Consider the following 120,000-nt stretch of genomic DNA (forward strand, 5'->3'; position numbering starts at 1 on the left):
GCCTGAATTAAATATGTTCGCGAGCGCAAAACAAGCGCGTGTCCCAGTGTCCCTCGGAGGTGACAGCAAACGCTTCCAGGGCCACCTGGAGCCAGCCCCCGCCGCAGGGTGAGGGGTGAGCAGCGCATCCCCCGCACTCGCTACGGGGCGGCAGCCGCTGAGGCAGACCCAGAGGAGACGAACGCACGAGACACGCAACTAACTCCGAAATACTTAAGCAAATTGTGCACTGTGACATTTTAGTGATCCGTCCGCAGGAGTTTGGTACGAAGCCTGTTCCTTCACTCCGTTTTCCCTCGTCTGGGTCTGTGTAACATGGGATCGGGCTGTGGGATCTGGTTTGCGAGCGTTGGCAGGACAAGGATCCCGGCATCCGTTCCACACCCCGGCAGTGACCAGCGGTAAGGGAAAGCGGCTGGCTCTCTGCGGTGCCGGCAGCTCGTGGGGCGCGTGGAGGGGCTGCAGCAGCCTGTGCCGCTGGTGCTGTGCCCGGTGCTGGGCTGCCGGCTGCGTGCCGGCTTATTTTCCATTCGTGTTGGAATTACGGTTTACAAGCCAAATACCTCCACTGTGAAATCTGCCTCAGGGTGGAAAGATTCGGTTAGAAGTTGAGACCTTAGAGGACAAAAAAACCCAACAAACATAATGACTCTCCCTTCCACTGCGCCCATTGACATGCGAGTCCTCGCTGTAAGCCTGGCGCAGTCTTTCTTCCTACTAGTAATAAATCAGGTTGTCTCAGCATCATTTTTTTCTGGCCATGACCAGTGATTCATGTTAGAAAAGCAGTTCTGGTGTCAGTAGCGATGAGCGATGTCAATGTTTCCAAAGAGGAGAGAGTTGGTGGAGGCTGCCCCGGTGAGACCCCCACGCCCCCGCCGTGCTGTGTCCGGGCCCAGCCCCGCACGGCACCGCAGCTGGGGGGGCATATGGTGTGCCAGCCTTCGGCGGAGCGGCACACGGGGACGGTTATTAACCTGAGCCGCTGCTGGCACCCGCTCAGTGCAGACTCAGCCTTTGCAGGCCGGAGTTCCCTTGGTCACTGTTTGAAATTTAATTATCACTAATAATAATAATATTGCTGTGATGCGAACAGAGGAGAAATAGAGGAGCCGGTGTGGATGTGTCTCTGTGGCTTGCCAGGGGGCGGCCACTGCTTTGGGGTGCGGTGCTCCCGTGGTGGTGTGGCGTGCTGGGGACCGTCCCTGGTGCAGCGGGACCCCCGGCGAGACCCCTTTCCCGCCAGCTCCGGGCTCACCGCCTGGGCACCCGCACCGCGGCTCGGCAGGGACCCTGGGCAGGTTCTCCAGGTTCTTGGAGATTTCTGAGATTTATAGAACAAAAACTTACTGACAGCTGAAAGTATTTTTTTAAAATCACAAAGACTGAGAAATGAGGACCTTGGAACGTCATTCTCTGGCAGGTTCTTTCACAGCTCGCTCCATTACAGCCTGTGCGTGTCCAGAGCTGGCGCTGGGGAGGATGGAGCCCACCGTCAGGGTTCGCAGCAGCTTTCCAAGTGTCTCTGGAGAGCAGCTGCTCACGAGCATGAGGGCACCCGTGCACAGCAGGCACTCATGTCGTCGGAAGTGACGATTAAAGTCTCCCTCATGCCATGTTTAGAGCTATTTTGGGGAGCCCGGGGAAGTTCTGCGTCTCAGCGCGAGGTGCGTTCGTTAGAGGGGAGTGACTCAGCCCTGATTGCGGGCAGCTCCCGACCTGCGATTCAGAATGCGCGTGGCAGGGACTGCCGTGCGGCTGGGGAAAAGACGGACAGGTCAGATGCGAGGGGTAAGCTTATTTCTGAGAACGGTCCCTGGGGAGATGAAGCCCCGGGAGAGCTCAGTGGGGCCTTGCGGCCATTCCCCTCTCTGAGCTGCTGCCCGCAGCCGGGCCAGATGTTCCCCGTGAAGCCGTGCCTTCTCCCCTTCCAGCTGCGGGGTCGGGCGTTCCCACAGCTCGGTGACAGATTTTCTTTCACCCTGTCACTTCTCTCCGGAGAGCTCTGCACTAAGCTTTCCAGTTCCCCAGAGCCTCGTCGGCACAAGCTGAGCTTTCCCAAGTGGAAGCGAAGCACAGGTAACGTCACGGAGACGAGAAGGGAGATTACGCCAGACACACGTCCTCGTCCCCCCAGTGGCTGGCTGACGTTTTCCCAAAAAATGGAGCATCCTTCTCTTGCCCGGCCGCAGAAGGGGTTTGTGCCAGAAATGCCCAGTTCTCCCCGAGCGCGGCAAGGTGGTTGTGTTTGGGTGTTTTAATGGCAGCCGGCAGCTCGCCGATGAGCACAGGCCTTTCCAGTGCTCCCCCCTTGTCCGTCAGTGAGTGCAACAAACTCCAGTTTTCAAGTGAGAAGTGAGCAACGAGCCGTTGGTGCCGGAGGGGACGGCACGGGGATGCTCCCCCGGGGGGGCGGGAGGGGAGAGGCTGCTCTGTGCGGTGCACGGATGGCTCTCACCGAGTACCGCGGGACGTGCTGCTGCTGCTCCTCACTCACCCAGCACGGCATTTATCACGGTGATTATGGTATGCATTTCCGCACAAGCGCTTGTCCTTGATGGGGGCATTCTGGCTGCTGGTACTGGGTTTCTTTGCGCGGGCAGAGACATGACGGATGACTCTGGGAAGGCAAAAACGCTCCTTGAGACGCCCGGGAAGCCGAAGGCATGCGTTACCACCACGGCACTCTGCAGCGCCTTCTGTTTCGCGGTTATTTCTGTGCGTCTTCATTTGGCATCTAATTTTTGTCTGCGGGAGTGGTTTGTTCTCCCAGGTCACTAATGTCAGCAGCACAAATCTGATTTCTCAGGCTACGGACTTTGTTTAGATACCCCTTGAGTAAATGCTTCCCATCAGGAGGCAAATCCATCAATAAAAGATTTATTATTAGCAGCGGTTGTCTGGGCCACGGCAGCCTGTCAAGACCCCTGGCAGGCACCCGTCGCACCAGCCACCGTCGTCCCACGTACCAAAACCCACGGGCTCTGCCCCGGAGAGAGCGGAGCCGCAGCAGCCGGGAGAAGCAAACGGTGGGTACTGGGAGGGCCCTGGGATACAGGAGTGTCCATGCGGCAGCTGCGCTCTGCACGTCGCATCCTCTCGGGCTGTGTCCGCTTTTTTTTATTTTTTTTTTCTGTGAGAAAGAAAAAGCTGACAGAAGTCAGTGCGGCTCAGTTACGTACAAAGAAAGATCTTTGTGTCTATCAGGCATCTATCTATCACGGATCTGTCTGTGTTTAGAGCTATGGGGCATGTCGCTCGCAGGCAGGACATGGAAATAACGGTCTTATTTTGAGGGTGAAGGTGATTCTCTACTTGCTGGTACAAGAAACCCTTTGGAAATGAAGGAGAGGGAGCAACGCCATTCACGATATTGTTTTAGCAGAAGGTTTGCAGCGATGCAAATCTTGGGTTGATGGTTGGACCCAATGATGTGAAAGGCCCCTCCCAACCTAGGCAATTCTGCGACGCCTCGCCGGAGGTGAGGCATCCCATTTAAACGGCGCTTTCCTTGCCCTTAAGCGAGGTTGCTGGGGCTGCAGGAACACACTGTAGTGGTGACAAAAAGGGACCTGCGCCGGCTGCGCGACAGGCAGGGAGCAGAGGGTGATGCTGCGCTGTCGGCGGAGCTCAGGCTCGGAAAAGGAGGTAACGTGCAGCTTCTTCCTGGGCCGCCGCACCTCTTCCCTCTTCTCTTGCGCCAGCAGAAATGAATAGCAGTCACCCTCCAGAAAACAGTGACATCAGCGTAGGAAAATAAGCTCTGGCTGCTGCGGGCGGGTTTGCAGAGCTGGGGCTGAGCGCTGGAGGTGAGGTTTTACCAAGGGGTCAACTCGCAGCTAAGAAAGGATGGAGTTTTTAAACAAGCTGGGCATGCATCAGCGGCCTCCTTTGTGTGTGCAGCTGGATGCAAAACGGGGAAGCTGAACGTGCAGATGTGTAATTGGCCAGAGAAGAGAGTGTTTGCATATGCAAATTTGCTGGCTGAGTAACTATTCATTCTCTAAAACTGGGTTTTCATCGGGGCTTTAGGTCAAGATGTTTTGCAATGAGGCATTGATAACTGCTTCCTCTCAACTCTGCTCTGAAGCCTAACAATAGAAGTTATTGTGGACGACACACCACAGAACTGGTACAGCTTATGCAAATATCTAACGTTGCAAATGTACCCCCCATCACTGAATGCACAAATTAGACCTAAAATTAGCAAATTAGGCACTTAGTTTCTACTTATGTACATCCAAGCAAACCCTATAGTCGTTAATCCGGGAAAATCCTCGCTGAAGCTGCATCATTAGCCGTTCCCACCCAGCAACGCTCTCGCAAAAGAGCGAAATGGGGAGATTAATGCTCCCCCTCTGCTGTCCCCGAAACTTCTCCCAGCAGAAATGTCAACAGAACATGCAAAATTATTCAGCAAACGCTTGCTCCTACGGCAGCCGAACGTTCGGTTATTAATGCCACATCCCAGGCGCACACCTATGTATGACCAACAGACCGTTGTAGCTTGAAATCAAAATTAATTAAACCTTGTTTACCATTTGGAATTAGCAAGCTAATGAATATCATACCTCTGAGGCATCCATCTTGGTCAAACACATTGTGCCTCACAGCTGTTGTTTTTGTCTGGGTTAGGTTTGCTCCAGTTTGTATGAAGATGTCTACAAAGTAATAAGCCCTGCACTTATTCGACTCAAAAAAAAAAAATAAAATTTTTATTAGCTTCAGAGGAATTGGGTTTTCTACGTTTTGCCTGGCAATAAAAGCTGATTTGTTCTGTATCTGCCTGATCGAGTACTTGGGTGCTGGCTATTACTTAAATCTAATGACTCTTCTTAAAAGGCACTAAAGTTGTCTCCTGTGAGCAAACACACTGGGTTTGTGAGACGGCCTGCTGATTACTCCCTTATAGATGTGGTCACACCTCTGCTATTAAATTTTACCTGTATAAACAATTCCAACACGCGGACATACTGCTATACGGTTATTTATACCCACTTTATTAAGGTTATTTTTTTGGCAATCGCACTGCTTTTAAATCTGCCGTGGCTTATTTAGTACCAAGTGACAGAAAATTCATTATGTCACGCGGAAGCATCGCTTTTACCCCTCTATCTCTGGCCGCCTGCCTTTATTTAATGCTGCGGGTGATGACAGAGAGCAAGCCGACCGGAGATAGCAGTCTGTCTTCCCAGATATCTTTCAGGCTCTGCTTTTTTCCAGTGCCCGTTTTCCTGGCCAGGAGAGGAGGCAGCTGCCTTCCTGCCAGAGGGAAGCGTTTCTCCGTCCCTCTCTGCAGCGATGCCCCGGCGTTAGCCGGAGCCCAGGGCTCTGCGTGGGGAGCCAGGGCCCTGCATCCCGGGGGGGTACCCGGGAGCAGGAGGGATGGGGAGGGATGCCTTGGCACCGGCTGCGTGGGCAGCGGGGTGCAGGACCCTATCCCGTGGGAAGGGGCATCCGTCCTGCCTGGGCAGCCCCCAGCCCCCCCGGTGGGGAGAGAACCCCCCCCGCACGTCGAACCCCCCTTTGGCCAAAGCAGCCTCTTCCCTTGAGAAGCCGTTAGGTGAAAATCACAAGCTCTAATCCCGGCAAAGCACCCCGGGCAGAGTAATGTGGATTAAAGTGGGCTTCTTTTATTGACATATTGCCTGTCAGAGGGAGGATATATATATTTTTTAAACGAGCATCCACTTCAAGCAAGTTCAGATGAGTAATACCGCTGTCAGCCCCGCAGAGGGGCAGTGTCTTGTATAGAGATCAGCTCTTAAATAAGTGGTCCCTGACCAGATAAAATCCAGACCGAAGTCCTGATTGCAAACTCCGTGTTGCTTAGCACTTGTTGCCACGCTACGGGAGAGCCCGCCGTGCCGTGGTACGCTGGCGTTGCATTAAGAAAAACTGCCTGGATTTGGAGCAAATGGGCTGGTTGGAATATTGCGAAGGCAGCTGAAGCGAGACGTGCAGATAGAAATTCAGTTTCGGTGCTTCCCAGCCCTGGCGGGAGCAGAAGGGGAGGAGCAGAGCGCGCTGTGTCGGGGACGTGCTTAACCGGGGATGTGACCTTGCCTTTGCTTGTCTTTTCCTTCGAGCTCCCCAATAAATCAGACGCTTATCTCTGCTTATTGCTTATTTATGACTTCATTTCACCCGCAGTGCCAGCGAGGGGTGGGGCACGGGGGGCCACGGCCGCCCCTGGCAGTGGCGTGTCACCGGTGCCGCACACACACGCGTGTGCGCGTCTCTGCATCGCCGTGACAAACAGCAAGTGCTGTAAATGACAACAGAAAGGCCCTGCTGGGGACCTGCCGGCTCCGGCAGCAAATGTCACCCAGCCATCTGTTCAAACCGGCTGAACTCTCGGCCTTCTCTGCGTTTTGAGCAGACTTCACACCCTCGCCGGCGCGCGGAGCGCCTCCCCTGCGGAGTGGACACGGGTCTCGCTCCCAGGGGCACCGCGTCCCCTCTGCTCCCAGGCCCAGGCTGCGTCCCCGGCGTGGCTGGATCTGTGTCCTCCAGCCCTCAGGGCCGGCTGCCGCCTCCTGGGGGGTCGTGGGGAGCGAGGAGACGCTGCGGTTGCGTGAGGATGCTGACGGTGGGTGTTTCGGCAGCACGTAGCCCCACCTGCATCCCGCAGCAGAGCCACGTGCCACCACCCGGCGCGGCCCGTGGCACTCGGGGGTTTTAAGCACCGAGTTTTATATCACTCCAGTTCCTGGGATCAGGGAGCCTGGACCCTGGCGAGACGTACCCTTCCGAGGCAGCGGGCTAAATCGGAACACTACGTTCCAGGCAGTGCTCTGCCCGGCTCTCGCGGGAGACCAGGCTAGATGGCTGCAAGGACACTTTCTGGCTTTAAAATCTATGACTTTCTGAGTTCACTTTACGCTGGATGTAAACCTGACGAAGCACTGTGGGACGGAGGATGTGTGGATAAATGCAGGGTGGAAGCAGACGGAGGCACACTCGGTGCTGCTGTAGCTCAGGGTGGGAATACACATGTCCTTGCATCGATTTTTCTGTCCAAAATGTTTCATCTGGAGTTCACAGCACTGGCTAAAATGTATATATATCTATCTCTCTCTGGAGGAGTCTCGTCTGCTTGCTAAAGAGGAAGAAATACAAATCGCCTCTGTGCAGCACTCTGACTCACGGCCAGGGTAAGAACCAGTCCCCTGTCTCCAAGATGAAAGATTATTTGTAATCATATTAATAAGGAAACTGGAGACAAGCCTCTCCCAGCCTTAATGAAATGTCCATTGACTCCAGGTCTGACCCTGGATTCAGCATCCATGGGCCCGGCTCAGCCCTGCTCATCCCTGCACGCTGCCCGGCTGCCCGTCGCCTGCTTTCCCCAGCGACAGGACGAGGATGAACCAGGCCTGAAGCGTTACCGTGTATAAAACTAGTAACGAGCCATTTTCTTTCACAAAACCCCTGGAGGTCTCGTGTGAGCAGTGGTGCAGACCCGCTAAACGTGGCTGAGGAGCCAGACCTGCAAACCTTTCTGTACAGCGGGGGGACAGTGAAGGAGCAAGCGGGCGATGCTCAGCGCAGCGGGGACGCGGGTACCCCCCATGGGGCTGTGGGTGCCCCCCAAGGGGCTGCGGGTGCCCCCGGGGCTGTTGGGTGCCCCCCCAGGGCTGTGTGCTCGGGAGCCGGGCGACGCAGCGAGGCAGGTCCCTGCTCCTCCGCGGGGAGAGGCAGCTCTGTGGAGGTGTCGGAGTTTTCTGCGTGAGCCTCGTCCACTGGCCTCGGTCTTCCCAAGTGCTTGGGGAAAAGGCAGCAAAAGCGAACAGGGCAGTAAATAGGGCTGTGGCTGGAGGATGGATTTGGGTGACTGGTGTCTTGCTGGGGAAGGCACGGGGAGGTGCTGGGCGATCTCCTCCTGCAGCAAACACGGCTCAGGGACCGTCAGGGTCCGGCTCGGTGCCTCGGGCTGTCAGTGCCCATCCTGCCCTTTGCTCTGATGCTGATTTCTGATGGGGTCCCCCCGGTTCGGTTCCTTGGGAGCAGACCCGCGCTCGGCTGCCCTTTGCCGAGGGGCAACTCGCCGTTTGTTGGCCGCGCTGTGCTGCGCGATGCTCGCAAACCCACGCGCCCACCGTCCCTTCCTCCTCCGGCTGACCAGAAAAACTATTTTTAAACAAAGCGGCAAAGGGGACGTGCAGTGTCAGGAAATCGCGTGTCTGGGGGTGCTGCCCAGGGCGGCAGCGTGTGCCTGCACCCGAGGCGGTGGCAAAGCGGAGGGGGGGCAGAGGAGGGAGGGGAGGGCAAAGCTGCTCCCCCCGGCCCCGGCTCCGGGGCTGTTCGGGGTTTGAGCCTCCAGACGAGAGATTTACCCAAAGGCCTGCGGGAACCATCAGCGAAAGTGCAAGAAACCAAACTTTCATTTAAACCCTAAAGCTTCACTTTTACGATCGTTATTATTTTAAACCCCCTTAGCTTTTCCCCCATTCATTTCCATCCAGAATAATGAGGGACACATTAGCAGAAGGTGATTTAATTGCAGGAACTTTCGCAAAACAAGGAGTCTCGTTTTCTTTAATCCAGAGCGTTAGCAATTCCCCACATGCTTATGTTCATTTTAAGAATCAATAAAGCACAAACATGTCTAATTACCCTAAAATATTTCGCAAAATCAGAAGTCAGATTAGATTTTGCTTAAGCGTCAAATAGAAATTTTAATGTCCGCCAGAATCGATATGTTACCCACGGGTCCCAAGATTTTCACTTACATGCTTGATCATACATTATAATGAAGGTTTGTAATAACATTAAAATCTTCTTGAATGCATTTTCTGTATAATTTACTTTTTTTCCCACTCTCTGTACCACCGAGATTCAAATATAATTACTCAGAAAAATAATGCACAGCTGCTTTTCTTGTCCTGTATTCTGAATTTACTCGCTGATGAACATCAGCCTGAAATATTTTGACTATTTAATTAAGGTCTTACTAAAAATACTTCAGCTGCATTGTAATTCTTCCAAAATCGGGGGAGAGCTGCATGGCTGTCCTTACGGCCCTGCGCAGCGAGCGAAGCGGGGCAGGAATTATCTTCCTCTGCCCTTGAAAATAACCTCAGCTGGCACCAGTTTCCAGCCGCCCCCATGATCCCCGCAGACCCCCTCCCTCGGGCGGTGCTGCCCCTCGGCTGGTGTCGGGGGGGTGTCGGGCTCAGCCTGTGCCACGGCAGGCGGAGCGGGGCCGGGGGGGACGATGGGCGCGAGGGCGGCTGGTGCCCGGTGCTGGTGGTGCCCTGAGCGAGCGCAGAACTCTCTCTTTCCCTGCATTTTCCTGCAGTGTCCCGGCCCTCTCTGCCCCGGGACGCCCCGTGTCGCGGCGGGACGGAGGGGGGAGCCGGGGACGGACTCTGCTCGGCGCAAGCCTCCTGTTCTCAGTGTTCCGCCTTTCCCTGAGGAGGGTCTCCACGGCCCTTCTCCATCCCTTGCCCTGCACAGAAGGACACAGAGACTTTGGAGCAACACCGCGGTGCCAGGGGCATAGGCTGCAACCAGATTAACCGGAGTGTGCCAACACGCTCCACCGGCCTAATTGCCCCACGGGCCTTGGCGGCCGTGATGGGGCTTCTCCTGCTCCCTTCGCCTCTGTTTCCCCCACGCGAATGAAGAAAGCAATTAAATTCCTGAGTCGGGCTCCCGAAAGCCAGACACGCTCTCTCCCTCCGGCTCCCCGGGAAGCACCAGTCGCCGTCTGCCCTCCTGGCTCCAGCTGAAGCAGAGGCCGTGCCCCACGGATGTGCCAAAGGTGGAACGAGGAGGAAAAGCCCAGTGAAGACGTAGGCAGAGTGGCTGGAGTACAAAGATCCAAGCAGGACTGATTCACCAGGGTTGAATGTTTTTCTCCGGCAGAGGCTCTGCTGTGGCTCAAGGCAGTGATGCTCGGCAGGTCCCCGTCCCCGCGGCGTGGCAGAGGCTGGGCCGGCAGACGTGAGCACAGAGGCGAGTGGCAGCGGGCAGAGAGGCTCGGGAGAGCCGTGCCGGCAGCCGGAATCTCCTCCTCTGCCGCCAGAGATGTCTCCTCTCTGCACCAGGAGTTTCCAAACAAGGGGATTTTGGTCCATTTTCTTGAACCTCCCATCCCTGCTCTTCTCGCAGCTGCCCGGCTGGGATAGCGCGGGTGCAACCCATCCGAGGAGATCTGGGCAACGGGCGGCTCCGGGGCCGAGCCGAGAGCTGAGCAAGTGTCTGATCGCTGGGGGGCTCAGACCCCCACCCCGCGGCAGCCGTCCCTTCCCGGGAGGTTTCCCGGGATGAGACGGGGAGGACGCTGCTGAGTGCCCCGGCCCCGTGGCAGGGGGGAGCCCACCCCACCCGGGCGACTGAGGGCTCCCCCAGACTCTGCTCTGGGTGCTCAGCGAGGTTAACCTGACTAATTGAGGTGCAAGTTTCAAGCGGTTTGGTTAAATTGCATTAAGATTCCATTTAGATGGTGTTACTTGGAATTAAGGTGAAGTAAACTTGATCAAGTTAGTCCGCCTTAATTCTAAACAAAAGTGTCTGCAAAGGTATGTAATGCAATTTAACTAATCCATTTAAAAGTTAATTCAGGTTATTTTCTGGGTCTCCTGGTGCGCACAGGCCCTCATTACCTTCATCAGAACCTGGCGATGGACCGAGCCCCGCAGAGGCCGTGGGGACGACCCATGGGGCTGGCTCCAGCCGTGGAGCGGGAGGTGCTCTGCTGCCACCCGTATCCATCGTTCGTGTTTCTACCCGCTCGCGGGGCGCCCAGATTTGTTGCTTCACCCTCTGTGGGGCTGCAGCTGTGCCAGCTCCCGGGGCCGCCCCGACGCCTCCACGGGCAGCTCCGGCGGGTGGGATAAACCTCGTGGTGCCGAAGAGGCGGCTCTGCCTTTGCCATCCCCAGGATCAGCAGAGAGTGACCATCTCTGTCAGCTGGGCACCTCATTTACTTAAAATAAATCCCGACTGCAATGCAGAATTGCCATTTTTTCCCTTCTGTCTTGGAAATGGGCAGGCTCAAGTAGCTAGAGAGCGCGGTCTGCCAAGTGTGCAGCAGTAAGCTATTATTTCTGCCAATTAAAATCCATATTAACATTTGTAGAGTGCTGTTGTTGAGTCTGTAACGTTCTCTGCTAGATCTGCTTTATGTATGAATGAGAACATAACGGTCCTTTGCAGACAGATGGAAAATCACTTCTCTTTCTCAACTACCCTGTTCAGAGATGGGGGAGCGATAAAAGCTACGAGCCCCTTCTTAGAAACCCCCCCCTCTGTAAATCCCGTATGTGCCAGCAGTGGGGACGGCGGCGGGACCTGCAGTGGGGTCCAAGCCCGGCCACCAGTGCAGTGTCTGTGCCCCGAGGAGATGGAGGAAGAGGAGGAGAAGGAGGAAGAGGAGGAGGAGGAGGAGGAGGAGGAGGAGGAGGAGGGAAGGGGCCTTCTCCCTAACCAGAAAACCCCCTCGCAGAGGGTTGCAGGCTGTGATCACAAGTCACACATGTGTCTCTGTCCCGTAGCAGGGGAGGGACATTTGTGCTCTTCCACACATGCCTTTTGCCTCACCATCCTCTCTGAAGACAAACTGCTGATGACCTTCCTCAGAAACAGAGGAGACCGTGGCCCTGCCCGCGTGAATCCCCGTCCCGCCATGTGCTTCCAGGTCTGACCCGGCTTCAGGCGAGAGGCGGCTCCCGGCCATGGTGGGACGTCTGGCTGTCACCACGGGGTCCCTCCTGCCGGGAAGCACCCGGCGCTGCCCGACCCGTGCTGCTCCCACTGGCGTTTCCAGAGCTGGGCTGCGGACAAGTGATCCGGCGGTGACCTCCATTGCTGAAGTCCGGGGATGTGGGTCCGAGGGGGTTCACAGCAGCCTCCGCTTTTCTGAAGGCCCGGGCGAGGGCGCGGGCTGCTCCGAGGCCAGCAGCGCCCGAGCCCAGCCCTGGGCACTGCTTAGGGCACGTCAGAGCTCGCTGCCTCCGCGACCTGCATATTTTTCCCCTTGAATGCTCTGCCTGCCTCTGCTTGACATTATTAATCAGAGGACCATATGGCTCTGGCTGAGTGCCTGCGATCCCTTTGGTGTCCCTGTATACGGTATGTGACATAAAAATGCTAATTATTTAAATCTGATACACTTGTTAATAAAGGGCCAGTGAATTTAGTTGGGATTGATTTAACCCTTCCTTGGGGATCTTCTTTCCAGGAGGCTGAGCACGACCAAGAGGGAGAGGAGCCCCCCGCTCCACTGGCTGCTCTCAATGGCCGTAGGAGAAGCCAGGGCTGGGGAAGAGGTAGGAATTTCAAAATATTCCTGTGCTTTGGCTGAGTGGGAAGGTCTGTCCCAGGCTTGGCAGGAATCCCTCTTGGCCCGCTCTACTGTAGGCAGTGCAAGGTGTCTAAAGTGGCATGGGGCTGTCCTCCACCTGGAAAGACAACTGTCGCGTTGGCCGTGGAGGAGCGTCCTGGTGCTCCCCCCTGCCCGCTTCCATTTGCAGAACCCGGTGGGGAGGAGATGGAGGAGCAGAGCATCCTTCCCCGCCAGCAGCGCCCCGGGTAGGAGGGCTGCCGGTGGCCACCAGCAAAACCAGGGAGCAATGCCACCCCATCGCGGGGCTCTCATTGCTGCCGGTAACTCGCACAGGCGAGAAGGGGGGGACAGGCAGGTCCAGGCACTTCGTTACGGTGGAAGAACGGGAACTTCTGCCCTGCCAAGTGGCACCTTGGCCGCTGCAACGCCGTGGGTCTCAGTGCCCCGAGCTCTGTGACAGCTGAGCCTACCAACCCTGGTTAGCGGAGCCAGGGATCACTCCCCGCGTCTCCCCTCGCGGGTCTCCCTCTCCCCGGGACCCTGGTCACTCCAAGGTGGTGACAGGGCGGTGGGCAGCTGCCCACGAAGCCACCCCATGGTGCCACTGCACGGGGGACATCGCCGCAAATGCTGCGAACAGTTCACTGAAAACCAATGGGGGGAAAAAAACTGCCGATTGATTTCCTCCATCTCGGGCAGAAGGAGCTGCCGGCTCCGATCCTGCGAGCCCATCCATCACTGCCGCTCCCTCTGAAGTTCTCTGAGCATCACTGAGCGGGGACTCACAATGTGTTTTTTCCAAACACTGCAAATGAGCCTGACAAACAGGACTCATCGCAGAGCTTTGTTTCAGGATGCTTAATTAACATTATGGAGTCGATGGGCGTGAGTCAAATTTGTCCCGTCACTGCTGATGTTGGGGCGCGGGAAGGCTGTGACTCACGTTGCCTGAACTTTTGCTCTATATAAGTTTAGCGCGGCCCAATTATCAGCAAATGGGTTGTAACCGGCTATTCCAGCCTAGTGCACAAAACCATGGACTTCCAGGGATAAAGCTGTAGACACAAGTGTTTTCTGTCATCACCCTCAATATCGTTCCCAGAAAAAATGTAAGCAGTCACATCGAGAGCGCCTTGGTCTCGCTGTCCTCGCCAAGCCCACGCGGCTTAGGAGATAACTAAAAGTTGTGCTGGTTCTCTGCAAAGTGGAGTGACCCCCATTTCCACAGCCCTCCTCCCCCTTAATTGCTTCCTTCTCTCCCAGCCTCTCAGCTCCTTAAACCCAATGGTTTTGCTCTGTGCATCACGAGCTGCTCCTGTTCTTGAAAAGATTCAGTTAAATGCCTTTTGCTGCCTTTGTATTTCAAATTTATGCAAAATTTATAAACAAAAAGGTCCCGAGCAGAAATCTCACTTTTTTCTTCTAAAAATATTCAGAAGAGGACTTGTGGAACATCAGGAATAATGATTCCATCCAGCTAGATTTCAACAGTAAGGAGAAAAAAAGAACCTCTTGAGAACGGCACGTTGAGAAATGGCTACATTAAATATAAAAAAGAAAAAGAGTGTGTAAAACTTCCTAACTTATTAGATTTCCTGCCACAGATCCATTAGGTGGGATGTAAAGGAGCCGAGTCCTCGCGACTCCCTGAGCAAACGCCTCCTCTCCAACAAAGCCACCGGGAAGGCGCCTGTCCCCGTGTCCCCGGTGCAGGCGAGGGGGGCACAGTGCCCTCCCCCCGCGGCACTGCCAGCGCCGTAGTCATTCAGCTCCTCTGCAATTACTATTAATGTGTTAATTAAAATGCATTATTTACCTAAAATATGGCACTAATGGCTTATTAATTAAATATAAAGCCTCTCGATGGCTAATTATTTTTCACCCTGTCCAAAGTGGCGGAAGTGTTTTTCAAAGACTAAGAAGTCTGACTCCTGATTTTATCCCAGTGCCCATTTAGGTTTGAAAAGGCGGGTGCCAAAATAGGCAAAACGGGCAAAACTGGGAGTGGGGCTGCGGAAAAGCCAGTTAAATCCTCACGACTCAAAGACTCTGCAAAATCGAGCGCCAGCGCCCTGCGGTGCTTTGAGCCGCGGAGATTTTGCAGTGGCAGAGGGGGGTGAGCCCCAGCAGCCCCCGTCTGCCTTTCCCATCGCCTCCGCGGGATGTTGACCGAAGGAGCATGCCGTGGGCCCGATCCTGGAGGCTTCGTGTGGGAGACGCCGGGGCCCCGCAGGGCCGGCTGCGGGAGCCAGGGTGCAGGACAGGGGCTGCCTTTGATGCCGACGGGTGGCTGGGGACACGTGTCCTGCCGAAGGTGCCGCCTTCCCTCTGCCACACCAGGGGGGTCCCGAGCAGAGACTCTCCGGCCACAGAGACCTGGAGCCTGGGCAGTGCCATGGACGGATCCCGCCTGGAAAATACAAGAGGATTTGGGGTTGCATGGAGGTTTTTTTTCCTTTATGGCAAAGCATGACTCGGGAACAGTTTTTTAAATATCAGAAGGTGCAGACAGGCACCTAATGGAATTTTCGGAAGTGCCTGACTTGCATTGATTTCATGCCTTTCTGCACCTTTCAGGGCTTGAACACATTGAAGAATCTGGCCGGAGGATCTCTGTGGCAGCGTATTTTGGCAGGATTTGCACTGGAGGTGTCGGGCCAAATCCTCAGCTAACATAAATCACTGACACAAGTGGAACTATGCTGATTTGCACCAGTCACAGACTTTAAATTAAAATTTAATTGAAAACTTAAGCTGTCATTAATTTTCAATGAATGGCTTTTGCAAGAATGCAGCCAGATCTCCCCCCGTTCAGTCTCCTGCGTGGCTGTCTCTAACAAAGGAATAAAGAAATGCTTATTACGACAGCCATGTCTGATGTATTCTGATCCTCCGTCTTTACCTTTCCCTCCAGTGCTGTCTGCCGGCACAGGCTGTGTGATCCTTTCTATCAGCGGATCAGTCATTTCCATGCAAATCTCATTAGTTATCGTCACCCTCTCCTACAGCATAATTGACTTTCGGGGACCTTGGCTCTATCGTGGCTTCCCCAGCTGGGGCTTCTTTTATGTTGCATCTTCTATTAAGTGTTGCCCTGGAAGTGAAAGCAAAAAGCAAGAATTTACAAGGCCAGGGATGCGTGCGCGTGCCCACGCCTGTCTATGCAGGGACGTACACACAAACATACGTATATACCAGTATATTTGTTTTAACAGATTAATGCATTGATCATGACATTGGACAGGGGATTCCCACATACTGCTTATAGCGCGTAAATGTTTCACTTGGATTCCTTTTGGAAGTGGCTTGCACTTGCAGATTTCTTCCAGAAGAATTCCGGTCTGCAGGTAGGACGACGTCCCCACCTCGCCAGGCTGGCTGCCCGGATAAATCGGGTCTCGTCTCCGGGACTCGCAGAGTAAGCACAGCAGCCTTTTCTGCCACAGGTGCAGGATTTCCTGACTTCTAAACTAAGGAGTAGTCACACGGCACAGGACACCCCCACGCCAAACGGGGGCAGAATAGGGAGCATCATTATTAGTTGGCTTTGATTTAAACCAGCTGCCAAACTTGAAGGGGAGTCAATAAATCTACCGGCAACAGCAACACCTGGCTGTGCTGGGACGGTCGCTGGGAGGCTGTGGGAGCTCTGCTGGGCTCTAACCTGCTTTGGGCTGCAAAAAAGTAAGTTTTGGACTCAAACACTTTTAAAGAAAGACTTATGTTGAATCTTTATCTGTGCTGAAAGTATGAGAAAACTTTTCTGTGATTCTTAAGTCTACGCCTCTTTTGCGTTCCTGTGCCAAGAATACATGAGTGAGCCAGTTCGTGAGCAGGAGCTTCACGGAAACCGGGATTATTTCATGAGTGGGGATAATCTGCAAGCAGTTGCACCTGCAGGTGTCTTCACTGAGTCTCAAGGAATTACTCTTCTGAGTAAAACGTAGTCGCATAATTAAGAAAATACCATTCTAAGGGCTAGGCTCATCCCAAGGAGAAAAGGCATCTGCCATAAAATAGGAGTGGTTCCTATTTGAAGCATAAAGACTGAGCCGATGAATAATTGTATGCAAATGACAGAAAAGGCTCAGACACTAGAAATCAGGAAATAAAGAGAGCGCTGGGGGAAAGCACTGGCTGCCAGCAGGTGGTGCCTGAAGAGAAATCTCCAGGACGGAGGTTATTTGCTGCCGGCCGCCCCCCTCCGCACCCGCAGCAGCACGGCTTTCTGGAGCATGAAGTAACGCGGCCTGCAGGATGATTGATGTAACGAGTGATCTAATTTCCCAATCGGTTAATCCCAAATTAAAATCCATGTGGTAGGATTTAGGTCTTTGCGTAGCACAGAGCTGTGGTTTAAAGAAGAGCCTTTCTTCTAATGAAGTGGCTCCCATTAGCAGGGCCGGCGGTGCGCGGTGTCCCTCATTAAGCAGTACCACTGCTCCTGCAAATGAAGAAAAATGCTTTAGACAGTATGTAACCGGGCTCGGAGACAAGACGCGCAGCAAAGGCGCCAAAGTTAAGATGGCTTCAGAGAGATGCAGTTCCGTGCAGCAGCAGCGCACAGAAACTATGCTGACGGGGCTTTAAAATAACGTGGAGATAATTTTGTGCTGAAATTTTCATAGGTGGGAAGTATTTCCCACCCACGAAGTCTGCGCAGGACTAACTTCGTGTTAGCGTAAGCTTCAGAGAGAGATAGATGCTGGGAGGCAGAGGTCGCAGGGAAGTGCTGGGAGATACAACCTGTGAGGGTAACTGGAGGAGGAGGAGGGGAAGCTGCAGCGGCTCCAATGAGATGCTGCGGGCACTGGAGCTGCTGAGGGTTGAGGGGAAGGAAGCGGCCGGGGGGGCCCTGGTGTTTGGGGGACACGGGGAGATGAGGCTCCCCTATTTTATCAGCTTGTGAAGTGTGCTGAGTTATTTAATTATTAATAAAGCGTTGGTTTGCCTGGACTGGCTTTCAAGCGCTGCATTTGCAGGCAGCAGGCTTGGTCTCTGTTGGACGGGTCTGTCGGGCTCTTTTGGCCCAGGGAGCAGGGTTTAAAGGTGCTCTTGAAGTGATGGAGCGGTGGGGAGCCAGGGCGGAGGGGCTGCGCTTAGGAGGCGGCCAGCAACGCCCTGTTAGAGGCTCGGTGTCCTGAGAGCCCAGTCTAAACCCGTAGTGTCTGCTGAACGGTGGAGTTTTCCAGTGTGCGATGCGTGGAAACGGACCCTCTGTGTCAGCAGCCCCCGCGGGGTGGTCTGAGAGTGGGCAGACGGGGAGGCCGCCGGCTTTTCCAGCAGGTTTGTTTCTAATTCCATCCCCAGCCATTGAAGCTACCGAGCAAACAAACCCACCGCTGCAGCACGTATTAATTCTGCAGCTTGGCTGTGAACTTCGGGTACTTGTCTTGTGACTTCCACTCAGAAAATGCCAAAGCCAGGGTAACCTTTTGCAAGCGTCGGTTGTCCTAAAACATGACTCTGCTCCCCTTTCACGCGAACAAATGGCAGCACGATGCGGGCAGGTGGAAGAGCAAACCTTTCAAGGGCTTTCTGCAGCGCGGTGCCCCTCTGCCTGACTCTCCATCGCCCGGGGCTGGACCACTCCGGGTGCGGAGCTGCTCAGCACATCCTGGGAATGGGGTCCAAAGGTGGCCTCGGACGCAGCACCCGCTTGATCAAGAAAGGGGGTTTCTGTGAGGAACAGGAGCGGTGCGGTTTGTGCGCGGGGGTGCAGCCGCCAGCACTGGCTCTGCCCTGGGCTTCGCCGGGGGCCGCGGGGCGACCCGAGGGCTTGGGGAAGTAACACAGAAACTGGCTCCAGATAATGACAGAACGTGTGAGAATTGAAAAATATGGCAGGGCAGCTGCTCTTCTTGTTCTCTTCTTTAATACTGAAGCTGTTTGAAGAGAATATTTTATGGCGAGACTTCTCCTGTTGCCAAATTTAGGTATCTTTGGCCAAATTTGCTGTAGATTGTGCCTGAGTTGCTGTACTGGTGCCTTCATTTCCAGCAGGAATGGCTTGTCTAATTGTATTGTGATTTAAATCTCCCCCTTCCTTGCATAGACGTCTCTTTCCCTCTTTGTCTTCATTCCTTCGTTCCTGTTCCCGCTCTGCTTTGTCCTCGTTCACCCTGGGCTCTGCTTGCCCCCAGCCAAGTGCTTCTTCCTCCACTGTTCACCAGAAACCCCCGTTCGAGCTGTTCTGCTCTCCAGGGCACAGCAGTGGTTTTGTAAAGGCTTCTGCGGGTGGTGTTTACTCTTTCTAGCGCAGAGGAAGCATCACCCTGCGTCACCCCGTGAGACCTTCAGGGCAAGGACAGGCTCCGGGACACCACATCGCACTGGGGAAGGGGGGTCCTGGCTAACAGCCTCCCCAAAGCACAGAGGGAACGCGGGGCAGAGGCAGGAACAGATCGCAGCGTTTCGGAGTCTGCGGCTTCCCCGGACATCGCTGTCCTCCCTCCTCCCCCCGCAGAGCTGCTAAGCCCAGCCTCAGAGCCCAGAGACCCTCTGTGCCACGGCGTCGGGGCTTTCTCCTCCTCTCTTCAGTTCACGGAGGCATTCCAGCTGTATTTCTAGCGGTTTGACTGTCAGTTTTAATAAACAGATTAAACAAACAGGCACGTGCCAACCACCCTTAAAGCCTCTCGCGTGCTCAAACAGTTGGCAGGTTTGAGTGCTGGGCGATGAACTCAAGTGGAGCGTTTCTGCTGTGGGATGAAGTGCGGGGCTGGAGCAGCAGCAGCAGCGCGGAGGGATGCGGGGGCTCCGCAGCCGGGGCTGCTGCTCGCGATGCTTTGCCCTTTGCGGCCAGACCGTGCAGCTCGGTTCCCCAGCCTCCTCAGCCGCAATTAACAACCCCTGTGATGGATCCCCATCCTCTGCAGAGACTGGGACTGGTTTTACTGGTCTGTGGGGGTCAGTGTGGGAAGTGCCGTGCCCCATTCCAGCTCCATTTCACACCTCTCCAGGGTGAGCGTCGGTGTTTGGGAAGGGATTTGGGGTCACAGTTAAAGCCAGCGGGCAGCCGGCGTTTCAGGATTATGTATAAATAGCTCAGGACTTTCCCCCGAAGGGGGTGAAGCCCATCCAGCTCATCCCACATAACCTGAGGTATTTAAAAGGCAGCAAATGTGGGTCCTGTGAGATGGAGATGGATGGTCGGGAGTGAGGGGGGAGGTGACTGGGAGAAGCGGGTCAGGCTGGGGTAAGATCTCAGCTATACCAACGCAAAACTGAGCGTGCCGCCTCCTCCCCAGGCTTGCAGCTTGTTTACTTTTCAATCAAAACAGGCCTTAAATTTCTTGTTTGTCTTTTGCAGTACATTCATAAATTGTAATCTGAGATTTCTTTTGAATAATTTATAGAAAGCGCAAATTGCATTAAGCAGTAATCACCCGTGCGCTAGGAAATGGGGGATACCAAGTTTAAGCAAGAGCGGGGCTACAGACGCTCTTTCAGAGCCTGTGGGATCCTTCCTGGGCCCTGTAAATGCAGATTTTTGGCCAAAGGCGTGTTACTGCTCCTGACGCGGGAGTGGGAGGTGGCCAAAAGCTGCCGGAATTCCTTCAGTTGGCCTGGAGATCTCGTTCCGTAAAACAAGTGGCCAAGACTAGAAGTGCGGGCTCTCAAAGCGCCGTGTGCCCGGGAGTCTCTTCAGCGCAGCGAGGAGCAGACGGGGCTGCAAAAACCCACCCAGCGCCAGGAGCGGGAACGGCTCTGCTGGGAACGGCTCTTCCGGGGCTCCATCCCGCCCGGCCACACGCAGCAGGGACCCAGCAGAGCATCCCGGCTTCTGCCCATCGTCTCCACCGCTTCCCAGCCCCAGCCTGGGCAGTCGCTCCTCCCGTGCCAGCCCCTTCACAGGCAAAATCCCCCTGGCCCAGGGTGCAGCTGCAATAACACTTCCAGCGCTTCCTTGGGAGCCACGTTTACTTAGGAAGCTTAGGAAATACCCTGTCAGGCTGAGCTAGGAGCGCAGCTTTGCCTTCAGACTAGAGATTTCAGTCTTTCTCAGCACGAACGTGAAGAAACCCAGACCCACTGGCTTTGCGGGTGAGGTCTGTTCTGTGTCCCCTGTCCCCCCCGCCCAGCCTGGCTGTGCGCTGCCGCTTCGTGGGAGCAACAACGGTGTGGATGGAATGGACCGTGAAGTCAAGGGCACCAATTTCCAGCTCGAAAGCACTGTGAACTTTGAAAAGATTTTTTTTCTAATTCAGTAATTTCAGGAAAATATTGATTAGAGAGTCTGGAGAGACAAAGAAAAACAGCAAACAAAATAGGCAGGGATTCGAGTGGACCATTTATCCTGCCCAGGGCGTGTTCGGCTGTTCATAGAAGCCGTGTCCAGCTAATTTCCAACATCCCGATGGCAGGGACCCCACAGCTCCCTGCCTCCAGCTGATCCGGGCTCAGGGCCGGAGCTGGCCAGGAGAGCGGCAGGGCGAGCCCCGGGGCCGAGAGCATCCCTCGCCATACACGAGGATGCTGCCATCAATACTCATTAGCAGGGAGATTGTTATTGCCCCTCCTTAGACGCCACGTTCTTGCCCAAACAATCCGGTTATATTTAAATTGCTTTAAAACCATTAGAGGTAATCAATTCGCATTAAAGATCTGCAATTCTCTGCAATCAATTTACTTGTCTGTCTGCAAAGTTTTCCCAGTTTGAGGAAGTTCCCCTGAGCTGGCGGGTGGTTTATGGGGTGAAATAGGTTGGTGTCGTTGGCTCCAGTGCCCTGGTGAGGGGCTCCTCGCCCACTGGGTGAGCCCTGGGGACCTGCCAGGGGTGACGGCAGTGACCGGTGCTTGCCCAAAAGGGGAGGGGAAGAGGAAAAAACCAGGGGAGGATGGAAGTCGAAGGAGAAGCTGTTGGTCTCTGTGTGTTTGCAAGAGGAAAAGAGGGAAGAACTGATTTATCCATCCAGCAGGTAGGGATAAGAGGGGGAAAAAATTCAAATTGATCAAAAAATTAAATATTCATAGGACATTATTCATTAAGATTCATCTTGCCAAGTGGGTGAAATGAGGCAAGGGAAGAAATTAGCTTGCTTGAGAGTGTCAAAGTGATTATGTGATTAAATTGCAATTTATAATTTCTCCTTCAAAAATGTTACTCCTTGATTTGTGTTTCTGCCCCCTCTCTATTTTTCCTGAACTCTCCCGTTACGTGTGTTTGATCAATAAATGCACAGGGCTTGTCTCGAGGAGCGGCCTGCAGAACATCTTCCGCGTGTGCGGGGCCGCAGACCTGTGTCCCCAGCGCACATCCTCTGCCGGCTTTTCCATCATTTATTCTTCCCAGAGGCTGCTGGCGCCTCCCCGCAGCCCCACGCTTCGCTTACCCGTTCCACGTCTCCGCAGGCGTGGGAAGGAAGCGAGCCAGCCCTCGGCTTCTCAGGCTGTTGTGCAGCGTAATCCATCCTCCCGCTGGCTACGCCAGGAGATTTGGTGCAGAAAACCAGTGTTTTGGCTTCTCTACCCCCCGATGCCGGGGAGGCAGCAGCTCAGCCCCTTCCCCGCTCGCTCCCTCAGCACGGCCCAGACGTGCCCAGCGCAGGGGCAAGCGCAGAGAAAACTTGTTCTGATATTTCATTCTCATTTAAAGAACTCGGCCTCTCGTTGTTGTTACTGTGCCGAACCTAGGAAGGGGAGCTATTTCTTTTTTTGCTGCCCAATAAAGATTTAGTGGCGTATGTTGGCTGTTTGAAAAAATACGATATTAATTCCTGGCTTGTTTATGAAGAGTACAAGGCTGGCGCAGGTTAATTAGTTGAGGCAGGCTTTTCTTCAAGTGAATGAGCAGGCATGGGCTTTATAGCTCTGTCACCCAGTTTATTTGTTCGCTTTCTGTTTTATTTGGAAATACACTTATACAACAATAAATAAAATCAACCATGACAAGGCTTATGTCTGCAGCAAACATTTAAGCCCTGCCAAGGTGGTAATCCGCAGGATACTTGCAGTTACAGCCCCGCAGGAGCTGAGTATCTCTCCGAAGCGGCGGCGGAGGGGGATGATGGGGACCGGGGGGACGGATAGGGGCCGGGGGGATGGATGTGAGAAGGGAGTGGGCAGTGGGGGCTGCAGAGACAGGGGAGAGGGAACCTCTCAGCCCTGAGCGTCCCTGCGGGCTCTGCCCCGTCCCACTGAAGCCGGTTGATCCTTGCTAGCAGCCACCCTCCTCTGATCAAACATTGTTAGAGCACAGACGGGCCGCTCTGCTCCGAGGAGACGGAGAAGTTAACCTCCGCTATTAAGCCGAGCAGCTCGTGGTGAAATTAAACACTTCACCCACAGGCAAAAATCGGAGCAGAGCTGGAGCGCGAGGCAGAGGGAGCTGCAGGGAGGAGATGGTACGAGGGAGTTGGAGGGGCCTGGAGAGCTTGATCCCTGCAGACACTGCAGGGCCCGGAGTAGCTGCTTCCCTAAAAGAAATGGATAGAAAGGAGTACAGGAATATAACACATCAAATATTTCCAATGAGATGCAAGGCTTGTGAAAGTCTGCAGATCTCATGTACAAGGGCTGCTCCAGACGCAGCCGTCACGAGGGAACGCGCGCTGGTCGGACCCTGCCCACCCCCGCAGCAGCGGCTGGGCAACACGTGGGCGCTGCGGGCCACGGGCCAGATGGCAAAGCCCCGCTGTGGCCAGGCAGCGGGACCCCCACCCGCTGCAGGGCCCGGGGTACCTGCACAGTGCCGGGGGGGAATGGAGCGAGGAGCAGCTCTGGGGAGCAGCCTGCGGTCGCGGGGAGCATCGCTCGCTCACAGCCACATCTCCCTACTCCGGTTAATAGCGTTGTTCTTGTAATTGCTGTTACTTTAATCATTACACTGAGTCCCAAGAGCATCCCCCATTTATGGCCAAGCCATCGGACTGCCAAGCCCCTGGCAGAGGAATGGCTTTTTCTGAAGGAGTCTGAGTCCTAGTCCAAAAATGTGTGCCGCTGACCCTTTGTAGTCACCGTCGTAAGGGAGGAATTACATGCTAAGCTGAAAACTGATGTCTTGGGCTGGAAGAATGACAGGGCTTTGTCTGAACCAACACAGCGTGAAAAGGTACAGGCTGGTCTCCTGCCCCCCGCACACCGGTAACCAGGGAGCTGGAACGGGAGAGTAACTCCAGCAGTGCCGGGGGGCTGGCGCCGCAGGTAGAGGGGCATCTTCTTGGCAGTGACAGCGGTGTCGGGGTCTTCTGCTGCATTTCTCCTTCTCTCGCATGTCTCCTTCCCTTGCCTTTCCCCACGGAGAGCACAGTGACCTCTGGGGCGGGCAAGACGGTTGAGGAGCAGCCTGGGCTGGGGGTGTCTGGGGTCAACGCCCCGCGTCACTTCGGGGACAGCGTGTAACTCATTTACCGCTTGCTTCCCCTGCTCTTGTGCCTGAACAAAGGTGTAGCAGAAAGGGCAGGGAGCGGAGAGAGGAACAGCCTGACGTACCGCTGGCTGCAGAATGCTCCTCCAGTCCCCGGCATGGAAAGCCAACAGGAAAATCTAATAAAGCGCAGGTTCAGGCTGATAAAGTTAGAGGTAGAACATTGGAGAGACACTGAGCTCAAGGAAAACTCAGGCTGATTAAACTGCCTTAAATCAGTTTACTTGGTTGTTTCTGCTTCACTTGCAAGACATCGTTATAATTACTTGGCATTGGCAAGCCATTACTCAGAGGTTCTGGGCCAAGGTAGCAGAAGACATGATTGTCTCATAAACCTAATGAGCCATATTGATTACCGGAGGATAAGGACTGAGCTATAAACAGCCCATATTCTTTATTTGTCTAGTTGTTAGATCTGTATTTGCAGCCCGGATGTGGCAGTGAGTTACGCGGGGATGCTGCGTGCTGTTGCGCGACTTCTCACATAAAGCACAGTTCAGCATCTGCCTCCCCTCGCAACCGCTGTCGATGGCAGATGGGAAGTGAATTCGGACCCTGCTTTGAACTCTGACTCCACCTGAGCAGCTGGCGGTGGGAAGCCCAGCCTGGCGCATTCCTGAGCTCAGGAGAGCGGCAGGTCGGGAATCGTGACGCTTCCGGAGTCATCGGCAACAGGCCGGTCTGTCACCGGAGAAAGTGTTTGTGGTGGGAGTGAGCGCGTGTGCCTGCGTTGGAATTCAGTGTCTGCGTTGGGGATAGAAATAGATCAGTGGAGAATTGGAATTAGTTCAATTATTAAAATGATCCAGCTCAGCCTGTCTGAAGAACACATGGCCCAGTTACCAGCAGCGCATTGGCATGGAACCATTGCTCCATTCCCACCTTCCATAACCCTCCGCAGCTCCTCCATCGGCCAGACTTTGTCTTGTGTGGTCCAGGAGCGATGCTGGTGAACAGCGAAGGGCGCAGGATGCGGCTCAGCTCCCCCCTGCGCCACAGCGTTTCCCACCGGGAAATGGCTCTGCCGCTCCTGCTCTTACCGCAGCTCTTTTTTAATTGGGAATGGCTCTGAACTGCCTTACTCTGCACTTTATGCCGTCAAATGAGTGACCTTTGATGTCGTGCTGATTAATTATGTGGGTAGTGGGAGTGCTGTGCTGCCCCAGACGGTAACGGGGACACTCGGGGGCTGTGGGGGTCCTTGCCTGGGGGGACCCTGCGGTCCCCGATGGAGGTGGGAGCCTCAGGGTTACAGCTGGGGCAGCCCCAGCGCCTTGTTCTTTACTGAATCCCGGGGTTTGGTGGTGCCGAGAGGAACGGTGTGGGGTGGGATGCTCCAGGGACACAATCCAGCCGCAAAGCCCCCAGCTCAGCCCAGCCTGGCCAGTGGCATGGGGCTGGTCCTCGTCCGTCCCCGGGGACGCGCTGAGAAATGCTAGTTGCACAAAACAGTTGAAATGAGGCAGTAGGAAATTAAATATGCTTATTAGAGCTAAAAATAGCAGCTCTGTTCTTTGGAGATGCATGAAAAAAAGCCCCTTGTACCAGAAAAATACTTTGGGCCTTTGCCAGGCAACAGACGCAAGAAACCTCTTGCTGCCTGGCCGGGGGGGCTGGTGGCATCGCCGCGGGACCTCGGGGGGGCTATTTTTAGCAGCGGATCAATGTAGGCTTTTCTGCCCGTGAAGGGAAAGGCAGGCTGGCCAGCCAGCATGGCAGGTGTGAAGATGCCTGCCTTAAATATTAATCGGTGTTAGACAAAGAGCCGTTTGCCCTCCGTCACGCGGGCGGGAAGCGTGTGGGCTCGGTGCAGGGGCACGCTGGCACCGCGCTGGGCTGGCGGCAACGGGGCACTGCCGTCCTCGGGGAGTCCCCCGCCTCGAGGGGGCGACGAGCCTTGGGCTGAGTGTTTCAGTGGTCGCGGTGACCGGGGGTCCGTGGGTTAGGGGACGGGCGTGGGTGGAGGTGGCACGTTCCCGAGCAGGTCGTTGGGTACCGCTTTGAACCTGCTGGGTGAGGAGCTCAGGCCTCCGGATATTAATTAACCGTAGCAGCGCCCTTTCTCTTCCGCTGCCTCTACTGCCGACAAATACTACCGTCCTCACAGCTGGGGTGGAGAAACCAAGGCGGGGGGGACGGCACGTCTCTTCTGTGGCCTCCAAAGAGCAGCAGAGCCAGCGTTATCCTAGTCACCGACACAGCCATTCAGTGCGCGTTGCTCCTAAAGGCTTGTGTCGTTCAGACAGGCTACAAAGCTGCTCTTTTCCCAAGAGCTACTTTCCTTTGGATGCAGCTTTGAATCCCATTTCTGCCAGTGCCAGAGACAAAGCGGCTCCATCGCCCCGGGCGGAAGGTGCAATGCTGCACCCCTGTGGGAACCGGCAGCCTCGGACATCAGACCCGGGAGCTGTGGGTGGAGGTACCGGAGCTCTCTGTGACCTACAGCATCCCCATCTATGGCTGCGTGTGGCCCAGGCACCAAAAGAGAGGGGGGAAAGGGGGTCCTGGGCAGGGGTGGTGTGCGACTTCGTTCTCAACCCCCTGGGAGTGGCAGTGGTGCAATTCCCTGTGAGAAGGAATGGGGAGAGCTGAGATTTCTCCAGCTTGCAGGGATCCTGGAGTTGTATTTTGCAGATAACGAGCAGTCAGCATCATCGCTTCTCGCAGGCAGGTTAATCCTCTAGACTTGAAATGCGTTTCATCTGGAAGTAGGTATATTTGATCATACAAGGGGAAAAAAAAATTAAATAGGAGCCCCATGCAAATAGGAAATTATGCAAATCACCTTATATATTAGACTGATAAAGTTTGTGGTTGCTATTTCAACTCACGTTGCCTGAATGCAAATTCTAAAGTAATCTGCTAAATATGAGCGGGCCTGACGTGCATGATAATATCGGGCCAGTTCCCCCGGTCCCCTGCGCGGTGGGGCCCAAGCGTCGCTCCCCGCAGCAGCTCTGCCTGTCTGCAGCGGCTGCCGGGGTTTATCGAGCGGCCCCCGCACCCCCAACATCCTTTCTTCTTGCTGGGACAACAGTTGTCATTTCGGAGACCACAAAGCCAAGCCTGAAAAGTAATTTCCCTCATCCAACAGAACAGAAATGGTGAAGCCATCGATGACAGCAGCCTTCCATTCGGATTTCTTCCTTTTCCCATCCCACCCCCGGGCTGATGGGGGGCGCGAAGCACCCGCAGGCTCCGTCCGTGGGGGTGCCGGCTGCATGGTGAGACTCCCCCAGACCCTCCAGCCCCGCGGGTGGGACGCAGCGCTTGGAGCTCTCTGGTCACCTCAGGGCAGCGTGTGGCCCCTCGGCTCCACGGAAGGTGACGAAGGAGGAGCATCACTTCCAGAAATAATGGCCATTAGCAAGATGAAGGATCTCGACTGGAGAGCACCCTGTTTCCCTCTGTGCTGGGTGGAGCAAAAATCTCCATCAGCTGCTCTTAGTTCAGTTCCCTCCAATATTACACATATTATAACAACATTAAACATCTTTTTGGATGTTTGCTTAACTGCCCACCTGCTCCCTGCCGGGGAGGGGAGAGTGCTCAGCGCCGCTGGGGCAGTTCGCACACTGGTTGGCAGGGACCATCGCCTGCCCTTGGCTTTACTTGCGTCGGCTTTATGGAAATTTGTCCTCTGAGCTCCCTTTCGCACTGGTGGTTTTTCAGGAAGGTCTTTCACGTGGCTGCGGCAGAGCTGCCAGCATCGCTCGGCATGCACGCTCGCCAGCCCGGGGACTTCAGCCCCGCGTTAGCACAGACTGGGGCACGCGGGCAGGCTGGCCCGGGATTGATAGGGGTGGCCACACAAGCGTCCTCTCGTTATTAGACTGAATGAGTCATTTTTTCAATAAACTATAATATGTGCTAGAGAAAGGGTTTCCCGGGTAATAAAAACTCAGCTGTGTTTTTCTCCGCAGATGTAATAAAACGAGAACTTGACCAAGTTCTGGAGCCGCGTCCAAGACACGCTCCATCCCCGTGAAGAGGCTCCAGCTCCCGCTGCCGGGCAGCGTTTGGGGCTGCAGGTGCTGTAGGAATCCGGAGGTGCTTCCCCCATTCCCTGAGCCGCGGCAGAGGGCTCAGCGCGACTCCTCTCGCCCTGATTTAATGCTATTGTGACTTTGCTGAAGTGCAGGGTAATTTATGCTTTCCGGGAAAATAATATGCATTTAATGAGAGAGTTTTAAACCTTACAGCTACCAGATTGAACCAGTCACCCCGTGTCTCTCCCAGGTGTTTCTCACATGTACCCGTAACGCATCAGCCCGTTCCCTGCGGTGCTTGTATTTAACCAAGGACTTGCCCTTGTGTTCCATCTCCTGCGCTGACGTCTCGCTGGAGCCATCCTGCTGCACCTCTGCTCCTCCATCTGTAGAAAGTAATTTTCACCAGTCACCCCATTAATTTTTTAAGAGCTAAATCTGAAGAATAAGAAATATTCTTGAATGACTGGCCCTGCTCTTTCTCCTGCCTTTGTGTTATTAAATACGTTAGGGAGGAAATATCAGCCTTGGGTTTTCCTGCTGCCCAGTTCTTATTTGGGTTGGTTTGTTTTCATAAATACACTTTTTTTTTTTTTTTCTTCTCGTCACTGCCATGTGAAAATGGCAAGTGCCTGAGAGAGGAAAACTAAACACACTCCTGGTGTTTGACTCTAGTGTTTATCTTGCGTTTCCATCTCTTGGCGGAGTGCGCTCAGGGAAGGGCTCTTCATTTCCCTCCAGCTGACGCCTGGCAGCTCTTCGCAGGGGCTGCGCCTGCTGCCTTACGCTCGCAGGGTCTCGTTTCCCAACTGGAAACGGTCAAACGCGTCCGCCTGCGCTGCTGACGGGCGAGGAGCTGACAGAGTGCGGGGCTCGAGGAGCAGGGATGGGCTCGAGGAGCAGGGACGGGCACGCCACCAGCAGGTCCTTACCCACCGCCGCGCTCACCTGACTCCCAGCTGCAGAAGTGGGGGACGTTTCCCACCCCACGCAGCTCGCGCTCGCTGTTTTTGCCGTTATTTATTGGTAGTGTTTAGGTGTGAGGCCGGGACGGCGGTGGAACGGGCTCCTCGCTGCCGGGCACAGCTTGGTGATGTCCCCTGGGCAGAGGGGGGAGGCTGCAGGGGACAGAGCTGGCGGCTTGCGGGTCCTCAGCACGTCACTCCCAGCAGCGGGTGCCGGGGGTGTGGGGTTTCTGCCCGTAAAAATGTCTGTTGTCAAACACAAACTGCTGAGCCGCTGCACCGTGCTCTCTGGTAGGGTCCACTTGAGCTCATCTCCGGGGGAAGCAGCATCTCTGGTTAATGGATGAGAGGTTTGACAAGAGCACAACCAATTCGAGCAAGAGGCCGTGCCGTCAAAAAGCATCCATCCATTATTGCACATCCATCGTGCCGTGGCTTCCTTTCAGCAAAGATGCGTCCCACCCACAGCAGGGGGTGGCTGGGACATCTGGGTGACCTGGACACGGGGACCCTGGCCATGGGCAGCGGGGACACAGGGGCTGGGACAGCAGCGGCGTGCGATCGGGACACCAGCCCTGGATTGAGCTGGGGGCATCGCTCCAAGGTCAGATGGAGAGCGAGGGTTGCAGATTATCTATATTGGCAATTTTAGAATAAATTGCTGCTGGAATCCTTCCCTGCCAAAGCCAGAGCCTGTGAATGTCAGAGGCTTCTGAAAGTCAATAACCAGAGATGCGTCTGCTCTGGGCCTTCCCTGGGAACGGCGGGTGGAGGGGAGAAACGTCAGATGAACAGCTCAGGTCTCACTGCCCCACGCTCCTGTCGAGCTGACCCCCAGTTACCTCCCATCCGCGGGAGCCCATGACAGCAGCGCTGGGACGGCCGGCTGGGACAGCCGGAGCTGGCAGAGGGCTGGGTAAAAAAAGGGGAAAAAAACCCAAAACAAACCAAAACAAGAAAAAAACCCCAAACCCGCCTGTGAAAACCTGCTGCCCACCCATCGCACCGAGCCTGGTTACGCTGAGAAAGCGCTTGAGCAGAGTAAACGTATAATTAGTAAATGTTATCGGGGCGTTATGTCTGTGAGCGGCGCAGAGCAGAAATCGTGCTTATAAGCAGCCTCCGGGACCCTGCGCACGACGGTTTAATCGGGTATGAAATCACATTGATCTCACAGCCGCCTTCCATCAGTTATTTGTAAGTGCAGTCCTAATACAGACCGGGGCTCTTATTATTCCTCCTGACTTGCCTCATTGCCCGTGGCCTTTAAAATGTTCCTTTCGCATCTTCTGCCTTCTCTTCTTCCATTCCCCCTTCGCCAGCCCAGAACTAATCCCGGCAGGACCCGGGCCCTCCGTGACTCCTGCTCCTCTGTCAGAGCCACATTAGCGCAGGCTGACGTCTGTGTTCCCTGGGAAAACGGGAACCGAGGCTCTTGGGATAAGAGATTTGCCAGGGGCAAGGGAGGGCGGGGAGCCGGGCACGTTAAATGGCTCAGAAATGCCCCACGTTGGCTTTAAGCCCTCCAGCTGGTGGCTTGGGGAAACGTTTCCTCAGTCCCGCAGCTCTTCCCTGTAAGGATGCTGCTCAGAAACATTCAGAAAATCTTTCCAGGCAGAAGTAAAGTTTCTTTATATTCTTTCAGACTCTCCCTTTCGTAAGACTTTCGTTGCAGGATGCATTTGTTGTGTACGCATGTCAATGCTGCTCGTCAACCAGGGTATAAATTGAATCAGTAGCATCTGTCACTGTCTGGGGTTCTCCATCCCACCCCGGGCCGGGACTCGAGCGGTCTTTGAGCGGCCCCGAGGAGTTAGGCTGGCAGGCACGCTGAAAGTGTCGGGGGTTATTTATTCTCAGCGGTTTTGCAAGTCTGGGCTTCGAGAGGGGGCTGCAAAGTTTGAGGCCGTTCGCTGGCTCCCGGCCGTGGGTCGCATCCCCTCTGCCTCCTGTTCCCGACCCCAGTTGTGCACCCCAGCAGCGCTTCACAGACGGGAGGAAACCACCTTGCGACACGCTCCTCCTTGGTTTAAGCAGCCGCTGGTGAATTAACCCAGAATTTCTGGCCATAGTGTAATTTTCGCAGTTCAGGGCGGGAGGAGTCCGGCACGAGGGCTGCCGGGGGACGGATGCTGCCGAGCGCTGGCTCACTCTTTTCTTTCTGCCCCATTGATCCCCATTAGGAAAGCCCTCGGTGCGGCGCTGCCCGCTGAGAGAAACCCTTCTCAGCGCATTAACGTGAGAGCGGAGCTGGCACACAAACAACCGGCAAAAGCCAAGAAACGCAGAGTCAGGGGGAGCCGCCTGGGGGTTTTGCTGTCGCTGGCAGACTTAGTGTGGAGAGCTCAGAAAGTGGCTGGGGACGGGGCAGGGGCCCAGTTCCTGTGGGCAGAGGACACGCTGTGAACGTGCAAGTGGATGCTGTGGGTAATGCGGCGCTGGGATCCGGGAGTCGCTCACGGGAGCAGCCCTGGGTGGCCTGGGCTGTGCCAGGGATTCAGCGTGGGGCCGGATCCTGCCCTGCGTCTCGCAGGCGGCTGCGCGCAGCCCCGGCGCAGGAGAGGCAGCAGAGACCCCGGGCTCACGCGCTCTCGCAAAGCGGGACCCAGCCTCTTCCCAGCACCGTTCCCCCCCGGGACACCGCTCTCCCAAGGGCCCGCGTAGGGGACGCTCGGGAAGCTGATTTCTGGAAGGGGCTGGAGGAGAGTCTAGATCTTGTAGGCTCCAAATACGTACGCTCCATCTCTCGTAGCCCTAAATACGACATTTTCAGAAGAGAGATAAATATACGCCTCCAAGGGCAAGTCCGCGATTACAGCCCTTGCCGCCGGGAGGAAAGGTCTGAATCCTGAATTTATTTCTCGTGGAGACGCAGTGAGGTGTTTTTTTTAAAGACATATTTATAGTCAGGCCACATATATCATTAAGGATGTGGGATTTTAAGAGGCTTTATTATTAATTAACATTTATATTACAGTAATGCCTGGGGAGCCCTAAATGAAAGCAGGGTCCCATTACGGCAGGGCTGAACAAACGGCTGCGCGGTGCCGTCCCCGCTGCAGGGAGCACAGGCCCCGCCACGGGACGGGCGAAGGCGGCCAACGGGGACGAGCAACGCGGCCAGGGCTGGGGCAGGTCCTCGGTACCTGTCCCTAGTGAGATATTGCCATGCCCTTATTCTTTTCTCCGTCAATTCTTCTGTATTGATCACCCTCTGCATTTGAAAGCCTCAGCCCATCTGTAGAGCTCTCCTCCTCCTACTGACCTGCCCCGAGGAGGTGCAGGTGGCCATCGCTGCCCCGGGCTGTGGGACACAGGCGTGTGACCTTCCCAACCATCAGTGTGGCTGGGCCTGAGAGGGCAAGAGCCTGCTCTCCAGGGGAGTGAATGCCACTGAAACTTAAGGTTATTGCTGTTGGCACCAGCTGAAAAAAACAAAACAGTGAAGCACGGAAAGGACCGGCTGCTGTGTCCTGCGAAGAAAATATACCCCTGTATCTGCATCGCACCGGAGGCTGAAACGTGAGCAGCTCCTATCCCGGGTGTTACTTTATCTGGTTGTGCTTCTGTGTAAACCAAGACTTAGCATTAGCATATTGTTTTTCCTTCAGCGATAGATCCAACACATCTTGCGAGCTGTCTGCAGGAGCGTTTATTGTTTCTCAGATGAAGTAAGACGGAGCGTAGGGTCCTCCCCGCGCTCCCACAGCGCGTTGGGCACAGGGCGAGGAGCCCGCAGCCGCTGCTGCCCGCGTGCAAGGTCTGCTGCTCCTCTGGCGAGGCTCCCTGCGTTCCACGGGCGCGGATCTCCCTGGAGGTACTGGGTTCCTACGGCCGCCAGCGTTTCTTATTTCAGATAACACCCGTAGCAAATAAAGCTGTTTTCTACTGACTTCCCCATACCCTGTGACGCAGCATAACTTCTAATTTCTGCATCCTTGGTGACTGCCTGCTCTGGCTGCCGTTGCCAGAAGGCGTGCGGCAGGCGAAGCACTTCCCCCGCCTTCCCCAGGTTGGGCTCTTTGCGGTGCAGGTTCCGGGGCCGGCAGCATTGCAGTAGGTGAGCTGTGTGCTCCCACAGGGGCCTTTCCTAGAAACTCTTCAGCTCTGCGATCCCGCTCAGTGCTGGTGAAATCACCAGCGAAGCCCTTCACCCGCACCGGTGTTTGCCCCGGCGCCCGGATCCAGGGGGGATGCGGGAGGACGCTGTCGGGAGGACGCTGTCGGCCACGGCTCCAGCTGGGCTCCTCCGTCCCACCCTCCTCGGGGATCCGGGAGCTCCGCAGCACGGGCCCCAGGGACAAATCTCCATTCCTCCATGGCAGAGATTGTAGGTTGGTTGTTTGTGCTGTGTTGGGTTTTTTTCTTTTTTTTTTTGGTGTGTGTATGGTTGGACTCGATGATCCCAAAGGTCCTTTCCAACCATGAAGATTCTACGATTCCATGGATTTTGCTCCTCCATGGCGGGGCCTGAAGCAGGACAAAGCCAAACCCAAAGGGTGAAAGCTGTTTGCTCCCTGCAAGCGGGGCTGCGGTGCGCCCCATGGAGCAGGGGACCAGCTGGCTCAGGGTTTGAGTTAATTACTCCCTTTTGAATGTTTGTGTGTGTGTTTTAGTGCTGTCAGGTGTACTGTGCTGTGGTACCACTGTCAGGACGCTAACAGCCCTTGGATGGGCATCTTTTATTAACTGCTATTTAAATTGAGCTGGCTTTGCGCATCGCGATGGCTTCGGCCAACCCTCCCAGGCGGTCGGTGCCGGGGGAGCAAACCCTGCGTGCCAGCGCTGCGCGGGGAGGGGCTTTCTCCTATTTCAAACGCAGGAAGAGATGCTCCCAGGCTTCAGACAGTAATGTAAAATAACAAATGAGTTTCCGCGAGGGAGAAATGAAACAAAACCCAGCGGCTCGCAGCGCGGCTCAGCTCCCCCGGCAGCGGTGCAGGTCCCCCCGTCTGGGGGGGGATGTGGGGGTGCGACGTGCTCGGTGGGGCGAGTGCAGGGCCGTGCGCTGGGCCAGCGGGCTGCCCGACAGCCAGCCAACGCAGCCCAAACCAGGAGCGTTTCCAGGTGGGTCCCAGAGGAGAATCCAGGCTGGGTCCGTACCCAGGGAGCACCCGTCTGCAGAGGACGAGTGCTGCAAAGCCCTGAAAGGTTGCCTTGGCTGTTAATTGCTGAAAAACACCTTTGGATAGAATATTTATAAGGAAAAATGTTAATGAGCGCTCATCCCAGCCTGATGGTGTCCCACGCGGTGCTGCGTCAGCACCAGGGGGGTTTGCAGGGACCTTGTGTAAGGGCCGCGGGCCCCCAGCACATGCTGCAGGTTGTTTTCTCATCATAAGCCTCTCGATTCAAGAGGAGGAGAAATCGTTGTGATTGCAATGTCCAGTCGTCAAATATGGTCAGCCTGGAAATCAATCCAATAAAAATGGAAAGCAGGGTGCTGGGGGCAGGGAGGCTGGCAGAGGCAGGGAAAAGGTTTTGCTTGGAGACTTTAATTAAAATGCCACAAGAGGTTTTCAGGACATACAGCAGCTCTTCCTACTTTGGTGAAGAGATAAAAGCATCTCAGTAAATGCTGACACACTCTGGAAATGTTTTACTGCTCCCTGGGCAGTTGGGAGATGCTGTTTGCAGAGCCCTCCACGAAGCTGCAGCATCCCTGCGCCCCGCAGCATCCCTGCGCCCTGCAGCATCCCTGCACCCCGCAGCATCCCTGGACCCCGCAGCATCCCTGGACCCCGCAGCATCCCTGCGCCCCACAGCATCCCTGCGCCCCGCAGCATCCCTGGGCCCCGCAGCATCCCTGCGCCCTGCAGCATCCCTGCACCCCGCAGCATCCCTGGGCCCCGCGGCATGCCTGCGCCCCGCAGCATCCCTGCGCCCCATGGTATCCGCCTGGGAAGGAACAGTGGCAGTTGTGGGATGTGGAGCCTGGCAGGCTGGGGGCAGTTCAGAACTGGAGAAATAGGGGAAAAAAAGGCAGAGACCCTGGCAGGGTTTCCAGATCCTCCTGTCCGAAGCGCGCCGGAGCCTGGTGGGGATTGCCGTGTGCAGAAGCAGGCAGCACCCCGCTGGCGGGCAGAACCACAGTGATGCTTTAGTCCATCACTCAGAAGAAGCCAACCACGGTGTGCTCTGGAAAAAGCAACTGGTGAACACCAGAAACCTTAATGCGACTGTTTGCTCATTAAGCTCAGCTCTGTTCCTCACTAAGATTATACAGTCTGAGAGCCCTGGTGCTTAACTGGAGAAGCTGTTGATATATCAAATTACCTTTAGAAATATCACCAGAAAATACGAGCCTGTTTTCTCGGCAGTCCTTGAGTGAGTGTACTTGTCCACACTCGCACTGTCACTATCCAGCTACCAGAACCAGAAAAACGATGTTAAATAGATCCAAAACCTCCTCTACACAAAGGAGGTTTACAGTGATTTAAAAGTTATAATACTTATTTTTTTTATATGCCTGAGATGTTTCATCCCTGACACACGGTGAAGGGAGGCAGCTGGGACACAGGAGAAATACAGCCTGGGAGTAACGGCAAGAATAGGTGCCGGGCGGAAATATATTGCTGAAAAACTGACTAGGTTTAAATAGTCAAAAGTAAGCTGAAAAAGAGACTGTGTTCACTATGTGAAGTAACTAACATCTTTGCTGCCCTTGAGCACGTGCTTTGTGCCACTGGTCTGAAAAGTGTTATTTTTGGAGAAATGGCTTAGAAATTGCTATGTTGGACACAATTGCGCTGTTATCTTTCCAGAGAAAGAAGTTTCTCTTCTGCGAGCAAAACACATCTATTCAACAAACTGTGCAGAGTTTAGGCTGTAATAATAGACTGGTAGAAAAACATGTAATTTGCCTTCATCTAATCAAGAAACCAAGACAGAATTAAAGCAATATATATTTTTTTTTACCCAGGTTTCACCCCAGCTGGGTGCCAGTTGGAAAAAAATTGAGCTTATTCTGTATTTTTTGGGCCTGAAAATAGGACACAGAACCCTTCTGCAAATGCTTTACCATTAGCAATTAGCTTCTGCGTCTAACGGTACTCTGGATAAGCTGCGAGGGCTGCAGGTAAGCTGAAGGGCTGGCATCTCTCGCTGTGCGCAATATCAGTCACGCCTTCTCAGAGAAAAGCTCTGGATTGAATTAGAAAAGAGGCAGAGAAAGGCAAAAATAAGGTAAGATTTATGGCAAGGCTTCTGTATGAAGAGGCCCTGACTAGTTTGTGACTGCTCAGCTTGCAAAGGAGATGCTGGGCGAGGGAGTTATAACAGAAACGTGCGAGAAGCCTCAGTGCTCACACATTCTGATTCAGAAAACCTCTCCAGAAGATCACAATTTGGTACGCTCATCTCTAAGCCCAGCTAATCCCGATAGGAAGTATTCTAGTTACAACAGGAAGAAACTTTCTGGCAGTCTGGACTGGCCGAGGGGCTGATGTTCATGGACTTGTTTTGCCTTTTGGAATAATTTCATTTCACAAATGCCTTTCCCATCACATGGAAGTAAACTGGAGGACCGCTGAAGAGTTCCCTCTTCCCAGCTCCGTCACTGCACAGAGCAGCTGGATTCCTTCCCTTAGGACACCCTGCTTCCAGGCTGTAGCTCCTGTCCCCCTCGGTAAGCCTCTGTGCAAGTTTACTGTCGCTGCTGGCTAACGAGCCTGCTTGGGATATGATGGGAATTTCTTTTTTTTTTTCTTGTGTGGTCCCTTGGCAAAATGATCCATCCTCATCCCGGGATTCCTGTAAGGGCCAGCCCTGGTGGATGAGCTCCGAGGCTGCATTTCCCTAGCAGACCCTGTGGTTGCCAGGAGGGCTGCGGGAGGACCCCGAACCGCTGCGAGCTCTTGAGCAGGGGCCAATTCCCACTGCTGCTGCCCACGGAGCACCGCGCGGTTCCTGGGCTCCCGGCTCCTTTCCACTTAGAGGGACGATCAGAAAACGTGAGCCGGCCAGCCCGCTGCTCCGTCAGCTCAGGGACAGTTTGTCCTTCCCATCTCTCCTCCTGGATTTCATGCTTCTCTCCTCCCCGCTCTCCCCTCCCGACTGCAGAAATCAATCAGGGCCCAGGGCTTTGCCAAGCAATCGTCCCTCAGAGAAAGCAATTTCCCACCACGCGGAGCGTAGGGTAATTCAAAGAAAGCGAGACCGTGGGCTGTGTTGTTAGGTGAGGGTCATTTCCAAGTATATTTCTGTTTTTCCTACTTCTTTTACGCCCTGGTCTGGTAAGAACAGCATTATGTGCTTTGCAGAAAGAGCCCAGAGTGGTAAATGAGGTGGGAAACAAACTCCTGCTTCTTATCAAAGCATTCAATCACTGTCAGAAAGTCACCTGCTAAACCACAGCTCCCGGAGGGCTTTTTCCTGGTAAATTGCTAAAGAAGTTCAGGAGAGCAAAGTGACATTTCTTCTTGCTGTAATTAGGATTTCAGGCGCTCCCTGCTGGGGCCGGTCTGGTGTCCTCGTCCCGCAGGGCCGGCGGGCAGGAGCCGGCGCCGTGTGCGGGACACGAGGGCTGCGGGACACGAGGGTTGAGGGACACAGGGACAGCATATACGTACCTATAAAGAAGCGAATGTTATTTCCCTCCGGTAAAAAGTATGTATCTTCAGCAGTTACTTACATTTATCAGAAATATCAACAAAATTTCTTATAGTTCTTTTCCTAGAAAAAATTAGTTATTAGATCAAAGTTGCATGAAGGCTGCACCGAAAGCAGTCATTCGGTAACAACAAAGAATCAGCTTCCCAAATGAGAAATCTCCCTCTTGTGTCATAAAAGAGACATTTCTGTATTACCTTCGGAGAAGTGATGGCTGTTAAATCTCACACAATGTAACATAAGCCTTTCTGAAGTGCCGAGAAAGCCAATTCAGACGGAGCTAGAGTGCCAAGGAATGAAAGGGGAACACTTAGCAATTGAAACTGCAAATTGCCTGATTGGAAAAAGGCTTTTCCAAACATCCTTTGAACTGGAGCTGCAGCTTAGCTGCTCTCATACGCTCGCTCCAGCACTTCACAGCCTTCGTTGAAAGGCAGAACGCTCGGGAGGCGTGAGCAGCGACAGCCCGGCTCCGCAGGCAGGGACACCTTGGCTGGGGGTCTCTGTCCCGCTGAGCCGGGCGGCTTTTCCCACAGAGTCACACCGGAGGCTGGGAGCAGCAGCAGGATCTCCCGCATGGGTTTTATAATGACATTTTTACTAACGAGAGGTGGCTGCAGCCCCTGTGGCCCAGGCAAGGGCCAGGCATTGGCAGGGACTCCGGCGTGGAGCGGGCTCCCCGCGTCCCTGCAGTGCTGGCCGGTCCCCGTCGGGCAGCGCTGGGGCTGAGACCTCTGCTGTGACGAGCTGCTGAGCAGCCGCCAGACACGAGCGGGGACCCCGGGATGGATCCGGGGCTCCCGCGGCCCCTCGCTCCTCCCTGGTCAAAGGCCGTTCTGCTGCCGAGGATGGGCTCGTGCTGGCAACTCGGGTACCGCAGGGTTCCCAAGAGAGGGCATTTACTCAGGGATGCTGAAAGGATTTTCCCTTTTTTGCACACTTACTTTGGAAGATTAAGGCTTTGTTTGCTTATGTACCATATATTTTTATGAAATGCTTCATCCCTGTTTCCCTTAGGTATAATTGGATTTTTCTCAATAAGCAACAAAATAAAAAAGGAGTTTATAGCATCTCTTCAGCATTCGCTTGTATAAAAGCAAACAATGGCCCAACCCTTAAAATCAAGGGTGCATTTTTAAAAGCAAAGCAAGGCAGTAACTTCTACTTTAAAAAGCCCTACAAGTTTTATGAAGCTATTTTACACGGCTCCAGAGTTTCGGGAGAGAAGAAAAAACCACTCAGTCAAAACCAGAATATATTTTTATAGCGGCAAAATTTCTAGAATGAGTCTATAGATCTTCTGCTAATATGGGGAGCCTTCAGAAATACACACCCCCATGGCAGCAGAAACAACACACAGCCAGAGAGATGGATGTCATACAATATTTAAAAAGAAAAAATATATAACTCCCAGGGAGACAGGGCTGGCTCTTTTCCCACTTGTTCCGACAGCGTCACAAACGTGACAGATGTGCTTCTTTCTAATTGTTTGTATTTGTGGTTTATCTCTCTCGCCTGTGATGCTTCAGGAGAAATCTCCTCTTTCCTACACTGGGGCCCCTCCTCTTTGCATTTGAAGCTTTTTTGGCTGTTGATGTCCTCCGGTGTGGCCCGAGCCAGTCCCATGCTGGCCAGCCCTGTGCTGGCCTGTTCCCTCCTGCGGGCTCCCCGCAGAGCCGAGACCCCTCGGTCCTGCGGGACCCCCGCCCCAGCCAGCCCGCGGCCCCCCCAGCTCTTCAGAGCTGCTCGCTCTTACCTTGGACTGGTGTCCCACACTATAAACAGCCCCAGGCCAACCAGAGCCACCTGCACAGGCTTGTGCGCCCCCTGAGGTATGGGCAGTACCGTGTGATTGGTGTCTGCCCCCACCCTGGCACTGCTCTGCTGATTCCTTCCACCAGCAATCCCCGCCGCACGCTCTCACAGGCAGGTACCTCATTTTTCTGCCCATACCTGACACACCTGGCACTCAGCTGCCTGCTAAAAATAATAAACAAAAGGAAGGTAGCCAAACAGCCTGGAGAGAGATGTCTTCCAGAGCTGAAAAGCTGCCGCCTCCTCCTCCTCTGCAGCTGATTTATGTTCCCCCAAATGCAGACCAGCAGGCAACTGAATATATTTTTTCTGCAAGGGTGCATGGGCTCTGCTAAGAAATATTTTTCCTCTCATCTGTACCGATTTGCTGGGTTTTAAGGCTGCGGTTGTTCCGTTTGCCCTCCCTGAGACCACCAAGGACGTTTGGGACTCTCAGTTCTCCGTTCAGCTGCGCTGGGCTCATCAAATATCCTCACCCAGCCCCAGAACAGAGAAGCTTTTGGTGCCAGATGTTCCCTGATGTAACTCATGCATCTGTGACCTTTCCATGCTCGATTCATCACCAGTCAGTCATCAGCTTCATGCAAAGCTCTTTCCGCACAAAGGTCTCCTTTCTCGGGTGTTTCCAGGAGCGGGACTGGGCAGCGGCAGGAATGTTTGCAGCAGCAGCAGCTGCCGTGACCAGCCCGCAGAGGTGACCGCGCAGATCGGCAGTGCCAGCCTGGAAATGCAAACCCTTCCTGGCTCTTGTCTGGTGCAAACACAAATCACGTTTTAGTTATATCTTGTGGTATTTGGAAATACAGTTCCAGTGCGGCAGTTCTGGAAAAATCAGCGCTCCTGGGAGGCAGAGGCTGCTGCCGCCGTGCAACGAGCGCCGCGGACACGGGGGGGAGCTGCAGCCCCGCGGACGGGGGAGCGCTCCCCAGCCCACCCGTGATCCCGATGGGGCTCCCGGGATGCGCTCCCCAACCCACCCGTGATCCCGGTGCGGGGCTCCCCAACCCACCCATGATCCCGATGGGGCTGCTGGGGCGTGCTCCCCAATCCCCCTGTGATCCCAGGGCAGGACTCCCGGGGAGCGCTCCCCAACCCACCCGTGATTCCAGTGCGGGGCCAGTGCTCCCATACCCACCCATGATCTCGGTGCAGGGCTCCCGGCCAGCCTGCTACTGCCCCTTGGTCACACTGGCTGCTACCATGATTCATGCAGGCGATGAAAGTGCATCTGCCCTTAAAGTACGTTCCAAGGATAAAAGAAGACATAACAGGTGAAAAGCAGAGAGCCAGGGGAGCACAGTGTAGGAGAAAGGTAATCACAATTAGAGGTCTTAACCTACCAGCTGCTTGGCAGTGCCACAGGGGCACAGCTCAGGAGAGGTAACTCACATGCTTTTTTCCCCCCAGGGCTCTGAGACTGCTAGACCAGAGGCACTGCAAAGTTCCAGTATTTACCAAGGCTGGGAAATAATGCTCAGACAACCCTGTCTAGACAAAACCATCTTCTTCTGAACATACCAGACAGGAGACTGCAATGGTTAGAGGTGAGGTTTATTGCTGGCATTGTCACTGTGTGAAGTCCTGTCACTATGTGATGCTCCTTTTTGCTGCGGATTCAGAAATTTCTCCTTCAAAAGCTGCTGGTGTCATAGCACGTGTCACCACGCGGCAGTGCAGGCCCCATGCTGCAGCAGTGTGTGAACCCAGCGCTCCCCCGCAGTCACACTCCTAACAGTGGGAAAGGCCATGAAAAGTTTCCAGCTCTTCAGAACCGAGCGCATTAGTGATGCCGAGCACATTGCGCAGGAAGGTCAGAGACAAACTATTTGCCATGTTCTCCACAGAAAGGGTTAGTTCTTGTTTCAGCGGCCACACAGCTCAGCAGACTGCTGGGTAAGCAGCGCTGACAGCAAAAAAACCTGCTGCCCTCAACAGTGTTGGCAGCCCCGCTCCGCTGAGGCACCCACAGGCCACATTCCCTCCAGCAACAGTCTCCGACTGGGCTCTTTCCTCAGCTGACAGCAGGTAAATAAATCTAAACACACTGAGCTTCCCACGGCACCTCCGCGCAGGCCCTGCTTCTGCCGGCGCAGCGTTGCTCGGCGCTCACGGAAGTTGTGACAGACAGTAAGGTGCCCGCAGGACGGCCTGCCCAGGTGAGTCAGTGCGCGGAACAGTACGTGTGATAGCGCTCCTTCGCCAACACAACGCAAGGGTTACACAACGCCCTTAGGCAAAACATCGGCCTGGAGAGTGAGGCCAAGCTCTGGAGGGGGCGTCGTGAGTAGGGACCCGGGAGGTGCTGTGGGGGGCGAAGGCCTGACCGGGCCCAGGCCCTGTGAGGAGCGAAGGCCTGACCCGGGCCCTGTGAGGGGGAGCCAGGCCGGACCGGGCCCTGTGAGGAATAAAGGCTGGGCCCCCTCCCAGCGCCGGGCTCCGCGGTGCACCCCCTCGCTGCTGTCCCGATTAGAGGTGAGGGCCCCGGCCGAGGTGGTGGCACCGGGCCCCGCCCACAGTCGCGACGCCGTCGCGACGCCCCCGCCCCGCCCACCCGCGGAGGAAGTGACGCGCCAATCACGGCCGCTCGCTCGCTCTGCCGCCGCCGCCGCGAACAAAAGGGATTTTCAGCCCCCGCCCCGCCCTCCGCGGCCCGGTTCCGCCGCCTGATTGGCTGTCGCCACTGCCACCGCCCGGCCCACGCCCTCGCCCCGCCTCCCGCGCGGCGGATTGGTCCGCGGGCGCGCCAGGCGGCGGCTCTCATTGGTGGAAGCGCCGTCCCTCAGCGGGCGGGCGCGAAGGGGCGGGGCGGCTGGATGGGGAGCGGAGCGGCGCGGTAGTGGCGGCGGCGGCGGCGGCGCGGGCCAGGTTGGTGTTGGGGGGGCGCGGTGCCCGGTCCCCGGTCCGGAGGCTCGGTGGGGCCTCCCTGTGTGTGGCCGGGCCCGGTCCGTCCCGGCGCTGCCGCCGCGGGTGGGGCGCGGCAGGTGCGGGGCGGCGGGGGCTGAGAGGGGCGGTGGCGGGGCCGGCCCGGGCCCTGCTGCGGGCGGGGGCGGCCGCGGGCGGAGGCCTGGGGGGGCGTTACCGGGGGGCGCTGAGGCCGGGGGGAGCGCGGAGGCTGGGGGGGCGTTACCGGGAGCTCGGCGTCGCCGCGGCGTTGTGACCGATCGTGTGGCGGGAGGGGCCCCGCTCCGGGGCAGGTCGGTGGGTCGTTACCCCCCCCGCCCCTGTTGGGGCCCTGCCCGTCCTCCGCCGCATTCCCCGGGCACGGCGGGTCTGACGGGTCGGGGGATGCCGGGGTTGTTTCAGTTTTCCTTCAAGGAGCGACAGTTCCCGCTCAGTGGTTGTTGAAGGACTTGAGCGATGTTTTGAACGCGAATTTTGTGTATTTGCTGCGTCCAAATACTTCAAGAAATAACGGGGTGGGCAGGTTTGGGCAGGGGGTTTGTCCTCTCCCCTTTGAGCTCTGAGATACAGGGGTGGGGATTTAAACACTGCTCCTTTCAACCTAATTTCCTACAGTCCTGACGCAATGCCAGGCAGCGTTGTGGATGCACAATTATAAAGTGTGTGTTAGCTTTTTATTATATAAACAACTCATGTAATTATTTTAACAACTCGCACGTCACGCTACACATGCAGCAGCATTTTTAAAAACTTGTCTATCAGGAGTTTTCAAACTACTAGTTTAGGTTCTCATATGAATGCAATTACGCGACTGCCCGTGCAAGCTCCTGGAAAATATCAGTTCCTCTTCAGGGACAGGAAAGAAAAATGAAGCTGATTCAGGACTATAGACATAGAGGCATTGTTGAATAGGGGTAGCTGTAACCATGGCTTATGAGAGGAAAGGAAATACCCTCCTTCAGAGGGGAAAAAGGAATGACAAGCTATGTTCTTCATTTTTTTTTTTTTAAAGTAGAAGAGTTTAGAGCCAAGTGCTTGCAGAGGATCTTGACACTTCCAGTTGACAACCTCCCCGTCTGCGCCTCGGGCTGTGTGCTCTGGCTGCTCTTGGGTCCTGCCCGCTGCAGAGTGACTCAAACCTTCGCTGGAGTCAGCGGGTGAAGTTCTCTTGGGCTGGCAGCATTGGTTAACTCGGTTCGTGCTTACATGTATGTGAGCCCAAGCGAAATGTCACCTCTAATGGTTTCATAATCATCGTAGCATGATTCAGTGCGCGGAGGAGCTGCCACGCTCTAGAAGCTTATCTCTTTTTGTTCCTGAAGTGGCACATGCCGAAGATAACTTATCCGGATTTGTTAGCTTGCATGGGTGTAGATATGCTTAAACTGGTCTTGATATTTATGTTTAGTTAAGTACTGGGAAATAACTTTCAAAAGAAGAGTTTTGTCTCTTTCAAGGGTAGGTAGGTATGGGTCTGCTGAGGAGACTCTTTAGTGGTCCATAGTGTAGCTAAAAAGGAGTTTACCTTTAGGCAAGCAGTGCATAGTTATCTTTGTTTATGCTCTAAACTCTTGCTTATTGTCCAAAAATGGTGGTATATCTTAGACTCAGGGAAAATATTTATACCATCAGACTAAATAATGAGGTTCTTGCGGTTTGTGATCTGTGTGATTGGGCTGGTCAGCGAATTTCAGTGAGTATAGAGGGGTAATATATCCTGAGTATTTCTAGATCTTGTTTCTAATGCTGTGAAACTCTATCTCTTGGTTAAAGGTTTTGAAATAATAGGTCGGGTTGCCCAGCTGATGAGTACAGATCTGTTTGGCAGAATGGGACTGTTTGCAGGGGAAAGAAGTGGGTAATTGAATAGGGTTGGTGTGATCTTTTATTAAAAAGTGGAACAAGGGAAGAACAGGGACCTGTAACCAGAAAACAGCCTTGGAAAGGTCAGCTCGGGAGCCTGTGACGCTGGAGGGCCGGGCCGGGATTTGGATTTGGATAGGGGAGGAGGAGCTCAGATATATGCTTATTAGCTTTTTGATCAGAGATGCTTCTTGTTCCTGTAAAATAATAACGTAAAATTAATAGAGCTTTTTTTTTCCTTATTTTTTCAGCTCCCTTTTATTGAGTGACGCTAAAAGGGAGAGCTTGGGTTTGTTATAGATTCAGAGGTATCTGCCAGGTGTGCTCTGAGAGGCATTAAAAAGTTCCCTGTAAATCAGTGCAGAATACAAGTGTAATTTAGAGGGTTTTTTAGGGCAGTGACTTTATTTGTAGCATCTGGTCCCAGTCTGTCACCGCAGCAGCATGGGATAACTTGTGCAAACAGAGCAGTTAAAGGTCTTCTGTAGCAGCAGGTTGCACAGGAGGAAGCTGAGGCTGTGCCACTTATATATCTTTAATGCTACCTGTTGTTGTTGTATAAATGATTGCTGTGCAGACTGGCTCCTGCTCTTTATTTCTGTAAGTATTTTTACCCATATATTTTAAGACAGGGCTTGTTTATGTTATTAAGCTGATTAAAGACTATAGCCATAGAGGCGTGTTAAGAATAGCATGGCTTATTTCTATAACACTGTGAAGTACAAGTCACAATGGGAGTATTTAGAATATAGAATAGAAACGATTACTGCCCAGACTAACAGCATTAAAGTACCAAACTGCAGTCAGTAGCTGTCCTCGCTCTGAGTGTGCTGTTCAGTAGCTAATGGAGAGATGCAGCTGCACCCACGTCATCTCTTTTCCAGAGAAAAGCACAGACATGGTCACATTGAAGTCCACGTTCAAAATGTACTGTCCTGGGGTAACGGAGTTAGATGATACGCTTTGTTCTAAGATCTCAAAGAAAACTTCTCCTTTTTAGTTCTGGCTTAAAATGCCCCAAAACTAAAATAACTTGATGAGTATCCGGCAAAAAAAGTTGTTCCTATTTCCCATCAGTACTGATTCAGTCTCAGCACCCGTGAAAGTAGTCTGAGCAAGGACTGAGATGGTTTTGAAATTAAGCTATGCATCTCCTGAGCAGACGTTCGGGTGTTCCAGATCTAAATCCTTCCCAGGGAACTGATGCAGCTCAGACTTAGGTACCAGCATAAGAACATAAATGTTAAAGGCTAAAACCAGGCCCCCTCTTTTCTCATGATGTATGGCTACTTTTTTATGTTTTAGCATGAATTTGCTGCTTCTGTTGCACTCCCTCCCTTTTTGTATAACATGAACAAGTTGTAAATCACGCTCCTTCCATGCAGTCTCAGCTAGCCAGGCTGCCCATGGCGACAGGACCATCAGTGACGTACCCGAAGCCGCAGGAGATGCTCAGGTTCATGTCCTGGGCAACTCTGGGAAGTCTGTCGGCTGATCTGGCAATGTAGCTCTGGCCGATCAGTGACCAGCACTGCCCAGGCCGCTGAAATGTGATTTGAGTCTATATAGTGAGTTTCCTAAATTAGACTGTTGTGTCAAGTCTTGATCAGGCTTTTTTTGAAGTTATGACAGATAAGAACGGGTTTGCCAAACACTCCGCTCGTGTATTTTCCTCTTGAAAATGTGGATCTGCAGTAGGGAACACACAGGCAGTGCTGGCAGATCCATGGTGTCCAGCTAAATGGGTTTTGGAACGGCCGCAATACCCCGCACAGTCCTGTTCGCCTCCCCTGGAGTTTCTCTGAGCAGCCCATGCCAACGGTAGGGCTGGCCAGAAAAGTCTGTCAGAAACGTTGCTGCTTTATGGAGTTTGATGTAAAACGCTGCATGAAGTGAGAACGTGACTGCAGGATGAGAAACTCGCCTGCTAAGCAGAGGGGGCACGAAGCAGATTTCTGATTTCTCTTGCTGAGAGGCTACCTACTCCGCTCTGTAAGCAGAACTTTCTGTTCCCAGCAACTGGAAAACTACTTTGGCATAAACAAGACAGAACTTGCATTTGTGCATAATTCTCCAAGGCACAGTTATGCAAATCAGTTGTAAAGTAGCAGTGACTTCAGAAAAATTAGAGTTCAGTTGCATGTTTTAGCTGGATAGGCTTCTCTAGTAAAGGCTAAATTAACCCTTTATTACTTGCCGATGAAATGGGGTTTGATACTTCTCAGTAGCTTCTCCATGCTGTAGCGTTTTCCTCAGAAAAATATATTTGATTGTTGTGCAGAGCACAAGACTATATCATCAATGGGTATTTAGTTGACAAGGATTTAGTCTGTGAAATTATTTCCATTGTTAACAAAATAATGTAATAAAAAGGCTTATTACTGGGCAATGTTAAGTGTTATCAGCAAAGATGAAGGGGGAGAAAAAGCTTTTGTTATGCACAGTCCAGATGATGGATCTTGTTCTTATGTGGGCAGTAAAATTATATTTAATAAATGATGGTGATATTGAAACAGTTTGAAAGAATAGTAATTAAATGTGTGTTTTTTGTGGCATTGATTTTTGTAAAGTGGTTTGGGCCTGCTCCATTAGTAATGCAGAATGGCATTCCGAGGAAGCTATCACAGCACTGAAATGGTAACGTGCCCGTTAAGTTTCTGTAGGTGGCCCAGTTTGGGCCGCATTCATCACAGCTCGTCACTCTCGTTTCAGTGGTGTTTGCAGCTGTGTGATCCGGAGGTGTAATTTACAATAGTATGGTGCTTAAGTAGCCATTTTTTTCCCTCTCCTATTAATTTTGGCTACTTCATGGTGAATATGACACTGTCATGTTAGCCCGTACGTTCTGCCCACACCATCTGGGTGTGCATGTGTTCATGGCCCCTTGGGAAAAGGTGAAAAATGCATTTTCTACAACTGGTCTTGGAAGATGAAGAGAAAATGTTTGCCTTGTGTATTCTTCCCTTTCTCCCCAGGGCAATTTGCAGTCCAAAAACCTGGAAACTGAAGTTAAATGGGGATTATATATCGTAACTTTGAATACTGATTTTAACATACAAAGAAATACCTGGTAAACTATGTTCCATTTTTCAGGTTTTCAGGATGAATCTGGAAAAACTCAGCAAACCAGAACTACTGACGCTGTTTAGCATTCTTGAAGGAGAATTAGAAGCAAGAGATCTCGTCATAGAAGCCTTAAAGGTATGTTGTAAATACCACCATAAGAGACAGAAATGACAACAGTACTACTATAGGTTCTGCAAAGCACTTGCGTCCAAGGTGAAGTTCAGAGGCAAAGATTTATTACTGGTTCAGAATCCCATCTTAATTTCAGCTGTATTAGATAATAAATGCTGTATATCATTCTGTGTCTTGGAATTCATTATCAAAGCTGGCTACAAGAAGCATTTCAGTGTTAAGTACAGTGTTATGCATGTACTTTCATCCTTTCTGGTAAAGAACCGAGAGTTTCTGCTATCATGAGAAGTGTAAAAGGTCTGTCAGGCTGTTGGTTTTCTCCTTTAGCAAGGAGGGCTTCTTAAGGAAGAAATTCTCCTCGCCGGGAGGGACCACAGATTAGTCTTTTTGTCATAATAACGTCACGCTAAGGAAAAAGCACCCGTGGGTGCTGTGCTGAGGCGGTGTAAGCTGGCACTGCTGCAGAGAGCCACAGGCCTGGGCTCAACTGCTTATTCCTTCCCTTGGCTGGCACAAGCGTTAGTTTAACCCCCCATTCAGGCAGATTACAGCTAAATCTAACCCGTCAGAAAAGTGAGTTTTGACCCGTGTCAGTGCAGGTGATGTCGTGGCTGCGTGAGTGCTTGTGGTGGGACAGGCAGGGCTGGGGCAGTGGGACCTCTCTGTGCAGGGACAGCTCGTGCTGCGGGGAAGCCGTGACCAAGGTGGCATTAGCGTATGCGGTGTTCACTCTGCACTTCTGCTTCCCTTGGTAGTGTGGACTGTGGCCAGTTTGGTGTGTGCGTGTTGAGCCGAGACAGTATGTAATATGTAATACTGGTGCTTTTTGAAGGATGCGTAGTTGACGCTCAGCCTCAGTGGGAAAGGTGGGAAAAAAAATAGTGGTATAAGTGATGAAAGGGGTGGATTTTCGAAGAAATGAGTTGTGACAGGGTTGAATATTGAAGGCTTTTTCAAGCTGACCTGTCACTGCTCATAGTGTTTAAACTTTGAGCTGTTCCAGAAGAGGAGTGGCAGCTTGTGAATCTGAGCGCTGCGGGGACTTGGTTTTCCAGCAACGGCTTCTGGAACTTGGTTCCAAATACAAACACCTTTTGTGGGGGTGGAGGGAGATCCTCCTCCAAAACAGCTGGGACACTTACATGTTTATTGTTCATTGTTTTTTGCAGTTAGACAATCTTTTTATTTTGGAGTAGTACTGTTACCCTCTCCAAGCTATTGGTCAGGTACGAGGCTGGGCTCCTCTCTTGGAACAGACTTCAAATTTCTCCTCTGTCCTGGGATCAGTCTTCTAATTCGGTGTGGTCAGAATGTGTTACCAAAATAAGCATCAGTTTAATATTGCAGTGTGAAATGCATGAAATGGAGCAGGGAGAGACCGATGGGAAGGAAGCAGCAGCTCCGTTCCAAAGGCTTTTTAACGTGTGCCTTCTAATAACAGAAAGCAATTATCTCTTCTGTTGAAATTTCACCTGCAGTTCCCTCTTGCATGAGGATATTAATGTAGTTAGAATACCCTTTGACACAATTTGTCAAGTAGTCATGACTGAGAGGAAAGTAAATGAAATTCTAACCTATACTTGATAATTACATAGTATAAAATATGAAACTAATCAAAGGTTAGTGCTTTTCCCCCCCCTTCTGTAAGGGATACACTGTAATGGTTCATCTTGAGAACACCAGGAGAGCTGAAGGTAGCAGGAAAGGGCAGTAGAAGCTTGGAATCGGATCTGGCTCTGGTCGCCTGCAGCCTTGCTCCTGAGCCCCTGCCCCACAGGAAGATGGAACACCCCCAGAGCCAGCTGTGTCCCACAGCTGGAGTGATGCTGCGGTGCCCGGCTCTGTCACACCGCAGTGCCAGCCGCCGACCTGCTGGCAGAGGCTGCAATGCCCCTTCGAAATGCAAAGGGGAAAAAAGTCCTGTAACTGCTTCATCTGGTGGCTGGACAGAGTTTCAGAAGCAGAAAACTCCTAGCCTCGCTTTACCTGTTTATTGGGAATATACAGTTAGGGAAATTCTGGCCTTCCTGTGCTTTTCTTTTTGTTTACTGATAGTAACTGTGGTAACAGCTTTACAGTGCTTCGCCAGCTGAAATAGTTTTATTGTGTGTGACTGTAGTTAAAGGAAAACCCACCTTCCTAATGTGTTTACTCACGTTTGGATACATAGAAAAATGCTGCCTTTCTAAGTCTGAATGAAGGATGGAAACTCTGAGAGCGTTAGTTTGCCCTGCATGCATTGGGTACCCCGAGTGGTGGCGTGCACTGAGACGGGGTGAGACACCCTGGGCTGGGGAAGCGTTATGTTAGACACATAGATGTCAGTGGTTAAAAATCAGGGGTTTATCTGCCTTTTTTCTTCCCATTTAGTAAGAAAAATGCATTTCCCCTCATGGGCTAATTTGACTTCTAATCCAGATTTAAATGCTTCTGAGCTCTCTGGATGTTTGAGGCAGATCCTTTGGTACATTATAGGAAAGAATAAGCACTTGCAGAGAGAAAAAGTACCTTAATTTGTAAACTTGTAATTTGATCATAGTACAGTCTGCAATAATTGATCTTCCTGCGTGCTCAGAGAAAAGCATTTAGCATCTGGCATTTAGCAGAGAGAATCCCTGCGTGCAGATGACAAAGCCTAAAATAGTTTTCTTCTCTCTCATGATACCAGGCCGCTCGTTGGCTGGCACTGTCCCCATTTCTCACTGGGCCAAAATCGAGCTTCTGAGCCTGGCTTTCCAGAGACTGCTGGCTTGATTTGCTCCTTCCCTTTCCTCCCTTTGCTTCCCCTCCCCAGATCTTTCCCCTCTCTTCCGTGCCAGGGGATTCTGCTGGGGAGTCTCTGCCCTGCCCGGAGGGAGCATCTCCCCTCTGCAGCTGGGAGAGGGGCTCTCCCTCTCCGGCTTTATTTCTCTGGGGCTCACGTTCCTATTAGAAAGAGCAATTGTTAGGTCACCTCTAATCGACGCCTCTACCATATTACGACTTGCCCTTGCTGGCTTCTCTCCTTCGCTGTGTTTTTTCTGTGGTTTACTTTTTTCTTGTGTATTGCTCTTAATTGAGTAGTGGGTGTTTGTGACAGGGACTGTCATCTCTCCCTCTGCATTTGCAGGGAACCTGGACTTGACTTTTGACGTCCATTTCAAATTGCAATGTTACTTAGATTCAAACACAAGATAGTAGTATAAAGGATTAAGTGAACAAATTCACTGTATGTCAGATTCAGTTTGCTTCCTCTATTTTAAAGCCTCTTTGAAAAAAAGTTTTTTCTTTTTTTTTTTGGCCTAAAAGTAGCTTCCTGTCCACTACATAAATCTCAGTGTTCTCAGAACAGACCTTAAGTCTCACTTCTTATTGTGCTCCTTTTCCTGTAGTTACAATGATATTTAAATCATCCAAAAAACCAGATGCTGTCAGAGAGTTGCCTAATACTGAGGGCTGGATTCTCAGTCCTTATTGCCATGTAGGAGGATTGGATGTGTGATCCACAGGTTAGTCTTCTAAAATAGCACACCGTGACTGGAAACAATTCAATATTTAAATAGGTCTCTATCGCTATGTTAGAACACGCTGTTCCCTGCCCCCTGTTCTTCAAATGAGAATTTTCCATACATTAGAAATGAAATTCTGTTTACTTCTAGAAAACAGGAAGCAGCTTTCTGGCTCATTCTTTTATGTTAATAAGGCCTCAGGCAATTTACACTGGAATAGACACTATCTATTTTGTGTTAATGACTGGGAGCTGGTATTCATTGCTTTGCTTCTGAATTCGGTGATTCACTCTATAAAGCAGTATTAATGCATTGAAAAAGTAAGTGTTCATTTGTCAGTGGATTTAGAAATTAAGTTTGCAGTGCACTTTCAAAAACTAAGAGTCTACCTCTTGTTTAAATAAAAAAAGTTCAGTAATATAAAACCTTAGTGCAGATGCTAGTAAATCTTTCACAGATGGGGCAACACGGGTTTTTGCATCACTTGTAAAGCAGCTCCACTGTAGCATTGCTCCCACGGGCGCTGGCCTGCTGGAATGCAGGCTTTTCTTACAGCTTCTATGGCAAGTTTGGGGATTTTTTCTTTATTTCTTGCCTGAAGCAGCACTGTTTGCCAGGAACTTCAGAACGACTGGTTCTCTGCACCTTCCCCATACCCCGCTGGAGGCTGGGTGAGGAGCAGAGGTGTGGGCATGGCCGTTGCGTTGTCACCAGGTTCCCTGTTTTAAGGGTTTAAAGTGCAGTCCCTCATCAGGCGCCGTCCCATGGCCACGTGTGGGGCTGTGCGCGGCCAAGCCCATAAATCCTGGGGTTTGTGCTCTCCATGCTATGGACCAAAAATTCCCAGGGAAAGAAGTTGCAGTTTGGTGCTGCCTGATGTTTCCCCAAACAATTTCTTGTATTTTTCGGGGCGCTGATAGCAGGTCTTATGTGGGCAAATCTGGGTAGCTCCCGTTTATCTGGTTTGTTCACTTGATCTAATGATGCCAATTAGGACAGATACTGTATTTGAGCAATATAATTTCTGCTGTGTGGGTCTCTGCTAGGCGTTGCTTCGGAGCTGCGCTGAAGTCGGACTCGGAATCCCACCCCGGCATTTTGACCCTTATTTTCATGCAAAGCGAGTGGTCCCCACCTCCATTTCCCTTCTCGCTGTCAGCGATTGCTGTGACCTCAGCTTGTCTTTATTCCCAATAGCTGTGTCTGGGGAGAAAAGCTAATAAGGAAGTTCAAGGCAGTAAGAAGCTATTTAAAGATTATACCACTCTCTGCAACATAAAGGAGGAACTCCTGGGCAAATTATGACTGGCGAGCTGCATACGCAGTAGCTACAGTTAATTAACAGTGTGTTTGTGTTGTGCCGAGCGTTAAAACCTAAACTCTGAAATTACGGGCAAGAGTAATATTCTATTTTGTGTCCAAAAAAATACTTGAAACAAGTCTTGGAAATTCCCTGTTTGATGTTCCAGTAAAACAAGTTGTAAAGATTATTGAAGACAGAGAGAAAATGCTGTCTCATAAACAAGGTTTCAGTAAAAGGAAATATTTTATTAAAAAGAATTACACAAATAGATTATGGGAAACACTCGTCCCAAAACAGTCTGGAAATCCCAAGAGGAAACAGTAGCTTTTCCCTTACAAAGTGAAGCCTTTGCTTTGCCTGCCTGCACAGGAAACATCTCTTCAGTCATGTCAGATGCTGCTTCTGCTCCATAAAATCAGAATTATCTCTTTTCAAACAGCCTGGCAGTGGTCAATTGCCCTAACTTGAGCTAAGAGCCGGCCAGTATAAAGGGGTGCCCTCTGCCTGCGCCTTATTCTTCTGATGGCCAGGACTTTTATGTTTAAGAGTAGTTAACGTGCCTAGCTGCTTCCTTTTTTTAAGAGCAGCCCAGACTTAAATGTTATCTTTTTTCCTGTTGGGGGAGGGCAAATTAAGAGTCTTCAAAACCACCAAATAGTCCATTTAGTTGCTTTTGGAGTTTGAGCGTTTTGATAGGAAGTTCTTAATTCTGCATATTTGAAATGATACAGGCGGAGGTGCTAAATTAGAGGATGTTCTAATTGCAGAAGATTGCATCTTATTTCAAAGAGCAGTTGATGTTGTTGGAAGTATGTATGTCATCTCTGGTTTTACAGATTAAATTTTCCACTCCTAAGTTAACAATGCTTTTTTTGTAATCTTATTTCCTTATTATTGAAGCTTGATTTCCTGTGGATTTATGTGTTTGAATAGGTGCTGGAATGTGAGATCTGAGTTGATTTTTTTGGGCTCATTAATAGAATATTTCTCATCCGTCATCAACTTGCTTCTGTTTTGAAAGTTGAACACAACCTGTATTTAAGGCTGAGTTCCAGTTCAGACAGGACAAAATCAAAACTATTGGAGATGTTTATACATGACCTCCAGCGTTAGTGGAAGTTGTTGAGCTGAAGAGTTGAGGAGCACGAGCCGGGGGAGAGGCCGCTCGTGTATGTGACAGCTCCGTACCTGTATGAACTAACTGGCGTAGGTTATGGCACGGTGACTTAATTTTAGAAGAGCTGTCCCCATTATTTTGGTGACAGTGGCACCCATAGCACAAGAGGTGTCACGGGCAGCAGCCTGAAAACCCATATTTGTGTTTCCAAGTGGATGGTGGCCCAAATGCCAAAGCACCGGATTTGTTTTGGTAAAGGAGATGTGGTTGTTGTAGGATGACCTGTTTAAGGCTTTTCCTAGTCTAGACAACTTTAATTAAATGTTTGTGCTCTGCTGGCTATTAAAGAAGAATAGCTGGACTTCAGAAAGCTATTAATGTTATGATAGTCTCATCTGTTTGTCATGCTAGCTCAGGAAAATACTTAATTGCTCAAAGTAGCAAGGAAGAACTTCTTGTTCTTTCCCAGACAGGAAATAAACCACCCCACTGCATTCAGCAGGGTCCAGAGCCCGGCGCTGTGGGGAGCCGAGGAAAACCTGGCTTTTGGTACACCTTCACTGTTGCAAGAAATCACAGGTTAGAGGGAGTGGGTGCGACCTGAATCCTGGTGCTTTGAACTTTTATTGGAAAGGAGTTGCCCAGAAGTAAACTTGTCAAATGCCACCCTGTTTGCTTGCACTGTTAAAAGCGCTGGCAGCACCTTCCGAGGGGCTTCTCCCGCATCTCCGCGTGGCTGCAGCGTGAGCGGCACCAGGGTGGGTTGGTTCCAGGGAAGAGCAGCTCATCTGCCAAAGCTGTTAGGGCAGCTGGATGAATATCCCGAGTTGTATTTACTGACTTTTTAATGCTTGAGTCACTTAGAAATTCCCTACACACTTGTAGTGAGGTTTGGTTGAGTCATTTTTATAAATTCTTCAGGATTACTGAAGATTCACTGTTCCTCAAAAAAAAAAAAAAAAAAAAAAAAAAGAAAGAAAAGCCTGTAGTTTTTCCTGTGATTCATTAAACCAGGGGCAGGTCATTATCCAGGGCCGCCCTCCCATTTCCAGGGCTGATCTTTTCCTTCCTTTTTTTTTTTTTTTTTTTATGTAAAGTTAGAACAATATCTTAAGCTCTGATCAAAGGTATCCACTGTTCCTGATGGATGTTACTGATAAAGAGGGAGGGGTATTTGTGAGTGTGAGCTGTTCCTCTGTATTTGTTTACTGCAAGGGTTACAATACAACGCCAAACCAGTATCGTGGGACAAATGTCCCTAATTAGGTTCGGTCGTGGAGGAGATGGGGGGGGGAAAAATGTATTTTGTTTTGTTTTTTTTATGCCTCTTGTCAAGATAATGCATACACTTCTGCCTTTAAGAGCAGAGATTCACTTTTATTAATTTCTTTTTGTGCTAATCACATGGTTGCATCTTAGAATATAGGCAGGGCCAGCAAATCTCATCAGCTGTTTGAATAAAGCAAAGCTTTATTGTTTGTCTGTCGGTCCCCCGAGCTGTAAAGCGCAGTTACAGCAGTTTGCTTTCCTCTTTCGGTGTGTCTGTCCCAGCCGCGCATGGGGTGGTGGCCAGAGCAGCACTGCGGCTCTGCTGGGCTCGAGGGGAGGGTTCACAGTTTCCATACAGTTTACCGCCACATCAGGAAACAAGCGTGCCAATAAATACTGGCTTCCAAGTTGTCTTTTCATTATAGCCAGACTCAGTCTTTCCTATGTAAAAGATGTCCTCAAGCAGTCCCGTAAGGAATGGGTGACAGCCCGTGGTCGCTGGCTGGAATGGCTGAATCTAAACATTGTAAATACAAAGCCTTGTACGTGTGAGTTTCCTTAATTCTTTCATGTCACCAAAGGAAACCTAGTCATTCCTATCTTGCTGCTTGAGAAACTAAACTTTGTTTAGTCTGGATGAGAACATTAAGGATTTTATTAACAATTTACGGATTTATAGGCTATTGCAAGAATAAAACTGTAATTGCTCAACATGAAATTCTTTGATGGTGACATAGTTGAGAAAACCACACAACTACTCTTCCACCAGTAGGACAGTAAATGATTAAATCTTTAGTTGAGCAAGAATTGGTACTTACCTTCTCTCCTTTCGCACGGTTGTGGAATGTAAGTCACGGCTGTAGATAGCAGGTAGCTGGGGTATGCGGATGCCAGCAGGCTGGCGATTTTGGGGCGATGCTGTGTTTTTAAGTAAGACTTTCCTTTGTTTCTAGTTTGCTTTGTTAAAAGACACTGTTCAACTGGGGAGAGATCAGTGAGAAATTAATGGAGCACATGCTTCATATAACCCCCACACACACTTTTCAGAGTGCCTGTGAACAGTACGTATGCATTTTGTGTTCCAGCTGTGGAAATACAAGTGGTTTTTGCAAATCTTTTCAAGACTCAAGTTTATCTTAGCTGGGGAGCAGGTGGCTTCTAGGAGGGGCTGTGAAGCAGGGGGGACATCCAGCTGTGCGGCGCTAATTCAGCCTGCGAGACCTGGGTTCACTTGCATATATTTGATCCTTTTACATTTTATTGTCTTTATTAGAGGGGGACTATCGACTTTTGCCCATTTTAAATGTATTAATGAGCATTTTTATTAGCGTGGAGCCTAGCTGAAACTTTAAATGTTAACTGTTTAAAAATCCCTTCTGATGATCGAAGGATTATTGTCCTCACTGTACACTTAACTTTCCATAGTTTTAACTTGATGAGAGCCTGCCATTAGAGGAGCTGTATGTGCGCCTAGCATGTGAAAAACATGGTGTTTGTCCCCTTCTGGTCGGCTTGATCAGAAGTGCCAAGGTCCAGGTGGGCTTTGGAGGTCCCGGAGGTGCTGTTGAGCAGGTAGATCGCTTGACCCATTTGTCGTATGAAGTACTGTCTCTCTTTTCTGTTAACCAAGGACCTTTAACATGACGCGCTTGAGTGTTTTCCTGCCTGACTACTCTTATTCTTAGCAGATAACAGGATATGAATCAGACTGTGTTAAGATCTCTCTATCTCTAAGTGGAAAACTGGGGTAGAGGAATATTAACTACAAATTACTTTCTTCTTCAGCTAGTTTTCTATTTTAAGTATATTGAAATGCAAATTTGTTTTTGTGTTGCAGGCCCAGCATAGAGACACATTCATTGAGGAACGCTATGGGAAGTACAACATCAGTGATCCATTAATGGCATTGCAGAGAGATTTTGAGACCCTGAAAGAGGGAAATCACGGTGAAAAGCAACCAGTATGCTCCAATCCCTTATCTATTTTGAAAGTGGTGATGAAACATTGCAAGAATATGCAAGAAAGAATGTTATCCCAACTAGCTGCTGCGGAAAGCAGACACAGAAAGGTAGGTTTTGCTTCAAATAAGATGTGCAGAAGTTAACAGTTGCATTTTGATAATACTTTAACTTCAGCAAAAACACTTAAAAGCCTTGAGGTTTGGTAACTGAGAGGACTTTGCATCTTTGTTTAAACTTCTCACTCAATACGGTGCAGCTGGTAAGCTTATTAATTGTAATTCCAAAATTTGAATTATATGCAAGATGTTTTTGTTAGGACACACAAAAAAGGAACTAGCTTATTCACAGCTGGGAGGTATAGTGCTTGCCAAAATGTAAGAAAGGATTTCTGGCAGACTGAATTCTGAGCAGACGCGTCGCTGTTCTGCTCGTGACTCATCTCTCTATCGAAGAGCTGGTACCAGGTACTTGTGGGAGTGCACCTCCATGTGCTTTCCTAAGAAAGTATGGCATGACCAAAACTATTTTTCATGCTATTTGGCCTCTTTATTAAAGCACCTATTACTCTTCATGTGTAGCTTTAACTGATATTGACACCAATGAATTGCTTGGTCCACGTCTCAGACTGTCTTTCCGCAGAGGTTTGCTCCTCTGGCAAATCAGAAAGCTGCACGCGAGTCTGAAGGCAAGAGTCCGGTGAACTCTGCTTCCTGGAGCCTTGCTGCAACGTATTCTTTTTATAAATCTAGTTAGCTTTTTAAAAAAACATGTTTACATGTTTGTTTTCTCTTGCAGTAAATTTAAACAAGTCAAAATGATTATATTATTTGTCCCTGCTATGTAGTCAGGGCAGAGGATAATTGCCCAAGAGTACATCACTAGAATCTCTGGCTGGGGGGAGCTCTCTGGAGCATCCCTGCAGTCACTTGCATTGCAGCACTTTATCTTAACCTCTCCACATATTTCTTCTCCATCTTAAAAAATAGCTGGCATTTTTGCTTTTGCTTGCGTCAGTGGCAGACTGACGGTGATGCCGTGACACTGGTGTCGAAGAAGTATCTTTTACAATGTCAGATCTAGGTGTACTTTTGGCTAGTGCCTGTTGGGCATTGGGCCAGTACCATCCTGTATTTTTTTCAGGTATGTCGCTCTTGCTTTGATTAAACTTACTAAATCCTGTACAAAGATCTCAAGTACAAGTAGTTGCATTCTGTTCCTAATCAAAAGGTTCAAAGTTGAGCCCTCTGTTTCATTGCTCGTCAGCATGTGGGTTAAAGTTTATTTTCCCGTAATCTGTTTTGATGGGGATAAGGTAGAACAAGTTCTTTCCAGTCTGTAGACAATCCGAAGCATTTCCATCGCAGAAACCTTCATATGACATAAGCAACCAGCCAGCTTGACTCTTACATGACAGACACCGGGCTTAGGGTGGGCAGCCGGGGGTATCCCAGCTTTCGGTTTGCCCTTGAAGACACTGGAAGTAACAGCAAGGCTGTGTTTCACTGTTCGGCCAAGCATCAAGCTAAATCATGCTATTACAATCAGATATTTTTTCCCCTTCTTCTGTCCTTCCTGTGTCCTTCTGTAAAAAGGTTCCTTGTGTACTTAAAAATATTTAAGCATTGTTTGGAAGCTTAGATTTCAGGAAGACTAAGGAGCTGCTAAATTCATGGTGAGCACGTGCTGGGAAAGCCTGGAGCTTTGGTGGTGAGATACAGCAGAGTCCCTTGGGAAGTTTGTATTCTGGCTTTTTTGTTGAGTTAATAGAATTTCAATTATTCTTGTAATTCAGTGTTAAAGCTGAAGGAGCTCCTTAACTGGGTCCTTATGGCAAGCAGTTTCATTTCAAGAGCTCATCTTGTTCTTAAGTGGAAGAACAAATTCATGTTCTTGAAAATAAACTTTGCACTGCAGTCCTCAAATCTCCTGTAAGAAACTGGGGGAGAAGCCCGTATGTGAATTACCGCTGAAACTGTCGCGAGGATCCTCTTGTAATTGTTAGTGCCCCGTGTCCCCGGGATGCACGGTCTCTGGGGCAGTGCCGCTGCTCCCACTGGTGTTTATATTGATGGTCCTGCCAGGAAATTCTGGTGAGGGCACCATCCAACCAAGGATGGATAATGTGAAAGTCTCAAGGCTGTTCTGCGGTCTGGAGGAAAAGCGTGCAATTTAGATATTTAATAATAAAATGAAGATACATCCAGTGTGAGGTTTTCCTAACTTTTCGCAAACTGACTCAACTATACCATATGATAACATAGTATCATAACTTGTCCAAAAGCTGCTTTTACCTGATTTTTTGAGTTGAATTTGGATGTCTGAGGCTGCAGTCGTTGCTCTCCCATGTCATTAGGCGTTGGACCATGTGTGAAGGCACTGATCTCTCCCTGCTTGTAGGTGTGCCTGGGCATTGACGGGTGTTTGTTTGGCAGGTGATACTGGACCTGGAGGAGGAGCGGCAGCGGCACGCCCAGGACACGGCGGAGGGGGACGATGTTACCTACATGCTGGAGAAGGAGCGGGAGCGGCTCACTCAGCAGGTGCGCTTTGGTGGCTGGTAATTACCCAGCCCACGGAAACCCCGGGCTCCTGGGTGGTGAACTCGGTAGTGATGTCTAATTGCACCTTCGTGTTGAAAGAGCAGGAAGGGACCTCCCTCCTCTGTAAGGCGCTCCTAGCTTTTATCATTTCAATATGAAAAACAACCTTCATTTTTGGGGCTGTTTTGGTAGCTGAGCAGTGCAGAAAGCTATTAATAGGCAATACAGTGCATTGGAATCTTACTTCAGCCTGAAATCTGAGAAGTTCTTGAGAACTGGACTGCACTTACAAATGATAGGGCTCTCTAGTACTCAAAATTCAGGATAAGTCATGAAAGGTCTCCTGGGGGGGATATTCAGAGATGATAATAAATATTTAAGCTACTGTTTTCTGTTACTCAAGCGCTGTAGACTTTATTAAACATACATAACACATCAGCATTTTAAAGTCTAAATGCCTTTAAAAGGCAAAGCGACAAAGTAGTAAATGAGGTGGAAGGAAGCTTAGCTCCAGCTCGCCCGTTCAGTCAGCGCATGGCAGACTGGGTGTGTATCTCAGGAAAGGTTAATTGAATTTCGTATAACTACTAGTAAGTAATAATTCTTAATATGTGCAACCTGAGTCATACAAGGCTGTCTTGCAGATACGTGGAGCAAGAACCTCTTTCTTAGCCATTGCCATCTTTTACTGGGAAATTTCTCCAAGATACATAGCAACCCGGTTCCCTTTTGGGGCATTATGCTTAGTTACTTTCGGGGGGTTTTGTGGTTCCCTTACAGTCTTTTTGTTCTTACCTTCCAGCTGGAGTTTGAAAAATCCCAAGTGAAAAAGTTTGAAAAAGAACAGAAGAAGCTGTCAAGCCAGCTGGAGGAGGAAAGGGCACGCCACAAGCAACTGTCTTCCATGCTTGTAGTGGAGTGCAAGAAAGCCACTGCCAAAGCAGCTGAAGAGGGGCAGAAGACCGCAGAACTGAGCTTGAAACTGGAAAAAGAGAAGAGTAAGGTGAGTAAACTGGAAGAGGAGCTGGCATCCAAGAGGAAGCGGGGTTTACAGATGGAAGCACAAGTAGAAAAGCAGCTCTCAGAGTTTGACATTGAAAGAGAACAGCTGAAAGCCAAGCTGAACAGAGAAGAAAACCGTACAAAAGCACTCAAAGAAGAGGTGGAATGTCTGAAGAAAGCCCTGCAAGAGCTGGAGGCTTCTCGCCAGGAGCACTGTCCTACTGAGCCCTTGCAGCCGAGCCCCTCGGTGATGTCCAGAGGTGTTACAACTGACAGTCCCCCAGTGAAGTCTGTGTCTTGCCAGACAGAGTGTCTGCAGGCAGACCGAGCAAATCCTGCCAGCGCAAGCAAAGCTGTGCATACCGTGCATCCCAGCCCCACTACACCTACTCATTCCTATGCAAAATCCAATGGGCATTGTGATACAGACATGCAGACGGGCAGTGAGCTGCTGCAGTCAAATGCAGCAGAGAACCAAGTTCAAAAGGAGAAATCTGCTGGAGCTGCCCCAGAAAATGCAGTTGAGAATGGAAGTTCTCCTGTAAGAACGGAGTCACCGGTGCATCCGTTGTCTCAGGTCCCTTCTAGTGGGGTCTCCCTGTCTCCCAGTGGCACGGCTGCCTCCTCTCTAACACCTTCTCCCTGCTCCTCACCAGTTCTGACTAAACGCCTAGTGGGAGCTTCAGCAAGCAGCCCTGGTTACCAGTCATCCTACCAGGTGGGGATCAATCAACGTTTCCATGCAGCTCGGCACAAGTTTCAGTCTCAAGCTGAACAGGACCATCAGTCGAGTGGTCTGCAGAGCCCGCCATCACGGGATTTGTCCCCTACCCTAGCAGATAATTCTGCCGCCAAGCAGCTGGCCCGCAATACGGTCACTCAGGTCCTCTCCAGATTTACCAGCCAGCAGGGACCTATTAAACCTGTCTCCCCTAACAGCTCACCCTTTGGCACGGACTATCGAAATCTGGCAAATGCTGTGAGTCCCAAAAATGAATCTGGTCACTCTCCAAGCCCTGGCAAGGTTTCCAGTCCACTAAGCCCGCTGTCTCCTGGAATTAAGTCACCGACCATTCCTAGAGCAGAAAGAGGGAACCCTCCACCCATTCCTCCAAAGAAACCCGGCCTCGCTCAGTCACCTGCTGCTCCTGCTCCACTAACCAAAACCTCTTCCCAGGCCTCCTCGCTGGGGGCCCCCATGGACATGGCAAGTAGCTGCTCTACCACCACTGTAGTGTCCAACGGCAAAGACATTGAGATACTCCTGCCGACCAGCAGCTAGTCTCCAGAACATGGGAATGTGACATTCCATGGCTTAGCATCCTAGGGCTAAGACACTGTTTTTCCACTCCATGTTATTTATTTCCATAGTAGCAGATTCTGTCTGTATAAAGCATTTAGTATATTTTTTTCTTTTTTAATAGGTAGGAAAATATTTTTGTTTATGAAGAAACCTTAACTACAGCTATACAGTAGCCTCAAAATGTCTCGTGGCAACAGTCAAATCATTAGAGATAACAAGAACCATAATCACGTGGTGGGACCTAACTATCAGACTCTAATGGGACTGAAATGCTACTTTTAAATTATGCAGAAATAACTTTTGCAGACTTTTTACTCCAGATGAACATTTTATAAAAAGTGCCTGAACTAAGCCTGCAATATGAATGTGATTCTCTGAAAAAGGTGAGGAGGGGGACCAGCTAGCTGCAGAAACAAATTCTTCTGTGAGTCATGAATGTTGAAACCAACACTGGTTTTAATTCTTTCCATTTGCTAAAATAAGTTAGCAAATGTGCTATAAATTCTGTAAGGTGACCACCGGGCCGACGCAGCCAGCCACGCTTAGCACATAGCTCCTAGCTACCTGAGGAAGCGTACAGAAGTTCTTGGGGTAAAATGTAGCCAAAATACAATCCAGATTACTTCTCTCTCAGTGTTCATTGCCCGTGTAGTTCTTTTTGCTTTCCTGTAACACGTTCTGCAGAGATGCCCCTGTGCTTTAAGCGGCTAAACTCTGGTTGCTGGTGGGTCACCTTGAATTTTCAAGCTCTTCAAGCATTCTACTGTTGTGTGTAGAACTTCTGAGAAAAGGATCTTGCTATTACTTGACAAAGATCTCACTATTACTTGAAAAAAATCACTAGTCCGTATGATACACGTTTTTTGCAACAGTAACATGGGATCTTCTGCTATAAACAAGAGCAATAATTTTGTTCCTCATCTGTATCGGTTGTGTCCAGCTGACCTGGATTTTACTCCCTAGTTGGCTACGGGATCTTGCTGGCTTTCCTTGGCTGCAAACACGGAACCAAATCGTTACTGCTGTGTGTAACTGAGTGTATGTGTAAGTAGTTTCACACACATACATATTAAATACACAATGGATTAGGAAAATCTTTATCTATTCTTGATGTTCTGCCTAATATGAAGAAAATGTGGGAATTCATTGAGATTAAAAAAAGTCACTTAGAGCGAGGAATTGCCTAAGTTGGAGGCAAATTGGGCGTGTGAAAAATTATTGGGGCCCAGGAGGGGAGAAGCGACTGATTCCTGTGGGAAGCAGTGGCTGCGAGAAGCGCAGTCCTGGCTGCAGCCGTGCCGCGTGTGCTGCCGTGGGTCAGCGGCACCCCACGGCTGGGTTCTGAGTCACCGCCATGGGACATGCAAGACAGACCCACCGCAGACCAGCAGCAGAGGCTGAGCACACCCCGGAGTTCATTATCTCGGTGGTTGTAGGTGAACTGATCCTAAATTTAGACACCGGACTTGCTGCTGAGTGTCAGTCAGTGTTCCGCCTTTCCCTTGGCAGCAGTGTCGCGTTTACACAGAGCTTCCCACTGCCGGACGCCTTCTCCTGCGTCCTTTCTCAATATTTAATTAGACAAAATACATCCACCGTCGTTGTCGGAGAGCTCCCCGCGCAGCTGGGGGACGCGCTGCCGTACACGCCCCGATGGCTTCCCTCTGGCCTTGAGCCTCCTCCTGTGGGACACCAGAGCTCGTGTGCTGCTTCGCGGTGGCTGTCGGCGGCGGTGCCCTGCTCCCCGTCCCCCACCGCCCTGCCCGCTGCTCAGCCTGGCACCAGAGGCTTTCACAGGCCTTTTGGCAGCCTCTTAAACTGTGGGTTTGTGTGCTGCCGTTCCTAATGCGGTGGGACGGGCTGCGCACTGACAGCAGGGAGACAGGTAGCCTAGAGATAAATGGGCAGCGACTCTTTTGGAAGCACATTTATTACTTTTTTAAGTATCCACAGCAGATTTTTCCTCTTGATGAGAGTACTTGTGAAAACTGGTGGGCAGATGGATTTTGGCCCACGTATCGCTTCGGATTCAAAAGTGAGGCTTTTGTATACACTGCTTTAACGTGTTTCTTTGCTTTTACATTAATCTAAACGGTATTATCCCCTTTCTTTATCAATAGCTCTATAGAGAGAGAGATACTATGATGAAGTCTATTAGGAAATGCACTGAGTACTGTTTCTTCTAAAGTATAATATGGGAAGGGGTATGCAAAAGAATGTATTTTTGCTAGTAGCCTATCTTCTGAGAGAAACTAAGCACAAGATACTAAAATGGATCCAACTAATTCAGTAAGACATGTAGAGTTAGTATTTAACTGTTGATGTAGATTCTGTGTGGAAGCAACTAAATATTTCTTCTATAACTCACACTTGTTATAAGCAGACGTTGTTGCAGAGTTTGTCACTGGCTAATGGAGTATAATGAAGTGCAAAATGTATACACTAGTATTAATTCATTAACACTTGTAAATTTGTAAAGCCAAATGTACCAAGCTGAAGTCTTTAATCATTTTTATAGCTGATGGCATTAAACATGTTAAACATTCATATTATCAATAAAGGATTTTATTTTTAAGATGTGCAAATTGCTTAAGAAAATGCGTGGAGTTGGGCCGGTGCGTGTGGAGCCAGGACCCAAACAGCCCGGGTGGGGATGGCCGGCGTCTGTTCCAGTGGGAACCGAAGCTTTCGGTGTCAGAAGAAAGCAGATTTCTTCAGAGTCCAAGAGGTGGGGAGCAGCTGTGGGTGGCTGCCGTCGCTCGGCGTCTGCCCCCCGCAGTGCTGTCGCGTGGAGGTTCCCCGGGGCAGCAGTGCCATCAGGCCCCCTTTGCCTGGACCGCAGCGTGTCCACGCAAGCATCAATAGGTTTGCTCCCTGGAGAGCTGCAGGCTGCTCTGGGTGCCCCCTGGCCCAACCGCGGGGAAGAGCCCCCAGCTGTTTGTGTCCCTGCTGTACACCTCAACAGTGACCTGATTTTCTTATCTTTACATCAGTTCAGTTGAACAGGTTTTGCAACAACCTGTGAGGAAGCTCTTTGTTCGTCTCTTCAGGCTCAATGACATTTCGGAGGAGTGCCGCGAGAGTGCGGTACCTCCTCTGGTGCAGCCGAGAGCAGCAGCCACCAAAACAAGCACTGCTTAGAATCACAGTTTGGGTGGGAGGGGACCTTCAAAGGCCATGGAGTCCAACCCTCTGCCCTGGGCAGGGACATCTTCAGCTAGATCCGGTTGCTCAGAGCCCCGTCCAACCCGGCCTGGGATGTCTCCAGGGATGGGGCATCCACAACTAACGTGGGCAACCTTGATGTACTTTAGGATAACCTGGGCCAGGGGCTCACCCCCCTCACAGGGAAGAATTTATTCCTCAGATCTCATCTCAATCTCCCCTCTTTCAGTGTAAAACCCTTCCCCCTCGTCCCATGGCTCCCCTCCCTGATCCAGAGTCCCTCCCCAGCTTTCCTGGAGCCCCTTTAGGGACTGGAAGGGGCTGGAAGGTCTCCCCGGAGCCTTCTCTTCTCCAGGCTGAACCCCCCCAGCTCTCTCAGCCTGTCCCCACAGCAGAGGGGCTCCAGCCCTCCCAGCATCTCTGGGACCTCCTCTGGCCCCGCTCCAACAGCTCCGTGTGCTTCTCATATTGGGGGCTCCAGAGCTTCCTCCCTCCAACCATCGTCTCCGCTGCCACCGACGCTGCGGAGCCCTGCCCGGGCGGGAACTGGAGCGTGTCTCGGCCGCAGCCCTGCCTGCTTTTCACGGCGCGGAGGCGGCAGGTCCTTGCCCACGCCTGGAATGCCCACAGACCCTTCGGTGAACCCCGCGCTGCCGCCTGTCCCTCGCCCTGTGGCAGCCGAGCTGCGGACACGGGCCTTAACCCGGGCGCTGGGGGAGGCTGCGGCCCGCCGCCGGCTCTGTGCGCCGCACGCTCGGCACCCCTTCGCCCCCGGCGCTGCCCCGGGCCGGCTCTGCCCGGGCTGCGTGTGCCCGGACGGGGGCGGTTCCGCCGTCTCCCCCTGGGCCGGGCAGCGAGCACCGCCCGGGGGATCACTACAAGCGGGGAGCGACACAAAAGCACCCCCCCAGCAGCCCCGCACCCCGGCGGCCGCGTCGCCTGACCCCGGCCGCCCCCGCCGGCCCGTTCCCCGGTGCGGAGCCGAGCGGAGCCGGGCGCTGGGAGCGGCCGGGCCGCTGCTCCCCGTCCGCCGCCCTCCCGCGGAGCCCGGCGGCGGCGGCGGCGGCGGCGGCGGGCGGGGCGGCCCCGGGGCGGGCGGCGCCGCTAGAGGGAGCCCTGCGCCCGGGAACGGGCCGGGGGGCCGGGAGGGACCGGGGAAACACTGGGAGGGACCGAGGGGCACCGGGAGGCCGCGGGAAAGACCGGAGAGACACACCGGGAGGGACCAGGGAGATATCAGGAGGCACCGGGAAGACATCGGGGGCCACCGGGAGGGACCGGGGAAACACCGGGAGGGACCGAGGGGCACCGGGAGGCAGCGGGAAAGACCGGAGAGACACACCGGGAGGGACCAGGGTGATATCAGGAGGCACCGGGAAGACATCGGGGGGCGCCGGGAGGGACCGGGGAAACAGCGGGAGGGACTGAGGGGCACCGGGAGGCAGCGGGAAAGACCGGAGAGACACACCGGGAGGGACCAGGGAGATACCAGGAGGCACCGGGGGACACTGGGAGGAACCGGGAAAACACCGGGAGGGACCGAGGGGGACCGTGAGGCATTGGGAAGGACCAGGGAGATACCGGTGGGCACCGGGAGGGACCGGGGAAACACCAGGAGGGACCGAGGGGCACTGGGAGGCACTGGGAAGGACCGGAGAGACACCGGGAGGGACCAGGGAGATATCAGGAAGCACTGGGGGGTCACCAGGGGGCACTGGGAGGGACCGGGGGGCACCAGGAGGGACCTTGAGGCACCAGGGGGGCAGGATGGCTCTGGGCGGCTTGGCCAGGAGCTGCACCGGGAGCTGCACCGGGAGCTGTGCCGCCGGCGGGGCTGCCAGGGCAGCAGAGCTGCTGTGCGTTGCTACCGGGCTCACGCCTGGCAGCTTTCCTCCGAGGAAAACGGGTGATCGCTGACCAGCTGATCCCATCAGCACTACTGTTACCAGAATGGTCACACAAGTGCCAAGAGAAACTCTAAACAAATTGGCTCAGCAAAACCAACCCAGTCCTCCCATCAAGCGCCGGGAGCTTTGCGTGCTAAATTAATTGGCAAAGCAGGGGTGGATGTGTTTGGGCCCAGCTCAAACCCGCTGGGGGCAGCTGCGCACTCACACCTCTCCCCTGGGCCGGGGCTCACGCTGCAGGGTCGGGCGGCAGCCCCCGAGCACGGCGTGCGCGCTGCCCGGCCACGCTGCGCCAGAGCATCTCGCAGGGGAGAGGCGCCATGGGGCGAGCAAAACCCTGGCACAACAGCAGGGCAATGGCCCGCACGGGCTGGGGGGGCCTGCAGTGGGGTGTTGGGGGACGCAGGGTGCTGGCGAGGCTCTGTTGGGTGCAGGGGTGAGCACATCATGTATCCGCAGCTCCCAGGAGTGTCCCTGGGGAAGCGTGGCTGTCCCCCAGACACTGTAACCGCCAATTCCGCTGGGAGAAAGCGCTTTTGCTTCGGTGTGCAGTCACCCTGCAGCGTCGGCTTCAGGCTGTGCCGGCCGCGGTGCCTGCGGACACAGTTTGTTTGCACAATCCAGCCGCCAGCCAGACCTGGCTCTCGCCCTCCGCCGGGGCGCAGGCAGCCAAGGAAGGCTTCAAGCGCTGAGTGTTGTTGTGAAAAGTTTTCATGCTACAGGTTTAGCACAAGCAAACATGCCAAGAAGCTGAGGTCTGCTTACCCCACTTTCCTGCCCTGCTATTTCAGCCCAGGCCACCGCTGCTGATAACCCCTGGGCGCCGTCCAGGCGCCTCAGCCACCGCCATGGCCTCGTCCCCCGCCAGCCACGGGCAGCGACCCACCACAGCAGCCGCAGCAGCAGGTTAAAGGGTCCGGGGAAATCAGTTTGGGGGCAATCATCTCTTGGGACGAGGACAGAGAAAGTAGCAGATGCAGGGCTGGGCTAGAGTCGGGCGTGGAAATGCCGCCTTCCTGGGTTTCAGTTCTCCATCCTGCTGGTGTGCATTTCCCGGTGCTGCCCGGCTCCATGCGGCTGTACCTGCTCCATCGTCGGCTCCTGCCCTGCAGCCGTGGGGTCGCAAACTGCCTTTGTAAAATCAGCGTGCGTGGCTGCAGCGGTGTTTGCAGCGATGCAATTGCTACACAAACCAGTTTGGGTTCAGCTAAGTGGGAACCAGTGGGTGTCCAGCTGAAAACACACTCCCGCAGCGCTGCGTGGTTTCAGGTCCACGGGGGCCACTGTTCCCACGTACCCTCAATGCCTCGAGCTGCCCCTGGCTCGGGCCGAAGGGTGGCGAGGGGCGACGAGGGGCCAGCGCTGCTCCCAACGAGCTGGCGCCGTGGGTCAGCCTGGCTGCTGGGCCCCATGGGGACCCCCTGGGTGATGCTTTGGCAGCTGGAGCCGGTGCTGGAGCCGGGCTGGCTGCGTTGGTCCCAGCTCGCTCCCGGGCCAGGGGGGTCTCGGGCCGTGCAGGGCTCGCCCCGCCACGGGCTCCAGTCTCCCGCACCGCGCTCCCACGGGGTGAGCGGGTCCCATGTGCCGCGCAGAAGAGGGAATCCAGCTGAAGAGCTGCCTCTGATGGTTTTCATCCTGCTCTGAAAGCAAAGAGGGGAATTTGTTTCCTGGGAGTCCAAGAGCTGTTTACACGCTGATGAAGCAGCTCCATGTCCTGCTCCTGAAGAGCCCGAGGAGCAGCACGTTCGCGGGGCCTGGGCACGAGCTCGCTTTGCACCCACACGTCGCCGGCAGAGACACCCTCTGGAGCCCTCCGCGCTGCCCCCTGCTCCCCAGCTGCCCCCCAGCCCAGGGACGGGGCTGCGGCCGCCAGTGTCTGCAGCCAGAAATGGTGACAGGTTCTCCAGAGCGTGGGGCCGGCAGGGCCACAAGCCCCACATAAATGCTGGTGACGGGGTGGACGGAGAGTGGGGGTCCGCAGGGCGTCCTGCAGCCACAGCTGCCCACGGCCACGTCTGGGGCCAAGCAGGAGCGTGGGGCTGAGGGCGGTTCGTGCAGAGCAGCGTGGTGACAAAATGGATGGAGACGGGCACACGGCCTGGCCATGAGCAAGCGGGGGGCAGGACGGGCACCCCTCCGGTGCCCAGGCGGGTTTGTGGGAGCCCCCCAGTGTGTGGTTGCCCAGGCCCTGTGGGGTCCCGGCAGCACGTCCCGGGCAGCCCGTCCTCCCCGGGCGCAGGAGCCCGGCTCTGCCACAGCTGCCTCTCGTCTGCAGGAGCCTCCCGGGCAGCCCAGCCTGGGCCGCGTGATTAATCTCTTGTCACAGAAGAATAGGGAGAACCAGCAATTAATAAACCCCGTCTTAGGCAGTAACCCGGCTCTGCCGTCCCCCCGTAAACCTCGCCCTGTTCCTGCCCGTGACTCGGGATGCGCCGGGTGCCGGGCACGGGCGCAGCCCAGATGTTATTGTAGGGGCTGCCGCGGGGAGCGGGGTCAGAGCTGTTTGACGAGGAGGAATCGCCATCGGGAGGATGTTTGTTTTTGTAGCAGCTGGATGTGTCTCGGGGAGGGATGGGAACGTCTTCTGTCACTCGTGGGCCGGGAGGAGGCTGGCAGGGCAGGGATAAAGCTCCTGACAAGTTTGGACTAGCAGGCGAGTTGATTAGCTGAGAGATGAAAATTCACAGCTCCGCTCTCGCAGGGGCCGCGAGCTGCTGGAGATGTGTTTATGCGAGGGGAGAGCACCCCCGTGCACGCTGCCTGCAGGCCCGGGGAGCCACGGCAGCGCCGGCCGGGCAAAGCGCCTGGGCCAGCACGGCGTCCCCCCGGCGAGGACGCTGCAGGGCCGGGGCAGCGCGGGGGCAGCGGGGACGGGGGGATGCGAGGCAGCGTGTCGGGGGGGTTGGGCATCCCGAGTTCTCCACAGCCCCATTGCTGGCTGACGGAGCAGCACCGCGGCAGCCTGGACGTGCCCATGTCCCGCCGTGGCCATGGGGGTCTGGACACCCGGCGCTGCCTCGGGCGGTGCTGTGCAGCCGGGGGCAGAACAGAGACCCCGGGCGTGAGCAGGGACCCTCGTCAGCTGAGGCCGGGCTGGGTCTGATGGTGCAGATTACCCGGTGATAGACAGAGATAAATGCGTACAGCTGGAGGCGGAATAAATCGATGCTATATGTTGTATAATTGTCTTGAAAATAAGGTAATGACTGGCTCTTGGAATGCTTTGATCTTATCAGAAAGACAAGGAATACACTAATGGCTTTAATTAGACTTTCGGGGATGAAATGAATTCGGCCTCCTGGGTGAGCTGGTTTCTGGAATTGACCACTGGTGGGGATAGAAAGGCTTTAATCAGATTTAGGCTCTTTAATACCCACAATGGTGTGTGTCTGCATGTGTGATACAGACCTACTGTCATGCCTGGGTTGGGGGGCGGGGGGGTCTGGGCTGCTGTGCGTTTAGGAGCCTTTTCTCAATGTACTTTCCCATTCGTGTTTGAGCTCTGCAGAGTCTACTATTTTTATTTATTGACTTTTAAAGGAAAGTTGAAAACAACTTGTCAGAAAGCAGTGGAGAGCTGGTAATTGTTTAATTTCCCGACAGTGGGGTCATGGCAGCTGCTCTGGCAGCAGGGCAGCGTGCTGGCCACGCTCGAGCATCCAGAGCAAGCAATCGCCAATTACCGCAGCTTAATTATTGCAAGTAATGGCTACGGTCAAAGCAACAGAAAAGTTTCTTATCTCTCTAGGAACACATCGTCGTGTTGTCCCCCGGAACACGCAGAATACGCGGCATTCAGTGCGTGGGGGACGAGCGGGGTCTGACTCAGCGCCGTGACTCACCGGGTGAAGCCGTTGCTCATCAGCCGCCGGTCGTGGTCCAGGCGCTGGGCGGGGGCTGCTGCAGCCCCCCGGGGGTCCCGGCCATGCCGCGGGGATGCTGCGGCTCTTGGGGGGTCCTGCCTCTCCTCCCCCCGGGCCCGGGGTGGCCCCAGAGGGGCCCCGTCCCTGCGTCCCCAGCGCCCGCGGGTTTGGCGGTTTTCACAGGCTGCACCTGACCCTCCCCTAGCGATTGCCCAGCGAAACCGGGCTGTTTCTGAGCAGCAGCCGCCCAGACGCTGACGCTAAACACCCAGCAGTTACTCTCCCCAGGCCGTGTTTACGTCTTCCCTGTTGTAACTACAGATTTGGATCATTTTGGTAGGTTGACATTAGCTATCGTGTTTCCCTTATGTTAATTTGTTGGGCTTAGATGAGCTCCTGAAAAGGATTTAATAACAAGAGCCGTTGCCAATGAAAGCACAACCTTGTTCAGCAGTTACTGTACAGCCAAATATTTTTGAGGCCAAGCCTCCAGGCGTGGTATGAGCTCCTCGTAAGTGGCTGAGGGTTGGTGTCGGACCGGGCGGGAGCGCGGCGAGGTCAGCGCTCGCCCCGCAGGGGCAGGAGGTGGATGGGGACGGCTCCCAGCTCGGCCAGGGCACCAGCCCCCCGGGAGCACCGCAACGGAGCTGGGGATGGGGAAAGCCACGGAGCTCAAGGCAGAGAGCACCGATATTTGGAGATTCTGGCTCAAATGGCAGGGCCACAGCAGTGACCCCCAAAACTGTGAGCAAGGCTGCGCCTGCTCCTCTCCCACACCCGCCGCGATGCCCACGCTGTATCTCCCATCCCGGAGGGGTGACCCCACACCAGCACGGTGGTGGGAGCCCCCCAGTCCCCAGGGCTGCAGCCCAGACCCTCCCACCAGCGCGGGGCCGTGGGTGCCCTCGTGGATGTCCCGCCGCCAGCACCGCGCTGGGGACAGGCGGGTGCGGGGGTGCCAGGGGACCCCAAACCGCCCCACCACCAGTGCCGCCCCACTCTCTGTGCTGCCCCCGCTTGTGACGAATCGCCCGTGTGTGTGTGCGGAAAGCTCCTCGCCGCAGCACAAACACACACACATGCTTAGTAACATAATCTCTTAAAAGCAAAATCCCAGAAATTCCTTTTTCTTCGTGGAAAATGTTGCCTGGGGGCGAAGCTCATAATGAAGGATGAAAGCTTAATCCTTGAGGTAGAGCAGGACTTGGGGGGGGAAGAGTATAAACATGACAGTTGTTGCTCAGTGAGTCGGAAAAAAAAGGTGAAGGGATAAAAGTTGTGGGGGGGCAGGATGGCGCAGGCCTGGGGGGGCCCGGCAGAGCATCCCGCCCGGCCATACCGCGTTCGGCATCTCAGCGCTGGCCATGGCAAGTGCATGGGGTTATCCCAGAACTTCGGCCACTGAAAAATGCTATTGCACTTTGGTAGGTGGAGGTGTGGGGAGAGTAGATTGTGCTCCGTACCTGTGTGAGCCACCGGCGGGCACAGCCCTGGGTCACCGGTATCGGCACCAGCAAAGCTGGGAAGGGGCTTCAATCAAGATCAGGCCTTGACCATTATAAAAGAAAACACCCGTGTGTCTGCAGATTGATTTTTCATGTTTTCCAGGCTGTCAGTACTGATGCTGGCAGGCGATGTGACAAAGCGCGGTGGTGGGAGCAGCGTGTGCAGGCTTCCCAGGCCGGTGGGACAGAGCGGACGTCCCCGAGCGCTGGAGGAGCCCGTGGGGACGGTGTCCCGGGGCGGGCGCTGGCCCTGCGGCGCAGGAGCAGCCCCAGCATCCCTGACACACTGGGTGGGGGATGCAGGTGTTGTCCCCAGACCTGTCCTCAGAGTGATTTTTCTCCCTGGGGAGGGGATGCTGGGCGTGCTGGGCGTGCTGGGCGGTTGAGGGTGGGGGTCCCCATCTCCTGCCTGTGATTTGCTGTTCCCAGCTGCCTCTCCGTCGTGGAGCACTGTCCTGTGCCACCCATGGTGGCTTTTGGGAGCCGTGGGTGCCAGCTCCCTGACTGTTGGGGAGGCCACGGCAATCGGCACCCAGACGTACCGCTGGACTAATGGCTCCCCGGCGGGTCAGCCCAGGTCATGTCAGTCAGAGCCATCGTGCGTTCCCAGGGGAAGTCACAAGACAAAAGCTCCCAACTGTCTGGGAAAGGGGATTTTGCAGCCCAGCGGTTCCTCCCCACCTGTCAGGGTGCTGCGCTCGCTCCCCGCATGGCATCCCCAAGCCATCGGCATCCAGTCCGAGAGCGACCACCAGCCGGGCTCTGCTTCTCGCGTATATTTTTCAATCAGGGAGAGCAGTGGCGGAGGTGGGGTTACACTCTCCAGAGCTCAACCTGCTCTGCCTTTGCTCACTGCGCAGTGACGCTGTTTACGCACTCGGATTCCAGCCCTCTCCTCTCTCGCGGCCATGAAGATGTATTTCCTCTTGTGCCATTTCTCCTTCTGGCAGGCAGGCTCCCAGGTGGGTCTGGAAAATGTCAAAGTGGGAAATAAAGTTGTTCGCTGCAAAAAAAAAAAAAAAAAAAAAAAAAAAGAGTGAAAAAAGGGAAAGAAAAAAAAAAAAGGCCCAAGTGGCGCAGTGCTGGGAGCCGCCGGCACTCGGGCAGTTTGGGTGCTGCAGACAAGGACCGCCTCAAGAGCCCAGCGCCGGGCACGACGGCTCTGCCACCGCCAGCCCTGCACCGCGGGTGAAGTCTCTGTGGCTTTTTTGTCCCCGGAGCAAGACAAAATAACAGCGGCACAACGCACCTGTGTCACCCGCGGCCCTTGGACCTCGCGGTCAGACCGGGTTCCTGCAGTTTTCCTGCCGGGAGCATGTGCTGCCCCCCCTGGGCTCGGCCTCATCCTGCTCAGACGGATGACTCTATTTCTCTGAAGTGACTAATGGGCGAGCGCATTCCCAGCTCCGCCATCATCTGGTTCTCCAAATGTCAGTGGTGATTAGCACTCACACACACACGCCCTGATGTTTTGGGGCGGAATTGGGACCTGCACCCCCCGTCTGCCTCGGGCTCGCTGCCCCCTGCGCCTGTCACGTGGGGAGAGGGGACGTGGCGGGGGCAGGAATCCAGCCCTGGTGCTCCCGCTGCTGCTGTCACCACACTCACCGCCACCTGCAACGGGGCCAGTGCATCCCACGGCACCGTCTCGGTTAGAGGGATGCCGAGGGATGCAAAGGCTCATGGACCTCATCCCGGCTCTGCATCCAGCACCGCACAGTTAAAAAAAAAAAAAAAAAAAAAACACCCAAAATGGATTTCTCTGGCAGGAATTTGTGCACGGTTTAGGGAGTGGAAGCCATGGGCAGGTGGCTGGGTTGTGGTGAGCTGCCCTGGTGACGGGACGGCGGCACCGCTCTCAGATGGAGCCACCGTCACCCTGTCTCCAGCCACCAGCCCAAGCCCTCACCCGGTGGGAGCCACGGGCACAGCGGTGACAGGCGGCATGGCAGCAGCACGAGCGCCCACGGCCGCAGTGCGGCGAGACTGCCGGTGCCGGTGCCGGTGCTGGTGCCGGTTCCACCGGCCGCGCTGCCTGGCAGGAGAGGCTCAACCCGCACGTGCTGGCGTGCGTGAGCTCCCGGGACAGGCCAGGCCGTGACAGCCCGCAGGAGCGCCGGGGCTGGGCACAGATGCTGCAGATTAGAAAATTAAAAGCTGGGAGGTTTCTGTTGAAGACATTTTTCCGTTCGCGAAGCCATGGGGTGGAGCGGGCCGGGGAGGGGGGGGCGGCCGCCGGCAGCAGCAACAAAAGGCAGAAGGGGGAGGGGAGCACGAGGGAGAGATTTTTGATTCATACTCAAAAATTACCCAAACTTTATTGCCAAAATGTCTACATTTTTATGTGCTTAAGCACAGTGAGTTATGGAAATCTTAAAACAATGGAATGATCTCCTTCATTGCCCTGACGCGTTCGAAGTCACCACCCCTCCTAACCAAGTGGAATCTCTTTTTCTGCTTTATTGACTTAGAAAAATGTCTCTGCTATCAACACCCTCTGTGTGCATCTCATAAATACCAGGGTGGGACACGGGGCTTTTGGCGGGCGTTTTTTATAAACCCATCTCTGCCCCGGCCCTTCCTCAAGAAGCTTTTTTATGGCGTTAGGTTGATTTGGCAAATTTTCCTCTAGAACCTGCCTGAACAAGAGGGGCTGCAAATTCCTTGAATCAAGTCCAAGCATAGAGCGCTCTGGTTCCCCCGCGCTCCTCTTCGCTCTGTGGGAGTCCCTTATCTGTCAGTCACGTCCTGATCTTATAAATCTTCCGCAGCTCGACGTGAGCGCGTTACAGGGTGTGTCGTACACGCTCCATCTGCCAGGTAAGGGACCGCGGGGGCGAAAGCCAGCGCCAGCATCCAGCTGGAGCACGTGCTGCACAGTCCTGGGCAGGCAGAATAAAGTAGGTATAATTATTTTTTTTTTGCATTGTGTAGCAGACCCGTTCTGAGCACAACAGGAGCAGAGATGGGACGCGTGCATCCGTCCCCCTCCGCAGCCACCGCACGCCAGGCTCCGCGCCGGCAGCGCCCGCAGCGGTGATGCTCCGCTGCAGGAAAAAACCCTTCCTGCACCGCCAGGCCTGCGTAGGAACCGGTAACCGACCCTGCAGCGAGGGCCAACGACAAGAACAACACGCACCGGGGCGGTTTCCTTCGCTGCTGAGATAATTCCCCTTCCAAAACTACACCTTCCTCACCCCCCCAGGCTGTGCAGAGCCCGGCCACATAGGCCTGGGCTCTGATTTACAGCCTGCTTCCGACAGAGCTACGAGCAGAGAAAGTGCTGATCAGGGAGAAAATGAGGAGCAGAGTGGGGAGAGGAGGGGGGGTTCTGCCGGGGAGGTTTCAGAGCCGGGGGGGAAGCGCAGCCCCGGCAAGGAGCCCTCCCACCCCGGCTGCGTCCACCGGCCACGGCGAGGGATGCCCGTGGCCGAGGAGCGGGGCAGAGAGCAACGGCAAGGACGAAAACCAAGAGGAGCTTTGGGAGGAATCGAGGCAGGGCCGGGCAGCCCCGACGTCTGCACAAACCCCTCCACCGGGCCCGTGTTCGCCGGGCGCAGGGCGCAGCCCGGCCGTCCTGTCCCGCTCCCAGCCCGCCCGCGGGGAAACCGGGCAAGCCGCGGGAGAGCGGCTCCAGCCCTATAAACTGACACAGTTGTTTATAATATTCCTAAGTGCCATTGCGGGATGATAGCAATTCTCTGACAGGGAAAATTTACTTTTTTCCTTCTTTTTTTAAATAAAGTTAGAAAGCTGCAAGACCCACAAAAGATGTTTTGGCTATTATTCAGGGTTTGTTTGTTTTTCTGCTTCCTATAAGTGACACACTGAGGGCCATTTGCTGCTGGTAATGTTACAGCCTTATCCCGGTGCCGTCAGCACAGCACTGCGCTCAGGCTGAACCGCGCAAGTTGTCTCCCTGCTGGCACGCGGGGCCGAGGCTTTTGCTGCTCCCCCTCCGCTGCCCCGTCCACCCACCCTCGCTGCCCGGGGACGCTGGCAGCGCAGGGGACGTTGGCCGAGCAGAGAGCAGAAGCAGCACCAGCGCCGGGCTGCAGCGCCGGGGGGATGCCAGTCCTGCCGCTGCACCCACCCTGCAGCCAGCACGGCAGCGACGGGGCTGGGAGCGATGGGGCTGCAGGGCAGCGGAGCATGGGGCATGGAGCATGGAGAATGGAGCAAGGAGGAAGGAGCAAGGAGGAAGGAGCATGGGGCATGGAGCATGGAGCACGGCGCATGGAGCGTGGAGCACAGAGAATGGAGCAAGGAGGAAGGAGCATGGAGAATGGAGCATGGAGCACAGAGCATGGAGCATGGAGCAAGGAGCATGGAGCACGGAGCATGGAGCACGGAGCATGGAGCATGGAGCAAGGAGCATGGAGCATGGAGCAAGGAGCATGGAGCACGGAGCAGGCAGCAGCCTCTTGCAGCTCCTTGGCCAAAGCGCCTGCAGCCTCCTGAGCCGCCCGCAGCTGAACTTCCTGGGAAAGCGGCTTAGATTTGAATGGCTGGAAGTTAAAAGTTGTTGACCTTCTGGATAAAACTTATCTGTGCACATTTCACATCCCGAGGAATGAAACCATTACTTTGTCATTACTTTTTGTGTGGAAAAACTCCTCTGTAGGAGTCAGGCGCTTTGCTGAAGACACTGCAACCTCCAGTTTGCTTATATTGTGCTAAAACCAAACAAACAAACCCTGGCAGACACTGGAGAGCTGCGGTAACCCTCCAAGCTACAAAAGGAGGAAGGAATTGTCAGGCCCTGGGTACGGGACACGGCACAGCTCTGGCGAGGCCGCCGGGCTGAGGGACAGGCACCCCTCCAGCAGTCGTGCCTTCGGGTGTCAGCAGCCGCGGCTGCTTCCCGTGGCCAGGGACGGGGCTGACATGTCACAGACCTGTCCTCTCCATCGGCCGAGGAATAAGGAAGACAGTCACAGCCCGGAGCAGAGAGCAGGGCTCATGGAAACCGCAGCTGGACAGGTTGATGGAGATCAGGGCTCGTGTCCCTGCGGGGTGACGCAGTATCACAGCAGCCTTTGCAGGAGGCAGGACGAGCTCGGCCCGCGACGGATGCTTCCCGACAGCGGTGCTCTTGGAGGACACCCTGCCCCTCCATCTCGCTGTTGGCTGCATCGTCTGTCAGTGTAAGAAATCAGGCTGGAGGTGACAGTATCCCTACACCTCCTTGTCCTTGAGGAAAAAGCCCTGGAGGAGGTGACAGGATAATGCTAGCAAAGCAGCCAGGTATGACGGTGACTGCCATGGGCTGAGAGTCCCTTCTGCCCGGGGGCTTCCCAACCAAGCCCTCCTCACAGATGGACGCAGGGCACGGCTCTGCACCGCGCTCCGCAGGACGCCAGCGTTGCTCCATGGGAAGGTTTGTGAAACCCGCAGGACTGAGCCCATGAGCACTAAGGCAGTAATTCCCTCCTCAGAGTCATTTTCTGCTGGTGATGCTGGGGAAGCGCTCGCCTGGTCCTGCCGAGCACCCCCCACACTGCTGGCCTCTCGGGGCATAGCACTCACACAACCCTCCTCGTAAAACCCTCCCGGCGGCACCACTGGGCAGAAACGATGCTGATGCCTCCGCAGCTCACAGCGGGTATTTCATCTTGGCCTGTATCTTTGGGAAACAGGAATTTAGACTTAGAGGACCTTGCGACTTTCCCATCCAAGTTCCCAAATCCCCTCCTGCCCCCGGGAAGCAGGGCTCAGCTCCGGGCTCAGCAGCGCAGCCCTTCCCACGGCCGCGGTTGGTGCTGCCCCGGGCACCGCAGCCCCGGCCCCGCAGCTCTGCGGGATCTGCCGAGAGCCAGGAAACAAGAGATGGGAAGTTTATAAACATGCCACAGATGGTTTATGGAAAGAGGTTATGAAATGCAACTAAATGTTTTATAAAGTGTCCTGATTGCACTCCTCGGTCACGGTGTGATTTTGATCGTAAATCAGAAAACGAGCCGGCGCTGGAGAACTGAAGGGCAGGGGACGGCCAGGAGGGCAGGGGAGCGACACGGGTCCTGGGGGTTCCCTTCGGCACTTGTGCCCGGGGTCCTGCAGCCGGGACATCCGTGCCCCACGGATAACTAGTCCCAAGCGGGAGAGAATCGCCCCTGATGTGCCGGTGCTCCCCGCGCCCAGCAGCCCCGCGCCCTCGCCAGGGCCAGCCCCCACCCTGCCCGATTCTGCTTGTTTAAAATGCAGCCTTCGCTCTGATGATACGCACATTATGCCGCGAGGGTGAAGGGGCCGATGGGGCAGCGGGGGCTGCTGGGCTGAGGGCGTTTCAGAGGGACCCTGTGCAGTGCCAAGACCCGCGGGAACGCACCAAGCCCACGGCTCCATCGCTCGTGGCTCCATCGCCCCCGGCGGCTCCAGGGCACCAGCGCGGTGACAGCCGGACGCGCAGGTGGAACAAAGGGACAAACCCGCCGGCTGGCCCTGGGCACCTGAGGAGCGGCAGGGAATGTTGGCCAGAGAAGAGAAGCGAATATCAAGGGCTCACAATGAAACCACACTGAAGCGCGTGATTTCTGGCCGCATTCAGGGTGGCAGCACGCTGCCTCGCAAGCGCTCCCGGGAGGGAGCAGCGACGGTGGGTGTTTACTGGGGACGGGCACAGCCGCCGCAGGGCAAGTCTGAACCGTTTCCTCCCACCTGCGGCAGCCACTCTGCGTGGCCAGCGCTGGGACACTGCCTGTCACCGTCCCCGGGAAGCACAACCGACCCGCTCCGTCCCTGGCTCCCGGCGCCACAGCAGGGAGAGTCCGTCCTCGCCCCCGGGACCGGAGCTCGTCACAGTGACCCAGCCGGGACTGATGCACAGTCAAACACCTCAAAACTTGGAAAAACTAATTAACAAAGCCCTAAAGCCCAGAGTGCAGCACAGGCATCATGTGTCTGACATTTGGCTTCTCATCCCTGAGCTGCTGGTCCAACAGCTCGCGAGCCAGAGGTTAAGCTTCCCGGTTCCTCTTTTTGATCTGCATCATTCACATTTTTCCATGTTGTTGGACACAATCAAAAAAAAAAAAAAATCCCTTTGAATTAGCAGTCAGGGCGAGACTCTAATTGCTTTCCCAGCTCCTCCCGTGTCAGGGCCGGATGCTGCCCAGGGACCTGCACACACCCGCTCAGCCCAGGAGCTCCACGGGGGAGAGAAGAACAAGGGCTGCGGTATGGGGTGGACAAACAGACAGCGAAACCCAGCTGAACAGGCTCTAATGCGAGCACCTTCGCACCAGCAGAGATGCTGCCTGGGCACCCGACATCCCCAAGGATGCTGCCTGGGCACCCCACAACCCCAGGGATGCTGCCTGGGCACCCGACATCCCCAAGGATGCTGCCTGGGCACCTGACGTTCCCAGGGATGCTGCCTGAGCACCTAACAACCCCAGGGATGCTGCCTGGGCACCCGACATCCCCAGGGATGCTGCCTGAGCACCGTCCCCGAGCCCCACAGGCAGAGCAGGGCGGGGATGCTCCCGGCCACGCGTGGCTCCGCGTGCATGGGCCGACTTGGCAGCCGTCTCTCTATCCATTACCAGCTAATGCAATGGAACTGGCTGACAATGGGCTCGGCGGCTGCCAAAATCCAACATGCGGCCTGCAGATGTCCCTGGGACCGGCAAACCCTGCTGGAAGATCCGTGCGGTACGAAAGGTTACCCTCAATTTGCTTCAGATGCTGCTCGCGCCGTTCGACAGCCATCATTGGAGGGGGGGCTCCTTCAGAGAGAAAAGCATAAATCCAGCTCTGCCGCCAGACTGTTGTTATCTTCTCTGGTTCACATTAAGTGACTGGGGTCATTTTTTTATATGTTGCAATTTGTCTTTTACCTGAGGGCATTACGGAAAGGAAAGAAAAAAAGGTGAACATAGCACGAAAGCAGGGAAGGAGCAGAGCCGTTAGTAGACAATTAGCTGAACTAACATCAGGTTCTCCCTAAAACATCAAAATGAAGATTAAACGTCGGCAGACACAGCTTATTCCTTGCCAGTGGGTCTGGCAATAAATCAGGGGCAGTGCCTGTGGCTGCAGGGCAGGAGAGGGCAGGGCTCATCCCCCCGGATGTTACAGGACGGGATTGGGACGGGAGAGACCCCCGCTGCCACCAGCACCGCCAGCCTCACGTCAGCCCCCCCGGCTCTGCTTCCGAAGGCCAAGGAGCGGGGTCGATGCAAACACCCAGCACAGCAAGCAGGCAGGCAGAGGGTGACGATGGTGCCACCACCCGAAGCCACTGAGTGCTGGTGTTTCAGGCTCCGTGCGATTCAAACCCGATGCCTCATTAGAGCATCTGCGCCGTGTTTCCAGAGCCAGTGGCCACGGGCTGTGTGTGGGCTTTCGTCCCGAGTGTGGGCTGACTTGGTTCAACAAGTGTTTAAAGAAATCCTGTATTTTATCAACTAGTATATTAAAGGCAAACGCACTGCTGGGAGCCCCAGGATAGGGAATGCCAGCACCACGCGGCATGGGGGGACACGGCAGGGCTGCGGCACGGGCAGGTCCCACTTGTCCCTCTCTGACGCCTGCATCATGCCGGCTCACCCGCAGCGAGCTCCACACGGGGCTGTGTCAGTGCCCCCCACAGACCCCCCCACGGTCTGTGCCCCGCAGCCTCCCTGGCAGCGAGGGCACGGCTTTGCTGGAGCCCAGGGAACCTTCCCACTGTTTCTCCCCACTTTAAACAAAAAAACCCTACTACTCACAGCCCTGCGGAGCCGGCAAAGCCGGCGACCCCGCTGGGCGGAGGCGCACGAGGAGAACGCTTGACTGGAAATGTTTACTGCGAAGATACACACAGAGCGCACTGGTGGGACAAGCCAGGGCGTATTGAGGTTCTGGCTTTGGAGAAGGGCACGTCCCTTGTGGAGAAACTGCTTTGGCAGGGGGGAAAATGCTTACCGCAATCTCAGCTGCCCCCGAAACAGTATTTGCCCTTCCTTTATGAGCCTGTAGAAATAAACAAACTTGGATTAGTCCCAGATTCCCCTTCCCGAAGGCAGGAAGAGGCTGGGCAAGGGACTGGGAGCCCTTCACCCTGCCCAGCCTGGCCCCCCTGCCCTGCCCGCGGCGGGGGCTGAGGATGCTCCGCGCAGCCCTCGTGCTCCCCAGGGCCGCATCCCTCCGGCCACGAGAACCTGCTGGGACTGGCAGCAACGCCCGTGGCGTCGGCCTGCGTTTGTCCGCGCCCTTCTCCCGAAGCAAAGCCCAGCCCGGGACGCGGCGGAGATTTATTTCTCCTGACAGGCACCACACACGCCGCTATTTTTCTTCATTGCTCTTGACACGGCTCTTGCCACACTGGGCAAACTTTGGGGTTGGCCGAGAGACAGCGTCGGGGAGGGGTGAGATGTGAGTTGCTTTCAGACGGTTCATAAAATTAACATCCCCAAAGGATCCCGCTGTTTGCAGAGGTGACATCGGTGGCTGTGCCGTGTCCGTTCTGGATGATTTCATCACCGAGTGACTCCTTACGTAGCTTTTCCTTGTCTGTTAAAGCAGGAGCTTACCTGCCAGACGCCCGCAGCGCCGAGCCCCTCGCCAGCGCCGGGGGCAGCGCCTTGTTCCCAACGAGGGCTCTGGGGACTCGACACCTGCAAAACCACCCAAGCCCCAGACTGTCCTGCACCGCTCTGCCGCGAGTGCCTCGCACCGACCGAGCTCCCCGGAGAGCCCCGCGGTGCCGCAGCCCCGGATCCCCTGCCATGGGGAGAAAAACCACAATCTTGTCCTGAATTTTCCATATTAAAAAAGAAAACCAAACCGCAACTTCAGTAGAGATGTAGCCCTAAAGCCTGTGCTCTGCTGTGTTCTGATCAGAACGCAAGCAGCTCCATCAAAGCAGTCTCTTTACAAGACATTTTGTGATTAATGAAAAATATTATTTGCTTTTTGTGGAAAGCAGATGCATTTTGTGTTTCCACTGAAGGAAATTACAAGCTTTTAGAAAAAAACAATCTGATGAGAACCTGTGAAACCCGCCCTGTTTGGAGCAGCCACGGAGAACTCGATCTCAACACCCAGCACCGGACCTGGCTGACCACAACCACACGCCGGCTTTGGGTCGGGCTCTTTTTTTCCAGCACTCCGATCATTTTTTCTCCTGAGGATGGGGCTGGGAAGGACTCGGCCTTCAGCGCAGTACAAATCCCCCTTTCGGTAAAGTGTAATAAACTTCTTCCCCTGACACATAGGAAAATGTTTTAAGGCAAGACTTTATAGAGAGCATCAATCACTTCAGAGGTGATGGAATTGCTGCAGAATTATAAGCAAGTCTGAAGTGTCTACAGAGGACTCTAAACACTGTCTTCTATTTATTCTCTGTGTCCTTTGTAAATGTAAACTTCAGTGGAGCCCAGAGGCCCTTCCGTCTCCACGGCTTGTCAATCCAGCACCTTTCACCACCGCTAAAATCACAATTAAAAAAAAGGGGGATTACAAAAACAAACACAGCGCTCGCGCTCACGAGTGATGGCTGCGGACTGTTGTGCCGCCGCCGGCCGCCTGCCCCGGGAGCAGCAGTGGGATCCTGCCGGTGCCTTCGTCTTCCCACCCTCGGCGTGGACCCCCGCAGCCCCCTCCTCGCCCGGGACCTGCTGTCAGAGCGGGCAGGAGGTGCGGGAGGCGCAGGGACGGAGGAGGGCGCGTGTCCTGGACACAGCACCCGATCCGGGCACCCACCTGTGAGCCCATCCCGTCCTCCCGGAGGGGCAGGAGGCAGAGAGAAAGACCCAAACTGCACCCTACAGCAGACGGGGACGGAGACCTGGCCGGAGGTGTGCGCGCCCACACGCGCCCTCGCTGGGCACGGGCAGGTTTTATCTCCTGCAGACATTAGACTACCAGTGAGGACCGGTTAATGGTGCGCCACTGAATAAACACAGATTATGGCTCTGAAAGGCTCCGAGAAGATCAAGCAGAGGACAGTGCACTGACAGCGGGATGGAGCTGGGTGTGGGAGAGCCGTCCCAGCTGGAACACTGCTCCGAGCACCGTGCGCGAGAGTGGGAAGTGACTTTTGCTTCCATAGAAAGAAAGAAAAAGATAAAAGCTCTTTAAAGTTTTGAAGGGAATCTATATTAAAAACCTCTCTTTGCCAAAATAGCTGGAAAAAATTATTTTATACATTGAAATGTACCACAGCTGCTCTAGCAAAAAAAAAAAAAAAAAAAGAAAAGGAAAAAAAAAACCACAACACCAAAAAATTTGAAAAATACCTTCCACGAGAGGCTTGATCCGTCCCTTGAGCATCCTCATCCCAGCCGGGGAACAAAGCCAGCAGCAACCTCAACACAGAGCCTGCAGCGGGACGAGCTGCAATATTTTGTCCCCACCTATGATGGGGTCAAGACATGCGTGTGGAAATAAGACACTGGGACCCTTCTGGTTACTGGCATTAGCAGGTATTTTGGTAGTTACAAGCAGCTCCTTTTTCACACAGAACTGTGGACATCCACGAGCATTGTTAACTCTGGGCAGACCTTATGTTAAACGGACAAAAAAATCCTGCTTTAGGGAGTCAAACCACAATCCATGTTACCTGCAGCTGAGGGATAATCCCAGGTCCCGCTTGTTCTGCCACCTCGCTGGGAACTGGCTTTATCAGCCGGTGTGTCGCCGGCCCTTGTCAGCGTCTCTGACCTTCTCAAAAGCCAGCTGCCCCAAAAGACAATTCACAACACAATTAGTTTGACAGTAAAGCAGCATTTTCGGGGTCCCCACCAGCTCTAAACATCCCTCACCAAGTCCCCTGCGCCTCCCGTGACCCTGCACCCCCCCGGCGCTCGCGTCCCCCTGCACCCCCCGCAGGGCTGGTGTCCCCTGCACCCCCCCCACAATACCGGGGTACCCCCACGTCTCCCCCGCAGCGCCGGGGTCCCCCCGCACGGTCGCCCAGCGGCTGCCGACGGGCCGGTAGCCAGCAGGTAGCGCTGCGGGTCCGTCCCCGGCCCGGCGGGCTCCGGCGTGTCCCCGCACCGCGGCCCCGGGCCCCGCCGGCCGGGAGCGCCCCGAGCTCCGGCACCGCCGGGGGGGTTCGTCCTTCCGTCCTCCTCGGGACCCCCGCGGGTCCCCCCGCCCCTTGCACCCCCAGTCCCCCCGCAGGGACCACCGCCACGAGTGACAACGACCTTCGGGACTCTTCCGGCACAACCTCTTGTCACCAGCCGCACACCGGTGTCAGGGCACGACCGAGCATCTCCCGCTTCACGCCACCCGCCGTCCCTCGGGGTTCCCAGTGGGAGGCGGGCGGGATCCCGCGGGGACGGGTGCGGGGTGCTCCGACAGCCCAAGGCAGCCGAGAGCAGGGGTCAAGTTTTCCTTTTTGCCAGTGCCACCAACTGCCAGGTGTGACCCTGGGCACAAACTCCTCTGTTCCCCCTTCTGCCAAATAGCGCTTGTGACCCCAGCTCCCATCCCCGCTGCTGCCCACGTTTAACCACAGAACTGCAAGGAAAGGGTCAGTCTCTCCGTGGGCATTATCCAGCCCCCTCTCCACAGCAAGCCCTCTCGGTGCCATCACGGGAATTAATTTTAGCATTATGAGGGACACAAGGCAAACCCTTCCTTTCTGCACTGCTCGGTTCTCCCCGTCCGCTAACAGGAATGACCCCAGGGATGCCAGGACATGGCTCCCTGCGAACTCCCGCCGTGTGCCTGGGCCCGGAGCCCCTGGGAAGAGCAGAGCGCGCTCGGCTGCAGGTGGGGTGTGAAAACAAAATCTGCCTCTTAGGCAGCTCCTTAGCGAGTCAAGAATAGCCCCACAGCCATCTTTCCTCAATTGCAGGATCAGATTCCTCCTCTTAATGAATGGGTTTGATTTGTTCTAAGTTACAAAGGAGAGGAGCAGGGGTGAGGGAAAACCAAGCCTCAAATTCGGGCAGGTCCGGTACCGCGCTGCCAGCACCGCACACACTGCTCGCCCCTGGTGGGCTGACGTCGGGCAGCAGAGCAGCTCCGGCTCCTGCGTGTGCGCTGGGGACACTGGTGCTGGGCAGCATCGTCCTCACCGTGGCTGCCACGACTGCCACGGCACCCCGGTGCTTGGCTCAGGAAAGGTTCAAGGACCCAAGGGAGGTGGCAAAGGAGGACAAGTGCTGCGGAAGGGCTGTGGGGGAAAGAGATGGCATGGGACCTTCCAGCCTCTCATTTCACCCTACTAAGGAAAAAACTTTAGGGCCAAATTTTCCAACACTGCCCTGGGAGAACAGGTATCGCTTCCCAGTGCTGAACTGGGAATGGGGCATTTCGATCCCATTTCTGACTCTGGTATCGCCTGGGCTGTCCCACGGCCATCGAGACTGAGACCAGCCCAGTGACCTTCAGCCTTAGAAGGATGAGCCTCTGCCCTCCTGCTCCAGGGCGCGTGATTAAATGCAGCTCCTCACTGGCGAGCGCCTCCTGGGCCAGCTGTTAACGGGAATGTGATCGTGGCCCACAGGCAGTTTCAGCTCTGCCGCTGACTCGGGGCTGCGCACCCGGCCGTCTCTGGCCGTGGGCAGGGGCAGCAGGATGCAATCACGTGTCCGGGGCAGTGAGACAGGCTGGCAGCGCCTGTGTGCATGTGTGGGTATGGACTCACCCTCGGGCACAAGCCGTTGTCTCCAGCGCATGTCCCCTCTGCCAGCTCGGCCCTTCTCCCTGGGACGGTGGCAGGTCACACCAGGCGTGCTGCCGGCGGGAGGTCTGTGCGGACAGGGACAGGGAATACGGTCACGTTTGCAACAGGTCCTTTTCCTGGCACCCTCCAGAACACCCAAACATCCCAGTGGCCCCGGCACTCCACGCTGCCTCCGGCCGGGATGCCAACAGCTGATCCCTGTAGGATCACGCCCGCAGCCCTTCCCGGGGGCTGACCCAAAGCCCCCCCACCTCCCCAGCGCGCTGCCTGGCCTCCGGGGCTCTCCGCAGGCGCTGCGTTCGCACTGAAGAGTTGCTGTAGCAAAAGTGCAATACCAGCAAAAGCTGGCAGGGAATCCAGGGGCCATGTCCGGAGTAAAATTCTGATAATGCTGTGTTTATACCAGAAATTTCTTTGGCAGATTAATCACGTGAGTGAAGGAACAGATGGGAAGTAGCTGGAGACACTGCAAGGGGAATTTCAGCACAGGGCCAGGTTGGCAGCTCAACCCCCGCAAACGCTGCTGCCGGGGTCGCCGCTGCCCAGAAGCAGCGAGGAGTTTAAACAGGGATCGGCGCCTGAGCAGAGCAGCACCCAGAGGCCGGCTCTCCTCCAAGAGGCAGAAGCGAGAAGCCGGGGGCAGCTCCTGTCCCCTGGCACACGCCGGCCCGAGCCCCCAGCCCCGCGGCGTTCGAGCAATGACGGGCATTGCAGGCATTGCCGAAGGATGGGTCTTGTGGTCCTGCTGCTGCCACAGCCTCGGCAGGGCACCCGCAGCAGCGCAGCCGAGCGTCCTCACCTTCACCGCCCACTGGTTTTGCCAGCTCTGGACTCACGTTGCACTCGGAGTTTAAAAACACACAAGGTCAAAATTCCCCTGGGAGCAGGCGACGGGCCCAGGGCCGCGAGGCTCTGGCTGTCAATCAGCGGGGCCAGATACCAGCCACCACCACGGCCGCATTTTATTGCCCAGTGGTTGGGACACCGAACTCCTCCTGGGCTGGGGAATTATTCCCGGACTCAGCCACTCAGGAACGCACCACATGCTTGTTTAAACAGCCGTCTGCATCAGCCCGTGGCTGTGCCTGTGTGCCCGGCGCCCCCAGGGGCTGCCCAAGGAGCGACCGGCTGCCAAGCCTGGCAAAGGGCAGGGAGCCAATGTGCCAGGAGGTGAGACCTCAGAGGAAAGTGTGGAAAACGCTTCGCTGACCGCAGATGGCTGTTTGCCAGAGGCAATGGCCTTCCCATCACGTCCTTCTGCATTTGGAGGTGAACACGACGGATTCTGGTCTTTGAATAACTGCAACAAACCAAAACGCACCTTAAGCAGCCACAAGCAAACAGGAGGGCGGCAGCACCCCGTCAGCGCCATGCAAAAGCAACAGGACAAACGCTTTCCCCTAGTTCAGCCCTGCCATAGCACCCGTAGCAGTAAGCACGAGCTGTGGGAAGTTACACCAGGACTATCTCTTTATGTTGTAGGTCCTGGAAAGCGACCTGTCTGAGCTATGGGATGGCCTTACCCTGCCCCTGCCCCCCCAGAGAAGGGCTGCGCTGCTCCGGCAGCGCCCACGGGCAAGTGTGGTCCCACGCAGCCGGGGGCCCGGTGCCCGGGGAGGACATGGTCTGCACCTGCTTGACTTGGGCTCTGAGCGCTCCCGGGGCTCTCGTAACGTCTCTTGCAATAAAGCTGCACACATTTTCGCCAAGCGTGATTTGTGAGAGCCGAGGGGTTATTTCCAGGACACAGCAGCTTGCTGAGGAAACCCCGCTTCCCTGCGCCTGCGTCTCCCAGGAGGCTGCAGGAGAGAGCTCCGAGCCAAGGGAACGGTCTCTTGCAGAGCAAGAGATCCAGGTTGGCCAGGGCCGATCACAGACTCTGTGATCTCTTCGTAAATCTATCGGACCTGTCTCAGTGCTGCCCGCAAGGCTTGCCAGCGGCACCAGCCCCATAGCCAGGAGCACACGCGCTCCTGCTGTTCGCACGAGGTTCAGATCCCAAACTCATCCGCAGCATGGCTGCAGCTCCCACGGCGGGCAGGACACGTGCTCGGGTGTGAGCCCCGAGTCAGCCCAGCACCAGGAGCCCTGGGACGGGCAGGGACGGGCAGCTGCACGGTCGGGGGTCCCGCTGCCCTGCCCTGGCTCTGCCATCGCCTCCGAGCCGGGTCCGGGGCCAGCCAGGCTTCCAGCCCCCGGCCCAGCACCGCACCCCATGAGCCGCGCTCTCCTCGGGCTGCAGCGGTGGAACATATGGGACCTGTTAGCTGGAAGCATATAAAATTCAAAGCTGTATTAGTCACTGGCTCCGTCATGTTCATTCCGCCGCTGGTAGACGCTACTCTTGCAGAAGCAACCGACAACTGCTTGTGTTTCTACTGTCAGCTCCAATAAACAACTGTGTTTAATGCTGCGGGGGGGAGAGGGGGCTCAGAAACCCGATCCAAAAATAACAAGTTTTAAGCACGATATCCTCGCCAGCTTAATGGCTCCGTCCCTCCCCCAGTTTGCCGGGCTGCACTTAGAGGGAAGCGGGGTCTAAAAGCCGAGATGACCCATCGTTACTAAATCACCGGCCCCCCGCGTGCTGTCCCAGTAGCCCTCCCGCATCAGCCCACCACACGGCCGCCCAGTTTTCGGCACGCAGGACCCCGTGAATCACGCGCCATTAACATTCTCGGAGTGACGTCTCCAACATACTCCAGGGATAAATTGGTTGCTGGATGATTTGCAAAGCATTTAGGCAAAATTATTAGTAGGTGCGTTGGTGGGGAGCCAAGGGCTGGATCCCCACGGGGGACGCGCTCTCGTGGGTCTATCGGGTGGTACATGCTCACCCCATGGCCCCGGGGAGCTCGGCCCCGGTGCTCAGCCCAGCACCCAGCCGGTGCCACCGCGCAGACAGCATCACGCGCCAGCCGGTAAACATGGCATAACTCTCGCCCTCATAAAGGGCTTAAGTGCCCTGGCGCTGTTGGATAAACAGAACCGTGCTGAACGCATACAGCGGCTTGGCAGAGGCCCTTTAGGCGTCTCAGCACCTTCACAAGCCCCCCTGTGCCCCGTGAGCGGCTCACCACCAGAGAGGACCCGCCACCCAGTGCCCACCGCCTGCCCGCAGCCCTGCCGCCTGCCCCACCATGGCCAGGCACCGGCAAGCGGGATTCAGGCAGCCCGGGGGGGAATTAGACATCAAAAGAAGGCAGGCAGGAATGCGGAAAGCCCCCACCATCTGTTTCGCACAGCCGCAGCTCCGGTACCCTGCTCTGCCCGCAGATCAGAGCGGCGGCCGATGGCGCTGCTCAGCATCTCCCCGCAGCGCAGCACCAGCCCCGAGCCCTGCGCAGCCGCAACCTCGGCGGGCAGAGGCAGAGCACGGCCGTGCCAGGAGCGAGCAGAGGAGCCAGCGTTAAGGGGAAGGGGTGCCTGGCTCATGGAGCCAGCCCTGGGGAACCCGCGAGAGACGGGAGCACGACCCTCGGGTGGGAGCACCTGCAGAAGAGGAGGAGAGCGCGCGGGGACGTGGTCCCGTCCCTCAGCAGCCCGCAGCAGCACAGCGGGCACCGCCTCAGCACACAGATTTTGGCAGGGCACTGTGAAGTGTCTGCTGGCAGAGCTCGCAGTGAGCCCTCCCGACACCCCGCTCGTAATGAGGTTTTCCCAGAGGAAAGGCAGGGCCTGACCCCTGCCCTCCTCCTCCATGCGCCCCCCGGCTGTGCCCCACGGCGTGGGGACACTCGCTTCTCGGCACCAACAGGATCCCTCCTGCCATAACCCACCACCAGACCTTCAGGAAAGAAAAATGGCTCCTGGTGCAGCGGGGCCGATCCAGGTGTCACCACCCCGGCATTAAGGTCTCCACGTAAGGGATTGCCGGCAGAACCGTTAGTGGGCTTTCTGAACCAGTAACGCATCTTGTCCCAGATTAATAACACATGAAAGCAAAAACGCCTTGCCCTGCTGTGGGTTCTGCCCCAAAATCAGGAAGGGTTTTGCAATGCTGCCTCAGGATACTACTTTCCCACTAGCACGTTCCCAAGGCCACCAGCTGAGGACGGGCAGCGACGTTGGTACCACTACACGTAGGCTTTATCACCTTCTCTCGTACGCTGCTCTCTCATTTTCCACCGACTCTTCCAGTTGAAGCTGCAGCCCAGCCGTGTGCAGACCGCGGGTCCCCTCACGCCCTGTGTTAGCGCAAAAGAAAAATACAAAACCAGCAAACAGACGCCGACGGCGCACTCGCAGCTCCCTGCCGCAGCCGCGCAGCCGCCTCCAGCCCGTCCGGGGAAGCCGCCGGAGCCGATCCCAGCTCTCCATGTGGAAACCCAACCCGCCCCCCAGGAGCCGGGACCAGGGCACGGGGGGTGCGGAGCGAGAGGTTCCCGCGGAGCCAAACTGGAAGAGACAAGGAGAAATAAACAGGCGGCGGCGAGGCGGCCGGCGGGGGTCCCGGGGGCACCCACCCAGCCCCGGCGCAGATCCGGGCGATAGCGGGAGCCGCCGGGGAGGGACCCGCAGAGCTCAGCGCATCTGTCCCTCATCAGCGGCACCGCCAGACCCGACCGGAGCCCCCAGGTGAAAAAAGAGCCGAGGTTACTCATGCTCACTTAGTTCAAGATAAAAAAAAAAAAAACATTTCACAAGAGTCTCTCTTCATTACATTTTGGAGGTGATACGGAGTTCTGAGCTGTTAGAGGGTTGGGCAGCTGCTGCTGGAAATCCTGAGTTAGGGAGAGAAATGTCACCCCAAATTTATTGTATTTACTTTCTCCAGTGTTTTCAGAATTTTTTACTCTTCAATAGTTTATATTATACACATTTATCAGCTTTGCTTCAGGCTTTTAACCCCAGATTCACTGTCTCAGGTTATAGCAGAGAGTGATGAAACGGGTATTCCCGGGGCTGAACGCTGGCATCTGCTCAGGGGACGAGTTGTAGCCAAAATTTAAATTATCAAATGGCCAAAATGAACCCAAAACAAGGGCTGCTGAGCACTGAAATCTCTGCCCCCGGCACCGTGGGCTTCCCACGGATCTCCTCACCTCCTCTCCATGTGGGGCTTCACAGCGGCTAGAAGCGCCCGCGCATTTTATTACTGGTTCTATCGACAGATTCCTTATTCATCAGCACTGGCTTTTTTCCTTTCTCTTTTTTCAGCGGAGAGATGGGCAAAAGCATATTTTGTCCAAAGAGGTTTGCCACTAAACCGGCCTGTTTTGTAGAAATCTTAATTTTAAAGAGCATTTACAATCCTCCAAGAAACCAAGGCAGGCACCGGTGGAACAAACCCCACCAGCCTGCGCTGCCTGTGCGGAGCCGGCAATGCCAGAGGGTGAAACTCCCTGAGACGAGGGGAAATCACAGAAGTGAGCGAAACCAGCGTTTAAAGCCCGGCAAACGGGTAGGTAATGAGTAATAATAACTCCCTGGCTGTGAAACTATTGAAGGCGGCAGCCCCAAAAGCAGACAATGGGATCAAAGCCGGGATTTCCCCAGGCTCGGGCCGGCCTCGATGGAGCGCCCGCCGGGTGCCCGCCGTAACGCCCGGGGGCCATAAGCTGCTCAGGACAGTTCAAAGGAGCCTTGCACGGCTCCCGGGGGGGTACACAATTCCCAGCCTTTCTCGGGGCTCGCTTCCCAAAGGGAGGGGAGCAGGGCCAGCGGCAGGGGCTCCTGGGCCGCCCGCGGGGAGGGCGAAGGGGCCAGAGACCCCCGCGGTGACCCCAGAGCCTGGAGGGGCCGGGGAACCTCCCCCGGCCATGGGATAATGCAGGCTGCTGCTGGCAGGATTAGCCGTACAGCAGGACAGCTGAATCAGACGCTCAGCCCTTAACAGGATTACGCTCTGGGGAGCGGCAGTGAAAATACAGACACCCTGCCCGCGGTGCTGCCCCCGCAGCCCCCCCGCTCGCACAGCGTCCCCGCGGGTCCCCGGGATGGGAGATACGCTCCCGTTTTGTTTGAAATGTCATAATAAAGTGCTGGGCTGAACTCCTCGTGCATGCAGGAGGAACGGGCTCAGCTTTCCGCCAGCTGCGCGGGATTCGGGCTCCTCCAGGGTCCATCCTGACCCCGGCTTTCCAGCCGCCCCCAGGGCACCTCGCCAGGCAGGAGCAGGAGGCTGCCAGGCTCTGGCCATCGGGGTCTGAGCTCGACCCTGTGCCACCCCAGCAGCACACGCTGCCGTCACCTTACCCACAACACCGAGAACCTGGTGAAACCCCGGTGAGCCCCATCCCACGGGTTACGGAGGGACAGCGCGTGGCAGTGCCCTTGGAGACGGGGTCCCATGCCAGTGTCACCAGGAGGGGGTCGGAGCCCACTGGGAGCACAGGGGCCGTTCCTCGGGGCACCCAAACACTGGGCACTGGGCAGGGACAGGGACAGGGGTGTCCCATCATGCCAGAGACCGCAACCAGGCGAGCAGAGAGGAGCTGGCGAGTCTTCTGCACTTCCAGGTCTGAGCCCCCTGCCATCAAGCGGGGGGGGTCTTTCAAGATTCTCTAGTAACCCGGGATCAAACCCTCCATTTCCATGGAAACACAAACCTTCAGGTGTCCAACATAAGGGGCTTCTCCGTGTTTCTCCACCGAGCCCGGATGCTTCCCGAGCCACACTCCTCACCCACCAGGATTAACTGAATAATCAGCTCAAAAGCAAATGACGAGCGGGGCGCAGCGAGATGCTGCTCTCATTACATCCCTCTCTCCTCCAACAGCAGATTTGCACCAGACCAGCCATTTTTAAGGCCTGGGGAAGCACCAAGCAAGACGGAGCTGCACAATTTCCAGGTTAACAATGATTTTCACCTGCTCCAGCCTGCAACCTCCACAACGGCCCCCGCTGCCTGACCCTGTCGGCGGCACAGCAGCACGCGGGTTATCAGAGCCACCGCTCTGTTCTCGGCACACCGGGGCTGAAAGCACAGCTTGCTGCCGTGACTCCTTGGTGGATTTCAGAGAGGCCGGCAACTGAAAAGCTGATCCAATTTAGCCACAGTTCATTATCCGACATAGCATGACGCTGGGACACTCGCAGACATAATCCAGCTTCCTCCCGCCTTGCAGGATGTATTGACCAAAGGCAAGAAAACAGAGCATTAATAGCTCTCTGCTGTGCGGATGAATCCGGGCAGCAGCAATGAGATTCTTTGGGCTATTTCTATCCCATCTCACACAAGGGTAAATCAGAAGCTTCTATAGACTTCCATTAAATTTCTCACCATTAATACCAATATAACAGAGATCAGAATTTGTCCTCTTTTTTCACTTTTCTGATACTTTAAAAAAAATGCTAAAACTCTTCAGCTTCTAGCTGAGCTTAAGATAAAAGTTAACCTCTGAACCATACCAGCATCTTTCATGTAAGGCACAATACAGAGAGGGCTTTTTACAGCAGGTTTAGATCAGTAACATGTATTTCAGCCTGTCTCCATTTGCCCCCCCCGATCCTGATGCCGGGAGCCGGGGACAAGGGAGCCACCAACCTTCACAACCTGCTCCAGGCGGCAGGGAGAACCAGGAATGCCAGCTCTGAGCTCCGAGCCGGCCCCGTCACCAGGGCAGAGGCAGTCACACCGTGCCAAGGAGAGAGGTCCCCAGCGAGACCCACGGAACGAGACCGGGCAGGACTGGGTATATTCAAGCGGAGAAAGAGGGCCCCGTTCCCCCTGCCCCCAAGAACACCACGCAGCAACAACGAGATATTAATTAATTAAGTCTCACAGCTCTCATGCTGGAGAAGTTCTAGTACATAAGCATTTTTAAAAAATATACACGTGTGTGTGCACCCCTCTGCACAGACGCACACCAGCGCCCGAAGGATTGTTAGAGTCCTCTGTACACCTAAGCAGCCACCGCCCCGTCCATGGAGAGGGGAGCTCCGCAGTTGAGAAGGGGAATAAGGGCGCTGCTGCCTCCCAGGGGATTTGGAGGAGGGGGAGCAGACCCCAGAGGTCCGGCCGCAGGGAGCCGTGGTTTCGCAGCTCAGGGAGCCCTGGCGCGGGCTGCTCTCCCGCTCACCGCCCGCCTTCGTGGGGCAGCTCCCTGGGCAGGTCCTGCCCGCTCCAGACGGGTCTGGCACAGGAGACAGCCTGGAGCAGCCACGCTGGATGCTTGGAAAAGGAGGCGGCTGAAGAAAGCATGGCCTGGCCCTGCAGTGAGGTGTGCCAGCCCCCCAGCGCCGCTCTGCGGAGGGTCGGTGTCCCAAGACTGAAGGGGGACTTGGAGCAGGGGACCACGCTGTGCAGGACACCAGCAACCAGATCCCTCGCGGGAGCGGCGTGTGGGTGTGAGGGGCTCCGCCACCCCCTGCCCATCCAAACCACACGTGAGAAACCGCATTTCGTCCCTCCCCGTGGGGCCAAGCAGCCCCGGCCACCGGCCCGGCCGATGCCCCGCGCGAGGCCGCCTGCGGGCTTTGTCATAACCTGTTATCTGATCTGGAGCTCCCTGGCCTCTCCTCGCAGGCGGACAGTCCTTCAAACCCATTCAGGGACTATGAGTCACTGAAGAAGCACTTAAAATCCATCCTGGATGATAAGGTTAGCGCTGTGTGCGGTGCTTTTCCTGCCCTAGTTTGGACTTACACTTGGACTCTCCATGCTTCCGCGCTTATTCCACCTTCTCTTTCTCCTTCCAAATTCCCCGCCACGCCGAGCTGCAACACTGCGAGCTTTTCAGCAGAGATTCATCTGGACTCGGTGACCAGACGGGGGCTGCTACAGGGAGCCTGAAGCCAGGAAAGATGAGGTCTGTGCTGTTCACCGCAGGCCTGGGGAGGCTCGGCGTTACCTACTTCCAAGGGCAGAACAAAAAACGTGGGCATTTTGATGACAAAAGCTGCTGCGATGCTGCCACCAGCCCAGGGGCAGCTCCTCCACTCACCCCAGGACCTGGCAGGAGGCTCCGGGGCGGCTCGGTCCCGGAGCTGGCAGCAGAACGGGCTTACAACGTAAAAGAAAAGGCAACTCACGTCCGCTGAGCGGGCACTGGCCGTGCCGCGTGAACTGGCCGCAGTGCGCTCAGGGATGCAGTCCCAGGCTCGGCGTGCGGGTGCTGCGCAGCCCCAGGTCCACACGCCGGCAGGTCTCTCACCAAGCAAAGGTGAGCCCCCCGTCTGAGAGCCCCGGGAGCAGCCAGCGCCGAGCACGGGGTCACGGAGGCACCAGTAAATCCTCATCACTGCCGGGCACCCGTCCGAACTGCACCCGCCGCTCCGCAGCATCCCCCTCGCTATCGGCTGCGTAGGATAAGAAATTTGCCTTACATTAGCGAAATGATTATTCTTAATACTTAGACACCGATCATATTCCCGAGGAAAAGGAAACATAAATCCTTCCCTGCACTGACAGCGACAACCCACATCCCTAGACAGGAGGGAACTAATTAAGCCTGGTCTTTCCAGCCAAAGCCCAGCCAGCGTGTTTGTACAAGCTTTGTGGTCAAAGTATCTGCAGGATTTGGCCCTATTTTCCCATTTTTATTAATCACAGGAAAAATTCTCCATTTAGAAACAATGCCTGAGATATACCTGATAGGGTTTTCTTTTTCCCCTTGGCCACTTACCACTTGGCAACAGAGATGAAGTTCTGTCTTTGCAAAACATTTTGAAACCTGTTTCTGTTCCAATTCAGAATCACCCACCCCAAAGCTTTCCCGGTTATCTGTAAAAGAAAACCTAGAGGAATGGATGGCTTGCCATGCTTCAACTGATAAACTCTAAATATATTATTTTAACTGTAATTTTGTTTTGCATTATAAAGTAGAATGAAAATGTTAACAACCACAGAACAAAAAGTCATTGGAAATGGAAAAGGTTGTTTTGAAAACGAAGAAACGGAACATTTTTGTGCCCTGGGGAGCACCTTCCCTTTCCCCCAAAGCTTGACAGAGTTTCACAAAACATTTCAAGTTTGATGTGCTGCGGTTTGGGGGGAGCCGACCTGGGGAGGGCCAGGGAAAACTCCAGGAGCAAAGAAAACCGCTGGAAACCCAGACAAGGGGCACCAGTGCCACAGCGGTACCGGTCCCTCCCGCCAGGCTCCGGTGCTCCCAGTGCTCCCGGCTTGGCTTTGGTGCTTCTGAGCCCTGTTTCGGCCACTCCAGCGGTGTCCGGAGGAGACGGAGGTGTCCCCGCAGCGAGGGATCGTGGCCACTCCAGGGATGTGGGACAAGCACCCGATGCCGCTCCGCTCCCGCAAAAACCCACCTCAAAGCTCTGCCTGGCTATAAATAAAGCAGCCGCTGACCTCGGAGATGAATCGGTGGGCCGGTGTCTCTGCGTGATGTCACCCCGTGTTTTTCCACAGGCCTGTCAAATTTCAGCCTCGTCTGATCTGCCGATGACAGCCGGGGCTCGCGCCTGCCAGACAGCACCAGCACAGCCGCGGCAGAGGAGGGAGAAGCCGAGAGCGGAGGCCGGCAGGATTTATGGCGGTTTCTCCCCGGCGTGCTCTGCTGCGCACACAATACACAGATGCCTCTGGAGGATGACGGAAACCGTGGCTGCTTGGCACGGCACGGGTATTTTTAGGTGTTATTGCACCATTTCTGGCCTTCGGTGACTTTTATGACTAACGCAGCTGGATTTACAGCAATCAATCCCAACCTGGCTGCTCGTGCAGACCGAGCAGCATTTCGCTGGCCGAGAGGAGCCTGTCGGGCCGGCAGGTGGGACGGGAGGGATGGAGCCAGGGCCAAACCGATGCTGGATGGGTCCCGCGATGGGAAATCGGCTCTTCCCAGGGCACCGCACCTGGCAAAGGCCTCCGTGAAGGTACAAAATCTCCTGGGGGGAAACCATCTGACATCAGGCAGGGTTTTAATTTCACTATTCAGCCTTTTCCCCTGCTTGCAGCTGGACCCGCTGCCTCATCGCCTTCCCACACGTACCGGACAGGAGCTGCCCACCAGCAGACACGCGCGGGGAGGGGACACTGTCCCCACCTTGTCGGTGCCCAGGCACCAACGGAGGCCAAAGGGTTACCAACACCATGTGGCTGCAAAGGCGGGTGCTGCATGTCCACACAGCAATCTTCAATTAATCTGAGAAGGAACAAAGCAATTAACAGGGGAACCAGGGGACAAACCGACAAAGCATATGCCGTCGTGCTGCTCAGAGGGCTGGCTCCTGCCTGTTTGTTTGGCTCCTGTTTCTATGGTGGTGGCGGCTGTTACGAAGGGTCAATTCATCGTTCTGGTTATGTGTAGCTATCTAAACTGTATTCTTAGCATCTCAGACCTCGGCGAGACAGCCAGGGGCTAACCGGGCACTGCTCAGCCGTTGGGAGTTGTCCTTCTTTTGGGGGATAAATGACCTTTCTTTCATAACCAAGTACTGAAGTCATCAGGGCTCAGCGCACCCAAGGCAGCGGCTCAGCACTGACCACACCGTCTCCTTTACTGCCTCCAGCGAGCACTTGGCTCTTGTGGCCATTGTGTCTCCGTGCCACCCCCAGCCAGGAACCCCTTACCTGCCCCCAGCCAGCCTGGGACTGCTTCTCCCCGGGCATCCTCCTTGGCACGAGCTGCTGACGCGGGGGCCCAGGGCCAGCTCCGGCGGCAGCGGAGCCCCCAGCACAGAGCAGGACACCCTGCCGTGAGCAGGGCTCTCGCCTGGGGCTCCGCTGGCGCCGCTGTGCTGGGCAGTGACGATGTCCAGCACCGTGTCCCCGCGGCGCCCTGGCCCTGCCGTGCTGTGGCCAGAGGAGAGGAGCATGGCGGAGGCTGTGCCCCTCTGTGGTCACTTCTGCACAAGGTCAGGAGCCTGGTTGGGCCTCACTATCCATCCCAAAGTAAGTTCCCAACAAATATGTTTATAATGGGGCTTTGTTGCCTCAGAAAATAGGTTTCCCATGAGGTCAGCAGGCCTGGCACCGAGGGTTATCCCGGGACAGTGATTTTTCCCCTTGGGGTTCCAGGTGGCTGCGCTTATGCAAGGCCCCAAGTTATTCCTGGGGCTGCCACATGAAAGGTTAGCTTCCTCGCTGTGCCCAGCACGGGCATTTTGGAGGTGCAGCAATCCCTCTGCACTCTCGACACGCTCCTGGCGCAGCCCCAGCACCTGTGCCTGCGCAGCCAATGCAGGAATCCAGCGCGGCGGGGGGGCAGTTGGGGAGGGAGCGACCTCCCCACTCGCAGCGCCGGAGCGAGCCCTGCACACGGGGCAGAGCACCCTCACCCACGGGGTGATGGCAGGGGCAGGCAGGACCGCACCGCTTTCGCCTCCGTGGGGAGATGGGGAGAGTTCTGCAGAGCTGGCGCGGCTCTGGTGCACGTCCCCGGCTGGCAAACCCTGCCCGATGGTGCTCGGAGCATGCTGCGGGCTGGATGTCACCTACGGGGCAGCTCTTCGGGACAGGGAATGCCACAGAGCGTCCTCGCCTGCGCATTTCCTTACCCTGCTTTTCCTCCCCACCAACCGTGCACTGTCCCTCTGCCCCCCACCGCAGCTCCATGCCGTGCCAGGCGTGACAGTGACAGCGGGCCCTGCAGCCGCTGCCCGTCGTGAGCAGCCGCCACCTTCAGCTCCCGGAGCGAGTCTCCAGAGTGACTGACCTGCTAAGAAAATAGAGAGCTCGTTCCTTTGAAGTTGATGAATCGTGAAAGCCTTTGAAAGCAGAGCCTTGTTTATTTACCCACCGCAGCTCATGTGGACGAAGCACCCAGACACCCTGAGCGCTGCTCATTTGAATGAAAGATCAAATGTGAGTCTCTGCCCAGCCCAGCCGCCACTGGAGGAGCGAGGGCTGCCCCGGCCTCCCGCGCCGCCGAGTGCAGGCAGGGACAGGAGAGCCTGACGCAAACCCAGGGAAGCCCAGGGAACAGTCCCTGAGCTGCCACTCGGGTCTCGTGGAGGACGACATCAGAAGAAGCAACCGGGTTGACAGAGGAATTCAGCACGCTGGGTGCAAAGCTCTGTGAAACACGGCCCAACCACGCCACTGCAACGCCCAAATTCAGCTGCGACCCTCCCTGCAGACACCCATCGCCCTCCCAGGGCTGGCACCGCTGCCCGCACCCCTGCCTGTCCCGCTGCCTGCCCCCCTGCCTGCCCCGCTGCCTCATGCCCTCATCCCGCAGCCAGTTGCAGCCCGACCCAGAAGTCTCCTGCCCAGCACCATGTCACAGCCGAGACGAACATGGCACTTGTCACCTCCTCCCCTCCCTTTCCCATCAGAGCAGGATACAGAGAACTCTCTGAGAACAACCCAGTAACGGAGAAAAGCCCATGAAACGGCAACAGCAGCGACCTCAGCACACCATCCGCTATGATGGGTCTTCTAAACAAACGCACAGCCTTCCACACGAGTCTATAAATATCTGCCTTTTCGGTGCAATCGCTTTATGAATAAGCTGTAATGCAATATTCCATCTGGGCGCTCAGACAAAAGGACTGCACCCTACCAGGACCTTTCTGTCACTGCAGTTTGCCACAGTATAATTAGATTATAACCAAGTGTGAGTTTCCAGTCCCCATGTCTTTCGGGCTGGGGCAGTGGCTCTCTGATCTGCAACAACAGGGATGGGAAGGAAGGAGCAGAATGAGCTGAGCTGGGCCGAGGGGAGGGGGTGGCTGAGGGCACCCGCCACCATGCGAAAAGCACTTTGGTGGATAATGAGGTTTACAATCCCAGAAAATAATCAGGCCTATTGGGAAGCAGCAGCAATGAGAAGTTGCCCATTGCAGCCTAATGCCTGCTCACCTCCAGGGTGTGGAAGGAGCAGCCAGTCAGGAACCCCAAGGGGAAGAGGGAGCTCCCACGTAGGTTCGTCCTCACCAGCCAGCAGTTTCAGGGCGCTGAAGGAAGGAGCTCAGAGCCAAGGGCAGCTCTCAGTCCACCGGCTCTCCCTGTCCCGCCGCCACGGGCAGCAGAGGTGGGAGAGCAAACGGGCACGAGGGGCTGCGGCTGCTGCTGGGACACCGGCCGTCCCGGGGGAGGAAGGCGGTGGCCCTCGCTGGGGACATCGCCGCCCCAGGGAGTGCGTGCCCTAAAACACCGACCGTGTCCCCCCACTCCCCGCGCAGCTGCGGGGTCCGCATGGCCCCCGCCGCCCGCCCGGCTCCCCGCCAGCCGGCAGCGCTGCCCGCTCCTGCCCGCACCGGGCGCTGCGGGGGGCGGCGGACCCGCGGGAGGCCGGCGAGGGGGGTGCGGGCGGACCCCCGGCGGGGCGCGGAGCCCCGCGCAGCCCCGCGGCCGTTTCCCACCCTGCAGTGACACCTGGCGGGGGCCAGCGCGGGAGGAGCCGGCGGCGGCCCCGGCCCCGAGCATCCCGCTGCGCCCCTTCCCCGGGCGGAGCCCGACGGGGCGGCCGCGGCCGGCGGCTCCGCGCCGCGTCCCCGCGGGTGCGGGCGCGGCGGTGGGAGCGGCGGCGGGGGCAGCCCCGGCGGCGGTGGGCAGGGGCCCGGAGGGGGCTGTCCGACCTGCCCTCGGGGAGGTGGGGGTCGGTCCGGCCGGAGCGGCGGCTCCGCGCCTCTGACTCTGCCCAATGAGAGCCCGCAGCACGGCGGGCGCTGTCAATATTTGGCCACGGCCCCCGCGCTCCCATCCCCAGAGCGTCCTCGCCCTCCGCGCAAGGACCTCCATGGCCCGGCCCGGCCCCGCCGCCCGCCCCGCGCCGCTCGGGGGGCGCCGGCCCCGCTGAGCGCCCCGGCCCGGGACCCCGCGGGGAACCCCGCCGCCCGGCCCGGCCCTGCCCCGCCGCCCCCCGCGCGGCAGCATGCGCCTGGGAGCGGGGGCCCAGCCGGGGCTCGCTCAGCAGCGCGGAGCCGGCAGCCGCGCCGCGGGGCCGTGACGGGCAGTGCCCCCGAGGGGAGCGCGGGCAGGACCCCCCTCCCCGGTCATTTCTCCGTCTGGACCCCGCCCCGGAGAGATATGCTCAGCCCAAACCGCCTGGAAGCGTCTCCTGGGATTGCCTTGGCCCCCGGGCGTGCGGAGTGCGGAGCCTTCCCTCGGACGGCGGGCGCGGCCCCGCGGCTTTGCCTGTCGCTCGTCCTCCTCCTGCTCGCCCTGACGCCCCGCGCCGACTCCTCGTGGTGGTGAGTCCCCGCGACGGGCCCGACGGGCCCCGCGCTGCCGCCGGCGGGACGGGGATGGGGACGGGGATGGAGCCCGGCCGGGGCTGGGGCAGCGCGGCGGGAGCGCGGCGAGCTCCGCCGAGCCGGGGCCGGAGTCCCGCGCCCGACGTGCGGCCGCGGGAGCCGGCGGGGAGCGGCCGGGGCTCCCCGGCTCCCCCCGGTCCCGGCTGGGAGCCCCGCGGCAGGACGGGCTCGGGGCTCCCCCGGCTCCACCTGCGCCGCGGCGGCCCCGGCTCCCGGGGAAGCGCGGCCGGAGCGGCGGAGGGGGAGCCGCCCGCGCCCCTAGCCCGCCGCGGGGCCGCTGCCGGGGGTTTCCCCGGGGCACTGCCACCGCCGTGCTCCAACCCCGGGCACCCCGCGCCCCGAAAGCGCCGTCGCCGCTCGTTTCCCCTGGGCCGGGACTTGCCGCGGGGACCCCCCGAGTCCCGCCGCATCTGCCGGGGAGCCCAGCCCCGCACGCCGCGACCCCCCAGAGCCACCCCGCCCGGGGCGGGGAGCAGGATCGGCCCCTCGGTGCGGTTTAGACCTGGGAACGGCGGCGGCAGCGAGCAGCTCCCCCGATCCACCCTCTGCAATCCGGAGATCGCGCCGAGCTCCCGGGTCCCAGCGGGCTGCCGTCTTACCGCACGCACTTGCGTTACCGCTTCTCACAAACTGGCAAGTTGCTGCTCTCCCTCATTTGGGTAAGATGAGGCTCTGTAACAGATAGAAATGATGCCATAGAAAATAACAGCCTTCTAGAAATTAATTTCCTCCTGTCCCGATTCCTGTAACAATCAAAATTCACGTACGCAGAATGTCAGTAATTAGGAACACAGGGAGTGGGAAGTTTTCTAAGCGACCCTGTGCTGTTTCAGTAGTTCAGTAACAGCGGAGAAAAAAATAGTTTGCTGCAGAAAAGTTCTCAGTGTCCTCCACCCTATAAAAGTCCTCTCTAACCTTGTGGAAAACACTGTTTTCCACGCCAAGCTCATCATCGTTAGCACATTGCAGTGGATGAGGCAGAACTTAATCAAATTCAACCCATCTGCCACCAAAAGAGGCTGATGGTTTCTGGAATTCCTCAACTACTGTGGAGCACGTTGCAAGGGCCTGGGAGCACTTAATAGTCCTGCCGATAACACAAGTATTCCTAGTGTTTGGGAGCACGTCTGGGCGTGTGGCTATCGTGGCCAGGCTGGCAGCCCTGGGAGAGCCATCCCAGGAGGAGGAAGGCGAGCAGGAAAGCTGTGGGCTGGGAGGGAGCGGGGAACCTGGGGGGACGCGCCGCTCAGGCAGCGGGTTGCAACCAGGCGCAAAAGGTGGATCGCATGAGGAGCAAATTCTTCCAGAGCAGCACAGGCTTCAGGGGCACATACAATGCAAACCAGCAATAGCAATGCTGTTCCCGGCCATGCCCGGAGGAGATCTCCTGCAGCCTGATCAGCCCACGGGGAACTGAAATCACTGAGTGAGAAAATGAGTCACCGTCGGCAAGGATCAGGTCGATGCAGGCGCTGGCCTGGCTGCCAGCCCCCACCTCTGCCCCCACCCACCAGGGCAGGCGAAGACAGGACGGCATCTGTGCGGAAGGTGATGCTGCCGATATGCTAAAAGCTGAGGAAGGAAGAAAGAGTCTTAGGGGCAGTGGAGAAGTTGGATTACTTCATTTTCCAGGAGGCAAGAGAAGGGAAGGCTTATTAGAGATGAGGAGTGGGTGCGTGGGGTAAATTACCTGGAAAAAGACCAAATACTGACCAGTAACAGCATCATCTGGCCAGAGCTGGGCAGTTCTGGTAACACCTTTGGACGCTGGCTGAAGAGTGAAAATTCCTTCTTTAGGAAGGGTATAAAACCCACCTATTTTCGTTGCTGCTGTACCCCGCTTCTCCCCACCATGACTCTACTGCGGTGTCTGTCCTAATTCCCGATGCCCGTCTCTTCCCGACAGCGGGAGGAAAACCAGCCACATTTGCAGCCTCAGTAGCTGTGGCTTATTTGGAGGGAGCTGGATTTAGCTCCCGCAGCAGTTTGTGTTCTCGGCTCGCAGCCCGACTCCCCGGCTGGAGGCAGCTCGCTCGAGGGGGAGCGGGGGCAGCCCCGGGGGGGCCGGGGCAGGAGCCCAGCCTGGGGGGGCCGGGCAGCTCCCCCATGCAGCCCGGTGGCTCCTCGGCCGAGGTGCGGCCGCACACAATGCCTTTGAACAGTTTCGGTAAGCAGAAATGGTCCGAGGGACCATAAGTACATGACGTTTGAAACAAAAAAAAAAATTAGAAACCAAATATGTTAAACTCACATTTTCACGTTTTCTCACATTTTCGATCGCACTCCCTCTTCCGTAGACCAGAACATTCCTTAGAAAAGCCTTCATTGAAGCGAGCGCTCTTCTGCTGGACGTGTCAGTTCTGATAAAATAGAATGTTTAGATGAAATTGTGTTTTACTGAAAATGGTTTCAGCCAGCTGTGGTTTGGGAAAAAGTTATTCAGTGATTTACATAGGTCTCCAAGCACATCTTTAGCACTACTGATATTACAGTAAATACATTTGGTGGTGCATCATCGTTCCTTATTTTTATTATTATTGCCAAATTCTTCTAGGGATTCACACACAATAAACTTGTGGAAATAGAGGAAATGCTTCTCATTTTCAGAGTTGACTTTTAAAGTAGATTAATAGTGAGAAGTGGGTCAGTTCTGATCACAGTTACATGCAAAGAAAATATCAACCAAATGTTTCTTCTAAACAACTGCAGATTATTAATTTTCAGTGACGTCAGGCACGGCCCGTGCTGCCTCACAAAACCACCAGGAATTGGTGAACTTTGGGGCTTGAAAAAGTGCCCGTGGGTGCGTGTGCTCAGAGCACGCAGCGGGTTTGGGTGGGCAGTGGGGACAGGCTGGCGCTGGCCCCGGGCTCGCGCTGGCCCCGGGGGCTGGCGCCGCTGGCCGGGCTCCGAGGCCACCGTGGCCAACCACGGGGCGGCCCTGGCTGCGGGGAGCAGCATCCACGCAGAAACACTCCCAAACTATAACGTGTTACTTAGCAACAAAATACCAGCTGAAACACAGATGGAAATTAGGAAGGAATGCACCGGGAAAATCCCTAAATCCCGTTTACACTTGGGCGCGCTGGGGCAGGAGCGGGGCATCGCCCGGGGCTGGCGGCTCTCCCCGGTGCCCGCGGGGCAGGGCTGTGCCCCCAGAGCACGGACAGCCCCGAAAGCGGCCTCCGAAATTCCTTCTGCAAGATTTGGAAGATTAGACAAATGTTGCTTATAAACATAAACTGTGCAATAAACAAACTTGGTGTAAATAACTAAGTAGAGTTTACTCGCCATTGAGAGCCCCGCTAGCTGCTCTGGTGTGGAAAGCCATTTTAAATTGGAGGTTTGGTTAAAGAAAAATGTACACAAAGCCGGATGCACACACGCCCCTGCACCCCACCCTCACACATACCCGCTCGCCTGCGAGCCCACATGAACCCCCCCAACCCCGAGGCGCACCAAATCCTCGTTAGCTAACTTGTTTATTGCTAACCACAGCCCTTGGAAACTACAAATATTTAATTTCATCTGGCATTGGAACAGATGGGAGGCATCAGGCTCCCAAAGAGATAAAACAAATCTGTGGAAGGAAGACTAGCGTGAGCTTGGGGGCGGGTTGGGGAGCGCACGGGAGCGTGGTGGCCACATGAGGCTCCTCAACGCCTGGGTGGGTTTCGGGGGCTCTTGGGGAGCCGCTGTGCCCTGGGGCATGATGCCCGGTGAGGACTCTTGGGGATGCTCCATCTAGAGTATCCCTAAGATACTCAGCTCAGCCAGGGAGGGGGTGTGTGTCCATGGGCAGGGAGAACGCCCCGAGGCGTGAAGGAGCAGCGCCCATCGCGCTCTCCTGCTCCAGCAACCCCGGGAGCTGGCATCAAGCCCTTCCCGAGGGCTCGGCAGGGCCACCCCCGTCGCAGGTGGAGAAGGGGTCGTTCCCCCCACGGCGGGTGGAAGGAGCAGCGCTCCCGCCGCCGTCCCTCCCCGGGGCTGGCCGTGGCACCGGTGCGGGGCCCTGGCGCAGGTGCAGCGGGTGGGCACGGAGAGCGATGGAAAAATCCATCACGCGTACGCGTGGATGCAGGAGAGTGGGGCTCGTTTAAACAGGCATCCCACGGAGGTGTGTGGGAGGGGAAATAGCATCAATAGGAATGTTTGAAATTAAGCCAAGGGAAAGACAGCTGCGTGGAGGAGCTCCACCGCCCTGCAACCCTTTGGGGCGCGCGGGGGGGTCGCTGCCTCCCCTCCGTGCCAGCCCCAGCAGGACAGACCCCCAGCGCCCCGGGGGGGCTTTACTAGCAGAGGGTCTGGCAGCTCCGAGGGCCGCGTGTCCGTAGCTGCCAATGCCATCCTGCGCTGCGGACGAACCGTTCCTCCTCAGCACCCGCCCCCGCTGCAGAGCAGCCCCCCCGTCGCAGGCGAGGTAACGGGGGGACCCACCGCCTCGAAGGGGAGCCGACGTGCGGCGCTGGGCGCGTCTGCGGGGGCTCGCAGCGGCTGGCCGCTCGCTGTTGCGGAGCACTTTGCATGGCAATAAAAGCAGGAGGTCAGCGACCGGGAAGTCTTTATCCTGAGGCGCTCCACAGCCCCGGCCGTCCAGGCAGCCGCCCTTTGAAAAATAAGTTTTAAAGTAACGTCAGAGTGATGGAGAATGAACCCTGTGGCCTTTGCAGCAGCCCTGGTGTTCGCGGTTGGGGTGTATTGAACAGATGGGTTCTCTCAGTCACTCTGCGCCATTATAATAATCCTAATTGCATTTCTTAGTTCATTTTTCATTAGGGTCACTTTCACCTATAGGAAATCTTTCTTACAAAGAAATGCAGAAGAAAAAGTCCTTTTGCTCTTCCAAACTCATTAGCTTTTACGATGACCGGTACCGATTTCCGCAGTGCCTGCAGCCCACCGCGAGGAGACCCGGGCCAGGTCCTGTGGAAAGACGCAGCGTCTGCTCCACGCAGCTCGCACCCAGCACGCAAGATGCCACGGACCAGGGAAGAATCATCCGTCCCACGTTACCCCCAGAGGCTGTCTTACCTCCTGCCGCTGAGATTTTGGGAGGAAAAAAAAAAAAAGATACTTAAGGATAAAGCATGTTTTTGCTGAGCAATTTGTACTGTGTTCATACATCACCGACAACACCGCCAAGGAATAGCTTTCACTCGGCGCTGAGCGAGATTTTGGCCGTTATCGTAGAAGGTGCCAGAACCCTTTTCTCCCTGTGCTTTTCTGACCTCCCGCCCTCGGCCCTCCCCGGCTCTGCAGCATCCGGAGCACCCGGGGGCTCTGCTGCTCACCCCATAGATGTTCTGCACACACCGTATCTCACCTTCACGCCGCAGCAGGCACAACAGACCTCCGTGTCCAGGTCACGCTCTGTACAAGATGCCAACAGCAAACCCTGCCACGTCAGCCGAGGGGACGGGCGCTCATTTGGGTGCAGCTCCCCGGGACCGCAGCATCTCTGGACATTTCAGTCCTTCCCGCAGGGACCGCATCCCACCGACAGCACACGGGGGCAGGAGACCACAGAGAGGGGACGCTGACAAGGAACCCGGGGCACACAGCTGGAGAAAGGGCGACACACAAGAAACAGAAAGATCGCGGTGCAGAAAATGAAAAATATGTCCCTCGAATGGCACTGGTAGTGGCTCAGCATTATGATATTAAAAATTATTCAAGTGAGACTAACACTCTCAACATACAGAGTAGTGGCTCTAAGTGAGGAAATTAGGACCATTAATCATTCCAAGGCGTTAACAATTCCAGCAGACCAGGATGGCCCCGTTCCTAGTGGGGCTTAATAAAATACTCAGGGTTTATAATAATAAAATAATATCTCAAATGTCTATAGCACCTTGCAACCCGAAGTGCTTTGCAGTTGGCTATAAATCGTCTGCCCAGAGCCAGGGAGAGCAGAGGAAGGAAAGCGCTGCATCCTTGGGAAGTATGCAAAGAACTCGAGGAGGTGAAATGCTGCCAGGTGCCTTGGAATTTGCTCTTTATCAGGCACAGGGGCAGGGATGTTGGATTTGATCCTATCTGAACGCGGTGTCTCCGATAGCTGCCTAGGGTTTTCCAGCCTCCCACCAAAATACAGATTTCGTGTCGGCTCAACGGGAAGGGAACAGAAGCCAAGATGGTTTGGCGCCCAGGTTGGTCTCTCAGGACGATGGAAGTGGTTACGAGAGCAACGGGGAGGGGAATGGCTCTTCCCAGGGGAAGGACTCCAGCAGCCTCGGATAGCGCAGAGGAGCCGGAGCGCGCTCACCCTCGGCACCAGCGCTCTGGGAGCAGCCGCGAGGCTCTGCAGGGCGAGACGGCGGCCGCGGGACGGGCTGCGCCAGAGGCCGAGCATCTCCCGCCCGAGGAGACGGGACCAGGGCTCCGGCAGCTGCGTAACGTGCTCGGGAACAACACCTCGGTGCTTTTCTTGCTTGCTTTTTTTATTTTGTTTGGTTGTTGTTTTAAACGTGGTCTGGGCGAGTTCAGAGCGCCCGAGCGCTGCTCTGCACATCACAGGCAGCGTGAGGCTGCTGCGTCTCTTTACTGCCAGGAAAAAGGGGAGCCCGGCAGCGGCCCCCGGGAGCAGCTGGGGTGGCCGGGGCTGCGGGGATTTAAGCTACCCGGACTGTGGTAACCGCGTTGAGAGCCCCCTGCGCTTGGTGGGGAGAGGCGGCATCACCAAAGGCAGATTCTCCAGCTGAGAACCTGTTAGATGGGATGTCAGAGCCCAGCCTGCCGCCTGTGCCGGCACCCGGCTTCAGGGCGGAGGAGCAGCTCTTGGTGATTTCAAGCCATCGAGCTGTCGGAGTTCGTGGTGCCATGTCCCTTCCCCTGGGACATCCCCCCCCGTGCTTCTGTTCTGCCCGGCTCTGCCGCCGAACAGGGCATTACAGACAGTTGACAAAGTGGTTTGGGGATCCTCGGGAAGAGAGAAGCCACAGGAAGGAGACCTGTTAACCTGCCGTCGGTTGTCAGCCACGAAAAACGATAACCAGTGGCAGTGGGGACACGGGGACGCCTCGTGCCTCGGCTCTGGGCACCCAGGGCTTCCCGCGTCACCGCAGCTGCTTGCAGGGACATCCTTCTCCCAGTGTATAATTAACCTACGACAGTCATCTGAGATAAGCTCAGCCTGCATTAATCTAATTTAAAATTGTGCCTTTAATGGTATTGGCGCAACCACAATCGCCCCGCAGTGGGAACTTGCAACACTTCAGCAGCTGTTTTAATTCTAAAGCAGAGCCCAGAAATTTCAAATTATGAGATTTGCCTGAGAATGGCAATTCCAAAAATTTCCCTTTTGAAATCAAGTAATGCTCAAATAGTTTTTCCAATGCCATATAAAAAAGGGTAAAATGAAATACCGGGTACAGCAGCGTGTCTGGTATAAATTGCATTAGAAACTTAATGACCGCACTAACATATTTCTCAGCAACACCTTGGCCTTACAGAAAAGCAACAAACAAGCAAATTCCAATTCCACTTAATTTTACCCATTCCCATTAAATCCTTTCTTCAAAACCTCATTTTCCAAGAGACGTTTTCCACCCGGTATCTCCTAGCGAGTCTCTAAATGTGGCACGACCCCGGCTAAGCCTCCCCTGCTCCGGGATCTCTGCGGGTCCCCGCGGGGCAGGATGCAGCCGTGGCAGCCGCTCTGCACGGCCAGAGCATCCCTGCGGCGCGGGGCAGCCGTGGCCAGAGCAGCCCACCCTGACACGCCGGGAGAGGCCGGCACCGTGCACCGAGACCAGCCCTGGGCTGGCACCAGGAGGAAACGGAGCTTTCCCCGGCCACCGCAACACCCGCAGCCCCGCCATGGCTGGTATTTCCCTCCGACGCTCGCCCCAGCCACGCGCAAAGCAAGGGCTCGCCGCAGTGACACGAGGAGCAGGGCTTTGCCTCTGCCGGGCTGACTTACCGATCCCCGCAGCAATCCCGTCTCGCCGGTGGCTGGTGACGGCTGGAGCTGGGCGCACGCAGGGGCTTCGCTGCCGATGCCTCTCCGGGACTGGAGACCTGCCCCCAAAAAAACTGCTGGGTCAGTAGAGTCTTAGCAATTACACGAAATTACTGCCAACAGCTCTGAGCTACAAAAAAAACCCCAAACCTGGAGGTGCCCCTGGTCTGTATGGCAGAGGGCTGGTTATTTATAGTGACAGGGAAACTGAGTGCCCCTCGGCAGCATCCTCCTGCCCGGGTCTCTAGAGCTGTGGTTCCCTCTGACCGCTGGTTCGGCAGAGTCCCCCAAAGCCCCGTAAAGGCAGCCTGGGGCTCCTGGCATCTGGAGAAACCCCTCGGCAGCTGCACAGCCCGTCCGCTCGCCTGGCCGGGCTCTCGCTGGCACCTTCGGGCAGGCTGCCGGAGACATCTCCTTCCCCGGCAGCAGCAGTTCCCGTCTGCCTGGCGCTAAGGTGCCCCGGGCTCTGGCCATGCCCCGATCTCCCACTGCTGCACCGGGGGCTTCTCCTGAGCCTTGTGCTCTTCCCTGTCAAAGATCCCAGCAACCAGGAAGCCGCATGGACTGTGTCGGGGCCAAAAGCACGGTTTGCTGATCCAGAAAGAGATTCCAGCACAGTGAAGACTGAGAAGGAGTGAGGCGTACTGGGATCTGATCCTTGGGACAAGTCACAGCAAATCCCAGGAACTCGCTGCCCACACGGGGAGATCCCCCCCCTAACCCGCAGGGAGCTGCGCCCACGGGGGGAGAGCGGCCGCGGGCAGGAAAGCCCTGACTTTCACCAGAGCGGTCTGAGCCGAGGGCAGAGACATGACATGGGCCATGGCTCAGCGGGAGCAGCCCCAGGAGTCTGCGAGTCCGTCGGGATGCCGGGCAGGCTCTCGTGGGAAGCGCCGGAGCGGGACACATGCGGCACGGAGGGAAGCCTTGGATGGGGGCTCACACAAAATGCATGCTGACAAGTAAATAGATGCGTCTGCCTCCGATTTGCTTGTTTATCTTAGAAGCAATTTAGGTTTCTCCTTGTTTACAAGAGTCGAAGTCAGCAGGCTCTTAGGACAAGAACAAGCACTGGGAGCCAACACGTGACAGTTGTCTCCTGTTCCCTCGCCGCTCCCGGGCTGTCGGGAAAGGGCTTCAGCTGCGTCGGTGGATGCGTCTGTGCAGGAGGTTGAGTGGCAGAGAGGAGGAGGGCGCGTGGGAACCTGGAGCGTTTCACCTCCTTTACCTCCGAAAGCACTTGCCTTTGTAACACGCAGTCTCCGGCTGCCGCTGGGCAGTTGCCGCTCGCAGGGGAAGGTGGAGGTCCGGTGCCACCCATGGCAGAGGTCCGGTGCGTGGTGGCACGGCGTTTCCCGCAGCACTGCAGCTCACTCCCGCCTCCTGGCAGCTGAACTCCAGGAGCAAACGGGGAGCGCAGCGGGCTCGTGCCGGCACGCTGGTGTGCAAGGAGCAAATGCTGCAGCGTCACACAGCCAAAGGCCGTCGGAGGGACCGGCGCCAGCCCCTCCGCCTGAGCTGGGCAAACAGCGTGGCCCTTCGCAGCAGGGCGATGCGAGGGCTCTGCAGACACTATGCGAGGACCTCACAGGAGGCAGCATCCCCTGGAACCCCATTTGACAGGGCGGGGGATCGTTATCCCCACATGCACTTAATTACCAACTCCCTTCCTCTCTCCCAGCTCTCCTCGCTGCAGGCTGCTCCTGCCTCGCTCCTCCTGGCCATGCAGAAGTCCGGGCTGGAGCAGCCTCCGGCTTCGGGAGCAGTTCCCTCTCACAGGCTTTTCTGAACTCCAGGCTTGGGGTTGTTTTCTTCTGCTGTAAAAATGCAGATTCCCCAAGAGTACAGCATTTCACAGAAGTTTGCCACTTCCAGCACAACTTCATTTTTTAAAAATGCAGTTCTGATAAAGCAGCTGGGGGCTTCTCAGAACATCCATTGTCTTTCCTGTTTCAGTGTTTTTAAAATGTCAGATTTTTAGAAATAAAATCGGAAGGGATGCTTTCATCAATCCAAAACAAATGTTTGGGTTTTTTCCCCTCCCAAAATTCTGCTTGGCAGAATTTTCTGATGTTCCTCGTCTTGCTCCATTTCAGAGTAACTGAACCCAACTGGAGCATTTCTCACGAAATGGAAGATCTCGGTCCCGCCGAGATAACCACAGCCCTTCCAAGACCTATGAGGAATTTTCCCTCTTGTTGTGCCGCTTTCCAACGCCACAGCAATCGCGGGGTGGGTTTCAGTACCTCATCTCGGGTGCAGGGCTGTCGGTACCGCAGCAAACGCGCTGCTTGTGTGCGGCCAGGAGCGGGGGGAGACGCGGGCACTGACCGCGGCGGGGCTCCGGGACGCTGCACGCGAGGTGCTCCTCGGGGTCCCTGCCCTCCTTCCGCCTCCTCCTGCTGAGAGCGTTTGCTCTGATCCGGGTGTTTGGCGGGAGAATTAACGAGAAGTAATTAGCTGGCACTGTGAAAAAGGGAGTGCCTGGTGTTTGTCTCGTCTGGAGGGTTTCCCTTGATCTCAGTCTCCCCAGGGATGGTGTCGGTGCTATATCTGCCGTCCCTCGTCCTGGGGTCCCTCCGGAGCCCGCCCTGCCCCCAGCCCGCTGCCGGGGACAAAGGCCAGTGCCAGGGCTCGGCAGCGCAGGGGGCAGACAGGGCATGGGGTCCCCGAAAGGCCCCCCGTGAGGCGGCCCATCAAAGAACATTTTACCTTTCGCAGCTTTCCCAGCGTCTCTCTCCTCCAGTGAAGAGGAGCTTTGGCTGCTGCTGCCTCCGTCCTGCCACACCGCTGCCTCCGGGCCACCTCGTCCCAGCTCTCGGCAGCACAGGCAGGGACACGGCAGCCGTCCCCATCCTGGCTGGGACTGGGCAGGGTGGCCAGAGTGAATTCAGGGCCAGGGGACCTGGCCACGCTGCCCCACGGAATCTCTGCATCCGCGCTCGAGCCCACTGGCCTGTGCCAGCCCCCGCCTGGTGGGATGCTCCTTGTCCCGCTCACCACGGGAAGGAACTGGCCGCTCTCGCGGCCCAGCACGAGCAAGGCAATTAAACGCCCGCCATCGGCATTGCTCAATGAGCTCCTGTTGGCTTTTCTTTCCTAAACGGCTCCTGCCATCGCCCTTGTCCCCCTGCTGCCGGATGAAAGGCTGACGAGCAAGCCTGCGAAAATAATGCTCACGGGCCCTTGGTGCCGGGGCTTGCAAAGCCATGGGGAGCTGGGTTTATTATCCTCAGCTCCAGCCTGAGATGACCTTGTGCTTCTGCCAGTGTTTAAACAAAATATTTTAAAAGAGGGAACAGATCCCACTGCTTTCTGTGCTCACAGGGCTTTCCTACGCCCGCAAGCTCTCTCTGGGGCTGATAGAAGCGATGATAGAACATCGCCAGAGAGAGGCAATGAAATATTGCCCAAGCTTATTGCTTTTTATTATTATTAAAGGGAGGTTCTTACTTCCAGTCTGGGGGGGGCTGAAAAATTTGAATCCCACCCAAACCTCATCCCTTCTAGCCAGAATCACAGCTCTGTGGCAAACACCATCCTCCGGCACAAGCAGCCGCTGCCTGCCCGGGGCTGACCGGGATGGAAAATTCCACGTTGCGGCCATTGCCCGGGCTGGTGTGAGGCTGCAGGGCGCGGGACAGAGCTCAGGGTCCCTCCCCCGTGCCTGTGGAGGGCTGCCCGTGGGGCTCAGCCAGGCTCTACCAGACTGTTGTTTGTGCATTGGCTTTCTGCTTCAAGCTCCCGCCCTCCCCTGCAGGGAGAGGAGTGGGATGCAGGCAGGATACGGGATGCACGCGGGATACGGGATGCAGGCATGGTACAGGCAGGACAGGAGACACAGGGTAGTTCTCCTGGATACCCAGCTTCAGGGCATGATTGTGAACGTTCACCAGTGCAAGAGATGCACAGAGGGGATGAGATGGCTGGGGAGAAGGTAACAGTGTGAACAGGGACTGCAGCGACCAGAGGTGAAGGCGGCTCCTCTTTCTCCCCCAGCCGAGCATCGCACGGAGCCTGTGCCCGGGACCGTTGTCCCCGCAGTGTGCCCCAGCCGGGGCGCGGGCAGGAGGCATCTCAGAGCCAGTGCCAGCCGTGCTGGTCTCAGCTGGGCTCCATCCTGCTGTGCTCAGCAGGGCGGGCTGCGGTGGAGGGAAGAGGGTGGGAGGCTTTGCACATCAGCGAGTCCCTCCGCTGCCACCCCAGGGGCTCACAGGGAGCCCAGGGGCGCGGGTCCCGTGGTGTGCAGCCCCCACAGCTGCCGCCTCCGGGGGGGAGATGGGCTCTGCAGCCCCGCTGCTCCCTGCCCCAGCGCTGCACGCACGGGGCAGAGCTTCCCCCACCCCGGCTGGGGGTTATTTTGTTAAACACAAAGACCGAAGCCCAGCGGCTGTGATGGCTCAGCAGTGCCCTGCCCCTGCGTCCTGCCTGACTGAACCACAGCCAGTGGCACGTCCCACGGCTCCCCCGGTCCCCTGCGCCGAGGGGATGCTGCAAGGAGGGCACTCGCTGCAGGGGAACGCCGTCGGCAGAGCTCAGAGCGGCTGTGAAGAGGGAAAAGTGGGCTTCAATGTGAGACCCCCCGCAGGGTGAGGGCCTGGGGAGGCAGAGCCCACACTGTCCCCCTCCGCGGGCAGCAGATAGGGTCCCCACCTGGTTCCCAGTAACGCATCACCGCTCTCTCTCACAGGTACATCGGGGCGCTGGGCGCGAGGGTGATCTGCGATAACATCCCCGGGCTGGTGAACAAGCAGCGGCAGCTGTGCCAGCGGTACCCCGACATCATGCAGTCAGTCGGGGAGGGAGCCAAGGAGTGGATCCGGGAGTGCCAGCACCAATTCCGGCACCACCGCTGGAACTGCAGCACCCTGGACCGGGACCACACTGTCTTTGGCCGGGTCATGCTGCGAAGTAGGTTCTGCCCCATCCCCTTCCCGCTGCCACGTGCCTTGTCTCCCCGGGAGAGTCTCTCCTCTCGCCGTGCTGCCATGCCCAGTGGCTTGGATTACTCCCTGAGGAGAGCTTTGCCTTTCCCTGTAAATTAATCAAGCAGTAATGGGAGCAGAGCACCGCGTTTGAAATAACTGCACCAGATGAGATGGAGCAGGGGGAGCACAGGGGGAGAAGGGGGAAGGAGGAGACACCTCCGGAGAACAGGCTCGTATGTAAACAGTAATGGGATATATAAATATTTGGAGAGCGGGGTTGGCCGGGACTCAGCAGTTCACGTGGGAACGGGCTGTTCCCTTGCATGGCGAGGGAGGCGAGGCAGCGCCGCCACGCCAGTCCTGGCTGCGGGCTCCAAGGTGGAGGAGGACCACGGCTGCGGGGCAGCCGCCAGCCCCGCACACCCGGGAGGGACCTTCCCGTGCCAGGTGAGGGAGGGATACAGCGAAAGCAGGGACATGCCCGAGGAGCAAAGAGGAAGGGCGCCATGGGGACAGGGACAGGGGCAGTTCCAGAGCAGGAGCAGCATCGTGGGCTCTGGCAGCCAGCGGACGCCGGGAGCACATCCAGCCCCGCAGCCTCCAAATCAAAGGCGGCTGGGAAGAGCCTTTCCACTGGCCAGGAGCAGCTCATATGGAGGACACGTGGGCGCCCACGGAGGCAGGCGGGGAGCGGGGGGCTCCCGGCTGGCGGGGGGATGGGGCTGCTGCCCGGCGGGGTGGGCGAGTGCAGAGCCTGCACGCCAGACCCCGGGAGGAGCTGGCTGGAGGGAAGGGGGCTGGAAGCGCTGGGACGCAGCACTGGCCCTGCCATGCTGCAGCCTGCCCCATCGCAGGCTCTCCATCCCCGCCACGGCACCTTTATCCCACCCGCATCCTCTCCTGGCAAAGGATGGGGAATGATGAAAGCTCCTCGCCACAGCCCCATCCTGCGAGGCCCAAAGAGAGCTCTGCTCCCTTTGAAGTTGCTTTCAAAGGCTCTCAAAAATGAAGACGAACATGGTTTTGATTTGCAGCGTCTTTTACAGCATTATAAAAACAGCTGCGAACTCGAACCAGAGACATAAAATAGCAGGCGGCACGCTGTGCCGCGCGGGGAAAGCCAAGCTCAGCCAAAGCCGTGGCCAGCTCCTGCACTCAGCATTGCCCCGCAGGGAGGTGGCCCCAGCCGAAGGGCAGTGGCCAGTCCGGCCAGCTCAGCACCAACGGGCACCCGCGGGGCCCCGCGCCGTGGGTCAGCGAGGGGAGCAGTCGGGCAGCCCTGAGAGCAGCGCGACACCCCGAGCTGCTGAGCCCTGAGGCTCGGCACAAAATTCCCCTTAGTCTGAAAGGCGCCAGGGACGCCGAGGCTGGGCTCGGCAGCCGGCAGAGGTGACTGGGCTCGGTTTACCCACGTGCAGGACAATCTGCCCCCCAGCCACAAAGGTGCCACCGCACCGTGCCCCGCTCCCAGGCGGGCTGTGGGCGCCCGGCCCAGCCCGGCACACTCACTCCCCATCCCCGTTTCTCTCCCCGCGGCAGGCAGCAGGGAGGCCGCCTTCGTCTACGCCATCTCCTCGGCCGGCGTGGTGTACGCCATCACGCGGGCCTGCAGCCAGGGGGACCTGAAGGCCTGCAGCTGCGACCCGCTCAAGAGGGGCCGCTCCAAGGACGAGCGCGGGGAGTTCGACTGGGGCGGCTGCAGCGACAACATCAACTACGGGATCCGCTTTGCCAAAGCCTTCGTGGACGCCAAGGAGAAGAAAGTGAAGGACGCCCGGGCGCTGATGAACCTGCACAACAACCGCTGCGGGAGGATGGTGAGTGCAGCCCCGAGCCCCGTGCGCAGCCGGCCCACTGCGACCCCCGGCAGGGGAAGGGGCGGCGGGCGCAGATCGGGCCGTGGGCTGGGACCTGGGTGGCCGCAGGGGGCAGGTCCTGCTGCAGACGAGGGCAGGAGCCTGCCCTGCCGTCCCGGTGTCCCCCTGCACGCTCTGCCCGGGGAGCAGCCCCATGGGGATGGCAGGACCCCGCTTACCCGTGCCCCCAGCACCTGTCCTCGGTCACTGTGGGAACGCGTCCTCCGCAGGCAGCAGCCCTGTCCCGCACAGGCGAGGGCTGATGAAGCTGCCCCGGGGACGAGCAGAGCCAGGCGCGATGTCTGATGCCCAAGGTGGCCGTCGGTCCTCACGGCATCCCTCTTCCCACAGGCTGTGAAGCGTTTCCTGAAGCTGGAGTGCAAATGCCACGGCGTCAGCGGCTCCTGCACACTAAGGACTTGTTGGCTGGCAATGTCAGATTTTCGAAAAACGGGGGATTACCTAAGGAAGAAATACAACGGCGCCATCCAGGTGACGATGAACCAGGATGGCACTGGCTTCACGGTGGCCAACAAGAACTTCAGGAAGCCCACAAAAACAGATCTGGTGTATTTTGAGAACTCACCCGATTACTGTGTGATGGACAAGTCGGCAGGTAAAAACCACAGCTCCACTCGCTGCCCAAAAGCGGCTCTGGCTCCCCTCCTGGCTGTCCAGCAGGTCCCGGCCAGCCCAGCCTGGCAGCGCTGCTCCCAACGAACCCCAGTCCCCGGTGGGGGGGGTCACGCCACAGGGGGGTCTCCCAGCCCCTCAGTGGGTGTCAGTGCTCGCCGGGGCACTGGGTCTCTACAGCCCCTCATGCCTGTGCAGACAGGACTGGGTTTGCCCGAAACCCCCAGGCTTTACACCAAAATCCAAACCACCAGGCCTCGTGTAGTGACCGTGCTCTGGGCAGCAGCGGGCGTGGGCTCCAGCAGCGGGGACGGGGCCATGCAGAGGGTCCCCAAAGCTGTGTCCGTGGCCAGGCTCGCTGCAGCCCCTGCCCTTACCAAAGGGAGCCCAGGCTCCGCAACCAGCCCAGCCTTCGGCTGCTGGCACTACGCTGTGGCACAAACAAGGAGGTTCCACCGCCGCCAAGGCAGTGGTGTCCGAGGTCTCCATGGCAGATCCCCGTCTTAGTGGGCGGGGGGGTGGAGGAAGCGTTTGACCAAGCTGGAGAAGGAGCCCCCTGAACCCACTCTCACTTCCCTCTCCAGGCTCCCTGGGCACGGCCGGCCGCGTGTGCAACAAGATGTCGCGCGGGACGGACGGCTGCGAGGTGATGTGCTGCGGGCGGGGGTACGACACCACCCGCGTCACTCGCGTCACCAAGTGCGAGTGCAAGTTCCACTGGTGCTGCGCTGTGCGCTGCAAGGAGTGCGAGGACACTGTGGACGTGCACACGTGTAAAGCGCCGAAACGGGCCGAGTGGCTGGACCAGACCTGAGGAGACGGGAGCGCGGAGGCGGGAATCCACTGCCACCCCCCCTTGCAATTTGTTAAAAGACTGTGCCCTGCGGGCCATGACATTCTGGGAGCTGTAGTTCAACTGCATGGCTTTTATTTAATTAATTCTGCAAAGCACTAAAGAAAGGACTACATTTCCCAGGAGGTACCGTGGACCCTTCTATTTGCTCAGCAAAACTAATCCCCACCCAGGAGGAGTCCATGTCCTTGCTTAAACTGTGAAACTGCCGTTGCCCCTTGTTCTCTTTGCGAAGGGACGGTGCAACCGATACGGACCTGGGGACCGATGCTCGGGAGGCGATGGCTGAGGAACCCTGCACCTCCCCAGAGAATTCACCTTGCAGTAAAGTTTCGCTGGCAAACAACCCCACTAGTTCAGAATAACCCACTCTAGCAGAAAGCATCCTTGCTTTTGCTTTTTTGCAAGGCCAGAGGCAGGGTGCTGCGCATCCCTAAGGCAGTTCCTGATCCCCACGTTTCCCCGGAGCGGCCACAGCCGCATCGCCGGTGCCGCAGGGCGAGAGCAGCCTCTGCACGAGGCTTCTCCCCGTCTGCCCAGGCACGGTGACGCGCGGAGCTGGGAATCGGACCTGAAAGCCGAGCGACCGCACAAAGACAGGGGCCACCCCAGGATGCTGGCAGACAGAGGGCTGGAGAAAGCAAACAGAATCTGTGAACTTACTGGTAGGTTCTGAAGTCAACGGATACAACAGCGTCTCTGTAAAACCCACTCGTATGTTGTGTATACTGCTTATTATTTTAAGTCAAAATTCATTATAAACCTATATCAGAAAATTATGTTCTTTGCTTCTTGAATTCCTACACACCCAGGTGGGCACTTCTCCAGCGCGGGAATCAGCCCACCGCATTTCTGCCACCTGCGGGAGGTCTTCCAGTCCCTGACGGGGGCTTGGGAGAGGGATGGGGACACCCTGTGCAGCAGGGCCTGTAGCAATAGGAAAAGGCATAATGGTTTTAAACTAAAAGAGGGAAGATTTAGACTAGACAAAAGGAAGAAATGTTTTACGCTGAGCATGGTGAGGCAGTGGCCCAGGTTGCCCAGAGAAGTGGGGGATGCCCCATCCCTGGAAACATTCCAGGGCGTTGGACTAGATGGACTTTAAAGGTCCCTTCCCACCCAAACCATTCCATGATTCTGTGCTTACCTGCAGCTCCCGCGGTCCCAAAGCGCAGCCCTCCCTGTCCCGGGAACCGGCTGGTTTCCCACAGAACGCATCATGGATCCAGCGTGCAAAGCCCCGGGGGAATCCTTCAGCAGCAGCAGGATGCCCCAGGACATCTGGTGCCACAGCACTGGGTCGGGCAGGAGATGCTGGGTTAGGTTTCACATCCTTCCCGTAAAAAAAAGCCAAACAAACCAAACACCCCAAACTTAAACTATGAACTAAGGCTGAAGCTGCTGCGGGGAGGGGCCGGGCTGCAGAGCTGCCCGCAGGTAGGTGACAGAGATCAGCCCCTCTCGTCTCTAGAATTCCCACAGTTCTTTTTTTCCCCAAGCTTGGTCAACGATTGCAAAGATGCTTTATTTAATGTACAGATATTTTACAGTCTGGTCAAAAGGCACCAACCCACACCAACAGGCTTACCGCACAAGTAACACAGTTCTACCTGCAAACGCAGCCGACCCAGGTAAAACCCCTGACCTCCACCATCGCCATTCCCGAGCATCCGCTGACGGTGCTTCGCCACGTCCCTCCCAGAGCTCCGCTGCCCATTGCCCAGGGCAGGGGATGCTTTTCTCCTGACCTGGGAAAAATGTTAGTTTTCCTAATGTTGATCCTCATCGTGCTGATGGGCAGGTGAGGATTTCACACGGTCAAAGCAAGTTTCCGTGAAAGTTATGAGGTTACAACAACAATGGGGAAGGACAAGTCAACAGCAACGTTCATCTGCAAATACTTTTAAGCGGGCCGTGCGCTGCCGGGGCAGAGGGGCCAGGGCTTCCCCCGGCAGCAGGGAGCCGCGGGGGCTGAGGGAGCGGGGAGGCTGCCGCGCGACGGCTGAAGGAAGGGCAAAGCAGCAGGATGGGATTAAGGCAAAGAAGATTATTCCGGTCCTAAGCTACCCATCGGCTACCGCACGGAGAGCATCTGAACGGGGATTTCAGCCAATGGCCCTAGGAAATACTAGCTTAAGTGGTGAGAGAAAAACCACTCTGAAAACTGCTTTGATGGGAACTGCTCAAAGAATTCAGAGTCTGCCATGGGCCGGATCAGAGCCCCGTGCTCCCCGCCAGACCGAGATCCTCATGCAGAAAAAGGACCTTCAGCAGAGCCACGGACAAGCAAAAAGGTGACATTTTAACAGAACTCTTAAAACAGTTACAGGAATCCCACCTCCCCGCCGCCTCACCTTACAGAAGGGAACCGAACCCTCTCCCGTTGGGATGCCGGCGGGAGCAGGAAGGGCTGAGCAGCTCCTCCCGCCCTCTGCTCCCACAGGTCGTGCCTCAGGCTGGAGTTTGCCCGGAGGCGGCCGGGTCTCGCCCCGTGCCCTGCGAAGCCCTCTGCGTCTCCCCTCTGCATCTCACGGGGAGGCGGTTTCCCTGCAGATTTTCTCCGTCTCAGCTGTGCCGAGGAATGCCGGCAGGTGAGTGGGGGCCTGAGCCAGGCCAAAGGCATTTCAAGCCTGCCGTAGCACAGCATCCGTCAGCGCGCCGGCTGATCTACTGGGAAGAGCTCCCTCATTTATCTTCATTACTGCTCCACCTACCATCGATTTACGACAGACTTAGAAAAAATGCTGCCCCCTCGGCAATCAATCCGAGCCTGCCCCCATCCTGCTCCCCGAGCGGGACATGCTCCGCGGGTGGGAGGGACCCCGTGCCCGGGGACCCCAGGACAGCCCACGATAGACATTTCCTCCTCTCCAGAGCACCCCCGGAGGCATCTTCCAGCAGAAATAGCGCTCCGCAGCAGATCCCTGGGCCCACCTAATGAGTGACACCTTCATCGACTGCTGCTGCCAAATCATCCCTTCCCTCTGAATGCAGATGTTCAGCATTTCAAAGTGGAGGAGAAGGCTCCCGAGGACACGTTGGTCCTGGGTTTATCAGCTCCCCCCCTTCCCGTAGCATCACCCTGGATGCCTTCAGCAATGCTGTAGAATAACCACAGCCAAGAAGGCAACAAAACCTCCGTAACCCCGAGGGTCCGCTGGCCTGGTGGGCTCCAGCGCGGCTGCCTGTCCCTGTCCCCACCCTGCAGTAAATCAGAGCAAAAACCGCTCGGCGCAGGGACCAGCAGCACAGAAGCCCCCAGAGGAGCCTGACAAGCTCGAGTCCACCCGACAGGAGAGGCAAGCCTTTCTTCTGCAAAGGGCCGTGCAAAACTACGCTTGCTTCTCGTTTATTAACAAGCAATTAGCTAAAGCAGAATGTCTGGGAATCCGAAATGGGCTGGTTAGCTGCAGCTCACTGCCAGGGCTTGTGCAAGACGACGTCCCGTTCCCACTGGGCTACGTGTCCCGGGGCCGAGCCCTCCGGAGCTGCCCCAGCACACTCATCCTCAGCAGATGTTTTCCATCCAGACACGTTTCTGAAGGCTGCGGCCTCGTCAGGAAACACTCAGCTCCTCTCACAAGCCCCTCTTAAGTAATCTGCCCGAAACGTGC

General features: G+C 55.6%; 2 protein-coding genes and 1 long non-coding RNA gene across 4 annotated transcripts; all 3 read left to right on the plus strand.

Annotated features, from left to right (window-relative positions):
• The first annotated feature begins 41,816 nt into the window (after positions 1–41,816).
• Positions 41,817–63,562, plus strand: CTTNBP2NL (CTTNBP2 N-terminal like). 2 transcript variants are annotated; one of them, XM_074564426.1, is made up of 5 exons: positions 41,817–41,907; positions 46,900–47,007; positions 56,019–56,249; positions 58,575–58,682; positions 59,485–63,562. In XM_074564426.1, the coding sequence occupies exons 2-5, from the start codon at positions 46,909–46,911 to the stop codon at positions 60,964–60,966; spliced, it is 1,920 nt and encodes a 639-aa protein (XP_074420527.1). In that variant the 5' UTR covers positions 41,817–41,907; positions 46,900–46,908; the 3' UTR covers positions 60,967–63,562. The 2 variants fall into 2 exon arrangements, with proteins under 2 accessions (XP_074420527.1, XP_074420528.1); XM_074564427.1 differs by lacking the exon at positions 41,817–41,907 and adding an exon at positions 42,004–42,023.
• Positions 63,563–65,580: 2,018 nt separating this feature from the next.
• LOC141733617 (uncharacterized) lies at positions 65,581–75,194 on the plus strand. Its single transcript, XR_012584351.1, has 3 exons — positions 65,581–65,735; positions 74,060–74,247; positions 74,362–75,194. It is a non-coding gene; the product is annotated as an uncharacterized LOC141733617 (long non-coding RNA).
• A 24,527-nt stretch (positions 75,195–99,721) lies between these two features.
• On the plus strand, positions 99,722–117,158 carry WNT2B (Wnt family member 2B). The gene is made up of 5 exons (XM_074564674.1): positions 99,722–100,093; positions 112,807–113,027; positions 114,584–114,861; positions 115,252–115,516; positions 116,118–117,158. The coding sequence occupies exons 1-5, from the start codon at positions 99,930–99,932 to the stop codon at positions 116,345–116,347; spliced, it is 1,158 nt and encodes a 385-aa protein (XP_074420775.1). The 5' UTR covers positions 99,722–99,929; the 3' UTR covers positions 116,348–117,158.
• Positions 117,159–120,000: the final 2,842 nt, after the last annotated feature.

This window comes from Larus michahellis, chromosome 21 (assembly GCF_964199755.1).
Source record: "Larus michahellis chromosome 21, bLarMic1.1, whole genome shotgun sequence".
Taxonomy (NCBI): Eukaryota; Metazoa; Chordata; class Aves; order Charadriiformes; family Laridae; genus Larus; species Larus michahellis.

Coding starts and splice junctions, on each gene's coding strand:
- WNT2B (XM_074564674.1), top strand. CDS start 99,930: ATGCTCAGCCCAAACCGCCTGGAAGCGTCTCCTGGGATTGCCTTGGCC. Junction 113,028..114,583: donor TGGCCGGGTCATGCTGCGAA/GTAGGTTCTGCC, acceptor TCCCCGCGGCAG/GCAGCAGGGAGGCCGCCTTC. Junction 115,517..116,117: donor TGTGATGGACAAGTCGGCAG/GTAAAAACCACA, acceptor TTCCCTCTCCAG/GCTCCCTGGGCACGGCCGGC.
- CTTNBP2NL (XM_074564426.1), top strand. CDS start 46,909: ATGAATCTGGAAAAACTCAGCAAACCAGAACTACTGACGCTGTTTAGC. Junction 47,008..56,018: donor TCGTCATAGAAGCCTTAAAG/GTATGTTGTAAA, acceptor TTTGTGTTGCAG/GCCCAGCATAGAGACACATT. Junction 56,250..58,574: donor CGGAAAGCAGACACAGAAAG/GTAGGTTTTGCT, acceptor TTTGTTTGGCAG/GTGATACTGGACCTGGAGGA.